At 41.6% G+C, this 144,179-nt stretch overlaps 6 protein-coding genes across 6 annotated transcripts in view; 5 read left to right on the forward strand and 1 right to left on the reverse strand.

Moving 5' to 3' along the window:
* Positions 1-22,739: 22,739 nt before the first annotated feature.
* Positions 22,740-23,585, forward strand: LOC311037914 (very long chain fatty acid elongase 4-like; the record flags this gene model as incomplete). The annotated part of the gene is made up of 1 exon (XM_084047210.1): positions 22,740-23,585. One exon carries the CDS (start codon positions 22,740-22,742, stop codon positions 23,583-23,585), a length of 846 nt encoding a protein of 281 aa, XP_083903336.1.
* Positions 23,586-27,877: 4,292 nt separating this feature from the next.
* LOC311037915 (eukaryotic translation initiation factor 2 subunit 1-like) lies at positions 27,878-28,921 on the forward strand (the record flags this gene model as incomplete). The annotated part of the gene is made up of 1 exon (XM_084047211.1): positions 27,878-28,921. The coding sequence occupies one exon, from the start codon at positions 27,878-27,880 to the stop codon at positions 28,919-28,921; it is 1,044 nt and encodes a 347-aa protein (XP_083903337.1).
* An 8,432-nt stretch (positions 28,922-37,353) lies between these two features.
* Positions 37,354-76,674, forward strand: ulk1b (unc-51 like autophagy activating kinase 1). Its single transcript, XM_084047702.1, has 28 exons — positions 37,354-37,771; positions 39,650-39,742; positions 40,588-40,629; positions 48,865-48,897; positions 50,149-50,185; positions 52,935-53,108; positions 54,887-54,960; positions 55,193-55,294; positions 56,678-56,736; positions 57,660-57,742; positions 58,427-58,477; positions 59,197-59,288; positions 59,626-59,791; positions 60,934-60,988; positions 61,224-61,310; positions 61,981-62,124; positions 63,159-63,313; positions 64,435-64,512; positions 65,333-65,580; positions 66,055-66,227; positions 66,577-66,695; positions 67,629-67,754; positions 68,500-68,687; positions 69,210-69,409; positions 70,656-70,774; positions 71,166-71,323; positions 72,314-72,449; positions 72,793-76,674. The coding sequence occupies exons 1-28, from the start codon at positions 37,682-37,684 to the stop codon at positions 72,846-72,848; spliced, it is 3,138 nt and encodes a 1,045-aa protein (XP_083903828.1). The 5' UTR covers positions 37,354-37,681; the 3' UTR covers positions 72,849-76,674.
* A 2,868-nt stretch (positions 76,675-79,542) lies between these two features.
* LOC311037916 (coiled-coil domain-containing protein 74A-like) lies at positions 79,543-87,578 on the forward strand (the record flags this gene model as incomplete). The annotated part of the gene is made up of 6 exons (XM_084047212.1): positions 79,543-79,897; positions 80,760-80,807; positions 81,211-81,322; positions 82,415-82,574; positions 82,707-82,807; positions 87,440-87,578. The coding sequence occupies 6 exons, from the start codon at positions 79,543-79,545 to the stop codon at positions 87,576-87,578; spliced, it is 915 nt and encodes a 304-aa protein (XP_083903338.1).
* A 4,576-nt stretch (positions 87,579-92,154) lies between these two features.
* On the forward strand, positions 92,155-111,074 carry crkl (v-crk avian sarcoma virus CT10 oncogene homolog-like). Its single transcript, XM_084047708.1, has 3 exons — positions 92,155-93,424; positions 94,563-95,016; positions 107,802-111,074. The coding sequence occupies exons 1-3, from the start codon at positions 93,114-93,116 to the stop codon at positions 107,934-107,936; spliced, it is 900 nt and encodes a 299-aa protein (XP_083903834.1). The 5' UTR covers positions 92,155-93,113; the 3' UTR covers positions 107,937-111,074.
* A 30,594-nt stretch (positions 111,075-141,668) lies between these two features.
* Positions 141,669-144,179, reverse strand: part of LOC311037917 (T-box-containing protein TBX6L-like) — a gene marked incomplete at both ends in the record, with an annotated part of 2,892 nt that continues 381 nt past the window's right edge. The window contains 5 exons of the mRNA XM_084047213.1: positions 141,669-142,167; positions 142,320-142,485; positions 142,753-142,945; positions 143,065-143,211; positions 143,344-143,508. Of these exons, the coding sequence (XP_083903339.1) occupies positions 141,669-142,167; positions 142,320-142,485; positions 142,753-142,945; positions 143,065-143,211; positions 143,344-143,508 (1,170 nt within the window). The remainder of the gene's footprint in view (positions 142,168-142,319; positions 142,486-142,752; positions 142,946-143,064; positions 143,212-143,343; positions 143,509-144,179) is intronic.

Here is a 144,179-nt window from a genome sequence, read left to right on the forward strand (position 1 = left end):
TATCATCAAAAGAACAAACGAAATTACCTACCTGGGCTCTATCTTGGAGGCTGACCTCTCTGGTGACAAAAATGCTGAAAAAACGATCAAAACGGTCCACAAAAAAACACGCTATTTGCGGAGTATTGATCGTAAAGTCAGTAAGAAGACTCTGAAGACTCTTGCAGTGGCCCTCATACAAGGTCATTACGATTATGCATGTACTTCATGGTATCACAACACCACCAAGGCCTTAAAAACAAGGCTCCAAACATCCCAAAACAAACTTGTAAGGCTACTTCTTGGCCTCAACTACAAAATCCATCTAACCCCTGATCATTTTGATAGGATTGGATGGCTTAGGGTTGCGGACAGAGTACAGCAACTTGCTATGGGCCTGGTCTTCAAGATATATCACAACATTGGGATCCCCCTGTATTTGTCTAAATACTTCCAAAATGTTAATGATGTCCACGATCACAATACCAGAGGCAGCTCCACAAACCTTGTCCAACCCTTTTTTGGCTCAACAAAGGGAAGTAACTCGTTCTCATGCTATTCATCAAAAATGTGGAACGCCCTACCAAAAGGAGTAAAGGAGTGTAAAACCCTACTCTCTTTCAAAACAGCCCTAAAGATACACCTTCAGGAGGCTGCAATTGGAAAATGGCCCCTGTCTAAGTCCTAACCTAAACTACCCCCCTACCCCCCCCCCCCCCTCTCTCCTTCTCCTTTTGTACATATTTCTCACTCTTCATACCAGTAACCTGTAAACTGATTGTATGACATTCTATAGTAGTTGTGTATATCTGTCTGTCTCTTATATGTCATCATGATTTGTGTGCATGGGGAACTCATTTGAAACAAGCTCTGTGCTTTTATGAGTCTTCCAGTTTAGTAGACCTTGTATTGTGAATTTGTACTTCCATGTACTGTTGTTCTCATGTCTTACTAAATAAAGTACATCAATCAATCAATCACTGTAGTTGCTGTGGAGCTACATAGTTCTCCAGAAGACACACACAAACATACACCATCTACAATGGACGAACTGAGCAGCAATATAGACATTCACCACACGAACGTGCATTGTTGACAAAGTGATTGCACAGCCGCTGCAGGCATGACAACCAGGTTAGCGTTAGCGACATGGCAGCTATCACAGCGCCCTGTCCGTCGTGCTGCAACTGCCTGTGATGGCTACAGCAGTAACAGCAAGCTGTCTGCGATGCCATTGTCTGGAGACTGCTCTTAGCGTGACACGACCAATGAGAGTGAGCGCTGTAGTTGTTGCTAAGATACGGTGGCGTCTCTGCCCCATAGCTTGTAGATGTCTCACACATGATTGGCGTAGGTTGCGTTGCCAGGTCTGACTTTGTGTCTAAGCAATGGTCGGCTTATTTTTGCGCGCCTTTGGGCTCGTTTGCATTGTGCGCACGGCAGCGCTTGTTTAGCGTACGTCAGCGCGACGTGGCAACGGACGTGGCAACGTGAAAGGTGATTGGCTGGTGAAAAGAAACACCCGACGTTACACCAGAAATGGTGCCTGGAGAAAATGGTGACCAAAAAAAAAGTGTGGAAAAAAAAAAGAAAAAAAAAACCGCAGCGGCTGGCTGCTGTTGTGGTGATGAGGTCGTGCGCACGGTAAACGGTCCGAAGCTGGCTCCCCTTCCGTTTTGTCCGACATTTGGTGAGTAGAATTAATTATGTTGCGCGGTGGAAACGGTGTAGTGAGCAGTGAGATGTCCCCTACGCGAGGCGTAAATTCTGCGCGGCCGCCGTGGCGAGTGAGTAGGCGACATGTGGTCTGGCGGTGCGTTGTTTATCCGATAACAGAGCTGTGGGGTGTCGCCACCGAGGGTGCGGAAGTTGCTCGCCATTTATATAGTTAGATACTTGATAGTGTGTTAAAGATTCTGCCTGAAATAAGGTCCTGTGTGTGTGTGTGTGTGTGTGTGTGTGTGTGTGTGTGTGTGTGTGTGTGTGTGTGTGTGTGTGTGTGTTGTCCCAGTAGGCTATTGTAGTATATTATAACTAAGCATAAGGCCTAATAAACATAGTCCATTGATTACTATGGTCAACCTTAAAACTGATACTAGCTGGTCTGGGAGACATTCCTGATTAGCTATAGTAACCCTAAACCTTTTCATGAGATAAAGGGCCATTCTCTTAGGAGGTCCAGATGTCAGTATCTCCTGGGGTCATCTGCCCTTAGTTGACCAGTATATTGTCTTAACCAACTCACACAATAGACCTACACACACACCAAACTACTTAGCTTAGCACACACACATTTACACACATAGTCTAACACACACACCTACGTGCACACTGAAGTGCATCCGTGCATGCACACACACACATATAGGATCCACACTGTTTAGACATGTGGACCTCAACACACACGCCACATGCACAAGCCTATAGAAAAGAGTGTGCATGTGCATACACACCAACTATAAATATCAATGCTGTGTTTTACTCTGTCTCTTTTCCTGCTGAAAGATGCCATGTCCTGACTTGTGTAACCATGTAAGTAATTCTCTTCTCTCCTTAATAAAATCAACTGAGGAGAAGGAATGCCTTGACTCCTTAATTCTCCTTAAACAAGGGCAAATAGCCCCACAGATTAATGCATTTTACTTCAAAATGGCGAACCAGTCCCGATTTCATTGATTCATTTTGGGAACAATCTTCAGCACGGTGAGTTAATTTATTTTGACTCAATGGTTGTCCCTAAAATGTTTTCGAAAACAAGAACCTGTTTTTTAATTTTTATAATTGCCATCTGTGGGGCATTATTTTTGCCTTTGTTGAAGGAGTGTTTTGGATTCATGTTAAATTTATTTTTATTGAAAGTTTGGTCAAAAGTATATGGCTCACATTGCAGATATGCCTCTGTGTCAGGCGATTACGCATCAGATTAAGTCGTCTCGCTCTGTCTCCTAATAATTTTGCCTGACTGATCATGAAGCTAAAAAAAAAAAAAAAAAACAGTAAACTAATAAGAGGTTTGATGAATGGAAGACGTATGATTTTATAAGCCACACTCCATGTTGCGAGACTAATCTCCGAGGACTATAAGCCGTGGATGGCCCCCATGCATAGGAATTAGCCCAAGACCTTCATGAGATCTGCAAAATGATTAGTCGTCTTTCCATTCATAGTTCGACTATAAAAAATGTAATATTCAAAAAACCAAATAAAATCTATGACTATTCGATTGGATAGTAGTTATGTGTTACGGCAAGGGATCCTTCTATAATACCATGATATGCCTGATCAGCTTTGGTTGGGGAGGCCAGCGCTAAAGCGTTTTGGGTTTAGTTTTCGTGGATTGACGATGACAGATGCATGAATTTATAAGCCACACCTAATGTTACGAGGCCAAATCCTCCCACGATTGTAAGACATGTTCGCCACCATGCGTTAGGACATATTTGGTTCCAATGACCATCATAAGGTCTGCGTAAACTGGTCATCTGTTCATTCATAGTTCCAATTGTAGCGTATGGCTACCGGATTCTTACTTGATTGGTTAGCGTTTGTAAAAGAATCCGCCGGGTGTTGTGAGACTGGAAAATGTTGAGTTGCGGCCTAGAGCTGTTACTTATATTCACTGGAAACTGTAGTTTTCCGTGAGACTGCGATGTTGACGTCTTTTTGGAGGGTTTTTGTTTTATGTTGTGTGTATGGATGCATCTTTTTTGTTTTTGTTTCATGCATTTTGCATACATGTAATAGCTATACATGTGTACAAGTGAGGAGATGAGAATGAAAGTGTCTTGTTTGTCTGTCTGTCTCTGTGGGTATAATGATAATAATGATAATAATAGTAATGATGATGATAATAATACTAATAATAATATTAATGATGATAATGATAATACGTCTTGCTAAGTGGTGTATTCCACAGTTAGACAGTGAAAGTTGTGCTCTCCTATTTCTCCTCTGTTTGGGGGAGACAGGGACGCGTTAGCATGTCTGGTTGCTAACTCATGAGGCTAGCTCATGCGAGTGAAATGAATGTTCATCTATAGGCTTAACTGAGTGGTGTCACGTAATTCCAAAGCAGCGACTATACGTCTTTTGCTCATGACACTTGAACCATGTGCTTGATTAGAGCATTTATAGCCTTTATTGTCACTTTTACACGTTTGAGGAACGAGTTGATTTTTTTGTCATTCTGTTGCTTCCGCGTTTTTACGTCGCTGCCGTAAACCGTTTTTTTCTGGTTGCTATGGTAACGCTCATGTGACCATCTCTATTCTTTTGATTGATTGATTGAAATTTTTATTAGGCAAAAAGAATGTAAAACAACACAGTTACATTTATAATACTTTTGTCTAAAAGGTCCGGCCAAAAAAGTCCTTGCGGGCTTGTTTCCATTGGGGTCCTTGAATTAATTTCATAGACATATATAGTAGCAACCAAACAGTTCAATAATCAACATAAGAATACAGAGGGGGAAAAAAAATACCATTATGTACAAAAAAATATATATATACAAAAAAAAAACAAAAAAAAACATTAGAAAATAAAATAAAAAGTATGTACAAAAAAAGGGGGAGGGGGGGGGGTCGTCTGTCTACAGGGAAACTGGTACTAGCTCCTCTTTAGGCCTCCAGAAAGATGAGTTTTTAGGGCTGTTTTGAATGAGCCCAGCGAACTGCATTTTTTGAGGGATGGGGTTAGACTATTCCATTCCTTGGTGGCAGTGCTATAGAAGGAGAATTTGCCCATGTTTGTTTTATGGGTGGGTGTTACCAGATTATTGTTTACGCTCCCTCTAGTTTTGTGACTGTGGGTGTCACTAACTTTTTCGAGGTACTTATACAGATATGCGGGTATAGGGGGCATTTCGGGCAGATCTGCATTTACAATTTTGAAGACCAGTCCCATTTTTAGTTGTATAACCCTGTCTTCCACCCTGAGCCAGCCTAGGCTGGCAAAGTGAGTGGGAGAGAGGTGGGTCATGGGCCCCAGTCCGAGAAGTAGTCGAATCAGTTTGTTTTGGGAGGTTTGAAGCTTAGTCTTCAGTGACACTGAGGTGTTGGAGTACCAAGAGGAGCTAGCATAGTCAAAAAGGGGCTGAATCAGGGCCCCCGAGAGGGTCCTGAGTGCCTGAGGGTTGACAAAGGAGGAAACACTGCCCATAAATCTGGTTCTCTGGTTTACTCCTTTGAACACCTTTGTTGCCATGCTTTCACCTGACAGGTGTTTGTCAAGAATACATCCCAAATAGGTAATCTCTTCTTTGCTAGTGATGATTGTGTCATCGACTTTGACCTTGAAGTCATTTACCTTCATTTTACTGAGGGAATGTTTGGTCCCAAATAGGATGGATTCGGTTTTCCCAAGGTGTAGTGACAGTTTGTTATCGGTAAGCCAGGTACGGATTTTTGAGAGTTCGGAGCTGAGAGCTTCCTCGACTTGCAACTTGTCCTCTCCCGAAATCAGGAGTGCCGAGTCATCAGCGAACAGGAACAGTTTGCAGTTACAGGCAGCATTCATGTCGTTAATGTATAGAAGAAACAGTAACGGCCCTAGAATGCTGCCTTGAGGAACCCCGCAGCTCACCGGGAGGGATGAGGACATGGTTCCGTTGATGTCAACCACTTGTTCTCTACCCTCCAAGTAAGATCTCATCCAATTTAGTGATGTGCAATCAAAACCAATCGCCCTCAGCTTATCAAGTAGAATTTCGTGGTTTACAGTGTCAAATGCCTTTTGGAGGTCCAGCATGACCATGCCGCAGTATTTGCCCGAGTCTACCTCACGTTTGATGTGATCGGTCAAGTACAGTAGGCATGTGTCAGTGGAGTGGGATGTTCTGAAGCCCGATTGGAATTCAAACAACAGCTTACGCTCGCTGAGGTAGCTGTTGATTTGTTCTTGGATTGATCGCTCTATAACCTTTGAGATGGAACAAAGGATGGAAACAGGCCTATAGTTGCCAGGATCTAGTTTGCTTCCTTTTTTAAATAGAGGGATTACTCTTGCCAACTTGAATTCTTGTGGGACATGGCACTGACTTATGGATAAGTTTGTAATATGGGCTACTAAGGGAGCAATGGAGACCGCTGCGTCTCTGAGGAATCTGGTGGGGATGTTGTCCAGGCCGGTGGCCTTGTTTGGCTGTAGGGCGAGGAGTTTTTTTTGCACATCAACAGTCAAAACAGGTTTGAAAGAGAAAGAATCTTTCTTAGCCCCTAGTTTCTCATAGTGAGCTTGAATGTGGTCGGGGCCATACAGACCTGAATGCTGAGGGAGTTTGCTTACCAACTGGGTTGCAACTGTGGTGAAGAAACTGTTAAAACAGTCCGCTACCAATTGCTTGTCGGTAGTGAGCGAGCCACTTGAAATAATGCAAATGTTTGTAGATTTTGTCTGAATTTTTCCGTTGCAGCCTAATTGTTTTAGTGCCTCCCACAGTTTTTGTGGGTGGCTTTTGTTAGCCTCTATGTTCTCATTTAAGAAATTCTTTTTGGCATTTCTGATCAAATTAGTAACTACGTTTCGTAGTTTTCTGCACTTTTCAAGTAGCTCCTCACTTTTGTTTTTTCTGAACTCGGAGAAGCATTTGTTCCTGAGTTTGATGGTATTCAAAATATCACCCTTCATCCAAGGTTCTGTGCTTGCTTTGACCCTCACCACCTTTGTGGGTGCGATGTTATCAAGTACACACAAAAAAGCTTTTTTGAAACAGGACCAGGACTCCTCCACAGAGGTGCAATTTAGGACATGGGACCAGTCCATTTTTTCAAGAGCTGCTGTTAGAAGATCACTAGAGTAGTGTTTCATAGACCTGCAGCTGATTGTCCTGTGACAATGAGCTCTAGGTCCGTGAATCTTCCGAGTGCAGAAAATGATATTGTGATCACTTAAACTGCACTCAATAACACCGCTCTTGGAAATTCTGGACTGGTCCGTCGTCAACACTAGGTCTATGATTGATTGAGAAGCAATGCCCACCCTTGTAAAATGCTTTATCAGCTGGGTAAAGCTGTGCAGGTCACAGAACTTTCTGAGGGACTTAAAGGTAGCTGAGTCTTCCTTCAGAACACAGGTGTTAAAGTCACCAATTAGTACCGTCTCAGTGTTTCCTAAACCCACAACATGTTCCTCAATCAAGTCATAAAATGCATTTTGATCTGGGGGTCTGTATATGGCGCCAATTATCAGTGGTTTTGCATGTGGGTATAAGATTTTGACCCAGACCGATTCTGTGGGGTTTTTATCCATATCTGGGATCACCTCGTAAATAATGTCTGATCTTACATAGATGCAAACCCCACCCCCGTAGAGATTTCTGTCTTTTCTGATGACATTGTAGCCCTTTATTTCAATCTCAAAGTCTTTGATGGAATTATCCAACTTAGTTTCTGAGAATGAAATAATGTCCACCTTGCCATTTCCAAACATGGATCTCAGCTCAGACATTTTGTTTGAGTTTTTAAGACTGTTAACATTCAAGTGCACAATGTGAGTACCTCTAGTTGAAAAAATGGCGTCCATGTCTTCAGTTGAGTAGTAACCATTGTCCCTTTCAGCCTCTGGGGGGTCGGTGGGGGGAGGAGGAGGTGTGGGGGGGGGAGGAGGAGGTGTGGGTGGGGGAGGGGGGGACTTTGTGATGTCTGCGGGGGAGCTGTGGATGTGATTTGAGGCAGCATATCCTTCCTTGGACCTGCCTCGGGGGAGGGGAGGTGGGGGTGGTGGTGGTGGAGGGGGATGTGGGGGAGGGGGGATGTGGGGAAACCCTTGAGTCGACCTCGACCAATATCCCCCAGGCAAAGGACTGTTGGGAAACTCGGAGAGAAAAAAATCTCTGTTTCCACGACGATCCCACAGGGGAAAGCCTTGCAGATGACCAGTGACCGCTTGAAATACAGGGAAAAGAACTCCATTTCCCAGCATTCCTCTCGGTGGGATGCAATGCTTTTGTCCTGGTATCGGCTGGTGGTGGTGGTGGTGGTGGAGGAGGGGGGGTGGGGGAGGGGAGAAGCCTTTGTCCCGCGTCGACGCCAAGCAGTAATCCATCCAGGGGATAGAGAATACAGGGGAAAAAACACCGTTTTCATGTGCTTCCCTCTGGGAGAAGCCCTGCGGTTGTCTTGGGCCCATGTGACCCATGTGGCGCATGGGGAAATTCTCTTGATGACGTTGTTGGGGAATCCCTTGTCTCGTCATCACCGGACACATTCCTTCAGGCGGTGGTCTGCTCGGGAACGCATGTCTTGGATCCAACACGGACGTTAACCGGGACAAATAATCCATTCTTGTTTCTCCAGCTCTTTGCTGGGGTTCATTCTTATCAGGTGAGGTGGTCCGTTGCCAAACAAAGTTATTTGTCTGCATGTTGTGAACCGAGCTTTGTCGGGCGCTTCCGTCGCGTGTGTAAACAGCTGTGATCTTGTTTTGGCCATTGTAGCAGTGATCATAGCTGGTCTCCGTGCTGTCCACGGTCGGTGGTCCGGGATTTGGATGAACGTTTCCCGATAATAATAGACTCAACCAAATGATCATTCTTACTGTATGGCCGTCAAGCTGGCTTGGGGTTCTTCTCCGTGTTGTTGGTACCGGTTTGCGCGCGTCGAAAACTTTCAAAAGTAACGTCGCTGCGTCTTGAGGTATAACTCCGTTTGCACTCGCTCTCCGTTGAAGCTGCACATTGTGGGATTCGATGAAAATTAATCCATGCAATATAGCAGCATAGCACAATACCAGGTAGTTGCTGGCTGTGATAATCCTCTTTAGGCGAAGATGTTGTTTTCGCCGCCGAAGAATGGAGCGCGGGGTGGAATGCGTGGAATGCAGGAGCGGAGAAGAGGTGCGACTGTCCTCTCTGAAGGCCATCTCAGTTGTTTTAATTTTAATTAATTTTAATTAATTTCTTGGATTATATGTGCTTTGGTTTGCAAACTGAATCACTATTTTTGACTTTAATATACTTATTGTGCTACTACTAGTCATCCTAAATTTTAAACTTGCTGATGGTGACGTTATCAGCTGCTGTTTTAATTTTTCAACGGACAATTCGAGACTGTTAGCCTTTGTGTCGGGTCACGTGGTACGCTGCTACTACCAGTGCGTCACTACGTGTATACGTACAAGTGCGTCACTACGTTTGTACGTGGGGGTTCCCTCCTCTCTTTTTGTTGAGGGAGTCCCTTCTTTGTCCTGCGTCACTGAGATCCTCCTCTCGAGGGCGGGTTTTTGCCACATCATATTTTACACTCCGCCTACGTTGTAATGACTGCTCTTGTCTCGGCCCAAGTTGTCTCCCTGGCAATTTAACCGAGCTATTACTCTTTCCATACGTGCAAGATCGTTTCTTATACTTACAGCTTTGGTTTTTCTATTTCCTTTGCTGAGTTGAGTTTTGAATATTCTACGCTCACTTCTTTCTTACAGCTACTGTTATATTGTTGGTTTAATTGTTTTACATTGCTTTTAATCCAACTCTTGTTTTTCTTTATGGTTTATTTCATATTAGCGGTCTTGCATACTCAATAGGTTACATGTTATTTTGATTTTTACAGTTTTCCAATTTTTTTTATTTTTTTATTATTTTAGCAGCGCCTACCTAAGACATTGTCAAGGGGGGTACTACATTTTTATGGCTATATTTTACTGATCGTTTTCCTTGGTTTATTTTAGACAGTCAAGCGGTTTCGGTGGTTCGTGAATTTCAGTAATGTAATTTAGGTTGTTTCAAGTATAATATTGCATCAATTACTTGAAGGGAGCTTGTTAGTTGCTCCTATCTCCTATATTGACGCTTGTGTTTGTTCTTGCTGCAGCCTTTAGTCAACCATATACAAACCTAAGTGCACACGTGCACACAGGCCTGTCATTTTGCCTGGAGAGTAGTACTTGAGTGCTCCGGTCTCTTTTTCCTGCACACTTTCCTCTCTGTTTCTGAAACCTGATTCTCATGTTTCAAGGGGGGAGGTGGAGCAGGACAGATGCGTGACAGTATATTTACTTGAGTAACTCAGAAACCAGGATGCTTTGATGTAACCAATCACAGTGTCCCATTCCTCTGAGCAGTGGGAACACAAGGCCGATTAGAGCCCATAGTTGAGAGAGAACAATTATGTGGCAGCACATTCTCACCTCAGATGTTCTCAGTTACGTATTTTAGTGTACTGTTTGAGTTTTAAAATAAGTAATGCACCGTTTTCCATCTAATGATAAACATTATAATTGTGAGCATGTTTATAAAAGTGTGCAAACACATATCTTCTATTTCACCACGTTAATAACAATAGGGGAAATCATAATGAAACATGTAGTAATTGTAAATCTCCTTTACATTCTTCAAAAAGTATAGTCTGTTTAATTCTGGAACTAAACAATCAATCACTGTCTGTTGGTTATCTTTTACCCTTTTGTGTGTGAGTGAGTGAGTGCATGTGAGGCTCCCTGTCTCTATGCCCCCGCAAGCCCCCACCTTCCAGTGGGCACCCACAGTCCCTTGGCCCCACCAATTTTTACCCTATGCTATAGGATGTGCCAATCTCTCTCTCTTCTGTGTGATTGTTTGTGTCATTTCTCTCTTTTTTGTTTGAGTGAATGAATGAGTGAGAGTGAGAGCTATTCTGCATTTAATGTAATGTGAGATTATGGTTTGAAGAATTGAAGAATGAACGCTAATGCAATTGTTTATTTTCTTTTGTGTTGAGCGCACAAGCCATGGGGAGTTCCCAGTGAGGATGCTACTTCCCTGGAAGCCAAATCCCCCTTCTGAGGCCATTCCCCTGATACAAAGATCCAGACGGCCAACCAGACCACACAGAGGCCTTTCATCTGGATGGACATAAGCAGACCCATTCCGTGACCTGAGGGATGCCGGTCCATTGTATCACACAAGATCAGTTTGTCCCTAAACCATTTGAAACTTAATAGCCTAACAGCAGTAGTTTGACATTTATTATTTGAGTGTGTGTTTGTGTAGGCATGGAATCGACTCATTGAATAGGTAAAGTGATCTCTTTTTTTGTTTTAAGTGGTGAACATGGCTAGGTGCGCTCTACCAAAAATCATTTTGGAGTTTTGAGTGCCGGGAGGAACTATGTTCGCCTGCCTGGCCGTCGAAACCTGAAGACATAGGGAGGAGTTAGTGACAGTATAAGATTTGGGGTAGGCAGAAAGCCATGGGGTTCAATGAAGAGGTTACATGCCTGTGTGTATGAAGTTGTTTGAAAGTGTATGATTACATCATGTATGAGTGAGAGAGAAGATTGAATGGGTATGCCTGGTGAGTGAATGTATAATAGAGCTACTGATACAAATCAACTTCTGAAGATTCACTGTAGTACTGAACGAAAACTATTTTTGGGAGATATGTAAAAGTTACAAGGGGGGACAAAAATTAAGAGAAGATGAGTGACAGGTTTAATAAAATAGTGTATTATTACTGTGAGTGATTCATAAAAATGTAGAGCCACATATGAGCAACGCTTGATCTTCATAAGGAGACAATAATGCATATTATTGTTTGTGAGGGGTTTGCCCTGCAATAATCTGCATCCACAAATGTTGTGCCAATTGTAGTATTTTCGCACAAGTGTGACAATATAGATGAAAGGAAGTAGAAAGGTCCATAATTATGTTAGGAGACTGCATACTATAGGAGGACAGTTATCAAATACATAGAGATAAGTGCAGTTGAGTAAGAGGGAAACACGTATAAGTTCTTATCTATAGTAATGAAAAATAGTTGAGTTGAACATAGTAATTGTATTCTGAGTCTGATGTCTTAAGTGATCACAAGGAGTAGCTTGTTGGACGGAGGGTATTTTGATGTGGACTGAAACAATCACTGGCTTTTAAGTGTGACTGTGAGTTTAAGTAAGGACGTGGAGGCGACGGCTGACACGCCCTCCCTGAGACTCACAGCGGATCGTGGGGCAGGAGAGGACGCTCTCGTGCCCACATGGTCTGAGCACAGATCTGCTGGTAGCTAATTAATGCTGCGGGGGACTAGTCCAGTCTAAGTTGGCCCCCACTTCCAAGAAGTGGTTGCTTTAGCCAAGGAATCATGAACCAAGGTTGAGCATAGGGTTAAAGCTGACAGAACAATTCTGCCCCACAGCCTGAAATCACACGTCCTACCCTGACTATAAATGAGCTTGTTGTTTTGACATCAGTGAGTCTGTAGTTTTAGTGCCGACTTTTAGAGTAACGTATGGTAATTTGTATTGGAGTAACTTATCACCCCTATATTCCCGTTCTCAACATATGCAGTCTACATAGACTGAACACTATTGCCAAATGAGATGCGTTGTGGACTGACAATTGTTTGTGGTCTGTGTATGAACCTTTAATAGTGACAATATAGTTTATTAATGCTTTTCAACATTATTTCAGAGACTATATAATCAAAAAACACTATTATTATTGGGTTTCTGGCCATGCACAGTGCACCTACAAGGGTCTACTACAACTATCAAAAATATAGTTCAATATTATTTGAATACTTGATCGATATTAGTGATGGGAGCCAAGCCAACGAGAGCTCCTTTCCCCACAACGACACCTGTGTTGATAGTACAACAGAATAACCCCCTATTCCAAGGGATTTCCACAATTTCCAAACGGTGGAATAAGCGCTGGCCTGGATTAGACAAGCCATGGCAGCAATATGACACTTTTGATCCAGAGGTTATTAGAATGATGTAAGTTATTGTAGGCACGTACAAAGCAGGACAGAAAACAGGCAAGAAAGGTGATGTTTTAGACTTGTTTTTTAAGGAAGGTCAGAAGTTGACTAGGTTATTCAAAGAGCGTCAGGATAAAATTATAGCTGCAACATTGTCCACGGCTAAGCTTAGGGAACCGGACTGCAGGAGTGAGGCTGGAACGACAGCCTGACTCTTCTAAGCAAATGCCAGTGACCATTAAGGATCAGCAACTTCATTATGAGCCAATCAATCAATCAATCAAGCCGTTGTCATATCTGGAGACAATGTAACAGAGGAGAGGGGAGGCCACAGCCCTCCCACAGACAGGGGTGTCATTACCCCTTGGACCTGGACAATTACAACTACACTCAAAGCAAGAGGAGCACCATTGCCCCTCTATGTCGCTCTCCCCTCAACCCGTGGACATACAGTACATCTTTCCTCTTCTTTTTCTCTTTTACAGCTTGATCTTAACTTTCCTCTATCTTTTCTCGGGAATCGGGTTTTCCGTTCATGAAGACAGATGTCCGTCAGAGACCCTGATGAAGACAGAGATCGTTTGATAGTGCGTTTTAATATAGGCGATTCTTAGTGTTTTGATGCGCATAGGAAATGGCGATTTGTATGTCCTTCTGTTTTTATAGATTGTCATTTTAGTTATCTTTCGAAGCCTGTGTAGCCTATTTGTGTTACAGGTTTTGTTTGTCAAGGGGGGTCTGGATGATCCTAACACATTTGTTCTTTTTCTACATGAGGAGTAGCAGGTTTTTATTGTTTGTGTTTTGGTACTAATGTTTAGTTAGTTCTTTGATGCCTTTTAATTTGTGTTACTTTTGTGTTACTTTAGGTTCTATGGTTTTCATGTCCCCACGTTTATGGAGGACCTTTAGGGCCCTCCATAGGGGGGATATGTAGTATATTATAACTAAGCATAAGGCCTAATAAACATAGTCCATTGATTACTATGGTCAACCTTAAAACTGATACTAGCTGGTCTGGGAGACATTCCTGATTAGCTATAGTAACCCTAAACCTTTTCATGAGATAAAGGGCCATTCTCTTAGGAGGTCCAGATGTCAGTATCTCCTGGGGTCATCTGCCCTTAGTTGACCAGTATATTGTCTTAACCAACTCACACAATAGACCTACACACACACCAAACTACTTAGCTTAGCACACACACATTTACACACATAGTCTAACACACACACCTACGTGCACACTGAAGTGCATCCGTGCATGCACACACACACATATAGGATCCACACTGTTTAGACATGTGGACCTCAACACACACGCCACATGCACAAGCCTATAGAAAAGAGTGTGCATGTGCATACACACCAACTATAAATATCAATGCTGTGTTTTACTCTGTCTCTTTTCCTGCTGAAAGATGCCATGTCCTGACTTGTGTAACCATGTAAGTAATTCTCTTCTCTCCTTAATAAAATCAACTGAGGAGAAGGAATGCCTTGACTCCTTAATTCTCCTTAAACAAGGGCAAATAGCCCCACAGATTAATGCATTTTACTTCACTATGAAGAAGGCTTAATTTGTGGCTCCTAGAATCTCCAAGAATAAGATAGAACTTTCAACTATTAGGCTCTTTTCCTGTGGAACCATCTTCAAGGTTTAGTCCAGGAGGCAGACATCTTGAGTTTAAGAGCAGGGCCATCATCATCCATAGATCCATAGTCTCTATGTCGTTAAAGCCAGTGCATTGCCACGTTTGATTACCTCATTAACAAATGACTTGACCTGCCCAGTGAAACAGAGGAAGAAATGCCACCCTTTTCACATTGACCTATTACAGCACCACCAGGAGGCAGCTTGACTGACTGACTGACTGACTGAGGCAGAGAGACAGACAAAGAGAGAGAGAGAGAGAGAAAGAGGGGGGGGGAGCGAGAGAGAGAGAGAGAGAGAGAGAGAGGGGGAGAGAGAGAGAGGGGGAGAGGGGGAGAGAGAGAGAGAGAGAGAGAGAGAGAGAGAGAGAGGGGGAGAGGGGGAGAGAGAGAGAGAGAGAGAGAGAGAGAGAGAGAGAGAGAGAGAGAGAGAGAGAGAGAGAGAGAGAGAGAGAGAGAGAGAGAGAGAGAGAGAGAGAGAGAGAGAGAGAGAGAGAGAATGATGATGATGGTGTGTAAGATAGTGCCATATGTGTTTTGTTGTTCATACTGTTTGGTAATTATGTCCTATTTCCATTGAAGTGAAGTACTTTCGCATTTGCACGGTGCTTTGTTTTGCATTTATCTCCACTATTGTCATCTGAGGTGCCAGCTGAGCTGTGGTCAAATGGACTTCCATGACAGATGAACTCTCAAATGATCCTTCATTCTCCTCCATAACGCACTGGAAGGATGATTGTCACTGAGTTTTAGGAGTTCAGGTAGGATTCAATGTTTCAATTCCTTCTTCCTGGAAATTACTTGTGACATTTCTGTATTATACCTTGTTAGTTGAGTTGGTTGAGTTGTTAGTTTGAAAATGGGATAAATTACTTGTTTCTGTCACGGTGCGGGGTTTCGGCCCCGCCCCCCTCCTCCTTTCTGACTCTGTTTTTGGCCTGTGTGTGAGCTCGGACCCGCAGCACGCCCGGCTGCAAGCCCTTGGGCTAATGACTTATGTTGGCTACTTAAGACTTTCCAGCCGGTGGCCTTTTGCTGGTTGATAACCATTGTTACGGTGTTGTTTCTGTTCCTGTCTGTTTCCCTCCTGCAAGAGGTGACCTTGTTTTGTAACATTAACTTCTAGTAAAGTACCATTATTTCAACGTTATACTGTGTCGCGTCCTGCATTTGGATCCACCACTCTGTCCGCGGCGATATCGTGACAGTATCAACCAGCCAACCATGGATCCAGCGGGGCGCGCGTCCGCGCCTGGAGGCAAGGTAGATGGCGTGATCATCATGGGTTGTTTAGACGCCATATTCGACACTCTGCGCCGCATGGATGATCGCCTGCTGCGTCTCGAGACCAATCTGTCGGGCGGCCAGTCCGCGATCCTGTTCCGTGTCTCTCGGCTCCTCTGGAGCTTCAGACTCCAGTTCCACCCCGCAACCCGCGGCTTCGTCCTCCTCATCTTCGGACCTGCGGGTGAGGGCCCGTACCCGGCCTCCGACCCGCGGAGTTCCCGCCGTCGGGGGTTGCCTCGGGTTCGTCACCACTCTCCCTCCCCCGAGGGAGCGCGAGCCCGGCGATGGAGGTCGTCATCGGGGAGTCGTCCTGGTTACTCCCGCGAGAGGGAGAGTCACTGTCCCCGCCGGGCGGTGTCCTCCGATCCTCTTCTCTCTCGCCGTCCTGTTCCTGTTCCCCGTCCTGCTCCTCCTCCTGTGGAAGGGTTCCCGCCGGAGCCCGAGACGGAGAAGCAGCGGCGGGCCCGGCTTGGACTATGTTTCTACTGTGGCGATGGGGGGCACCCTATCAACTACTGTCCAGTGAGACCCCCGCGCCCCAAAGTAGAAAGTTAAGTTCTTGTTTTGTTCTGTTTTCTACTAGTTCTGAGTTTGTTTTTGCTGTTGTGGTTTTGTTCTGAGCTCACCTTGCCTTGCCTTTGGTTTTTTCCTCCTGTCTCTCTTTCTAACTGTCCTATCTACAGCTCCTGTTTCGCCCCGGGCGGGCGGCGACGAACGACGGGCGGTCTCCCGGGACGTCCGAACCTGGACGGGCGCCGCCAGTATTCGGTGCGGCGTCCGGTCCTCCCGATTGGTCCGCAGTCCCGGCAGGGCCGCTCGAGTCTCGTTCACCGGTCGTCGCTGTCCGGGGCCTTTTGTCTTCTGCCTTGGCTTTGTACCCCCCCCCCCCCCGCCTGTGCCCTCTGCGCTGATGTCCTCCGCGCAGAGCCCTGCCCCCCCCCCCCCCCCCCCCCCCCCCACCTGGTTCTTCGCCTGCCGCCCGGGCCTCCCCAGCCTAGTCCTGGCTGGTTCCCGGCGGCCCATCTGGCCTCGACCCCCCTGTCTCCGTCCCTGGACCTTCGCCCGCCGTCCGGGCCTCCCCAGCCGCGCTCCGGCTAGTGCCCGGCGGCCCTCCGGCATCGTTCCAGTTTTCTCGGCCTGGTCTTCGCCTGCCTTTCCGGACTCACCTGCCGCAGTCCGGCCGGACCCGGTTGGCCTTCCCGGCCTCGACCACGCCTCGCCTTCCTGCCCTGCCTGTGCCCTCTGCGCTGATGTCCTCCGCGCAGAGCCCTAGACTTTCCAGCCGGTGGCCTTTTGCTGGTTGATAACCATTGTTACGGTGTTGTTTCTGTTCCTGTCTGTTTCCCTCCTGCAAGAGGTGACCTTGTTTTGTAACATTAACTTCTAGTAAAGTACCATTATTTCAACGTTATACTGTGTCGCGTCCTGCATTTGGATCCACCACTCTGTCCGCGGCGATATCGTGACAGTTTCTTTGAGGCACTACACCGTTCTCTCTGCACTCTACTTACTGTATGTGACTATTTACCTTGTTTGTAGAGTACTAGACTACTACTACTACATACTAATTACAATATCTCTTTATTACTACTACTACTACTACTACTACTACTACTACTACTACTACTACTACTACTACTACTACTACTACTACTACTACTAATAATAATATAATATTTGATTTGGTATTATGATAAGATATTTAAAACATTAACTTGATTACTGAGAAAATAAACAAGCTAAGGTAGATCTTCACAGCCTATTTTCTGTCCAGCTTCATTTCAAAGTTTCAATTTGAATGTCTAAAATGTTTTGCACCTTTTTAATTATTGTTCTAGTTTCTTTGATTTTTTTAAAATAAGAGTCCCAACAGGACGAGAATGACATTGGACAAGTCTGTCCAAACATAAAGCTCAAACTGTTTTCAATTAAACAAGTTATTTTTGATTGAACCTTATAATAACAATAATAAAGCTTAATATAGCACCTTTCGAAACAAAGTTACAAAGTGCTTCACAGAGAATAAAAAAAAAAACACACCATAAAACATATTATATATTATTATTGTATATTATATTATGTATATTTTTCACAATATCCATTCCACATAAACACTATTAATTTCTTTTATACCGTTTCTGACCATGTGCTGTTGCTTCACAAAATATCCTCGGGCACTAGTAATACGTTTTTCAACATTCCTTCCGTACAGAAAACGCTGTAATGACAACGTAGTACAAGCGTTACACAGTATGACTTTAAAGAACATGTGGAATATAGACTGATAATCTATGTAGAGTTACAGATCAAATAAAAGGTTACACGTGTACTTTAACTGTTTTACTGTTGTATCCTCTTTAGATCATCAATGCTGAACAGTGTTGTCACCAACCAGTGTCCACAGCAGAATTACTCCACCAAAAGTTGACCCTGAAGACAGCCATGATGCTACAGACAGGAAGTTGGCATTGTTTCGCCTTTTTATTTCTGTTGTTCACACTTCATCTTAGTCCCATACTGGCTTACTTCCTGAAAGGCTGCACTATTCTTTACTCTGACAATGTCACTGCTGGTGTTTCAGTGGATTGTGAACATTGTAATCTTGTTCGCGTACCAGACGACATTCCCAGAGATGTTATATCATTATCACTTGGGGGCAATTTCATCCAAAAGATACACAAGACAGATTTTTACCATCTGTTAAATCTCACATTTTTGGATCTGAGTGTTAATTTAATAACTCATGTAGATGATGGGGCTTTTGTCCCTTTGGTGCAACTTAAAGTGCTTTATATGGACAATAACAAACTAACAACACTGACAGAGAATATGTTTCAGGGGCCGTCTAACCTCTTGAAACTACGCTTGGATTTTAACAATATCCAATTCATCAACCCTGCTGCCTTCCAGTCACTCACAGGCTTACAGGAACTAAGTCTGAAGTGCAATAAAATAACAGATATTATCCCCGTCTTACAACTACCACGCTTATAGGTGCTGAACATCTCAATTGATGAGTCTTTTCAGTCAAAAGATCTGCCATTAAACATCTCATCTGAGCTCAGGGAGTTGAGAATTACTTCAAAGTCGATAAGAAAGTTCAGCATCACAACAGCTGTATTTCCATATCTTAAGACAATCGACCTAACAGAATGTTGTAATGATACTGGATGGGAGTGGGACATACCAGACAAGTATTTTCTAAGGAATATAACTACGGTGTATTTGATTGGTTCTAATATGTCTTATAACACCATCAGAAAGTCTCTACAGAGCCTGGATTCACTGGTGTACTTAAAGCTAGGATTGATGGATGTGTGGCTAGACAGAGATCTCTTCAATATTATCTGCAAAATACCCACACTGAGGACACTCATCCTGCATGGTGGCATCAATGCTAACCTAAGTGAAACACTACCACCTTGTACTCAGCTAACCAACCTGGATCTATCATTTAATGACCTGACTGAACTATCTAAGGATTCAATAAAACAAATGAAACAATTGATTAACTTGAAGCTCGGCTGGAACCACATTCATCTTGATTACAATCACATCTTGGAACTCAAACAGTGTGTTTTTCAACATCTCAATGAGTTAAAGGTTCTAACTCTGAAAAACAATTTAATTTAGACGTATGGTGACACATTCAAGACTGGCTTACATAAACTAGAATTATTGGATTTAAATAAGAATAACATCCAACAGCTCAGAGAAGGGGAATTCATGAGTCTGAAATTGCTCAAGAACTTAGACATGGAATTCATTAACATGGTATGGAACAAAGCCTTTTTCGAAGGACTAGAGGAACTTGAAACACTTAGTCAAAAATGTTATATCAACCAATTCAAAATGACATCTTCACCTCCCCATGAGTTACAATGGCAAAACTACAGCTCGTTACTGAGGAGCCTTAAGAGCCTAACAATACAATTTGGTCCACTATACAGCGAAAATATATGGGACATGCTCTCAGACATGAAACAGTTGGAACACTTGAATGTCAATGGTGAACCACCAGGCCCAGACTCATATAAATATGTACCACAGCTGAAGACTCTTTCCTTAAGGAGCGGTAATCTGAAGTCCCTGGATTTCCTGGCACAAGCCAATCTGACTAGACTCTCCTGACTGGACCTGAGTTGGAATGAGTTGACGGTGATCAATGTGTTCAGTTTTCTCCCTGCTCTCAGGTATATTACAATGGGTTCTAACCCTTTAGCTTGTGATTGTTCTAATGCTGACTTAGTTTCAGCAGTGGCTGCTGAACAACAACCAAACGCAGGTAGTTGGTGCTCATCGCTGCACTTGTGGCTTTCCTCTGGTTAAGAAGGGAACCAGGTTTCTGGACTTTGACTATCATTCCTGTTGGATGGACACTAGCTTCATCTGCTTCACTTCCTCCACTTGTGTGATTGTGCTAACTCTGCTCACATCCTTCACCTACCACTTCCTGAGGTTGTTTCTTCTCTATGCCAACTATCTCTTCCTTCCTGGCCTTCCTTTATGATGCCAAGGAAAGAAAGCGGGGGTCTCCTCAGCGCTACGATGCCTTCATCTCCTACAACGTTCACGACGAGCCCTGGGTTTACAGAGAAATGCTTCCAGTGCTGGAGGGAGAGCAGGGCTGGACACTCTGTCTGCACCACCGAGACTTCCTACCAGGTACAAACCACTCTCTGTCTCTTTCTGTCAACAATTTGTAATAATCTCTCTCTGTCTGAAAAACTGTGTTGTCTTTAGTGGCATTATTATTACAGTATGTAATACCATCTATCTGTTTCTCAAGAAACGATTGAAACGATTTTCAAGAAGTGAAATCGTTTTGAATTTGGTGTGAAAAATGTTTTTGTGGTCTGTTTCCAGGTGCATCCATCATAGAGAACATTACAGATGCCATCTATGGCAGCAGAAAGATCATCTGTGTGATCAGCCATCATTACCTGGAGAGTGAATGGTGCTCTAGAGATCCAGATGGCCAGGTGGGGGAGCCATTTCTCTAATGTTTCATGGATTGCAAATCCATGAAAAAATATGAGGGCCACATTTACACACATGAAAGAGGCAGCACAATTTGTGTATTATTCCGGATTGACTTTCATTCTATTTTCCCTTTTTTTGATGGCACAGAATAATAATAGCAAAAATCAATAAACATAATAATAAATTATTAATGTATTATTATGAATAACAGCAACCAATCAACAGCTTCATCCATCTCCCCTAACCTCTCCCTCGACCTTTCACCCTCAGAAACTGGAGGATACTGAAATTATTAAAAACTGCTAAACAATTAAATCCTATAACTGGAATTGGAATATGTCTGTGATTGTCATGTTGCCATATTTGGTGACCATTTCAGAAAAGCAATAAGCCATGGTTTACTGTGATGTCAGAACAGCTATAAGAGGGTCTGAAAGGCTGTGGTTTACTGTGATGTTAGAACAGCTATATGAGGGTCTGAAGCACTCAGTTCCGTGACGGGCCTCACTTCTCATTTCCAGGGTAAACCACAGCCTCTTGTGGCTTATTACTTTAATGAACTGCTGTGGATGTAGAACAATGTAAAGAAGAACAAAAGATAAGGGTGCTTTAATCAAATACAAAACACTGTGGTGGATCACAGTCGTATCAGAGCTGGAGGAGGGTAGAGGCTCCGCCACAATGATTGATTATGTCTCCCTACAATCCAGGGTATTTTGTCACATTGTTTGTGATTTGGTGCCTTGCATTACAGAGGAATTGAACCTTCACTGAATGTGTGTTTTCTGTTTCTGAGAATGTGTGTTTTTTTTTTTATTATCCCACAATTTTGCAACACTTTTTCACCCAGTGCCAATTGTCTAAGTTATCCTGGGCGCTACACTCCCCCACCAGCCAGTGACAGTATTCTGTCATTCCGTAAATAAAGTGTCACTTACTGTTAATAAAGAGTTACTTAATGTAAATTAAACTTGACTGAGTGTAAATGGTCTCCTCTGGTCTCCTGTGTGCAGCTACCGTCTGTTTGATGAACAGAAGGACGTATTGATCCTGGTGTTTCTGGAGGACATTCCAGCCCACCAGTTGTCTCCCTACTATCACATGAGGAGGCTGGTGAAGAGACACACCTACCTGAGCTGGTCCCAGGCTGGACAGCACCTTGGACTGTTCTGGCAGAACCTACGCAGAGCTCTGGACACACCTCACACTGATCTGACCTCCTGAACCACCTGAGACCCCAGCATGCCTGTTCTGGGGGGGAAATGGACCCAAAACTTATCAAAATGAATGTATCACTGTCTGCTATTTAATTTGTGTAATAGGTATCTGTACATTATTAGGTTATTTTCATAACCTCATTACAATGAATGGAAAGCTAAACAACCAACATTTCAAACACAGAATGTTGGTTGGGGTGAATTCTAACATGGGAAGAGGAATACATGAACATATATAGAGAATTACAATAATCCAGGTGTGATGAAATAATAGCATGTGTAATCATTTCTAGCTGTGGTGGGTATGTGAAACAACAACAGATCTTTAGTTTAGTGATGTTTCTAAGACGATAAAAACGTGCACTGGACGCAAAGGGTGGTTCCATGAGGGTTCCGACTCCCTAGCAAACAATCACTTAAGCCCTGTATATTTTAGCTTATTTATATTTATATACTTATATTTTGGCTGTTAGAAAACAGCCGCTCTAAGCTCCATCCGAGCTTGTAGATCTGCTATTTTTGAAAATCTTTGAAAGATACTGAAATATTTTCTTTCAAATGGGGGTCGTCCCGGCCATCGCTCCGCTAGCCAAAGAAGCGTACAATGTTTAGAGCCTTGTGGATGCAGATCTCCTGCTTAACATCAGCGCCAGAAAACAATGCATCCAGCCATAGCTGTCGCTTGTGGTGGGCTGCATAACGACTGTTGGCTAGCAAAGTCTGGCTGAATCAAGTCTCACTGTTCTGTTGATAAGATGACATCATCAAATGACACTTAGTAGAGCCATAAAAGGATGTGGTCAGTACTTTCCGCCTTATAAGTAGGCTACGAGTTGCACAGATCTTCAATAGTCTCTGCTAAGTGTGCCATCATCGGCCCTGCTCCTGAGGCATTTCACTTGATTGTTCCGTTTGTGTGCATCTAACCACACTATAGTCAAGACCAAAGACGAGCAATGGAAATAGTTTCTCATTTTGTGAATGACACTGTAGAATTCTTCAAATGGAGCCTTACTATAGCAGACAAGCGTGTAGACAAATGGCCAATGATGTCATCCCCCTTTCCAACGATGGCCATCAGCTGCCTGTACCTGCTCTTCCTATGGGAGGGACGAAGATATATGCAGGGCCGTCAACCTTTCACACTCAGAAAGACCCTCATAGTGTACAATTTAAGCATGGTGGTCCTCAACTTCTACATCGCCAAAGAGCTCCTACTGGGATCAAGAGCAGCAGACTACAGCTACTCCTGTCAACCTATGACCTACTCCAGTGATGTTAATGAAGTCAGGATAGCATCAGCTCTTTGGTGGTACTACATCTCCAAGGGACTGGAGCTCCTGGATACAGTGTTCTTCACCATGAGGAAGAAATTTAACCAGGCCTCCTTCCTCCATGTCTTCCACCACTGCACCATGTTCATCCTCTGTTGGATTGAAGTCAAATGGGTCCCTGGTGGACAATCCTTCTTTGGTCCGATGATAAACTCTTCCATCCATGTCCTCATGTATGGGTACTATGGCCTGGCCTCCGTGGGACCTCAGATTCAGAAATATCTCTGGTGGAAGAAGTACCTCACCATCATTCAGATAATCCAGTTTCTTGTGGCCATCGCCCACAATTGCCATGCCCTTTACACAGGCTGTCCTTTCCCCGCCTGGGCACAGTGGACTGTGATTGGTTATTCTGTCACCCTCGTCATCCTGTTTATCAACTTCTACTACCACGCCTACCGAGGCGACCAAGCCACCACCCAGAAGGCAGGCGGCAGACAAAAGACAAGAATGGCAAAGAGGGAATGAATGAAAAACAAAGTAGAAAAGGTCCAGGTGCTTGGGCGAGTTCAATCTCCACCAGGCCGGTTGTCAATTCTATGACGGATTTATGATGTATGACTCCATATTTGGTGGCAAGGTTTCAGCCCGCCTCCAGCCTGGAACCTCTACCCACAGCCCTCCTTTGAGACACAGACCGAGTAGACAAAAATGGCAAAATATGACAAAAAATGTGGGCACAGTTTCACACAGATCTGAGCGCCATTGACTTATATACTATAGAATTAAAGTTCAGTTTGAGAATGTGTGAGAATAGCTCCAGACGAACAGACAGGCCAGACCAGTGGCAGCGGTGGCCTAGTGGTTAGAGGGGCGGCCTTGATACCGGAAGGTCCCTAGTTCGATTCCCCAATTCATCACATCAATCATGAATCACCGCTGAATAGCCCTTGAGCAAGGCTTCCATGCAGGGTCTGGCTGTAAATAAGTTCCGCACTTAGTCCAACACCCTGGGTAAACAACAAACTTTGCTTTGCTTTACCCTCTTATAGACGAGAGGAGAACCGAACCACTGTTGTCTCCTTGTACAGAGCCGGGGAGACCAGCTGAGAAGGAGGACGAGTCAGCCATGATGTATCATTTGAGACAGGGCTATGAGATGATTGTAGAGCAACTAGAGGTTGGGAATAACCCTTTGAGAAAGAGCATAAGCTCAACATTCCCCAAACCCTTGAGGAAATGGAACAGTGGTTCATTAGGAAGAGGAAGGAGAACGAGAGAGAGGAAAACCTCACCTTGGTCCTTGGCCCTGAACTCTCACCAGAGGCTGAGCAGCAGGCACAGGCACTGTGTCCAAATACGCCCAAATATGGAATGTGTTCCTAACCTCAATGTGTCGTCATGGCATCAGCAAACAACTCAGTCAGCTCCACATACGGGCACAAAAGGGGGTATGCCCATATATGGGCATACAGTGATGACATCAGGGATCTCCATATATGGCCATAAAAAGGACAAGGGCTGACAGATACAGATATCTCCATATATGGGCATATAATCGTAACAGACAGATATAGAGATTTCCATATATGGGCATACACTGATGACATCAGGGATCTCCATATGGGCATAAATACATTGATATTAAACATTGATCATACAAATCGGTGCATGCATGGCAACGGCTTGTGTTGTGTGACCCTAACCCTACCAGAGATCTACAGCACATCTCTTTGCCATCAAATGGATGGCAAAGAGATGTGCTGTAGATCTGCTATTTTCACTGTTTAAATAATAATAATAATAACAATAATGATAATAATAATAATAATAATAATAATAATAATAAATGAATAAATAATACAAAAAAGTAGTAAAAGAAGAAAAAATATATATCTATTTTGTGTTAATGCTTGCCGATAATGACATGCCTAAACTAGGGATGTCAGGTTGAAGGTGGTTAATGAATAAACAACAAAGACGTGTCTGTGTGTCACATGTCACATAGGCTGGATATGTATGGCCCTGGACTGAGATGCACTCAAGCCTAAAATCAGATTAATCTGCATGATGTGTTGAAATGTTCAGAAATGGAGAAAAAAATAAATGCAAAATATAGCTGCAAGCAGCGATAATACGGGGCCAGGAGAGAGAAAGAGAAATGATAATTCCTTTAACAGGTCAGTTCATGAAAGTCCTTGCGGTCTTGTTTCCAATGAGGGCCTGTGAGCAATTAGGGGTTAAGAGTCTTGCTCAGGGACACATTTCATCGACACATTTGCTGACCTGGCCTGGAATCGTACCTGGGTCAACCAGAGCCTCTGGCTCCCTAACCACTCAGCTATGGCCGACCCTCAGAGAGAGAGAGAGAGAGAGAGAGAGAGAGAGAGAGAGAGAGAGAGAGAGAGAGAGAGAGAGAGAGAGAGAGAGAGAGAGAGACATGGAAACGGAATAGATTGAAGATAGAAACAGACTAGATTGAAGAGAGAGAGAGAGAGCCATGGAAACGGAATAGATTGAGTCATGTTTTTTGCAATTCAACTTAAATGAGTCTGCATCAAGTGAGGCTTGAACCGGCAACCTTGCGATCGTGAGGCACTTTTAGGTAGCTGCAACACTACCTATAGTGCTATAGCTTTGTCCAGACTGTTATTGTCTGTTGAGGATCACAAACTCTTGCCTTGTCATGACCCAAGCCCCTGTTTCACTAACACAAAGATCACTCGTTCACAAACCATTTACCAATGAAGAAGTTGTACATCTCCTCAGAACCAAAACTAGTGAAAGTAGCCGATCTACAAGCTCACAAACCATTAAAAGTTGTCAGATTGTACATCGGCTATTTTCACAATGAAGTATGTTATACATTGAAAAAACATACTCTCATTGCTATCTGAAAAGTTGTGAGATTGTAGATCAGCTATTTTCACAATGAAGTATGTAAAAAACACTCAATTAAGTATTTCATGTTATCTTCAACAATTGCAAATGTATTCATTGATAGTCATGTTGTGTGAAATGCAACTTAGATGAAGTCTGCACCAAGTGAGGCTTGAACCTGTGACCTTGAGGTTGTGAGACATACACTTAAGCGGGACGCTATTGGACCAACAGACAAACCTCTGAAAAAAGAGATCACACTGATCATACAGTTTCACGCAAATAGCTGAAAAATCCTGGGTTTAAGTGTTTTTCAAACTGCTCAAGATTGCGGACAATCTAAGGGCGGTGCTTACTGGTCAACGTGATAGATGTGTTCCTCATTAGTCAAGGCACATGTGTAAGCAGGTCTAATGGCTGTCGGCCAAACGAGGCATGACTTTTGCCTGTTTAAAGTTTCAATTTTCAAAAAATTGCTATAGCGCCCCCGTTTGACCAATTGGAGTAAGATTGGTTTCAGTGATATTTGGAATGGCCCTTTACATTTCTGCAAAGTTTCAAAGAATGGTAAGTCTGCATGTATGTGTTAGGGGCAGATGAATAATTGTCATAAAACTGCAATATTCATTGGCTCATTAAAGCTTCATTTTTTCACTTATGGAAAATATTTTGCAAACGTTTTTTGGCATAGGTCCAAAGTTCATGTGTAAAAGGTTTTGTGCAGATTACTCAAAAATCCCAGGAGGAGATAGGTTTTAACTGTTTTTCATATCATTCAAAATGGTGGGAGATCTAAAGGTCAGAGGTCAAAAGTCAGAGTGTGAAAGTTGTTCAGCATGAGGAGACGCATGTGTGCATCGAAGTTTCATGGCTGTAGGTCAAACAGGGCATGAGTTGTACCTGTTCAAAGTTGGCATTTTTCAATTGAGTGCTATAGCGCCACCTTTTGACGAAAGCTTGTGAGAATTATTTCTTGATTGTTTTTCATGACCATCTATCATATGGCCGAGTTTCATAAAAAGCGACTGCACGGTTCAGCCAGAACTGCCAAAAGTGGCAGAAGAAACGGAATAATCTCAATAACAAAACGGGTCCATGCTGGAAGCCTGGCCCCGTAAAAATAACTAAATGTGAGGTTAAATGTGAACACTAGGGGGAGACATTGCATCGGACCCCAAAAGACAATCCCTTTCTCTTACAAACCTCAATTCCATTGGTATGTGACCTAGAAGCAACCAATTTAGTTGGGTGGTTAGTTAGTTAGAATATATAAATAAATATATATATATATATATATATATATATATATATATATATATATATATATATATATATATATATATATATATATATATATATATATATATATATATTCTAACTCCAGACTAAATTTAAAAAATAAATAAATGTGTAATTCTATTGGCATCAATAGAACTCTAAGTAACTTTGAAAAATGTATTGTCTACACACAGCGACTGTGCTGTGGAATGAAAAAAACACAACATTTTGTCAACTCTGTCACCGTCCTTAATACATATATGCATGCACACACGTGAAACTCGTCCTCTGCATTTACCCATCCTATAACAACCTCATATATATATTTCTGGAAAGTATTTAAATACAGCAATGCATTGATATAAAAAGTAAATGTACTTTGTAATTCGTACTTTTTAACACTCAAGTATTGTTTTTAAAGCTAACTGAAACAGCACCTGCACAAATCGGTGCATGCATGGCAAAGGCTTGTGTTGTGTATGACATCAGACCAGAGTGCTGGTCAGCTCATATAAAGGGTGATGATTCCTTTATACCTGTAGATAACAACTAAAGATTTAATTGACACAGCAAGAGATAGAACAGGTCAGAGAGCGAGAGAGAGCCAGGACACATAAATAAACATTTCCAGTACAGATTCTGTAACCATATACATCACAGAGATGCCAGGACTCAGCTGTCGATTTTACCAGCACCGGTTACCAGAGGTAACAGATGTTGTGATGGTGAAGGTGAAGTCCATTGACGAGATGGGTGCCTATGCCAGCCTTTTGGAGTACAACAACATCGAGGGCATGATCCTATTCACTGAGCTGTCACGTCGACGTATCCGCTCTATCAATAAGCTCATCCGCATAGGTCGCAATGAGTGTGTACAGGTCATCAATGTAGACAACGAGAAAGGATACATTGATTTATCAAAAAGAAGAGCTTCCCCAGAGGATGCCGCAAGGTGTGCAGATAAATTCACCAAATCCAAAACTGTGTACAGTATCCTTCGTCACGTGGCTGAGATGCTTCAATACACCAAGGATGAAGAGCTGGAGAGCTTGTTTCAGCGCACTGCCTGGGTCTTCGACGAGAAATACAAGAGGCCTGGATATGGAGCGTATGATGTCTTCAAACAGGCTGATTCAGATCCTTCAATCCTCGATGGCCTGGACCTGACGGAGAGAGAGAGGAACGTGTTGATTGACAATATCAAAACACGACTCACTCCGCAGGCTGTCAAAATCAGAGCAGACATTGAAGTGCAGTGCTACGGGTATGAGGGGATTGATGCCATCAAAGATGCCCTGCGGGCAGGCCTGGCCTTCTCGACGGATGCCATGCCTATTAATATAAACCTGATCGCTCATCCACGATTCATGATGACTACGACCACACTGGAGCACAAAGAGGGCCTGTCTGTCCTCGACCAGGCCATGGCTGTTATCAAGGAGAAGATAGAGGAGAAGAAGGGCATCTTTAACATCCAAATGGAGCCCAAAGTGGTGACCGAGACGGATGAGATAGAATTGGCCCGGCAGCTGGAGAGTCTAGACAAAGATGACGCTGATGAGGTGGTGGCCCGTCAACTGGAGAGTCTAGAGAAAGATAACGCTGATGAGGTGGTGGCCCAGCAACTGGAGAGTCTAGAGGAAGAGAACGCTCAGGTGGACGTAAATTATGACGCAGAGGAGATGGTAGCCCAAGTAGAGGACTAAGCTCATCTAATAGGCCATCATTGGGACATTCGGGACATTTCCAGATGGGCCTGCCTGTGTAATCATGCATGTGGCCTGTTGAAAACACTGGACATGTACTACATACGCATGCACGCACGCATGCTAACACGCACACACACACACACACGTTTTTTTGTAAACGTTTTTTCTCTTTAAAGTTGTGTCCAAGATCGATGTCAACTCCGTCATATTTCTACATAAACATAATTCAATCAGGCATAAAAAAGTCTTTTCTGTGGTCCCCTGTCTCACTTCCGGGTTTAAAGAATGGCGGGAAAGCTGCGAAAGCTCTGGTAAACTTACATTTTTTGATGAATGCACTAAATAATATTACTATCTGGTGTGTACCAACCATAACATGTCAACTACGTCAGTCCTTCAAAAGAAAAAGAAGAAAAAAAAGGGGCAATTCTATTAGCGTTAATAGAACCTAAGCAACTTGAAAAAAACATAGCAATTTGTCAACTCCATCAGACTCTGTCAGATGTCAACTCCGTCAGATATGCCATCTTATGGAGATGACACAAAAAAAAAAAAAACTGGGAGGTTGGCCCATTACATGGTTTAATAGTCAACACTTTGATATTTAAAAATATCTTTTCCTGGCATAATTGAACAATATATTTAAAAAAACAACGTTTTGTCCTGATTCTCAAGAATGGGTGACGTATGTCAATTGATTATTATGTACTGTATGCACACCATTCTTCAGTGATGTTGTCAACAATGGCACCTGCAAAGTGTGAACTTTGAAAAGGAGGAAAAGGAGACCCCATGTTTAGACTCTTTTACGTCATAGATGTGGGCGGGGCGAATGACATTGAAAACAAGCCTTCTAACCCCGTGTTTCACCAACAGGCCTGCTCATCTAATTTATTGTCTCCGCCAGGCTGAAAGGCATGGCGAGAGAGTATGTTTTACCCTGTTTTAGAGTGCTGATGCATGGAAGCTTTACACCGCTCCAAGTGGTTCGATAAAGAACGATGAACACATTTGATTTGGTTTGACTCTTTACTGAAGCTTTAAAGGCAGTCTTCAATTGTACAGACGTGGGTGTGGTTAACAAAGAGACGCACACGTGCAGGTCTGCACAGTCAGGGAGGAAAACAGCAGACTGATCCTGATTTTATAGCTGAGGCCTGCCTTGATTGCTATGGGCTCCAGCTGACTGACTAATTAAGAGATCGAGGTCAGCTGGCCTTGCCAATCAGTGGTAGCCTACTCCACTGCCTTCAACTGGCCTTTTTCACAGCCGCCCCCAAATTCACCAGGTGAATTTGAAACATCCAAAAAGGCCGTGAAGGTGGGGGCCACTCAACAAAGTCTTGAATGATCATCTTTGTGACTGAATGATGCGAGTCCAGAACAATAGGATGAACGGCATCCTCATCCAGGTCACTGCTTCGGCGGAGTCGCCCTCCAACTCTGATGAGCTGACTGGTGTCGACAAACTCTGGGGCAAGTGAGGCTAAACGGCTGTTAGGGGGCACAGACTTATTTGCTTTCATATGGGCGAGCTCAGTGGGGAAGCACTCTCGCTGCACCTGTCGGAGGATGATCAGTTCGGCCTCTTTATAGTCTGCTGCTGAGGTTCCATCTGAGCGTGCAGCCGCCCCGTGCAGATGCTGGACCGTTGCTTTTAGATACTCAGTCTTGAACTGACTAACATCTGGGATGATCTGGTCGGGTAGAGGGACAGTAAGACCACAGAATGCAGATCTCTTAATCTCCTCCTCTGGTTCAGTAATGACTGGAACCGATCCTTGCGACCACTGATCCATGGGCTGGCTCAAGAAGAGGGGTGTTGCATACCGCTGCACCCCGTGGACTCCTACTCGCATCGTTTCCTGTTCAAGTAGGCTGACTGCTGCCTGATCCTGTTTGGACCTTGTAACTGCTTTCTCACTTCGATAAGGTAGCACATCCATCTGCCAAAGCCTCTCGACTTGACTGTAGAGCTCGGCAGATGGTGATGCTGCAGATACAAAGAGGCAGTGCTGGGAGGACAGCGTGTATCGGAGTCCATGGGCCGGACCCTGTAAGGTCCATCCAAGGTGAGTCTTCACAGCGGCTGGCCCACCTGAGGGACCAAGTCGCACAGGCGCTATGGGGGTAATCAGGTGCGGGCAGTCCGATCCAATCAGAATAACAGGGTGTACCTTGTGGAATTGTTGCAGAGGCAGACCGGCGAGGTGAGGGTAGCGTTGCTGGATAGCTTTGGCTGGTTGACTGTGCTCGGCAAGGCCGAGGGTTTTCGCTGTGAATGCCCTTGAAATATGGAAAACATTCTTTGGTTGAGAGACAGGGGACACAGTAAAGGACACGGCCGCCCCGTGAAGGATCTGCACGTCTTGTCTCACTGTTCGTAAGGCTAAGTCTTCCGGCTGTCCTGTCAGACCAAGCGCTCGAGCCGCTGAATGAAGTAGGAGAGTGCGCTCAGAGCCATCGTCCATGATGGCGTAAGCCTCCAGTGAGCGCTCCCCATTCTGCAGTAAGACTTTACTTATCTTCAACATTACCCTGTCACTCTCTGTAGGCCGGTCAATGTAGAGGGTTTCACCACTGGCATGATAGGCCGCATTCTCACTGGTTGTGTTGCTGGGAGCCTTATCCTCTTGTTGCGGTGTTCTCTCATTGACCTCATGGAGAACTAGAAGGTGTTTGCGATTGCACAATTTGCACAACGCCTTAAGGGTGCACTTAGCCGCCAGATGTGCTCTGCCGCAACGCCAGCAGCGGTTGTTGTTCTTAATCCAACTCTCCTTGCTCTCCTTATTAAGCCCCTTGAAGTTGGCACAACCATTTAAGAAGTGTTCACTGTTGTCACAGTATGGGCAATATGGTTTAGCTTTCTCTTTCTTTGTTGGCATACTCTGTGACTGCTCGTCTGGTTGCTCGACCTCAAGGTCGGCTGGGGTTTCAGTATTGAGGAAAACTGTGGCCTTGGAAGGGGTGCTCTTGTTTCAGGAGTGATCCAGCTTCTTGGGTGCATGGTCCTTCCTGTGTTGACTTGGGAGGCGCACACTGTCTTCCTGAATCTGAAGTTCGTACTCCAACCACTCAGATAGGTCGTGGAGTGTGGGAATAGGGATCTGCAGAGGGTGGATGAACCTCTTAAAGTTGGATCTGAGGTCATAGGGAAGTTTTTCCAGCAGACGAGTGACATGTGAGCCACATTCCAACTCGACTTGACCTTTCCTCCCCAGCTGCTCAAGCATGCTCACTAGTGAACGTACTCGCAAAGCGAACATACGAAAGGCTTGCACGTCGCCACTGTTCACTTCTGCTCCGTCCATTAACTCCGCAATGTGCTGTAAAGCTAATCGGTGAGGCTGCCCGTACATCTTAGTGAGAGTTTCCATAGTGTCTGTGAAGGGGTACCTGGAATTACAGTAGGAGTCGGCCACAAGCTGGGCCTCTTCCAGTTTCAGATGATCTGTAAGGACCTGGTACTTGAACCTTTCAGAAGCGCTCTCTGGTAGGACATTCTCCAGAGCGAGTCGAAGACGTGAAAACTCTCTGGCCTCTGGACGAACGAGGTCGGGAATGGTAGGACGGGGACCTTTGTATGTGTCCTCCTCTCTGGATACAAGCTGATGATTGTACGGGGCCTCTGCTGCTCGTTGATGCTCATGTGAGTAGTAACTGTGTCTTGATGGACCGTAGTACTCATGTCTTTCATCACGTGAAGGAAACTCTGCTACAGAACGTGCCTGGTGGGTAGCATACGCCACTGGGCGACGCTCGGGGGAGGTGTGTCTCCGTTGATCGGGTAAGTGTGAGCTATGTCGCTCAGGTAAATGGTGACGTCGCTCCGGTGAGTGGTAGCGACGCTCCGGTGCGTGATAGCGTCGCTCGGGTGAGTGGTAGCGTCGCTCGGGTGAAAGGTAGCGTCGCTCTGGCGAATGGTGGCGTCGCTCTGGCGAATGGTGGCGTCGCTCGGGTGAATGGTAACCATGGCGTACAGGGTGAGCGATAGGCACTGCTGGGCGACGTTCACCCGAATAGTAGTGGTCACGTGCTGGGTGGGAGCCGTGCACAGCTGAGCGGCGTTCAGGTGAATAATAGTGGTCACGTGCTGGGTGAGAGCCGGGTGTGGCAGGGCGACGCTCGGCTAAGTAGTAACCAGGGCGTGGTGGTTCGTCGTAACCGCGCCTCTCTCTAAATGGGGTTAGCTGGTATGCGTAATCTTCCCGGTGATGGCCACCTGCCTGACGATACTCAGGCGAATACGAGCGGCGTTGTGATGAACCATAATAGCCCTGACTCCCATACGGTGGATATGGTCCTGTATGGGATGCCACTGAGGGTGGTGGGGCACGAGGACTGGCTGGTCCTGTATGACATGCTGATGAGAGTGGTGAAGCGTGAGGAGTGGGGTCATGAGTTGAGTAAGGCATCTGAAGTTGTCTCAGACGCGATGCTACCTCTTCCATCATGTGTGGTCCTGGTCGTCCGACCTCCCTTGCATATTCCGCGGGGTGTGAGCCTGAGCGTGATGGAGCTACCAGCGATCTGTAGTTCTCCTCCCTTTCTCTGCTTACCCTCTTTGACGCGCTGCTGCGTGGGGGTGGACTATGAGCTGTGCCTGGTCGCTCTGAGTAACACAACTCGGACATGACAGCCTTTAGCTTTCTCATTTCCTCTCGTAGCCCTTGATTCTCCTCTTTCATAAACTTAATTACTTCTTCCTCCTCTCTGTCCTGGTCACAACTTTGGTGCTGCTCTATGGGGTCTGATATCTGCCTCCCTGTAGACCTGAATTCAGAAGATTGCCTTGCTTGATGATGAAGAGGACGGTTCTCCTCCTCCATGTCCTCAGACTGGTGGTCCCACTCATCCACCATACGATAGCCTTCAGAGCACTGACTAGCTGGTGATGTGGAGGGGGTGTTCTGCCCTGGTCGGTCCTCTTGGCTGACACAGGAACGAAAAGATGATGAATCAGGTTTTAATGAACGCCTTGTGAGCACCATATCACCAAGGTCGTACTCAGCCAGGTGAGCTGGGATGGTAGTCTGCCTCCGTGGGCGGACCGCTTGATCCTGGCGTGTTCTTAATTGGTGCTCCATTCTCCTGGAGTAGTGTAAAATCCGTTTTCGAAGGACCAAATGTTTTAGAGTGCTGATGCATGGAAGCTTTACACCGCTCCAAGTGGTTCGATAAAGAACGATGAACACATTTGATTTGGTTTGACTCTTTACTGAAGCTTTAAAGGCAGTCTTCAATTGTACAGACGTGGGTGTGGTTAACAAAGAGACGCACACGTGCAGGTCTGCACAGTCAGGGAGGAAAACAGCAGACTGATCCTGATTTTATAGCTGAGGCCTGCCTTGATTGCTATGGGCTCCAGCTGACTGACTAATTAAGAGATCGAGGTCAGCTGGCCTTGCCAATCAGTGGTAGCCTACTCCACTGCCTTCAACTGGCCTTTTTCACATACCCCCTGTTCGTCCGTCCGTCCGTGTGTGTCCGTGTGTCCGTGTGTCTGTGTGTGAACAGCTAATCTCCGGCCCCGTCGCTGCGAAACTGTGCACACACACTCCCTGGATGCCAATTCAGAACCTCTGCCCCATTTCTTTTTACATGGCCCTGTTATAGCGCCACCAGGAGGCCGATTTGTGCAAAACCAAGTTCTTAGCGCCGCTAGCCGCTCTATACCTTTAGGTATAGAGCGGATCCTGCTCTATACCTGACTTTGTCCGTGTTCACCATCAACGTTCTGATTGGTCAGACCCGTCAACAAAGATTGGTCAAGCTTCACGTGACACATGGCTATAAACACATTATAAACACATATCGATGACAAAATGTATCAAAGGCGCTGCTACCTTCACACAGGGTGTGATTTTTAGCGGTGCTGGCGCCACTCTATACATAGTATAGAGCGGTCCTGCTCTATACCTGGCTTTTCCGTCAACGTTCTGATTGGTCAGGTCTGTCAACGTTCTGATTGGTCAGGCCCGCCAAGGTTCTGATTGGTCAGGTCCGTCAACGTTCTGACTGGTCAGGCCCGTCGTGACATCACTATGATGTCATGAATATAGAATTAGATGTCTATATAAACAATGACTAAATAAACAATGAGTAATATCTAGAAATATTTAGTAATTTCATTTTATTATTCATTTGGAAGCCTTGAAATAAATTTACAGAGATTTAATATTGTTTCTCTAGTATTTCTCTGTGTGTACGTATGTCCGTGTCTATGTCCAGGTGTATGTCCATCCTTATGTTCGTCCTCTGTATTCTTATTAACTGGGGTATAAACTAATATTGATATTATATATTAGATATTAATATTGAAACACATATCTGTGACAAAATGTATCAAAGGCGCCGCTACCTTCACACAGGTGTGATTTTTTATATTACTCCTGCAGATTTTATCCAAACATCACGCAAATCAGGACACAATATCTCTATAGTCATGTGATCAACACAGATCTGTCTGATTTTCCATATTCCATCCTGATTGGCTAAGGTTGGCTTCCAAAGTTTGCAGGATTAGTCCGTTTTGAACTAAATGCCTCAAATCATGAATGCAGCTTGCGGTTTCCGTAAAATTTCACACGCACATTCCCACTAGGCCATGGAACAAATGCCACTTGAACATTTTCAAATCAGCCTCATGGTGGCGCTATAAAAGGCCGATTTGCGTTTTTAACTATAACTGCATCGATCTGCATGAAACTTTGCACGCATACTCCCTAGAGGCCAAGGAAAAACACCTGCCCTGCATTTTTCACATTAGCCTTTTATAGCGCCACCAGGAGGCCGACTTATGTAAAACACATTTTTTGAAATTAAGCCTTCAGATTTTATCAAAATTTCACGCAAATCGGTACACATGATCTGTATAGTCAAGTGATCAAGATGGATCTGTTTGATTTTTCATATTCCATCCTGATTGGCTAACATTGACATCTAAAGTTTGCAGGAGTGGCCCGTTTTGAACAAAATGGCGCAAATCATGAACGCAGCGTCTGATTGCGGTGGAACTTTGCACGCACATTCGCACTAGGTTGAAGAACAAACGCCACCCTTTTAACACTACCCTATTATAGCGCCACCAGGAGGCCGATTTTTCTTTTTTAGATAACTCCTACAAATTTTGTCCAAACATCATGCAAATCAGTACACATTATGTAGACGGTTCCGTCCAATTTTTCATATTCCATCCTTATTGGCGAATTCCGAACATTGCTGGCCCACAATAACCTACCTGACCTGGCGGAGACATGTGCTCCGAGGAGCACTTTTTCTAGTTTGTTTTTAATTTGCACAAGAAATTAAACTATCTCTTTGGAAAAAATATGTAGTCTGCTGTTCTTTTTTTGCAATTCTTATTTTTTCTCCTTTTTCTTTTTTTTTACTGTTGACATGACGTCAAATTACAGCTGTAATTTGCTGTTGCGCATGCGCTGTAATGCAGGTGCTAGAGCCTGCAAGTAGAAGGTCTTTGTTGAGACCCCAGTCTATGGTTGAGAACCGCGTTGCCATGTCCGCTTATTATAAGCAACTTTGGGCTTGTTTTTCTGTCAAGTTGCTTGTAAATATTGGTAGTTGCGGGTTGCGTTTTTTTGGGCTTGTTACTAAAGTGCAGTTGCTTATTTTGGACTTGGTTCCTAATGTTGTTTAAACCGGTGGTTCTCAATCATTTTCATGGCAAGGACCCCAATTGTGTCCACAGACACCCATATACAAATGTTTTGTGCCAGGGATTGTGTTGTTTTGTTTTAAAAATGTTCCAAAATTATTCCCCCCCCAAGATTCTTGTTTTCTTTATAGCCATAGCCTAGTCGCTTCTTTTGGGCAAATGTTCATGGTTGATTATTTTTCTCGCAAAATCTGGCAACACTATGCTGTAGCTACCTAGCTACTTGCACCGCACAAGCTTTCTTTTGCGTTTCAGAAGAGACGTTTACACGCTTTATTTGCCCATTTTAGACCTTGCAAACTAGTTCTAACTTATCATGTGCTCTCTTCTTTGGTTCTGGGTGTTTTTGCTTTCACGCTACAGGATCATTGTGTACATAAACAAAACGCACCGAGCTGTTTTTTAAGGTGGCACTTCAGAGCAAAGCAAAGTGGCAAGATAGTAATGTTGCCAGGTTTTGCGAGAGAAACAAGCAGTCTATGAAAACAAGCCCAGAAGAAGCGACTTTTTAGGCCACATAAGACCCTATGCATGAGACCTTTAAACCATCGGCTATTTGAAAATATAGCAAATACAACAATGCGACACGTTGTGAGCTTTTAGATCTACTATTTTCAAAATAATTTAAGAACATGTGAATACAAATATATATATTTTCAGATGGGGGTCAGCAGATATGTTTTCATATACCTGGTTGCTTGTTTCTCTGAAAAACCTGGCAACACTACCTATAATAAGCGGACATGGCAACACTGGCTGCTAGGTAGCTGTAGAAAGACCGTGTTCGTGTTGAGAACTTTGTCTCCTCCGCGATGATGAGCGCACACGGTTGTTGAGGAGTCCGACTCCTGCTCAGTGTTTGTTGCGTGCGAACAACATGAGAGAAGGACGCGAGGTGTTGTTGTTGTTGTTGTTGTTGTCGTCGTCGGTCAGGCGGCCCATGGCGAGTGAACTTCACTGCTGCTGCCCCTGCTCGGCACAAGAGGACAACGGAGCATCCATCAACAATAACAAGGGCGACCTGCACTTCATCCATTCCAACTAGAAGAACCCAAAGCAGCAGGTCTGTCTGCGGGAGAATGGAGACCGTGGGGAAATTCGAGTTCAGTCGGAAGGACCTGATAGGACATGGCGCATTCGCCGTCGTTTTCAAAGGCAGACAAAAAGAGGTGAGGGTTGTTGTTGTTTTTGGTTAATTGCATTTTAAAATGGCAACCTGTCAATGTAGGCTATTCGCATTTTCATGAGCGATTTATTTTACATTTGTGTTATTTATTATTGTGTTAGAATGGGTTTGTGTGTTTGTTTAGTTTTTTTACGTTTGGGACCCCCGTTGTTAATGAACCATGTAGTTGACATCTGTTAGTGCGACCTTAAGAGGCCCTGGTGGTAGGCTAGCAGATGCAAGATAAACACAGGATGTCCATCTGTATTTCTGTGATGATTCTATTTTTCATGATGGTGTTTAACATTGTGTTTGTTTATCCGTGTTCAGATCGTGACGAAATTAAACATTTAACGTCCCTTAATGTAGCTGCAGCCAAGCTATACACAACAAAAAAACGAAACAAAACAAACATTGCCAGTTTGCCAAGAAATAGGAGCTTTGACCACTATTATCCCCAATGCACGTTATTTAAAAGGCAGGCAATTTGACTTGTACTTGTAAGTTCACAATACACTGTGCAGTCTGTACAGCAATAGCCTGCCAACTCCTCCAGGATGTTAACTGTAGTTTACAGCAGCAGGGGTCTTCAACGTGTTTCAGGCCACGGACCCCTTGGCTGAGAGAGGGAGATGAGTCATGACACAGGGACCCCCACTTAGTGTGTATAGTGTGTATAACATTGTGTTGCAGATTAAACTTTTTCATAGATATCATAGATAGTCTTTTTTGGTTTGTTGACTTTTCTATTAATTATGTTGGATTGATGTTAATGTGTATTTTCAGACCTTTAACCACTTAACCACTCTATACTTAGTCAAGAATTTGACCGTTGGCTCTGTAAAATAACAGATCTACAAGCACACAACGCCTCACGGTGCGAGGCGTTGTGTGCTTGTAGATCTGTTATTTTTGGCTAATGTTCCCCATAGGAAGTGGTGAAGTGGTTAATGTATAAAGAAGTTCCAATCACACAAAGATTTGCAGGCCCCCCTGTAGTAACTCTGAGGACCCCTTGGGGGTCCCGGACCCCCTGTTGAAGACCCCAGGTTTACAGTGCTGTTGACATCATAGGTTGACATACACTGATTGATTGAATACTTTATTAACAGTTTGCAGAGACAAGCACAGGGAAGTACAGGGTTTTAAACCAAAGAAAGCACTATGGCTTGTTTCCATTTGGGTCCTTTGTACTCAATTCATCAAAACATTTAAATGACAGACAATTTAGACGCATACAATGCTATACAAAAACTCAAATAGTTTAGGTACGCTTTGACTTTTTACAGGGGCCAGTTCTGAATTGGAGCCACCTGTAAGTGCTCTTTTAGAGCGGTTTTGAAGGAGAGATTTGTGGAGCTCCTTCTGGTGTTGTGATTGTGGACGTCATTGACGTTTTTGAAGTAGTTTGACAGGCACATGGGTGTGTATCTTGTAGACCAGGCCCATTGCAAGTAGCTGTACTCTGTCCTCTACCCTGAGCCAGCCATATGGTACCATGAGGTGCATGCATAGTCGAAGTGACATTGGATGAGTGCTCCTGTGAGAGTCCTCAATGTATTCTTACTGACCAGAGAGGAGATCCTGTGCAAAAAATACTTTTTTGATTACCTTTGATGCCATTTTCACTGGAAAGATTTGCCTCTAAAATGAAACCCAGGTAGATAAATTACTCTTTTCTTGTGATCACATTGTCACCCACATTTACTGTGAAGCCGTCGGCCTTGCAGAGGTTTATTGACTGTAGGCTGAACAGTGAACAGTATCGATACATACCGCCTGATCTCTAATATCTCAAGTAGGCTATGTCGAGCACACATATTTAAATCTGAACTCTGGCTTTTAACACAATCAAACTATTTCTCACCTTGTCTGTCTCTAGAAGCCAGACTGGGAAGTGGCAGTCAAATGCATTAACAAGAAGAACTTGTCCAAATCTCAGACCCTGCTGGGGAAAGAGATCAAAATACTTAAGGTATGTATGTATGTATGTATGTCACAACCATTCAAAACCATGAATTAAGTCATCTGAGGAAAAATAACTACAATAACCTATGACCTAAGTTGTTGGTGAGCCACATTATATTAGAATGATGATAAAGGTCTATGAAGGCCTTATTATTTGTTAATAATGCTATATAAGTGCAGATAGCATTGTAAACACATTTGTTACATTATAAGACCATAATAAGCATGAATTAATATTTGATAAGGAACATATTGTCCTATAAACCTTATGTGTTAATAAGGCTATATACATCTTAATACTAGCATTATTTAGCATGTTTATTGTTAGATTATAAGCGTTTACATTTACATGACCAGCAAAGGACTCTTTTCACAGACATGTCAGGGTAAATACAGCTGCAGCTAATTAAACTGATGATGAGTCCATTTGATTTAGTAATGTGACTCCTTCTTTTGTGTATCATCGTCAAAATTTGGCGATGATACTATCTATTGAGTTGGATATTTAATGTCCAACTCCGTGTCGTGCCACACCCTTGTCTCTGGTCCCACTTGGAAGAGGCCGGCCTCGTTATGCCAAAGAACAAGCACTGACAACAATAGTCAATGCTTGAGCTAACTGGTTCATCTCAAAATCAAACGTGTACACTATTACTGCAGTTGTGTTTACCCTGTTATTATGTCTGTGAAAAGGGTCCATTGGTGACATCTTTATTTTTCTGTTTCATTGCCACCGTACAATGTAATTGTAATGGACACATTATTAGGGACAATCACATATGAGCACTCATGATTCTCATCTAATTATCTACATAATATCTAACTATATTTGAACTTTTGTTTTTCTACCAGGAACTAAAACATGAGAACATTGTGGCACTACTAGACTTCCAGGTATGTTAATACCACTCAGACACTTTCTGGATGTGTTTCAGTGACAGTGTCAACAGAGTTGACTCTGAAGCTTCTGTTTATTTAGATCATCTGTTCCACTGGTGGTGTCCCAGTTTTTCTTTCAATCCCTGTCTCCAGAGCAGAGTAGAGGGGTTGATGGATGAGGATGTTCTGCTTGACCCACTTCTGGCCCATGTTGCCTTTAGTGGATTTTTCCCCACTCTACGTGCTGATTTAGACTTTTCAAGCGGCTAGACTGTTTTTGGACTGAATTGTTCCTTCTGTCATCATGTAGCATTATAGAAGGAAGTTTCACAGAAGTGAAAGGCTGCACTGGATAATCTGAGTTTGTGATATGCAGTATTTGAGGCTAGAAGTAATAATATTTTTACTAATATAACTAATAGGAACACACACCTTGCACCCCCCCCATTTTAGTCACATAGGCTAAGCAAATAGTTACTGTAAGTGCAGTAGAACCTACTTTACACCTCAGAATCAACTTTATTGTCACATCACTGCCTGGTTTACAGGTATAAAGATGCTTTCGTACAAGCTCCAGCATTTGTAGTTTTCAGGAAAGGTAAGAAGAGTATGAGTAGAGTGAAAAGATATATATACTGTACATATACAAGCAGGTCAGCTATTCCATATATTCATGATATGAGGCAGTTATGAACAGTTATAAAAAGCAGCATATACTGTATAGTAACAGGTATACGTATACATGTGGTTAAAATAGGAGCAGAATGATGCAGATACATAAGGTGCAACAGTAACGGATATATAGAACAGAGGCCGTTGTGTAAATAGTCTCACGTGCAGGCGAGACATAAAAAAAGTAATCCTGTGTGTGTGGCAGGGCAGCCTGGGCTTTATTTTCATTTTTTCCCTCCAAAATGTTGTCAAAGAAAAACAAACAAAGACCCATAAACCTATACATTTACCAGGTGAGGTGTGTCTTTTGATAAGAAAATGCCAAGAACGTGTGATAAGAAGACTTGGCACCTGCTAGAAGACTTGTCCATTCATAATTGATGACTTTGTCTATATTTAACATCAGTGATGCCCATCATTCAATTTGTGAGGAGGGTGTGAAAATGTGACACAAGTCTTCCTTTCCCAGTTCTATGTGTAAAGAGCTTGCTTACAATAAAGTTCATTATCTTTCTTGACACTGGATAATTACCGCCAGCCTACATAAAACGTGTCAAAACGCGCCCTTTTATGTACAGTGTTGGAGATTTTCCAGTGGGAGCTGAGCTCTTCGCACATAGATTTGCACTGGCCAGTGTCACGTTAGAGTCTTCCTCACAATAGAATGGTATTCCAAGAATTCAAGTTATATTGACAATTTACCTTTAAAACCTGAGCTGATGGAGCAACCTGGCTTAGTACTGGAAAACCCTATGGTTTCCCTTAAGTTAGGTAAATGATGCCTATACAGATGTTGTTGATGTGTCTAGAGAGCCGAAGACATGTGAAAAATGAGGACATAATTTCATTATGTTTTTATAGGTGCAACTTCACCCCATGAGCAGCGTAATGCCAGTGTTATTGTCAATTATATTCTACTGGGAAATAAGACCACCTAAGGTGGAGCTGTATGCTTAAATGTGACACCCCCTAGGGTAGAAAAAAAACATGTGTGCGTACGTGCATGCAGCATATGCATAGATATTATTAAGACCAGTATTATAACCAGTATCATTGTCCTGGCTCTGAGCCACATGTGAAAGGCTAAGTGTTGTGAGGTGATAAGGATCTGCAGCCAGTGTGCTGTTCCATCCTGTAGCTTAGTAACCAGACTTTGAGGTTCATCGTGGAACACCTGCCAGGTAGTTTAGACAGAAGTATCCCCCGCCCCTGTGCAAATACACACCTTAAAGCACCAGGTGCTTCTGCTGTTTTTATGGCCTACGATTAGCAGACGGCTTGCAACCTGTTTTAACCACTGCTCTAGATGTATTTTTTCGAGCCAGGTGAGAAGCAAAAGGGTACCTTTGTTTAGGGCATATTTGATTGCCCTTTGACCAAAGTATGTCCCAGTCAGATATCTATCCCATTAAGTGTTGATTATATACAAGGAATTTGCTTTGCTTTGGTGTAAACAGAACATTTTAACACTTAACATAGGATTATTATAAGTATGTATACAGGGCTCACCGTACTGCAATGCGCTAAGCAACTAGACGAGACTAGTCAGATAAATGCATGTTATCATAATTGTGATGTGGGATCACTGGCTGCGAAAGACCACCTTCATCTCTACCACTGTCTTGAGTGCGTCATGGTAGTAGTGATATGACAACCGGAAGGGATGTTTCAGATTGTTCTCTCTTTACATTAAAGCTGTTGTGTGTGTACCTTCACATTTCCTAAACACAGAACCTATAGCTACCCACTTCAAAAGAGACAGTAGTTTGTTTACCTAGTAGTTACTATACTCAAAGTTATTTTATGGGTTTTCCATCTCATTTTCATCTTCCATCTCTTAACAGCTTTTATATCTATCTTTTCTATCTCAGCCTGAGTTACTTAGTTGTTAGTTGTAGTTTAGTTGCGTTCCTGTGTCGTGCATAAAATAGCTGATCTACAAGCTCACATGTTGTTGTGCTTGTAGATCAGCTATTTCTGATTTGTGACACTGGCACGCAACTGCCCTAAGTAACTAAACTGGTTTGATGATAGGCGTTGTTGTATTCCTTCCTCTCTTCCCTGAGTCTATATTTGTTACTGAAAGGCAGATGTAGACATTGGTTTCTTTAAGGCTTCTGGCTAACAGCATTTCATCAACATAAGTAGTATCCACCTGACGTCCCCTGCCTTCTCTTCTTCATCATCTCCTTCATGTGTTCACTCAAGCTGTAGTATTTTCAGCTTTAATTAGAAATCCCACTCATGGACGTTGTTAGTCTCACCAACTGCACCAACTGCACTGACTACTCAGACCAGTTGTGAGGGTGATTTGTCAGTTCAAAAAGTCATGAGGGTTATTTGTCCATTTCCTCACTGAGACCTGCTAAGAGGTAGTGCAATAAATGGGGACCAAACAAATTCCACAGTTTGTCACTACAATTACTGTAATCACTGGTTCACATTATTGCATATGCACACTTACAGGCCTAGGACTGGGAGCTAACATAATTCCTGTCATACTGCAGACCCGATCTCTAGCTACTAGCTATAATGTTCAGATATATAAATAAAAGAATAGTGACATCATAAATGTAACATGCTTCAAACAACAGCTCCACCAACAACAGCGCCATAAGGGTCTATTAGTATTATACATTTATATTTTATTGTATTCCTATAAGTATTAATAATAGATTAATACTTAATTATGTTATCTTATCTTTTAATTTGTTTTTAATCCACACTGATGAGGAAGCTTGAAATCAACAAAAACTTCACAGTCTAACTAAAATGTTGCTACCAGCTGTATAGCACGTGGATGTGGCAGAACCTTTAACCATGCACACACAGCACAGCAGTGGGGCAACCTTTAGGCCATGGGTCTTCAACAGGGGGTCCTCAGAATTACTACAGGGGGGCCGCCACATGTTTGTGTGATAGGAACTACTTTAACGACTTGAACCCTAGCATCCCTATTCTGGGGAGAACATTGCGACGCGTTTTGTAGATTAGTAGATTTGTAGATTAGTAGACTTGTAGATTAGCTATTTTCGGACAGTGAAGAGATTTGGTATGGAGCGAAACGAGCAGACCAAGTACAGAGCCAAAGGTCAAGTTAACTAAGTATTGAGGATTTTAAGTGGACTGGGGTCTGAAAATACACATTAACATGAATACAACATATAAATAGAAAAGATTGTGTAAACATAAACAAACAATAAAACATTAAATTACACAACACTGATTATAGTGTTGTCAAACAACTCTATGAAGTTTGAAGAAATCTATGAAAAAGTTTGTTCTGCGACACAATCTTATACAATATGTAGTGGGGGTCCCTGCGTTGTCTCTCTCTCAGCTAAGGGGTCCTTGGCCTGAATAATTTGGAATTCTTGAAGACCCCTGCTTTAGTCAATTGGTCACAATATCTCCATATCTACATTACACACTGGCTTCTTTTGTTATTTTCAGTGGAACTGGAAAACGCATGCTTTTGCATATTCATGGCAACACTAAAGCCTGATTTATGCTTGGTTGCGCACTGGTGTTGCGCCCTGAAAATAGCAGATGTGCAAGCTTGTAGATTTGCTATTTTTGGAGCACCACACCGGCACGCAACTAAGTATAAATTAAGCATACGAGCTTAGCCTATTTTTGTTGCTGAGAGCACAGTTTAATAAATTAAATAACTTTTAGAAAAAGAGGATCACACTTGCAACAGTTGCATAGCAACTGCAGTGCCAGCTCTTTCCTCAAACTTTTGTTTTGGGATCCTAGCTAATCGGATGTAGCCTGTGGGTACATCACAGGGGTGATGGGAATGGATGACTGTGACAACAGCTCTGTCAAAACAGTTACTCTGACTGAGACCGCCACAGTAAAATCCTCAGTGTTCATGTTAACTCTTGCGTGTGCAAAAATGCCTCCCAAAATGGACAGGTCTATTTTTATATGATTATATGATAGCGGCGATAAAGTATATTTTCAATGGAAGCCAGCGACAAGAAGCTACAAACTGACCCCCCAACACTTGTCACTACATGACGGATGTTTTTACACACGCAAGAGCTACAAACAAAGCGTCCGTCAATCATATGTTTTAGTTTGATCATGTTATGTAAAAGAAAAGCACATTGTTGCTCTTTACCAGTTATTTGTGTTTATTTGACCCTATCCTTAACATTTAGGCAGTGTGGCTTGAGCAGCACTTAAATGGTAGCAATGTAGCTGCTAGCTGGTCACATTTGCTCGTTTTGTAACTTTTGTCTGGGCTTGTGTACTGTACTTACTTTATTATGCTGACTGGCATGTAGGGCAGCAACAAAGGACTTCCACTCCTGCAACCGTGTGAACGCACCATAAGATTTAAATGAACGGTGGTGCAGTCGGTAGCGCTGTCGCCTCACAGCTAGAAGGTCTTGGGTTCGATTCCCGGCGGTGACGCTGTGGGCGCTGAGGGCGTGTTCTCCCCTCCGCGTCATCAGTGCCCATGCCCAAGGTGGGGTTGGGGAAAGGGCCTTTCTGTGTGGAGTTTGCATGTTCTCCCTGTGTCCCCCTACTAGGGTAGGTACCTTCACAAAAACATGCAGTAATCCTGCCTCCCCATGTCAGCCGGGGGCGCTTGATGGAGGGGAAAGGAACTGGTTGGAATTATGTGTTCCTTCCATGTGCTATGTCTTACCGGGGTAAACTGTCAGGTGATAAGAAGCGGCCTGCTCACTCCTCATGCATTGAAGGAAGCATGAGCTCAGTTCGGGGCTGCCACAGAGGGAGAGTAGCGCCCACGATTACAGTTTAGGTAATTGGCACTGGGTGAAAAAAATGGGTTACAAAATCGTGGGGAAAAAACCCCAAAACATTTATTTACCCATTGAATGGTTTTGCTCAGAGAACATGCAATCTCAATATAGCATTTTCTTTTTTTGAACTTTTTATACTTTTTCTATACAAATAAATTGTATTAATTTGTATTGCTCTGCCTGCATGGATGTGCGTATGGTTGTGCATTATTGGCCTTGACTGTCTGTCTGTCAAGGGCACCTGTAGTTGTTGATGGTGGGAATTTGAAACCCATTATCTCACTTTGCAGAACTATGCCTTATTATTACCTCTGTTGTTAGATTACAGGCACAACATTGCACAGCTGACATTGTTAAAGGGGTATTTCACTTTCAAATAAAATAAAAAAATGTTCCTTACTTTTTAATATATTTTTTAAATATTTTAAATATTTTAAATATTTTAAAGTGAAATATCCCTTTAATGCTGCTCTGTTGCTAAGCAGGGATGTTACCAACCAGCCACCAAGCCACTCCACAATACTTAGAATAGAAACTGGTAGTGAGTATCCTCTATCCATACCTACATTATTTACAATGTGTTCAACTGTTAGATTAAACTTAATCTGACAAGGAACACACACAATATATCTACCAGATTATACATCATGCTGGGTTAAAGCATCAATGGCCAGACAATAAACAAAATGGCTTTAAATGAATAAAATGTAAGTGTGTAAAATATGTACTATGCGGTGAAGATCCCGCACATGCCCAAAACATTTTAAACTAACAAAATAGCTCTATGGCCCTAGAATTTATAATCAACACTTTTTTCAGAAAATATGTTATTTTTGTCGAGCGACACGTCACACAACACTTTGTCACCGGCGTAAGACAGGTTTAAGAGAAAACATAAGGCCTACGAAAACAAGTTTGTGTTCAAGTAGATGAAGAAGACATGAAACATTTTAAGAGAATAATTTAGCACTGAAAGACAGGGTGTGTATCTGCTGTCCTGACTGGTGTGAGGGTGGTCAGTCTACCCTTTGAGGTTGGAAATATCTGGTCATAACATAACCATCAACAACAATCCCAACTAAAACAATCCTCAATCATATCATGTTAACAGTGGTCCTCTGCGTTTTTGGTTTAAAATGGCTAGCTGTACAGTTTCTCCAATTCCAGAAAATATGATTACTGCAGTTTTGTTAGAGCAAATGTTAGCTAGGTTGTTGTTTTAACTAGCTGTAGTTTTCAGTATGGTATAATTTTCAGACTGTGGTGTTGCACAGCTGCTGTAAGAATGTAGCAGAGGAAACGCTGCCAATGGAAACCAGATGGCTGATCCTGGTTGAAAATGGTTGGTTGGTTGGTGCCCATCCTTGGCAAAGCAGGTCTCAAAGAAACAACCTCCAAACTGCTGACTCAACTGCATTTGACACAGAGCTCTGGTCTCTGATTGGTTGTTTTAAAGTCAACAATGAGATGAATACCGAGGCCCAGAACACGGTCATCTGTTACCATGTGATAAGAGGGTTTTTTCAAGTGGGCTGCAGCAAGTCTTGTTTTTCTAAGGCTTCTGCTACAGACAGGTTGTTTGAAAGAGGGGAGACGAGTAGATCAGAGTATGGGGTAGTGGGATTGGAGGGTTTTTAATCCCCTGAGTGTTTACAAAGCCAAACACACTCAAGTTATTAACCACATGAATCCTAGCGTCCCTATTCTGGTCATGTCATATTAGGTGAAAGTTCACAATTGTGAGCTTTGTAGATCAGCTATTTTCAGCAAAAAGAAGAGTGAAAAAAGGAGAGGACCAATTGTAGACCCCTTGGGGGTCAGCGAAGTACATATATAGTATATACTCTGGTTTAAATAGTTAATGGAAGAATGAATACTGAGTTATGTCTGTCTGTTTGTCAACAAAATATTTTACAGCATGATTTGATTCTCACCAACTTTGCTGGACTACAGTTACAGTACATGTCGTCAGGGATAAATGATTGGCAAGTCATATTTCCAATTGAGTACATTATTTTTATTTATTTATCTCAATAGCAAGGGAAGTAAACCAGAACGTTGTTAAAAGCTGTATCTGCCATAAAGATAGCGTAATCTAGCATATTGGTCCATATGCCAAGTTCTACTAATTCATATCAAATGCTGCATACTTGGGCCCTGTGTCATTGATCTTGTAGGGTCCCCTTCATAAAGAGATTACACAAAGAACACATTGTGTGATGTTCCTGTTTGTCATAGAAAAAAATGGGTCGCAAAAATACAGCCAAACTGAAGCATATGGCCACCAAGCATATGTACAAAATGAGCCAAGTATTTTTTTTTTATCCCAGTCAATAGCAGTCATTATTTATCATTTGGGTAGCTGGACAGTTAAGCAGCTTCTTGTCATTAGTGGCGAAAAACAATTATGCAGAATATTTTGTGGGCACTTATCCGAGTTTGTTTGATGTTGATATGCATCATCGATATGTTGTAGTGTGCTGCTACAGCCTGATTCCTTCACTTTTACCAAAATGATATTTACATGATGTTTAAAGTATTTCTACATTTGATAAAAAAAAATATGAAGGTCTGCCCTTGTCCCTCCTTTGACTTGTCTAATCATTGCTGCTGCTGTGATTGGCCCAAAGCATATTATGTTCCTTATTTCTTTATCATGAATTGTCAATTATGAAGAACCATGGACATGTAACATACTTTGGCATGAACATTGATACTGGCTCTGTTGCGCACACGCACACAAAAATAACACTTTCCTTTGTCTTCTGTCACTGACGTGTTAATTTCTGCCCTCCAGGAAACTGCCAGCTCAGTGTACCTGGTAATGGAGGTAAGTTTGGTGTGATGTTCATCTTTGTTTGCTTAATGCTGATGTATTGGTTCAGCTCTGACAGGGGATGCTCTATAATTAGCCTTGTCCTCCGGCAGCCTGGCTACAGGCTGGGAAAAGACCACCAGCCAAATCCTGCAAACTTTTGACTGTGGCTGTTAAGTTTAATTAGTAACTACTTGTCTTTACTGATAATTTTGCCAGGTAGCCAGCCACCCAGCCCTCTTTTATGGGTTATTTAACTTTTCTTTTTTTGTCCAGCCAGAAAAATATTAACAATATCAAATTAATAAATACATCACTGGGATGTTTATGAAAACCCCTATTGGAAGCCATGAACATTTGGAGGGAACCACTAAACGCAGGTCACACAGTAGAATAACCTTTTTACAATGTGTAGTACTTAGTACCGTAGTAAAGCATTGTTATCAGAGATGAGTCTCCCCAGTGCCAACCATCTGGCAATATGTTGAGGAGGTTATTAATCCAAACGTGATTACCTCAAAGTATCTTTTATGTCATCTGTTCCAGGGATGCCACGATTAGGTTTCAAGCACATACTTTTAAGTCTTTAATATGTTTTTCTTTGCATAAAGTGGAGCTTAAATAAGTTTTTATAAGAGAAGAAAATAGGGAATTAAGACTTTGTTCCATAGGAAAGTTAGGAAAGGGCATTAAAGATATGAAAGGAAATATGCATTTCTTTTTTACACCATATGGCACTGGCTAACGGTAATGGTTGGACTGGCTTGCTCCAAGTCTATGAATGGATGCCCCCAGATTGGGGGTATTCACTATCAATTGACTAATTTTCCTAGAATAATATATAATACATAATTTCTAAACTGTGATATTGAAGAATCAGTGATTAGCCATGAGAATATAAACATCTAATACATTTTCTATATCTCCCTTCTGTTTCTTACCATCTACCTTACTTGAAAAAGAAACGAGGGTTGGGGTCTGCTATCAAAGCACCGCGCAATCCTCAGTGTTCAAAAGAATTCATTCATATTTATGCTCTGGAAAAAAAGGCAACAACGGAACTCCAGCGTAAATGCTACCATCCTTTGATCTGCTTCATTTATTAGTCACTTCAGACGGAGGCTGTTGTCAGATAATGCAAGGCCCATGTTGCTTCAGTTATTCAGCTTTACTGCATTATTATTAGCCTCACTGGCAGAGCTATTGTTTGCTAAATGTATTCCTTTTCATGTATCTCTCTCTCTCTCTCTCTCTCTCCAATTCTAGTACTGCAATGGTGGGGACCTGGCAGACTATTTACACTGTAAGTGGAACATTTTATCAGAATGACAACCCTGGCTGTCAAACAGACTCCTCAGTGATACGGTATATACAGTATATTAAGATTGCGACAGTCACTCTGCCATGACACTTGTACATTAGTCCAAACAAGTATCCAACTAACTCTCAAAACCAGTGGGAAATTGTTTAAGACAGGAGTGCCACTGACCATCATTTTAAATATCATTCAAAATGAAAAGCTGCTCAGGGGGATTTGGACTTGAATGCATTGATATCCAGAGAGTCATTTAGTCTTTAAGACAGAATCCCAGCATGACAGCGTTGCAGCCGTACGTTTTTCCGAGGTAAACTGGACGTCTTCAGTACATGAAAGGGAATTGAATGATTGGACATGGCAGTCAGGATGTTCCAGTAGATGAAAGGGAATGGAATGATTTAACTATGTCTAATGAGGGGTGTGGGCTCCAAGCCTTCAACCAAGCAGGACGTGGTGAGAATTTGGGCTGACTGGAGTCTGCGTGCCATTCTGCCTGACATAGCTTTCCCTTCCTTACCCTGAAATTGGCGTTCATGCGTTTGTTGTGCATAACAAGGAGACACAGCTCCCAGGTTTCCTCCTTTACACACAGTTTCCGGCTGTATACAGTTTTCATTATTAACAGCTCAGGTAGTTTTCAATTAGCTGTGAGCCTACTTCTTCCTATTGCTGTAAAAAGCTCACTTTGAAACAAAAGTGTGGCGTTGCTATGAATGGAAATACCTATTTTATACTCTATATTTTATGTCTATGGTTGAAACCGTCTGTTTAGTTTTTGCTCATATTTGACAAATTTGACTGATGTTCTTATGAAGAAAGTACAGTAAGTCAGTTATGCCTTGTGAAGAGTTAAATGAAATATGCCGAATTCATAAGAAACCTAGGAGTGTCTATCCCTGTGTGATCATGTTTTAAAGAAGAGTGGCAGGTAAAGATGTAGTTCTGATTTGACTAATTGTAAAAAAGAAAAGAATCTGAGGCAGACAATGAGCTACCATTACCTACCAGACAAAGGCTGCTCATGTTTTGTCTGAATTCTACCGGCCACTTTGGCATACAACCAGGGGTGTGATGGTGATTTCTTTACTGGCGGAACACTATTTTAAGGACTTCACGCGCATGCACGCGCACATTCTGTTTTACCTTAATATGTGATTAATCTTACTTAGGTTTATTGGTGCTTAAATAGTAGGAAACATGTTTGAATAGGAAATGACTAGTTTTTATCTTAGTTTCAGTCTTTGTAAATCTTCTCAAGGAATGCCTTGAATTATAGAAGCTGAAACAAAAAAGTTTGCTTTGAATCTTTCTCTTCTTTGACGGGGGCTGAGGCATTCTTGTTGCGTGCAGATAGGATACTGGCAGCACTGGGCAGCAGTAAGGCTACTGTAGCCAAAATGCAGTGTTGCTTACTTATTTTACCGTGTGAGTGAGGACACATTTGCACACTCACCTGCACACCCGTTATGCAAAGCAGCCGTTTGGGTTCTTGGCTCATGAATCGAGGGGAACGCATTCCAGCGTGCACGCGCGTTCACACCCGTGCACGTGCGTGCGATCCTGCCAAAAAAGCTGGCGGAGCGCTGTGGTGTTGCGTGAAGCAACCAGTGCACCCCTGCATACAACCAACCATTCTTAAAACAAGGGCATCCTGAGAGGTGTGCATAGTTGAGCTTTGACCTCCAAATTGCACCAAAAGTCAGATATTGATTGGCCTAGTGTTGTGATTTGATAGTGTATTGACTATTGAGTCATTGCGGACAGAGATACTCACTCACTCACTCACTCACTCACTGAAGAATAGCCGGATGCACCACGGTGGATGCAAGCCCCTAGACTCTGCGGTGGTGGGCAGGTACTTATCCACTGCCGTTACCCGAGTGCCCTTTTTTTAAGACCCTTCCAGGGGGGCGGAGGGTAGATTCTGTTTCAGCTTCACCCAGCTGATTGATGGCTGCGTAGGTCGTCATTATGAGTGCTCGGGGGAGGAGGGCTGTAGTGCTAAGGGTTAAGTATCTTGCTCGGGGACACGTAGGCATGGGTGGGCCGGGAGGTAAACCGGTGACCTTCTAATTACCAGACAGCCTCTCTACGCCCCAAAGGCGTTATCTTTACTCCCTCATGTAAACGTTGTGTTCCACGGCGAAAAGAACACATCGCGGCGCGTTTTGAGCTTGTAGATCGGCTATTTTTGGCATGGGTCACCATCATACATGTATGAATCAGGCTTTAAGCTACACCGTGCTGCACCTCCTCTGCATGAAGGAGATGTTTGGAGGAAAGGAAGCAGGAGAAAGCTTGAGGGTGCGTGTGTGAGAACGGAGGGAGAAGAAAAAGTTAAAAGTTCAGTTGAAGTTCACGCATTTTTCCTCTTGAGTCATGGTGAAATATTTAGAAACAAAATGACTCAGCATGTTTTTCTAGATTTATTTGAGGCCAGACATACTGTACACTGTACAGAAAGTAAAGTAAAAGTAAAACTCTGATCCTCATTTGCATACAGTGGATTTCAAAATACAATGAAATAAAAGTCAAATTAAAGTTGGATAGCTCGTTAAACTGTCAACTGTCCTATATCAACCTGTCCAACCTCAACTATGCACTTCTGCAGATCACAAATATCGCAATGTCATTGATTTAATCACTCTTCCAGAATCATATATTTTCACTGCATATTAATATTATGGTCCCCCCCAATGAATCAACGTTTAAGTGGATGTACTTTCTTCTGCAGCCAAAGGCACCCTGAGTGAGGACACCATTCGGGTTTTCCTGCAACAGATTGCAGGGGCCATGAAAGTCCTACATGCCAAAGGCATCATCCACAGAGACCTTAAACCACAGAACATCCTGCTGTCCTACCCCCCGGGTCGCAAGTCTCATTTGGCCAACACCTGCATCAAGATAGGTATGTACGTATGTGTGTGCATGTCTGCGCGCGTGCATGAGAGGACACCCTTGAATAATGGCATAACTGACCCTTGTGCTTAATGGATCTCTTCTCGGGATACGGATATCCTTGCAACCGCACTTGATTATGGTTATTCGCCCGGGTGTAATATGTTTGTTCTTAACACATCACAAATGATGCCATTATTTTAATTTGTCTCTCACCATGTTTTTTGAGTGTTAAGTTGTTGAATAAAATAAGTGGAAACACTTTGAGTGACATCACTTTCACGGTTCTCAAGGACCTTTTTTTTCTTTCAGTACATTATTTCTAGTTTTCCATTTTATAAAAGTATAGGTCACAATGCTACAAATACATAGGTATGCAAAGTCAAACCATGAATCAGGTATAATTTCTTGCGGTAATGTCAGGTTTATATGATGGTAGTCAAAAGGGAAATAACAAAGAAAGAACACAAATAAGCACATTTGGGTAACGTGTCACCCAACAAAGTATTGGTCAATGCAGTGCCGGTGTGTGACAAGAATGGGTCTCAAATTCTACCTATATGGACTTTTTCAGTTTTGCCTTTCTCAATATAGCTCAGTCTTTCCAAAGGATCAGTTGTATGAAGTCCATTATACTTTTGTGTACAGTAAAATCCTGAGTGTTAGTTTAACACAAGCATAAACAAATGTATCATCTCTACACACTCAGTGAAGGGGATTGTTCTGAAATCCAGTTGATGCGAATGCATTTCCTACAACGGCCAAAAAGCCCCATCCAATTTTGTCAGTATCACCTGTGTTATTTTCTACATGTGAGCCTAGCACAATGTCGACCAATAGATCGACAGGGATGTTCACCTTGCAAATAAGGTTTATTTCCTCGCAAATCCTGTGCCGGAACCGACACCTGACCCGAAAGAAAACAACATGTTGTCACCTTTTTCACCTCGGGGCTGTTTGCATGCCTGCATTTAATGGCAGGACATTCCCAAACAGTAAAATCCTCAGTGCTGATCATTTAACTCTTGAGGTCCCCAAATGGACACTAATGGGTCTGTTGGGTTACATTTCATTTCAACTCATTTGTCTGAGTTACAAATGATGACCTTTGTGCAAAAGTTGAAGTGTAGAGAGAGAAGCACAGAGAGCTGCTTGGAAGTGGACTAATATGAGTATGGCTGTAATTTCTTTCCACGGTGGGCATTGGCTGCCCTGTCGGATTGGGAAGACTGTGGCATGCATCAGTCATGATCACAGCAGTGTGTTATAAGCCTCATGCCTCTGTCGAAACCTGTCCCCACGCACAACTTTACATGTACACAGAAGAGTGGTGAAGCTCATGGTTCAGTTATCAGAGGATAGGTTGCATGTTAGTTACTTTAATTGAATGTCTTTACACATAATGTTTTGTGTAAAGCACTTTGAATTGCCTAGTTTGTTCAAGTGTGTTTTATAAACTTGCCGTGCCGTATATTATTTAAGGTATGGTTTTCAGGTATGTAAGGCTACTCTGTCATATTACATTAAACGCTTAAACAGCCATTGGATTCAGCACAGCAGTCTTGTCGGTCACAGACATAGTATTTATAGTATTTTTCATACATCAAATGGACCACAATGGAAACAAGCTTTTGGCTTTTTTGTGTTGTATCCATTTGGTGTGTTTTTAACTCGCTTGTACTGCTTGTACCTCAAAAAATTGTTGATCAAGTATTCAAGCAACCTCTCTCTTTCTCTTGTTTTCTCTTTTATATTTGTCATCTCCCACCCCTCCCTCCCTCTCTTCAGCTGACTTTGGCTTTGCTAGGCATCTCCAGAATAACATGATGGCAGCAACGCTATGTGGGTCCCCTATGTACATGGTGAGCACTTTTATCTTTTCTTACAATTTGATCACAATTTCAGCCACGATAATGCATTAGCGTTATTACTGGAAAAACACCTTGAAAACCTGTACTTGTATTATTTTCCTGTTGATTGTTTTTCACCCCACTCAGATGATAAAACAATAAAGTGTACCACAGAATCATGAGAACTTCCAGACATCAAACTGAAAGAAGGGTCGTACCATTGTCCTTTTTCTTTTCCATGCAGGCCCCTGAAGTCATCATGTCACAGAACTATGACGCAAAAGCTGACCTGTGGAGCATCGGAACCATCGTATTTCAGTGTCTGACTGGGAAGGCGCCCTTTCAGGTGAGCACCACATTGTATCCATGGGATGTAGATGATTGGTGCAAACAAGTCCTACTGTGTTTGTTCTTTTTGATATCGTTGCTGTTGGGCAGAAACCTCTTATCTCCATATTTTAACTGTTTGTGTTTTTTTCTTAAATCAATGCCCTACTTGATCATACTACAGCGTCACATAGATCTTCAAGCTCGAAACGTGGCGCGAAACGTGATGCGAAACGTGACGTGAAGCGACACGTTTGGAGGCTCCATACAGTATATGAGTGTAAAAGGGACACAGGCAGAAAGAGAGAGACATACAGAGATCTCCGTATATGGGCATAACAGGGACACAGACTGACAGACTGGTACAAACAAATATAGATAAAACCACAAATCCCCATATATGGAGTACTCTGATGACATCAATAGGACATCATAGTACTTGCGTCATAGACTGACCTGGACTCCATATTTGGGCATAGTTGCTTCATCTGTGGTAAAAAGGGGAGAGGCTTTACACATGCACAATGCAATCCAGGGCAAGAATGTTGAGACGCGCTATTAGCTACTGTTTCACCTCTTCATGTATGGCATTTATGCAAGAGTGGGTTTTAAGTTTAACATTCCCTCAGTGGTAAGAAAGAGAGAGAATATCAGAGAGGATAGATTTGCCGGTGGCTTTAGGTCTAGTACAGTGTGTTGCGTCTCAGCTATAACTGACACATTATACCATAGATAGGGATGGCTAACTCAGTTCATCAGCTGATGTTTGATTTATGTTTTTGAAGTTATGTTAACTTTACATTGCATGCATGGCTAGCTCTATGCATGGCGTGTGTGGAAAGCACGATTTGTGAGACGGTAAACATTCATGCGGATGACCCTAAAAATGTTAACTAAATAAACAAATTAATGTATTAATGCAGGGATTTGCAGTGGTTAGCAGCCATGCAATGCTTTTCTCCTGGCCCTGCAGCATTCTTTTAAAATGATGTCTGTCTCTAATGTACACAGTGACTGTTCTCTGAGATCATGTGAGAGTTCAAAGGCTGGACTGTTTATCTGTGCTGATATGACTTATACTATGAAACATTGCTTTAAGATACTGAGAGTATAGTCTTGTGTAGCCAGATGATCATTTGTTCAACATTTCAATGTTATTTTATTAACAAACTATTCGAGGGGATTATCTGGATACCTAGATGGGTGCCCACGGCACCCATTAAAGCTCTGCTTACTCTTACGATAGCCTTTACACAGTGTCTGCTTGCACATAATGTCTTGTGCACTCTGTGCACTTTCATTATTGCAAGATAATGTATAATGTGTAACTTGTAAAAGCCACATTCATGGACTCATACACAAAAACAAAATCTCATGCACATTATCTGTGTCTCTTCTGTAGGCCAGCAGTCCGCAGGACCTTCGGCTGTTCTATGAGAAAAATAAGAATCTCAGTCCCAAGTAAGTATTGTCATCATTTCAATGTGATTTTTCTATTAAGACTAATTGATGTTATATTTGAAGATGGATCTACAAACATTGACAAGGACTTTGTGGAAAATGTGTTCCGGAAAAATCCCCAAAAATTGTCCTTTTTACTTTTAAAGCTGTCATAATGATTTGGCTTATTTCCCACACTAACAATAGTTTTGTGCTGTTTTATTCACTCAAATAATTTTGTTCTGTAGTGGAGCTTTCTGCTCTGTGAGAGCCCTGTGTGATCGACTGTGTGAATGAAACGCATGTGAAAAGGTCATTATTGTTGAACACTACTCGGTCCCTTTTATAGCTCTTTTAAAATGTAGCATCTTATCACAAAACTTAAAATGGATGGATCTCATTCCTGGATGTTGTGCTAATCATGCAACTTTTGCTTAGTTTAGTTATTTAGTTTGAAAAGAACCGTACTGTAGACAATGCGTCCATAACGAAGCGTAGATCTGCTATTTTTGCCAAAAGTTTGGTTATTATGACATACCCAGCATAGGGACGCTAGGGTTCAAGTGGTTATAAAAGTAGTTATGTTGTAGTAGTTATTTAAAGTTTTCAAATCGAATAGAGTAAAACTAACAAACTATCTAACTCCCCTGACATGTAAAATAAATATGAACTGTTTTAAATATAAAACAAACATATTATTATTATTTTACAAGATGTCAGATTATAGAACCTCAATTGAAGAAAAGAAAAAAATATGATAAAACTTTCCCCTGAGTAAAATTCCGGTGTCATTGTAGTAACAGCAACAACAAAACATAGCCTTCTTACCACCAACCTTATAACACAGTGTTGTATTGCAGTATGTATCACACACTAGTACAGTCGGCTACATGTACAGTATGTGGAGGAACATGTATCAAATCTATGTTTTTGCTCAACTCCAGCATCCCCAGAGAAACGTCGTTCCACTTGAGACATCTGCTGTTGGGACTGCTGCAGAGAAATCACAAGGACCGCATGGACTTCGGTGAGGGGCTACATTTTTTTTAATCGTTCAAAACATTTTTTTTTTAAATACCAAAAACAGGTCGACAAGCTCACAACATGTGTTGACTCGCAATGCAGCGCGTTGTGAGCTTGTAGATCGTCTGTTTGGCGTACAAAGAAGTGGTTAACCTGTAAGTCTTGTCTAGAGTGACTACAGTGAGCGCAACCTGGAAATATATCCAAGTTCCTAAATGATGTGTGGGGTTTTGAGAAGGGAGTTGTGTGTTGAAGGGGATATGTGAACATGAATCTGGAGCAAACGGTATACAAATAAGTTACAGTTTGTGAATGGATGATAGCTTTTTGCAAAGCTGGCACACAACAATATTGTGGGTTACTTACTTAGACTTGTTTTTCTCTTGACCACAAATGTTAAGAATGTTACTTGCATGTTGTTTAGACAGATGCAAGGTTCATTGTTTATCTGGTATCCAAGTTTCTTTGAGGCACAACATTGTTCTGAAGTTTCAGGATGTTTTAGTTCCCAAATGTACTTATGATTTACGCCATGATATTGCATATAGCATATTGTATATTAGCATACACTCCCCTGTCTATGAACATACTGAGCAATATTGCGCATTCTGTAAGACAGCATACTGTTAGGATATTGGAACGGTACCATTGATCATTAAATATTATTTTTTTCTTTACTTCTTTCCAGATGAGTTCTTTAGTCATCCTTTCCTGGAAGCCAGCACATCCATGAGAAAGAGTGAGTCAAACTATCTAACAGTCAATACTTACTAAGGTCCATTTGGTCAGATATGTGGTAAAAAGGCTGGAGATGTGTTTCAGAAAACACCTACAACTTAGCCATATTATGATTGCCTGCACTCAGTGCACTAACAAGGCATCTGCCAATATTCGCACTCGAAATATTTGATAATACTCCAAATGTTTCAATATACTGTATATCCGGAAGGTCACCATCTGTTGGGGGGTAGAATGGGTAACATTTGTGACAGAATGCAGCCAACTAAACGGTGTGAACTTCCATCTACCACCGGCAGTGAGTAAAGTTATCCAGTGAAACTTTAAAGGCTGATCCAATCGTGTTGGTCTTTGCCAGCCAAAGCAAATGTCTGTCGAGCCTTGCCAGGCCACAATGAGTGAAGTGAAATGTGCGAGTTGGCTTTGCCTTGTTAAAACCTGCATGATGTGTGCATGACGCTTGAATGAACATAGATATCAATAGAAGCGGTTATGGTCTGGAGGGCTTGAGCCAAACGTCTATTAAACCATGCCGTGTATTTAATGTTTAGCTTTTTCAGGCCACAAGGTTTATAGGTGGCATTGACGTATTGATATGCTGTTTAAGGGACTTTAAGAGGACTTAACATTGAGTTTCTTTACCTGTCCAAATAGTCCAAAGATGAGCAATAATTTGAGTACGTGCATGTGCACATGTGCCTGCTTCTGTGTTCTCCTCAGCAACTCCAACCGTGACGATGACATGCTTCCCAAGCTCTGCATCAGCCAGTTCTTGTAGCAGTTCCTCCACCTCCCACCTTGCCTCACCACCGGTTTGTTTACCTTTGTGGTCTAACAACTGTGTGTATTATCTGGGGTGTTATTTGACTGTCAGAGTTAATACAACACCCCCGATTTTACTGCGTGTGCGCGGTTGCTTGCACGTGTGCGTCTAGTAAGTAGCTCATAACCTATGAGTGCAAGGGGCCTCTGTGTTATCACGATGATGTGCCAAAACGTGATAAGAAGGTCAACACAGCATAATGTTTCATTATAATTGCAGTAAAAAAAAAAGAGTCAAGCATCAAAGTCACTGAATTTTCTTTCTTTCTCTCTCTCTCTTTCTCTCTCTCTCACCCTCTGTCTACGCGTCATCATTTCCTCCTGCAGCAGTCCCTGGCTGAAGTTCAGCAGCTGCGTGCCAAGGCTCTGCCCTCCCCCACCCAGGAGGCAACGGGTTTCCTCTTGAAGGACTCCTCTGGCGGCGCTGGTAGCAGCAAGAACTCGTCCTCATGCGACACAGATGACTTTGTCATGGTGCCTGCACACTTCCCCAGTAAGAGTCTTATTTCACACTGTACACTACTTGCAGCCTTATGCATCAGTGTCAAACGGGTTGTTGTTCTTTTGACTTGATGCCTTCTAAAGGTCCTATATTTTAGCATTTTAGTCATGTTTGGACCATTCCTTATGGTTATCTATTAAACACACCTGTAGTATTATTTACACTGAAAACATCTCTATTTGATTTTTGTACATTTTTCTCTGGTACCACAGCTTCTTTCTGCTCATCTAACTCGATGCCATTTCAGTTGTAACTGCTTATTAGTTATGCAAGAAAACCTGGGAACAAGTTTAATCCACAATCCACAGAATTGTATAGTCTCTGGTTTTCTATACTGTCTGGTGTAAAATGTGTTCTGCACATCCATGGATGGTGGATTTAGGAGAGGATGATGAAATTGACCAAAAAGAGATGAACCTCAATTCATCATAGCCTTCTGTTTGAGAGGCTGTGCAGTGACTGGCTGGCAACCAGGAACAATACAAATGTACTGGTCATTTTATATTAACTGAGGTTTTAGTTGATATACAATACTGCTGGTAGCAACACTGCAGATAGTCCAGTTATTTTACTCCAAGCTTACCTAACTCCAATATTACCTTCAACTTCAGTTGAGTTCTAACTTGCCCTGGCGTGGCTATATCCGTGATTCTATTAACCTCATTCCTGGGAAGCTCCTATCAATATTCAAACTCAAATTATACATGCCTTGTAAAACAGGGATTTTTTTTTTGCTGCTGCTGAAAACGGCACTAGTGAGAGATTTCACATTTTCACTGTTTTCCCTCTGATTGCAAAAACAATGTACAACATAGAAAACAAAATGCATTTTGATCATGGGGACCTTTTTTTAAGGTAAGACTATATGGGACCTTAAAGGTAAAGACTGAAGTTCAGCAAAGTTCAGCAGGCTTTTGCTGTACTGGACCATAGGTTTTCAAATTCCCCAACTGAAGAGCTTAGACTTCAGACTTAATTCATTCATTAATATACCTTATGATCATTAGTATGTGTATTATTATAGCAACAATGACAGGAGCTGTGGATCCATTGAAACTATACATGGCTCTTCTGACTGTTAGACATGGCTCTTCGTACAGTTTTTAAAGTGAATTGTTTCCATGGGTTTGCAGCAGGTGAACTGACCTGTGAGAGCAAAGCGCTGCAGGACAGCCTGATGAATAGTGGGTAAGTCATTTGGTAGTAAGAGTTTGCCATCGTCTGCACTGATGTACCGACTTGTTTTATAGTGATGTAAATGTGAACTAAATCTGTACAACATAATAATTATTGGAGAGAGACTGAACTGTCAGCAACAAACATCAACATTTGTTTGTGGTAATATTGATCATATTTTTTTATTGAAGCACATAACATAGCTGGTCAAAAACTGGTGGAAAACGCAATTTCTTTCCATTATCAGCTCTCTGCTGGCCTCTGCTGGTCTGTGTAGCCAAGCCAGGACACCACCACACTCCCCTTCCTTCAGTGGCTCTTCTAATCCTCTCAGGTAACAGCAGCACAGTGTACACAACCATATACACAGTGTTTGGGTCCATTTTTACACTCTAATGATGCCTTCAAACGAGCGGCGACAGAGCAACTGGCTACAAGTAATTTTCAATGGAAGCCAGTGATATGAAGCTACAAACTGACTCCCGGCGCTACAAAAACAGATGAGCTCCATTCATCTTTTGTCAGAGCTCCAATGACGCAGTGAAGTGTCAATCAATCTCGTGTTTTTCTTTCACCATTTCCACTCCCCTTCTCTCTCCCCACAATTCCTGCTCTGTTCTGTAAAAGGAAGACACATTTAACCAGTTCCCTGTGCTATTTAACCCTACCCTTTTTATTTTACGCATTGCGGCTTGAGCAACAGTTTAATGGCGACTCGGCAGCATTGTAGCTTTTTTTTGCCACTATTATGAGCGCAGCATCAGAGTTCAATTAAATCAACAGTTGAAACTCAAAAGTTTCAACCTGCAGCAATTTATGCGTGGCAAAAATTGCATTCCCCTGTCACAATGCATTATCCCTTTGGTAGCATGCACTACACACACTACAGTGTGTGCTCACAAGGGGTTTTGTTCCAATTGGGTTTAGCCATTTCAAAAGTGTACTGAAAAATGTGCTGTGTTCAGTATGTCCACTTTGTTTCTGTCCTTCTCTCTCGTTGGTAGACCCGGTGAGGCCTCAGCCAGCAACTATGGTGGTAGCTATGGCAACTATGGCCAGTCTGTACCTATCCCAGTTCCCACTCAGGTCCAGAACTACCAGCGCATTGAGCAGAACCTCCATTCTCCTAAATCGGATGAATCGCCACGGTCTGTATAGACATATGTTCGCACACACAAACGCTCAATTAGAAAGTATCCAAACAGCCTACTAACTCCACTAAATTAAATAAAATAGTAATGTTATATATTGTATACCATTTCCACAGAACATACTCATTTCTTATTGGCTAACAGGTGTCTTCCATTAAGCCTAATTTAGACTGTGTAAGCCAAGCCATGGCTCATAGCTCCAACGGTGTTTAGTACAAAACTATGAGCGATAAGCCATGGCTTGGCTCACACTATATCAATTAGGAGTTAATATAGGGATATCGGAACACTTGAAACATAGTTCCGGTCAACCGTTTGACCATCTAAACCAATGCCTGTAACCGTTACAGTGATAATAAACAAACTGTAACATGATAATGCACAATTTGGCATTCCCATGTTGGACAATAACGGCCTTGGCAGAGTTCACTTCTGCTTCATTATTTTACTATAATGGGACACCTTGTTTTAATTTTAATAGCTAAATGTTAAATCTATACTCTGTCTATGACGGTGTCGCTTGCCAAAATTGTAGATCTACAAGCTCACAACTGTGACACACAAGTTTGTAGATCAGCTATTTTATCATGGCATGGCTCTGTAACAATTATGAGATGTCTACAAATGGATCTGTCTTGTCTTTTCTTTTTTGTCTGTTTGCCTGGGGCTAATCTCGCAAACCACTGGACCGATCGATCAGCTCCAAATTTGCCAGTAGGCCAAGGAAGTACCTCCAGAAATTACGCTTTATATAATTAACGCTAATTCTGTAATGTAAATGAATGGCAATCAGATCGGCCTGAAACCTTGCCCAAATATGGAGTTATACATCATAGATATGCCATAGATGACTGGCGTAATAGACTGGCCACATGAAGCCCAAGGTCCATGTAGCCACGTAACCCTGTCTTGTGAAATCAGGAATAAGTCACGTACCGTATATTGAATTGTATCTAGTTTCACCTACTAGTTTTTTTCCAGGGTCATTTTACAGAGTTGGTGACTTTGCCTTGTGTTTTATCTCTTTATAGGCAGTCAGCACCTGTGCACCGCTGCAGCAGTGGAGGCTCTTTGGGCTTTGTAAGAACCGGGCCATCCCCTCCCTACAGTCAAGGAGTGGCCACAACCCCAGTCTGTCGCAGGCTGTCTGTGGGAGGGACCAGACCCTTTCAACTACCCCCACAAGGTAATACCCATGTTGATAAAAGCTCACTTTTTGGGTCAGTTTCACAAACATGAATAGTGGCGTTTGGTTTTAAGGGATATTTAAAGTTGGAGTGCCACAGGCTTATTTTGTCCTAGATAACGATCATTGGGTATTCATTGTAAAGTTAGTTGTTAATTAAACAAAATGTAACCGTTCATTTAGATGTTAAAAAAAGCTGTATTTCTGTGGACACATCCAACAGCTTACCAAAGGACCTCTCTCCCTAAATGGACACATGCTTCACAACTAGGCCTGGGGCGGTATGGCGGTATAACGGGAAAGAGAAAATACACAGGCTAGACATCCTTGCACATTTTAACCACATCGGGTGGTCTACAGAATTAATGACAACTCCTTAGACAAAGGTAAACAAACAAACCAACAGAAAAAGTACCAAAATCATGGCTCTGTGTCTAAGAGGACCTAAAGTCTGCAGAAAATCACGTCTTAATTTGAGATAGTTGATCTGTAATTGCAGAGCCAGTGGGTAATTTTACATACCAATTTGACAGTCATAAGTCATTAGTCCACTAATTAAATCCATAATACATGGATGCTAATTATAATTGGAATGATTGCAAAATCAGGCTGAATGCCTACTCTAAAGACCTCAATCAGAAGAGACTGGTCCTATCCGGCCGGTCTGATGGGAAGTCATTTTCATTCGGGTTCAGAGGGCTGGTTTGAACCTGTTCAACAGGAAGATATTGGCACCTAATAATCATATAAGAAATAAGGTTTGTCACATCATAAGATTTACTGGTGTAAAGAAGTGGGTGGAATATATTTTTTCATACAAACTCCATCATTGTAGTTTTCAGGAAAGTGAAGAAAAATAGAGATAGAGAAAAAGAGGTCAAAAACAAATGTCCCATCCAGAATTAAGTAGAGTGGAAAAATGTATATGGATGCGTGTCTAATCATACAGAGTCGGTGAACATTCAGCAGCAGCTTCCTGTGGTGTGTGGTGTGTTTAATTAAGCCAATTCATGTTTGTGAACCTGACCCAATGGGTCACATAATATGTTCTTCCTCTCTTTTCTCTCCAACTCACCACACTTCGCCTCACCCACCTTCGTTCTTCTCTTTTGTGTCTCAAGTTGGCACCATCCCTGAGCTGCCTGGACGTGCGTGCCAGATGGGCACAGACACAGGCAATGGGGGGTCACTGGGTGGAGGTGAGAACCCTTCTCTCCTTCCTCACAAGTTTAGAGTCGACTTGTCAACTGTAAACTTTCCCTAACAGACTAATGTGCCTGCACTTTACACACAGTGTTGGTGGGGCAGGGGTGCCGAGAAAATCTACATTATAAAATGTAGATATGAAAGATATAAACAACAGCAACTTTGCTGTTCAGTCTTGGGAGTTGTCTTCCCACAATTGAATGACTTGACTATTCTTAATGACTATCGACTTTTTTCCCATAACATGTGACCATTTTCCCATTATTTCGATTACATGACTATTTTACAAAACTGGGGCATCCTGTGTACTCTGCTATACAGTTATAATAATTACGTAATTGCACACATGCCATTGAACAGTGTATCAAACCGTAGCGTATCTTCAAAAAAACAACCCTGCCCTGCGTTTTTCTGTGTGCACTGCAGGATTGTGTTTTTTTGTTTTGTTTGTTTTTAAGATGCACTACTATTTGATAAACCAAGTGACTGGAAAAAAGAGAATGCAAGCACTCGTCAGTTGAATAGTTCACAATCCACGTTTATCGGGTGCACTTTTCTGGCAGAAACCAGATCACCAGCACTCACTTGGTCCTTTTAGGATCTCTTAAGTCCGTCGTGTTTGATCTGCTGCAGGGTCTTTTCAATAAATAAGAGATCCTAAAAGGACCAAGTGAGTGCTGGTGATCTTTTTAAAGATAAACCGAGTGACACATGTGCAATTACTTCATTAAGACTGTGTTGCAGAGTACACAAGATGCTCCTCTTTTCGTTATCGTTTCCGTTGGTGATAATCCCGATATTTTCTCTCGTCAGCTTTGCAGTGCCCGGACCCCCTGCCTGCTCCTCAGCAGGCAGGACTGGGCACGCGGCTCCACAGTGCCCCCTGCCTGTTGGAGTTCACCAGCGCTGGTGCCAGGCAGAAGATCAGGAAGCAGCACTCGGATCCAGTGGTGACTTCCCAGGCAGGCCTCATGGCTCTACGTCCTCTGCACTCCTCTCCCAGGCTCAGCGAGCTAATGCAGCGCAGCCCCCTCCCCACAATCCTGGGCTCTCCTTCTCGGGTGAGCCTTGTGTGTGTGTGTGAGTGTGGGCACATGTGTGAGTGTTGGGGCGCGTGCGTGTGTGTGTGTGTGTGTGTGTGTGTGTGTGTGTGTGTGTGTGTATTTGTGTATTTGTGTGTGTCCTTGCATAATGCAAGACTAGTCAAATGAAATTATATTTTGTTGAAGCATATTTAATTAAACATGTTAATGAATGGTACCAGAGAAGAAGAAAAGAGAAAAATGGCACTCTACACTAAATCTTTCTTCACCAAAATAGACAATTGGTTTGAAAAGTCTAGCCAAAAATAGACCCTGGTTTGATTTATGAACGTAATAAATAAAATAAAATAAAAACCTTCTTAACCACACAATTATCTTTAATATTCAATTATGCAGGTAAGTTTTTAAAGATTTTAATGAATTAGCGGCCAAGTGATGTGAAACGACCCATTTCTGGAACACTTTTCCAACTCTCTTCTCCATATTTTCCAGACGATCCCCCCATTTGAATTCCCGAAGCCGCCCAGCTCCACGAACCTGATGGCCTTACTGACCCAGCCAGGTTTCTTAGGCCCCTCTGGCAGTAGGCCAGCCTCAGCGGAGCCCAGAGACCAAGGACACCAGGCACCCACACCGGCAAGCCCGGCCAGGCCATGCTTTGGAAGGTAGGACGCTGTATTCTTATTTTACATCCATGTTTCTCTGGTGTTCAAATCGGGGACGGTGTCCTGGAATCAAACTAGGAGCAGTTTGGGTGGGTAGACTGTAATTCTTATCTTCTAGTAGTATTTGATCTTCTGCTTTGAGTTGTATATTACATTGTGTTTTTTCCTTATCTGATGGCTCTATTTCATATTACCTTGTCAGTTTGTAAAGAAAATATACTGTAGCTATTATTTAGTGACATGTGTAACTTTTTACATGCTTTTTCGGAGAGAAATTGTTTTGAAATTGTATTTTCAATGTATTTTCTTCCTGACCTCCTCTGTCACCTCCTCTCTTTACGTCGGACAGATCTGAGAGCACAGGTCGTCTCTCGGACATGCTGCTGATGGCTGCTTTCGGAACAACTGCGCCTATAGCTGACCGAGGCAGTAGTGAGAACCTCGCCTCCAGAGCCATAGATATAGCAGGTAATCATGTAAATGGCATGTCGTTTTGATATTTACCTAGTATCCTAGTTTCTTCGAAGAACTACATTGTTTTCTTTGCGCTCTACTTATGTGATCATTTGCCCTGTTGTTGTTTACCACTAGCAAGTTGCTCTGGATAAGAGCGTCGGCTAAAAGCTTAACCCATTAAGACCTGAGGCGGATTCTAAAAATGTTTTCTAAATCCTAACGCTTTAAAAATATATATATATTCAAAGATTTGCAAAAGATTTCACGATTAAAAAGAAATAGCAGATCTACAAGCTCATAGCGCAGCACTTGGTGCCGCGCTATGAGCTTGTATATCTGCTATTTTTGAATAGCCAAAGAAATCTTAAAATGACACAGATGCGTTCGCGGTCTTAATGGGTTAAATAGTAAATTATACTTGGCTGGTTGTGATTAACTGTCAAGGGTGCCAGTGTTACTTACTTACACGGTACCAGTGGTACCCATGGATTGTGGTTTGTGACAGTTGACCACCTTATCAGCCATGTACTCCACTAATTTATTTCCCAAACTGACTATAGTAACAGTTGTTCTAACATGGCACCGGCAGCATGTAGGAAACCAAATTCACCGAAGATCCCCGCTTAGCTAGGAAAGATATTGATCTTATGAGCTTCAGGCAGAGTCACTTAGTAGGTGACCTACCTGACACCTGGGCCTCTGCATTTCTTACCTCCACTCTTGGCTAAGCAAGCTTATTTGGTCTACAACTAGACTAGGTATGAGGCTATGATGCTGCAATGCTGTTTCTTTAATAAATTGTCAACACTTCACCCTGTTTGGTTATTCATATTTTCCCATAATAAAGGAGAGTAAACATCATTGTATATCTGCTATTCATTCATTAATGCATGAATTTCTCTCTCAACCAACATCCTCTGTCTTTGTTCCTCCTCTGTCCCCTAGCGCCTCCAAGTGGTGGTGGAGGTATGTTTGCAGGCTCCAGTAGCCCACCACAGGTAGTTTTCACTGTGGGCTCACCTCCCAGTAGCAGTACTCCGCCTCATACCTCCCGTCACAGGAAGTTTTCAGGTAAAACTTCCAATTCAGGTGAAATCAAACCTTTTAAAGGATGACTTCACCCATTTTCAACCTATCTTCATATGATTGGTCATCACAAATGCTCATGATAAAATGGTACCATTTATTTCTACTCTGTGTCTCATAGGAGGGCTGTGGACACTTCAGACACCCGCCTACCAGTGACATCATCGTTGGGCAGTTTTTTGTTTTGTTTTTTAACGCAAGAACAACGGCTTCTATTATAGCATCTAACTTTCCAGGAATAGAAAGCCTACAGTTTCTATTATCTTGAATTCCCCATCGATGATGTCACTGGTAGGCAGGTTTCTGAACTGTCCATAGCCCTCCACTGAGACACAGACCGAGTAGACAAATATTATAATGAGCATTAGTGAGGACCAGTTATATGAAGATGGTTGAAAATGGGTGAAGTCGTCATTGTTAGTGACATGTTCTGCCATGTCACTAACAGCAATACAGCAATACAGGGCCTCATACATTTTTAAACCTTTATTTAACCAGTAACAACATTGAGATGTAGGTCTTTTTTTCAAGAATGAACTGTCCAAGAGACTGATAAGTTACACAAATTCACAGAAAAAGACAGAAGATAAGAGGGACATTACAATAACGACAATCTTATGGGTCCATTTTTGCACTCAGAGTTAGATTAACATATGTTCTCACATATTAAATATGTGAGAACTCATTCTTATTTCCCTTTCCCTTTCATTCTCTCCCTCGTCTTCTTCAGGCTCATCTAGTTCCGCGAGCCCAGCGGGCTCCTTCACCAGCCGATATGCCCAGACAGGGACCTACCTGGATGGCTTCGAAGCTCCCTCCAGTCCTCGCTATAGCTTCACTGACCCCATCACAGTCAACATGGGGGGAGGTCCTGTGACTTTTGAGGCTCCTGAGCTGCCTGAGGAGACTCTGATGGAGGTGAGAACGGGGTTTGGAAAATACTGAGAAAGGGTTTATGGGGCGGTCACGTCTGAATTCCGTCCACACATTTTCTTTGCGCATCACGGCAAAAAAAGATGTGATGTCCCGTTATTCACTATTTCCTGTGTTGCAGAAACATTGTTGTCTTGGAGTGAATGAAAGTTATTTTATTTGTCACAACAATACAGCCAGTAGCAACAACGTAGCCAGATAAATGCTGGGCGATATATTTACTCTACCTATATTGTGATTTGGGATGTTGAAATATTGTGATATAGCACAAGTGTTGTCTTTTCTTGGTTCAAGACCGTTCAAGACCTATAATGTTAAAAAATATATATCTACAAGCTCAAAACACGTCACATCGCGATGCATTGTGAGCTTGTAGATGTGTAATTGTTGCTAGATTTTTTCAATATCAAAATATTTGTACAAAAATATTGTGATATTTGATTTTGTCTATATCGCCCAGCCCTGGTCTTAATTCTCTCTCTGTCTGTCCTTCTCTTGGGAGTGCAGCAGGAACATACTGACACTCTTCAGAGGTTGCGCTTCACGCTGGACTTTGCTCGTTGTCTGATGGAGGTGGCTGCAGTCCGGGGGACTGTAGCTGGGACTGAGCTCACTGAAGGGGAGCAGGATGAATCCTCTCATGCCTCCCTCCTCCAACAGCAGAGTCTAGTTGCAGACCAAATAAGCTCGCTTAGCCGAGAGTGGAGGTACAGTAAGACCATTCTAGCTACAAATAGTTGAGTTACAAATGTTCGCTTTAAAAATATATATACATTCAAAGATTTGCACACATTTTCACAATTTTTCAAAAATAGCAGATCTACAAGCTCATAGCACGGTACTCGGTGCCGCTCTATGAACTTGTATATCTGCTATTTTTGAATAGCCAAATAAATCTTAAAATGACACAGATGTGTTTCCGGTCTTAATGGATTAAGATGGTGAAAATAGACGATCTACAAGCTCACAGCACGTCACTTCAAGATCTTCTATTTTCACTACTTTAGAGCAACACTCTTGTATGATGAAGTAGGACATTAATTTACAAAAAGTTGAAACATGGAGATACAAGGTCTCTGCCCGACATGTAGTGACTATTGCTGTTCAGAAGCCAGGGGGCTTCTACTGGGGCTACGCTGTGGTACATGCATGCATTAACCGCTTATGCCCTATATGCTTTGTCGTATGACAAATGGTGAAAATAGATGATCTACAACCTCACAGTAGGTCACGATGGGACGTGCTGTGTGCTTGTTGATCATCTATTTTGACTGTTTTTGAATTCTTCTAGGGATTTGGTAGGGACACCAAGGATACAAAAATATACAAAAAAAAAAATATACAAAAAATGTTTTATTTGAAAACTCATGTTGTCTTACGTTTGATGCATGACTCGAGTCCATTTCCAGGGAAGTCCACGACATAGGACACAAATACTCAGGGCAAACTAAAATGAAGTCATGAAATGACAGCCTTTGCATAGTTAAAAACGGCATGCCTCCCTATCAAGCAGCACCTACCTCCTGTTTATGTTAGCTTACCTATATGCACTTGTGCCCCAATTCCGCACCCAGTGTTCAACAATACAAGTGCTTACAATGGCAAATCATGACTTTATGGTCATAGGCAAACAATAACTTGTACCCATAGGCAAATCATAACATTTTAGAGCCATTAATGACTCTAACATGCATAGAAAGAAATACAGTATGTAGCGTAGCGGTTGGAATGGACTTGTCATCTTCATGCTGGTGAAGCGAAAATAAAATATTGCTGCATATTATTTAGGTCATTTAGGTCATTCTGATGTGTGAGAATGTCTTCCACTGTAATTTTATCAAGACAATAATATGAGTGCAGCTGAATGTGTAGTCGAATCAAAACACCTTTAATGTGTGTTTGAGATACTGTACTGTAGTTTCAAGTGTGTGTGTGTTCGTGTCTCCCCCCTAGTCATGCTGAACAACTAGTGCTGTACCTCAAGACTACAGAGCTCTTATCCACTGCCTTACATATGGCCATGGAACGGGTCAAACAGGGAAAACTCTACCCCTCAGCTACCGTCAAACAAGGTACTTCACTCAGTAGAAACCACTGTTTCATGGTAATGGCATCTAGATATTGGATCCTGTTGTCTTACTAAATGCATTCATGAAAGCACTTGTACTGTAGCAGTGGTTAAGACACTCACCTCCAGAACCAGACAAAGTCTCTGTGGGGACCAGAATCAAACCCGACCAGAACATTTCTTCTTCTTCGTCTCCCTCTCAACTTTAATTTACTCTAAATCTCAATAAGATAAAGAAATCCAAAAGATTTGTCCAGAGCATCTTGAGTTGTGTACACGTACAGGGACCCTTATTCATCTGATACCCACATGAAACATGGATGCGTGTTTCGCATGAACGGAACACACGTCAACCTTCTTCCGTATTAAGAGTCGTCTCCTCTGTCTGTTCACAGTGGTCAAGAAGCTGAACGAGATGTACAAGTCGAGTGTTTCGTCCTGTCGTTCGCTGAACGCCCGGTTGGAGCGCTTCTTCTCCAGGAAGCATCGTCTGATGGACCACATTACCTCCATCACTGCTGAGAGGCTGCTGTTCAGCCACACCGTGCAGATGGTAAGCCAGCAAGGACACACTAAAGGATGATAATACACGAATATTTGATGAAGATTCAAATACAATTTAAAAGGTATATTAAAGCCAATGAAAGTTAGCCCAAGATGATGCAATCAATTTGCAGGCTCCGACCCTGAATTTAAAAGGATCCCTGGCTAACAAGCCGTATATCTCTGCTCTCCGGCAGAAACCAACTCTAAAATGTAAAGTTTTCAGGAAATGACAAAAACAAAACAAAAAGTGGAGTTATGAGGTTTTGTTCTTCATTGATAAGAGCAGCTGAATGGACCTCCAAGCTCACAATGAGGTTGGAGGTCAAAAGGGGGTGGAGCCTGGAGTCAGCAAAACCAGCTAACTTATCTGGTTTAGCAGAAAGTTTGAGGATCCAATGGGGTTAGCTGGTTTTGTCAGAAGCGCTTTTTAATACTTTTTGGTTCAAAAGTAAAGTGTGTTCAATAGCACTGATTTATGGAAAAAAATGAAGTTGGTTTCTGCCGGACAGCAACAATATGCCTTAATACCTTATAATTGCCCTCTATAACTAAAATTAAAACCACTTTAAATATTGTATTTATTTTAGAAATGGTTAATTAATAGGGCAATTATAATGTATTAAGGCATATAAGACTTATTAGCCAGTGATCCTTTTAACTCTGATGGACTCAAAAAGTTCATTATTCCTGTCACAGTCATAACGAAATTTGCATAATTTCATCTTTGAAATTGCACTATAAATCAAGTGTGGGGTAGCCCATAAATTGAGGTCCTGGTATGAAAAAGATTTAGAACCCCCCCAGGGGTAAAGCCATAGGAAGATTGAGTGGCTCTACTCCAGTTAAATATCTCACTCCATTATTTGTACATGAATCACTTCGCAGACATCCAAGGCACTGGAAAGTGAAGGAAAATATTTGAGCGACACTCAATCCTCCTGATGTTCTGGGTGCATTCTGATGTACAGTATTTTAAATGTCTTCTGTGTCTTTTCAGGTTCAGGCTGCTGCGCTGGATGAAATGTTCCACCAGGGGGCAGCATCTGTGCTGCGCTACCATAAAGCTTTGTTACTGATGGAAGGCCTGTCCCTGCTTCTCACTGAGCAGGAGGACATTCTCAGCATTAGCAGATGTGAGTCTCTCTGTCACTTGAATGTGACACGTTGTGAGCTTGTAGATCTGCTACATTTGTTGCGCAACACCGTCCCATGACAAAGTATAAATCAAGCATTACCTGGTGTTTTGTGTAGACTAAAGGACGCAGGAATTCGGCTTTTGAAAATGTATATATTGCTATTATTCTTATATGAATGTGGCCAGTGAGCATGGCCAGTTCCTTGCAAATATTTTACATGAATGTGACGCACCAGTGAATAATTGTAATTAATTAATTCATGACATTGCTTTGCTTTCAAGTTTGTTGATTTTTACACAAATCCTTCTCTCTCGCTCTTTCTCTCTCTCTGTTTCTGCAGGTAAGGAGTGTATTGAGCGTCGCCTCACTGCTTTGCAGTCAGGACTCTGCGTTTGAGGGTTCCACATCTGAAGTCTGCAATTACACTAACCTTGGGTTTATGATAGCCGTAACGTATACTGCTCAATTATCAACAAGTATAAGGCTATATTTTTTGTGACAACATAAGCCAAATCAAAGGAACCAGTTGACACCGCACACAAAAAGGTTCAGATTACTCTCAAGTAATCTGTACCTCACTCAGCTCCTTTCAGCCTAACCTCTAGCATACGTCATCATCTCCACCAATCCAAAGCTTAGATTTTTCTTTTCCAATGACACACCAGTTGGCCTCTGGGGTTTGCATTCTCGAAAGGGCCTACGGTCTGTCTGGATTCAGGACGTGGACAGTGCCTGTAACTGCCCCCAACTCTTTGGCAGGGACCAATGATGGATATGGAGCAATTGTGTTGTGAAAGGATGTCTGTATCCTCGGACTGATGGACTATTTTTTTGTTTTGTGTTTTTGCAAGGGAGTTTCGCATCGATTTCCCCTCGCTGGACGCAAACGCATACAGGGGCAACCATAGCCAAGTAGTTAGATATACACCATCAAACACAATTACACACACACAGGTGTGTTTTACGATGGCATTATATACACGCAAATCACTCAGAATTTGACAGCAAGGATTTGACATGGATCCATCAGGCATCCGGCTCATTAAAGGTATCTCTGTACGATACCTGGATTTAGTGTTTACGTAGGTTTCATTAGCTTAAGGGAAAGTAACAGTGGGACTAAATATGACCACAATAGTATACAACCAGTAATATTAAGTCTGTGGTCTAAGTTACTAAAACAATGAAATTGGTTTCATTTTATTTATTTTCTACCCCATGAATCAAGTTATGTTGAGGTGCTTTTGTGGAAGCTATTCCCTTTACCTGTCTTTACCATTGACATTTTATTGATGCTATATTTGCCATATCAAAGACAGTGTCACTCTTAGGGGTACGAGTGCATAGAAGCAGATGTATGGAGACAGGACACCGTTCTGCTGTAGAGCTTTTCCTAATTGGTTGCAGGATAGTCATTAACGCAGACATGGGTCCAGGACATAATTGACCGACATGTTTAATGCTTGGCTGCCAAGGTTGTAGTCATAGCAAAACCAACTTATTTTTTTAAGTATAGCTTCTAAGCCACAATGGTTTCAAATACATGATCTAGGGCTGTCCTCGACTAAATAACTTCTTAGTTGACTAGGAATTTGTTGTAGTTATAGTCATAGGAATTTGTCGACTAAGCTATTCGTTGCTTCAATGGAATCTGGGAAATTGTATTTGCTGCATACAGTCATGCAGAGGCCAGCCGTTTCAGGTTGGCAAATCTGAGAACTTAACATTCTAAGGTTGATTTCACAATGGGCTACAGGCTATTGGCCTAGAGTAGACTTTACGAGTTTAGGAGATGTGCTTTGAAAAAAGCATAAAAAATGACTAATTAACCAACAAAGTCTTGGTCGAATAAGATCAAACCAACCGATTAATGAACCATGAGGGGACAGCCCTAACATGATCAATGGTCAACATGCTGAAGGAATGTCTTGCAGATTACCTGAGTGACATTCTTTAGATCAATCTATGGCAGCCTATATTCTACTGTTACAGACATAGTTTTTCAGTTTTTCATAGTTAAACCATCGGTAATGGGGGAGAAAAGCAGGCATAATGAGTTTTGAATGTAAGGCTGTTCAACGGGAGAGAAGCAGCCAACAGAGGCCGATCCCGGGGCTTAGAAGTGCATGGTCTGGGCTAAGGCTAACGCCTGAATACACGTTTTTGCACTACGTTGAAGTACTGTATAGAATGATCTTGAGGAACAAGCTGCACATGTTCAGGTTGTTTTGTAGCTATTATTTGAATAGCTTAGATTATTTTGAGATTTCCTCCCATAATCAAAAGCTGATATGGGAATGTTGACATAGAACTGCATGAAGAGTTTTTGAGGAGATGGCAAAAAAAAGAGAAAAAGCTAAATGTGTACACCGAAAAAAAAGTGTTGTGTTGAGCTTGAAGTGTTTAATTTCAGAGTAGCTTTTGATTGAGTGGGTTGGATTTTGAAAAGCAGCGTCTCTTGTTTTGGACTCTTGGCCCAATTTAGTTAATCTAGTTAGTAGATGTTGACACTAACCACAAATCAATCATCCCATCACCTTCCTGAACCAGCCTTGACCTTCCAGTGGACTGTGGACCAGTGGTGAGGGTCAACTTCTACTGGGCTGCTTTAAGAAAGAAGCTTGTATGTATGTGTGCATGTGTGTGGAATTTTTGTGTGAAGTATTGATGGTTTATGGTGATGTTATTTGCTCCGTAAATTGAATTAAGACTGACTGCTATACTGAGCTGTGAATGCTACCTGAGTTTCCTGTTATAGCCTTACTTTTATATAATATATATATATATATTTATCGTTGTTGTTGGTTGGAAACCTCATTCTCGCCCAAAAGTGTTACTTTTCAGGATTCAAATTAAGAAATGGAGATGTGGCGCGTTTTGAGCTTGTAGATCGGCTATTTTGGCTACTTTTGTCTGACACTGTAGTATAACGAGTAGGGAATTCATTTACAAAAAAGAAAAACATAAAAAGTTAAAATATGGAGAGAAGAGCTTTCTGAACGACAGCAATGATATATTAACTCTTTCACTGAAAAGCAGGAGCTACTCTGATGTAACTCACCACCTTTTGGCCCAATTTCCTCCTTTTTATCTTAAGTGGACATTCAACCTATTTCCTTCGTTACAAGGGTAGTAGTAGTAGCCTTTATTATATTATCTTTGGTCCATTTTAACCTTTTTCAAGGTAGTAAATGAGTGTATGCTTAGGGAACAAGATACCGAGTTGGCTTGACGTCAGGAAAGTAGAACCAGAGTGGCAAATGGGCAGAACGGAATGAAGGCAGGGTAGATTTTCCATGGTGAAGATGGTCTCTGAATAGTTTAATTACTTCATAAAATGCTTTGTGGCCTTTTTTTCTGCAGAGATACATTTTACTCTGAAATGTACTTAGAATTTTGCATTGACATGGATCATTATGTTGTGTATATTTTGTTTGTTTGTATGCATTCCTTTATCGATGGACCCACATTCCCTCTCTCTTCACTCTTGCTGTGTGTAGTAGTGGGAGCCCCTCAAGATACACAGTGAAATACTTTGTTAATTTAACTCCGAAGAGTGTACAGATGGAACCAAATGGACCCAGAAGGGGCAATTTTTACACTCTTAATGAACACTGAGGATTTTAATGTTTAGTCAGGTAGCAAGCAATGATGACCTCACCTTTTAAGCTGATGCATATGACACTTTTCATTGTTCCTTAATACAATCATGCATTATTAGCGGTCATGCAAATTGACATTACGCAGGTGTCGCAGCCAAGGCGACATAAAGAAGCTGTGCAATCAGTTAAGAAATTGCAGCGCAAAGTGACAGTAAAAACATATTTGTGAATTTTATGTTATGGAAATTTCGGCTGCTCCTGCGGGCACTCCCACAAAGATTGTTAAATTAAATTAAATGTTGGTCTTTTGCCAAGAGTATATGTTATCTGAATGTTTGTTTTGCATTTTTACCTTACTTTCTCAATACCATTTGTAAATATTGTAATTAAGTTATTGCTATATTGTTGTATATATGATACAGCAAGCATGGAGAGAATATCCCCATACCAGATAACACCTTTCCAAATAAGAGTAGACCTTCTGCTGACCTTCCATAATGTCTGTTGCAAAGGTGTTTTAATGGCCCCTAATGTTTGTTTGAAATGCACACTATCTCAGTGTTTGTGTGTAATGTAGCCTATTGTTTGAGACTTGCGACATGAATAAAATTAAAAATTGATATATGTTGTTGTGTATTTGCCTGCCAGTGCAGCTGCAGCGTAGCCTGGTAACCCCCCCCCCCCCCCCCCCCCTCCGGAAATCTAATTTATATTTGATTTCAGAAATCAAATACAATACAAATACAAATGTACTACATATTGTTTTACTTGATTGGGTTTGGATTACTGTTACTCTATTTAGAAAAGCCTCCTGTGGACAGTTGTTGAAAATGCTATAACACTGGTTCATCCAATGTGATTGTGATGTCAAATAAAATAAACATACCGTAACATAAAATAATTATTGCTATGGGAATACATAGCTATTTAACACTTATTTAACCAAGAAAACATCACACTGCTTTGAACTTTAAAATGTAATTTGGTACAACCGGTTATACCTGGATTGTAACTAGGGTCCAAGTGCCTGCCTTGTGTTCAACATAGAAAAGGCTAGCCTCACCCAGGCGGCCCACAGGGCTCAAGCTATACTTTTAACACAATTGTTAACAGTACAGGTAGTATAGTGAAATGTTATGCTAAAATGATAACTAAAAGCCACAGGGGCTTGTTTACATTGTACTCAATTCATCAGAAATACATACTTTACAAAAGTGCATGAGCAAACACAGTTTAACCCATTAAGACCCGAGGCCGACTCTACAAAATGTCTTCTAAATCCTTTAAACAGTTTAAGAAATATATATATGTTACAATGTCAGTGGTTCTACTCTTTCATGTCAAGGACCCCTAAATGTATATGTATTTTGCCACGGACCCCCCATCTCAAAATGTGGTGTTCCAGGGACCTCCAGAAGCAAAATGTGAAATTTGAGTTACAAATGTTCGCTTGAAAAAATATATATATTCAAAGATTTTCACAAGTTTTCACGATTTCTCAAAAATAGCAGATCTACAAGCTCATAGAGCGGCACCTATGAGCTTGTAGATCTGCTATTTTTGAATATCCAAAGTGTAAAATAATGCTTTTTAGCTCAAATTAAAAAATGACACAGATGCTTCTCTCTATAGAAACGGTCAAATGTTTGTATGCTTCAACGTTGTTGGGCAGATCAGATGTCTCCTGTCAGAATTGAATGGAGACAATATTCCTGAGGTGGGAAAACATGTTTTCTGGGAAGTTTAAAGTGTTTTAAGTGGTGCAATATCTAATAGGTTGCTTTATTTAAAAAATAAATAACATATTGCACCCATCTTATGGAATGACCTGATCAGATGGTTACTGAAGTATTCAACTCCATTCAGTGCCTTAGAATCAATGCAATTTGCCCAACACCATTAGGCGTAATGTGTGCAACACCGCCACCTCCTGCCCATAATAATTTACTACAATACTTGACTACCTGACTCTTGTACACAAATTTCCAACATTAACACCATCCTAAAAGTTCAAGGGCGGGTGTCTCGACCCCGAAGGTTTAACAGTTTGCAAAAAAGGTACAGTTGTACAATAACACAAAAAGGATTTGTTTCCATTGTGGTCCCATGTGTTCAATTAATCAAGACAAACAATGTCTGCGTTGTATATGGATTGGAATGATGCTTCTTTAAAAGGTGCATGAGAAGATATTAAAACACGATTTAAATTGCTTCAATATTAACGACTATTTAGGCATTTAGCAGACGCTGTCATCCAGAGAAACTTAGATTTAAAAGTAGAAAATACCTCAAAATTGTACAGTACAGTAAATGTACTTCATTACTTTCGCTGTGAGTTTGCAGATCTACTATTTTCAAAAAAATTATATATATATATTTAGAGTAGGCACACATTTAAACTTGTAAAATGGAACATTCTGTATATTTTTGTATATATATTATGTACTTAGTTACTTTACACCTCTGAAAGGTTCAGGTTGAGTTGCGCTCCCAGTGTGGAACTGGAGAGTCCGTTGTCAGGGGCAACCGTGTGTGCATTGTGGAGGAGCGCATGTCTGTATAAGTGAACATGAATCCTTTGGCGTTAGCCTGTTAGCCCACAGTGGACTTTTTCAACCAAATGTCCGCTGATCCGCAACATTGTTGCTCCATAGTTCCGTTACATATTGTTTAGATCGATTTATGTACAGTGCTTTGTAAAATGTGGCGTTTAGTGGCAACAAGTTGCATGTGCTTTGCAACGTCTGCAGATGCAAAACAAGTCGTTTTATAAAGGCAGCTCTCTCTACTATGGAAGGCCGAAGGAAAGCGTCTCTTGCCGACAACCCGTTGTAGATGATGGTCGGGACTTCTAGAATAGTGTCGAACGCCGACCGAACCTGCTCGATCGGGTCCCCCGACAAGCTGAAGCCCGTCGATAGCCATGGTGGGGTGGTAAAGCAGTCAGTGGTTGGTGTAAAGTAGCTGAGTACATTTACTCAAGTACTGTACTTAAGTACAACCCTGAGGTATACTTTTACTTTACTGGAGTAGGCCTATTTCCAATTGTCTATACTTATTTGCTTTTACTCCACTACACCTCAGAGGCAAGTATTGTACTTTTACTCCACTACAATTATTTGAAAACTTTAGTTACTAGTTACTTTGCACTCAGATATAAATGATTACATTATAAAACATACATTAACCACTTTAACCCTATTTTATACCTATAGGCTATTTGAAAATAGCAGATCTAGAAGCTCACAACACATCGCATGGCCACGCGTTGTGAGCTTGTAGATCTGTATTTTCAAACATTCGGTACTTTTACTTTTGGTACTTTAAGTACATTTTGATACCAATACTTTTGCACGTTTTACTCAAGTCAATTTTGAATTCCGGACTGTTACTTGCAACAGAGTAGCCTACTTCTACATTGCAGTATTGATACTTTTACTTAAGTAAAACATTTGAGTACTTTTTTCCACCACTGGCAAAAGGCTACGATGTCCAGCCACAACCTTCCACCGGTGAGGAACCTGCCACACTGGTCAAGAGTCGGGCGTCTGGACAAGCACTGTGCTCCTCCTCCGCGACCTTTACCGGCCAGACACCTGCAGCGTCTGGCCGATGGTCCCGGTGGTCCTCCTACCCTGCGGCCTCTGGCTCTGTCCGGCCCCGGTCCTCCTCCTCCTCCTCCTCCCCCTAAGGACAGTGGGGTCTCATCATCATCTCACATCAGAGACATGGACACCCGCGTCGCATCGCTCCGGAATAATATCACGTTCTTGCAGCAGCAACACAAGGAGACTCTTGAGAAGCTCCATGCGGAAATCGATGACCTCAGACGGGAGAATAAAGGCTAGTGGGGAAATCTATTTATTATGTCTAGGCTATATGTGTAAATCTATGTAAATCGATGTCTGCATGGACAAGTCTAGTTGTATAATGCAAATCTATGTAGGCTTTGTGTATCTATCTGGATATATGAGGCAGCCTATGCTATGTGTATGAATCTGTGTCTGAGTCTGTATGTAAATCTATGTCTGAAAATGTCCCCTTTTGGTATTGGTAAAAGTATTCCTTTCTTAATTACTCACAAAAAATGCTTGTTGGTTAATTAACTTATAACAGATTGGCTCTAACTGCAGCATGGCATTGGCATTTGGCATTGTACAGAGAGGTTTACAAATGTGAGGGACATGCACACACTTTCTTTTTATATACAACTACAAGATAGATACACTTGCACTTCATCAAAATTGGTTACCACTTGACCGAAATGTGATTTCTCTGAATCCATATCACTGTTCCGACTGTTTCTAATTAATTAAAGTCCATGACACATTCACAAAGGCCTGCCTGACTGAGGATGGGGTGTTGACAAGGGAGAGACACTCAATCTAGGCCCAGTGGTTGCATGGGTTTTTAAATGAGGAAAATGGATGGTGAGTGGTTTCTGCGTGGGGGGGTGAGCAGAGATCCTGTATCGCTTCACCTACAGGCAGCAGGACACAAGCGGTTCCACATCACCTCCACATCTGACCACCCGCCAAGAGATTCCTCAGTCCTGATGTCCATGGGTCATGTGTCCCCCTCACTGTCACATGCATACAGCACATTGGGGTTGTTTACTTGGGCTGTGTAACAAGAGATGTTGGCTGTTGCTCATGTGCCTCCTGAAGGTGTCGTGCTGAAAATTGTCTTAACTTTAATGTTGCAGAGCTGCAGTATAAACTGATCATGGATCCCCCCAAGTCGAGCAGAAAAGGTAAACTCTAATCCCGATAGTGGGCCCTTACCTTGGTTGCATGATTTGGCGTGGGTGCTAGTCTGATGGGGATTATTCTTTTGTATCACTTTTGGGCTCAGGTCCAGATCTTGGTAGAATGAGTGGCTATGATCCAGCTTGCTGTAATACTAGGCAAATGAAGAAACCTAGGTGTGCACAGTGAGCCACATGTCTATGTTTCAGTTTGTTTTGTGGTTTTCAGCACACTCTGGTGGACACATTTGTGAACACACAGAGAGACAGCCTCTTTAAAATAGTTTTTGCTCTTCTCAACCCCAAGATCTACATGAAACCTTGTCAGCAAGGATTTTCTTTTATCTTTAATTGAATGATAAAAAAAAAAGTCTCAGCCTATCTTAATATGTATTTTCTTCCTCTTTAGTATTGACACTTAGTCGGCGAGGAATTAGACCACCCACAATTGAGGCCCACAGAGGTTTCTACCTGGAGCAAGCTCTACAGGATACACGGAGCTCACAGGACCAGGGACTTAGGTGGGTTTCTGTCCTGTAATCTGCAGTCAGCTTTCTAGCAACAACAACAAACACAGCAGCATGCACTGTAAATTGATGATTTGGCAAAGTGTCTCAGTTATAATATTGCTATGTATTTATAGATACAATGACACACATGGTACACAAACATTTAGCTCAAGCAAGCTTTCCTCTGCTGCTAAATGAGTAAATGAGGCAACTATTATACAATCCACATGAGTGCTGGCACTGCGCTGCCATACAGTAGCTGCGGTGTCGCTGTACAGAGCGGCAGCCGTTCTGTGGATTCGTCTATAATCAACATCATCCCGTTTTATTTGTGTGTGTGAATCGTTACTTGAGTTACTGTGTATGTGTGGTTACAGCCTGGGTTATTTAACATATTCATGGACAGCCCAGGACCCAAGTGTGAAATGTTTCGTGTCAACTTTGACCTCCAAATTTGCAAATACAAAAATGTATTACTATTGTTTAACCATATTGAACCAAGTATCACTATTCTGGGACGAACATTTGGTGAAAATTGTCTACAAGCGCACGACACGTTCCAGCATGACACATTGTGAGCTTGTAGATCGACTATTTTCGGCAAAGGATTTGGGGTCCTATTTTCGCCGGAGCGTTACCCATTATCTCTAAACCTCTTTGCCATTTTTTACTATTTTTAAAAACATTTTCAAATAGTTTAAATAGCCGATCTGCAAGCTCACAACGTGTTGATGTAGATCAGCTAGTTGAACTATTTGAAAATGTTTTCAGAAATCGTAAAAAATGGCAAAGAAGTTTAGGAATAATGGGTAACGCACCGGCGAAAATATGGCCCTTGGTGTTGAAGGAAAAAAAGGAAGGGGCCTAGATCCCTGGGGGGCTCTGGTCAACAAGGTATATAGGGTCTAAGTGGTTAAGTTGTAAAATAAATGAAGCCTCATGGGACACTACAGTACCAGCTGTCAGATTGGGATTGAGTGTAGACAAGAGGCTTTGTTCATTGAACTAAACAGCAGTATATATGTGTGCTCCTCCCCAATCGATATCGTATCGACCACCTGGGAGAAGCATAGGAGAATGCAGTGAAAACCTCGGATCTTCCAGACAGGACTGTGTGCCAGCGCTGAGCGGGGGCCTCATTACCTCGTTGCAACCTCTCCGAATTCACAGCAGCCCTGCTCACCCACCTCGTGCACCCACTCTACAGGAGTGTGAAGTCATCGTTAGACAGCTATACAACGCCAACAGCATGCAGTCTCAAGAAGTAAGCACACGTTCTTAGAATTTGTTGAAATGCAAAACATTAATCATGTGATGATAGTCTTTATAAGGCAGATAAAATAGTAGTTAAATGTCAAGATAGTGACTGCAGTAATAATGGATCTCTCCACTGTAGATTATACGTGTGAAGGCATTGCTGAGAGACATTGTATTCAACAAGAAAATCACCCCAGAAAACTACATCCTTACCAAGGCCTACCTCGCTGATGGCTCCCGGTAGTTGTGCCGATTTTTAAACCTGACACCCATTCGCCAAGTCTATCATTTAAGATACTACTACAGATGATGTGGTAAATAATTAATTTTTCTATCCCTTACAGTAAAGTGTCAGAGGTAGAGAAGTTCCCCCAACTTGCACTCCAGTCCCTTCCAAAGAAAACGTATGTATATAATTGTCTATTTCTGTTATATTAAGTGAATTGTTTGAAACGCTAATCAGTCTTCCATTTGATTAAAGCTCTGGTAACATGGTTGATATCACTCGCTCTTTGGGTATTCTCACATTCAAGTTGACCCGACAAAATCTTCCCTAAAACATCTGGGACAGCGCTCCACACGTCCCAGACTCTTCTCCCTTCTGGCTCCCAAACTGTGGAATGATCTCCCCATTTCAGTTAGAACTGCAGACTCACTCCCAAACTTCTGCCGTAATCTGAAGACTCTAGCTCGTAGCACTTGCCGTAGCACATGCCCTAGCCTTGACGAGCTTGCAGGCTTATGCAAAGATTCCAATGTAATTTAGATTGTATGTTATGTAGACAGATGCCCGGTCATTTGTAGACCTGGCATCCTATAGTTTGTATAGTTTCAATGTACATATTTCTTTTTTTAATATATACTGTTTAGACAGATGATAGGTTCTTGGTTTACCTATGATCCTAGATTACTATTTCTATGCATTTGATGTATTCTCTTGTGTTTACCTTGCTTACTGTAAATCTCTCTGGATTAAGAGTGTCTGCCAAATGCCTAAATTGTAAATTGTGTTGGCTGGGTCACCAAGAACCACCAGAGCACCTTCAATGTGCCTTAGCATAGATTGCACAAGTCTCTGGAACTCTACAGGGGCGGCAGTGGCATAGGACAGTGGTTCTCAACCTTTTCAAGCTGCGACCCCCCAAAATAATCATATTTGAACTGGGGACCCCCCAAAATAATCAGATTTTAAATGGGGACCCCCACCTGACAAGCACTTGGAATTGTAGGAACTGAGGCATTACATTTAGTTTGACTCGGTTCAACAGATAAATATTGTGAAAATAGTTGAGAGGCGTTGTGAGCTTGTAGATCGGCTATTTTCACTTTTTTTAAAAATATTATTTGACAATTTGGCCAATATTTGACCAGCATTTATAGTATAGTACATATTTGTTGATTGCTTTTTTTGATGCAGTAATGACTTTTTAAAAATGGTCTTAAAAGTCCTTAAATTGTCACTTCACTGTCATCTGTGGACCCCCCTAAAATCTTGTGGGGACCCCCCTGGGGATCCCGACCCACAGGTTGAGAACCACTGGCATAGGAGGTAGAGCGGCCGCTTGGGAATCGTAAGGTTCCCAGTTCAATTAGATGGAGCCAAGGGGAGGCATGTATAATGAGAATAAAAAGATACCCTATTGGGGACCTATTATAGTCCATGGGGAATTTTACACTTAACAAGGGCCGGGGAAGAATAACAGCTCCCTATTCTGAAGAATAACCAGAATTGACAGAGAGAAAAATGTTATGTACATTCAACATAGCAAATTCTCTATCATGCAGAGCTTTGAAAACAGACCATTTTGAATGTTTTCAGGTAAGAGGAGAACTTTTCCCCAAATCTTAGAGAGATGGTAGCTTGGGTCTTGTACGTTGTGGTTGTTGGGGTCTAGGATAGGTTTCTTTAGCAGGGGTTGCACATTTGCATGTTTAAATCTAACTATATGAATCCTAACAGTCCTATTCGGGGCAATCAATCGTCAAAAATAGCAATCTACAAGCCCACGATGTGTCGTGTTGTGAGCTTGTAAATCGGCAGCGGGAAAAAACAATGGTTATTGTGAAATATATACCAGTGAAACATCAAAAATAACTGTTGTTAAATTGAAAACGTTACACAGTATGACTTTAATTAGTACAGCACACTATTGTGTGTCACAGAGCTTTGGTGAAGCTTTGGTGAAGCTGTCTTTTTCCATTTGCGTTCCGCCCTTGCAGGACAAGCACATCTAAGAGCACGAGTCATTCAACTCAGGGTACCAGCAGTGTCAGCCTTGGGTCTTTTTAAACAGTTCAGAATGTATGAGCAAGTTAGAGCAAGATGAGTTGAAGAGTGACTAACGTCTCAGTGTCAGGCAGTGTTGTAAAGTAACTAAGTACATTTACTCAAGTAGTGTACTTAAGTACAATTTTGAGGTACTTTTACTTTACCGGAGTATTTCCAATTGTCAGTACTTTTACTTCTACTCCACTACATCTCAGAGGCAAATATTGTACTTTTACTCCACTACAATTATTTGTAAACTTTAGTTACTTTGCAGATATACATATATTACACTATAAAGATACATCAACCACTTCAGCCCTATTTTATACCTAGACTATTTGAAAATAACCGATCTACAAGCTCACAACGCGTCGCATCACGCGACGCGTTGTGAGCTTGTAGATCTGCTAGTTTCAAACATTTTAGTACTTTTACTGTTGGTACTTAAGTACATATTGACACTAATACTTTTGTACTTTTACTCAAGTCAATTTAGAATTCCGGACTTTTACTTGTAACAGAGTACTTATACATTGCAGTATTGATACTTTTACTTAAGTAAAACATTTGAGTACTTTTTCCACTACTGGTGTCAGGGAGACTGGAATCTGAGACATTAATCTTTACAAGTTGCACCTAGTTAGGTATGACAGAAATGACAGAAATGTCTGCAGGCATCGTAGGGGGAGTGTAATGTGTTCATGAAACATGTACAGAACTATAGGCTCTGTGCATAACTGTTTATAGAAGGCGGCTAACCCGTTTCCTCTTCCGGTTCAATTTCCCATAGCTTCGTTTGATTGGCTTGGCAGTAGATTTGAACCATGAAACACACATGAAAACTTAATATGTGGAAACCCGGGACCAGTGGTGGAAAGTAACTAAGTACATTTACTCAAGTACTGTACTTAAGTACAATTTTGAGGTATTTGTACTTTACTTGAGTATTTCCAATTTCCAATACTTTTACTTCTACTCCACTACATCTCGGAACCAAATATTGTACTTTTACTTTTACACTACATTTATTTGACAACTGTAGTTACTAGTTACTTTGTAGATTTGGATTATTATTACAAAACATATATTAACGACTTCGCCCTATCTAAACATTGGCTATTTGAAAATAACAGATCTACAAGCTCACAACGCGTTGCGATGGGACGCGCTGTGAGCTTGTAGATCGGCTATCTTCAAAAGTTTTTTATACATTTGAAACCTGTTAAATGGGACATTCTGCATTAGGAGTACTTTCTACTTTTGTTACTTTAAGTAAAATGTTTTGATACCAATACTTTTGTACTTTTACTTACTTGCTACTGTATGGGCACCACTACAGGAGCCCACAGTGGAAAGCAGGCTTGTCGTGCTATACACGGGTCCTACATGGAACAAGGCTTAACCCACTCAGACCTGAGGCCCGATTCTACAAATGTCTTCTACAGTTTTTTGAAAAAACCTATGTTGCTATATCAGTGGTTCTCAAACTTTTTCATGTCAAGGACCCCCAAAATGATATGTATTTGGCCGCGGACCCCCATCTCAAAATATTTTGTTCCAGGAACCGCCAGAAGCAAATATTTGAGTTAAAAATGTTTGCTTGAAAATATATTCAAAGATTTGCACACATTTTCAAGATTTTTCAAAAATAGCAGATCTACAAGCTCATAGCACGGCACTACTTGCTTGTATATCTACTATTTTTGAATAGCCAAAGTATAAAATAATGGTTTAAGTGGTTACACAGATACGTTCCCGGTTTTAATGGGTTAAAGGCACAATTATATAAAGACTGGCCTACTTTAAAGGATCAGCCTCCGAGTAAGCAATTAGGTAGCCGTGATTTCCTCCTCGTTGGTGACGTTGTTGGTTTGATTGATTGATGTACTTTATTTAGTAAGACATGAGAACAACAGTACATGGAAGTACAAGTTCACAATACAAGGTCTACTAAACTGGAAGACTCATAAAAGCACTGAGCTTGTTTCAAATGAGTTCCCCACGCACACAAATCATGATGACATATAAGAGACAGACAGATATACACAAATATGGTGACAGTGACAAATCCGAACACCCAGTAATTAAGATGTTTTACTATGTTAAAATGTATAGATCAAACAATCGGCATCTAAAAGAGTAGTATAAAACTCCTTAAACCTTAAAAACTGGATTATTACTTATTCTTTGACAGAGCAAAGACAATGCTGATGCCTGTTCACTCTTTTACATGAGATGTGTTGCTACATAATCACTCATTTAGAGCCCCACTGCAGACAGCATCTAACCTCATTATTCATTATCTTTATGCTTTCTCCTATTTATCTTGATTTGGTTCTTGACTCTTCCTTCTTGTACCTCCCCTGTGCTGGTGTTGCTGCTTTAACACCTGAATTTCCCTCTAGGGATCAATAAAGGTTTAGCTTATATAATCTTGTATCTTATGTTGCCATTTGGGGCCAGTCTAGTTGTAGATCGTCTATTTTCAAATGGCCTAAATGTATATAGGGCTGAAGTGGTTACTGTATGTTTTGTGTCACTCAGGACGTCTTACGTTTTTCCTAAAACTCTTGAGTCTAATTTTCCCATTTGTCCTTGGACAGGTCTGGGCCATCTCATGCTGCGGTGGCAGATGGGGTCATCCTACCAGCTCTTAAACAGAGTCTCGGCTCCACCATCACAGACAGACAGAAGAGGACCCAGGCTATGCAAAGAAGCCGATTGAAAAGGGCAGTGCACTGAGAGAAGTTCACAACAGCTACAGCCTGATGAGCTGTGCTGCTCATCCCATAAATGCATGATCATTACAAACGGGACTTAATTGTTAATGGACAGGCATTCACTGATATAAGATACAGTGCTAGTACAGTAACAACAGAGATATGATTGCACAAACAAAAGTCCTATTTGCCTTTACATGTACCACTGATGCACGGAGCGTGATGGAAAACTGGGATTTGCTTTGGTTGTATAGTTGGAAACCTGATGGTTATACAACTGTGGTTTCCATCTGATATACTGGATGGAAAATCTGTCGGGGAAGTATAACAGACATAAAACAAACAAGTGCATTCAGGTTGAGACAACCTCACAAAGATAATTTGTCAGCTTCAGATTGATAGTGTTACTCCAGCTACAATTTCATCTGCTCTTTTTTGTTTCATCAGTTCCAACGTCACTTGTTTTGTTTATCCTGTACACTGTATAAGTTCTCTCTCCTGAATGGATAAAAGTGGTATCCTATTTACTAAAAAGCTGGAGAGACGGGGAGACCCTATTACTGAACAAACACTCTATAGCAATGATTATTATCAGAATATAGTGTTAACACTTATTTTAACAAAGAAATATCACTTACACCTCATTTTAGGTTGTTTCACATACTCATCCACTAGAGGGGGTTGCTTGCGAAGGAGTATAGACCTACTGTACTTAGAGAGCATTGACCATGGGATGCTACAGTACTGACCCATACATTTTTGAAGGGAAGTCATCTATGAAGAAAGCACCTTGCACTGCAGCATTTTTTTTTTAAAGAAAAAAGTTTGTTTTCTTTTTAGCACATGGTGCTTTCAGTTTGAGGATGATCACACCACTAGTGTGTACACACTGTCCATCACTCACCTGCAAACTGTAGATGTGAGTTAACCATAGTAACCCTGGCATCCCTAATTTGGGCATGTCATTATAGGTGTAAAAATAAATTCACTGTTTCAATGAGTCACATCATGATGCGTTGAATCGGCAATTGTCGAATAGCCCAAGTCTAAAGTACGGCTTAAGTGGTTAAGCATTTCAATTCTCTCACACAACAGTAAATTGTCAGTCTGTGGCATACACCAGAATATATTACAAAACAAACCACAGTAGTTCTCTCTCTATGAAATACATTGAGCTTGTGACTCATGCATGTCTGAATATAGCCTTACAAGCCAGCAGAATTCTTCTCCCCCCCCCACCCCCTTCCATTTGTTTTCATCCAATTTGTTGCATCACTGAGCCTTTGTGGGAATGTGGGAAATTGGCAGACGCTAACCATTAAGAACCAGTGGGTGCAAATCTATTAACATTCAAGCAGTGTGGCAGTGATGAGAGCTGGTTTGTACCAGCTGCAGCCCCATGCACGAGACCAAGAAACTGAAACCTCAACAGCCAAACAGAGGAACAGAACCTCTGTCTTTATATATTTTACTTCCATCATTGAGCAGAAGTTCTCCTGCCACATTGGTCCACCCCTTGTGTCCAGTCAGCATTTTCTGTCCTGTTTTTTTCATTTGAATTCCTATTTATAGTGGCTACAGAGCAAAATCCAGAGTGTTAATGCTCAGGAGAGCTGGGTTCATTTTTACACTCCGAGATAAATTAACACTCAGGATGTTTCTCTCTAGGCCTACTTGGGAGGCAGTGTCCTCTGCATTTAAATGTAACCCTGTGCCTTTCAGTATATTGTGCTATGGGATGGGTACGTTTGGGAGTACCAAACTGATGTGTCACAGTTTATATTTATTACTAGATTTGAAAAGTGAGGAAGTTTGACATGAACAGGAATTGAAAATGGGGAAATGTGTAATGCTTGTTCACCGGAGTCCTGAAATAGTTGTCGACAGAACAAATGTCTTATAGCTGACTAGTTGACTTATGGTTCCCCTACTGTACACTGTACAATCCTGAGTGTTAATTTACCTCTGAGGGAGTACAACTGTAACTAAATGGAACTATAGGGATCCATTAAATGGAACTATTCTGGTTACATATGCATACATTTACACTGAGATTGTATGTATTTAATTAAATCCTATCACAGATGTTTATTTTTTATTTTATTTTACTGATGGCTCAGCCCAGAATCAAAATCACTGTAGAATACCAGTAGTCTTCTATTATTATTATTATTATTATTAATATTAATGCTGGTGTTGAAGGAGGGATATCATTATATTTATTTAGGTTACACAGGGTGTAAGTGATATTATTTTGTTAAAAATAAATGTTAAATAGCTCTATACTGTGATAGTAATCATTGCTATAGACTCTGAGTCTGTTGCAATGATTAGGCTACTTATAGAGTTATAGAGTGTTTGTTCAGTAACAGGGGTCTCACTGTCTCTCCAGTCCTAGTAAACTGAAAATAACATTTTCAAGCCAGGAGAATTTCATCTAAACTGGAGGGAGAACTCATACAAAACAGGATCCAGGATAAACAAGTGAAATTGGAAGTGATGAAATAATGGAATGAGAAGACACATTTTGAATTGGAACACTAGAATTGAAGATGATAATGGGTTCTTTCTCCTGATTGGATGAAATTGGTGACCCACCTGAAAAAAATATATTCTGTAAAGAGCTGGAGAGATGGGGAGACACCTGTTATTGAACATGAACAGACAGAAACACAGAAATGATTACCATCAGAATTCAGAATATAGAGATTAAACTTTTTAACAAAACTCTTAAAATCTTAATGATTTTTTACATATTCCCTAGGGACATCACCTGGTACGCCATCTTTAATTTGGCAATACATAATTAACTGATAGTAATTGTACTGATTCAGTCACATTCATTGAGCCCTGAAACCTAAAAAACCTAAACACAAAAAACAGTAATGAGTAATGAATGAGATTTTAAGCTCTCAGCAGCCATTTTGAAAATTATGCCTTTCCAGAAGTTAGATTTTCCAGATGTTTAGTATGCTATTTAGCATGCCCAATAGTAACAGAATCCATTGAAAAAGATGTTCTTATCAATGATTTGGGGTTTCAACCATACCCACACCTATCTAATATTGGAGTTATTGCAAACCACTAGGGGGCGAGCCCAATTCGTTTGCGATGTTTTTTCAAAACCTTATGCTCATAGACTACCTATTACCTAACACCATGCCAAAAATCTAAAACTTGTCACCAAGTGCACGACTTTTATGAATTCCATCCCAGCTGATTCATAATGTGTCACTGCAGTGCTTTCGTTATGACCGGGGCTGTGTCGCGGAAACTAACTGTCTCCAGTTGTCAGAGAGAGGCGTCAGAGAGAGGGACTCCCTCTTTATTTGGTGATTCGCCCAGGTGGGCGTGGTTATATTGCTAAACCTAACCCTAACCTCACAGAAATGTAGGCCTATGCCTTGACCCAGTGGTTCCCAAACTTTTTTGGTCGTGACCCAAAAGAGAAATTTGATGTCTTCCCGGGACCCAAACTAGTGAAAATAGCCGATCTACAAGCTCACAACTTGTGAGCTTGTAGATCAGCTATACATTTTTTTAAAATGTATTTTCAATGGAATATAGATTTGTTTTTGAATAAATGTGGGGGGGAAACGAAAACGAAAATCTACGAAGTAAAAAAAAGGATATTAATATTTACTTGCCAGTCGCAACCCATACAAATGGGTCTGCGACCCACAAATGGACCCCGACCCACTGTTTGGGAACCACTGCCCTACAAATGGATCCCGACCCACTGTTTGGGAACCACTGCCTTAAAGGACGACTTCACCACTTTTCAACATATCTTCATATAATAGGTCCTCACTAATGCTCATGATGAAATGATACCATTTTTTTCTACTTGGTCTGTGTCTCATAGGAGGGCTGTGGACAGTCCAGAAACTCGTCTACCAGTGACATCATCGTTAGGCAGGATTTTTTTTCCCAAAAAGATTACAATTTTTTTATTCAGATTTTTATTAAGGCGAGAACAATGGGATCTATTATTGCATTGCAACTTTCCAGGAATACAAAGCCTGCAGTTTCTATTAGCTTGGATTCCCCATCGATGATGTCACTGGTAGACGGGTTTCTGAACTGTCTACAGCCCTCCTCTGAGACACAGACTGATTAGAAAAAAATTGTACCATTTTATCATGAGCATTAGTGAGGACCTATTATATGAAGATAGGTTGAAAAGTGGTGAAGTCGTCCTTTAAGTGGCGTACATACTAGACGGAGATGGGAATTGGCGTACGTCGGGGGTGAGGAAAAGGGATAGTTCAAAAGAGTTCAGAGTCTCCCTTGTGTCTCCTACCTACCGGAACAACTGTTGCTCGTCAAATTATTGTCTAAAAAATATCCATAAATCCACGTCTCCATGGGGTGACTATTAATCGATAGAAAATAAGTTATTTTTTGGGGTGAACTACTCCTTTAACCTAACCTCCAAACCGCGCCCACCTGGGCGAAACACCAAAGCAAAAGGGAGTCCCGTCGTCGAACTGGCAGCACAAGGCGGGGTGCCGGGGGGAGTGACGTGCGGCTAGGAAGCAGGGCGCGCGCAGCACAGTAGACCTGCCCTCCCGTCGCCATTTTTCGGCTCTCGCACCACCACCAGTGCACTGGGTTTGTCTGCCTGTGTGAGAAGAGAGCGAGAGAGGGGGCCGACCAAGAGAAACAAGGCAAAGTAGGATAAAATACCGAATACAGTTTCGTTTCACGGCGAGCTGGTACAACGCGCGACACCCTATTGTACCATGCTGTTGTAAGAACTCTTCTCATGCATGCATGGGAGGGAGGAGGTGAGTCGCTTCGGTTGTGGATTTTTTTTTTGTGAAGACGTGTTGCAGGCCGCCATTTTTGCTACTGCCTAAAAAAAAAAGTCTGCTGCTCCTCCGACTCAAGAAAGGGGACCTGGCTCTAAAAAAAAACACATTTCCGTGACGCGCGGTGCCTTTTATAGGAAGACCGAGGAAGATATAAAGTAACGTTTTTTTTTGTTGCAACATTGTATCGACATGAGGATTGTTCTGGTGAGGCAGGAGTATAGAGCAGCGTTTCCGTCCTCGTAGCTGACAGTAGGTTGTAGATAAATTGTTTTTTTTTTTAAAAAAGGGGTTGGTTACTTTTTTTTTCTCGGAGGAAGGAACGAAAAGGGGAACCTTTTGATTGATCATTTGTTGCTTCGCCCGGATCGCTCGGTGTATTTTCTTCTGTTCAAAGGTTTGGGCTCTTTAACATTTTCTCATTGACTTAAACTGGAGGGAATCGGCATTATGTTTCAAAGTTGGATCCACACCTAGTCGCGGACTGTGTGTGGCCGGGTTGGTTTGGTGTGTTTATTGGCTGTTGTCTCCGGCTGTGCCTGCAGCTTTTTTGGCCAGAAATCAGTCGTAGATCGAGCCTCGGGGCGACGAATGCCCAGCCTTGGATTTGTTTTAAAACATCAATTCACCCGATCACTTGTGGTCTGCCTGCCCCGGCTGATCACATAAGACGTTTTTAATTTATTGTTAGGTCTATTTGTATTTTTGTTTTTGTAGGCTGCTTTATTTATTCCGATCGAATCATGTCAACTGCACGGTTCGATTCGTCCGATCGGTCCGCTTGGTATTTCGGACCCGTGTCGCGACAGGAGGCACAGAATCGATTACACGGACAGAGGCACGGCATGTTCCTGGTCCGAGACTCGTCGACCTGCCCAGGCGACTATGTGCTGTCGGTGTCCGAGAACTCCAAAGTGTCCCATTATATCATCAATTCTCTGCCGAGCAAGAGGTTTAAGATCGGAGACCAGGAGTTCGAGCACCTCCCCGCCCTCCTGGAGTTCTATAAGATCCACTACCTGGATACGACTACGTTGATAGAACCGGCTCCTAGGTATGAACACACACACACACACACACACACACACACACACACACACACACACACACACACACACACACACACACACACACACACACACACACACACACTTGAAATGTGTATTTCTGTCCACAGAAGTACAAGAATGCCTTGTACAAAAGACATAAACACTGGCAGTGCAGTCAGACAATAAGAAATCAGCCAGTTACAACGTGCCTATAAGGCAGTACATTGTTACATACAATACAGTTGACATACTTGTCTGTCTGTCAGAGATACACACATAGAATAAAGGCAAAAACTGAGATGAACACTATCAAAAAACCTCCTGGCTTTTCTATACATTTTTTTTACTAGCAAATATTTAAAATACGCCTGGATGTTGGAGCTGTCTGTATTCAATCAGGCACTAACCTACATTCCTATGTTGGCAGTACAGTCCACGATGGCAACAGTGCTGAAAGAATCACTCTACAGCCTTCTGTCAAGTGGCCTAGTTGTGTACTTGATGACAGGCCAGCCGGTTCCATGATCACCATACAGATTGCTGTAGTAACTTTTTCTCAGAAGGGGTGGTACAGGATGCAGATGAGCTACCTTTTAGGTGGGGGAAACCACACCGACCAACAAAAAACAAAACTCTACCTTCTAGTCATGCAACTATTAATAACTATTTAGAGGCCAGCCATATTCAATAATAATATAAATAAAAAAATCTACTCAAGTAAATGTGTTTATTTTGTGGCTTTTTAATGAGAGTTAGTGCCTGTGAAGCATTGATGTGTGAGTGTTAAAAAATCTTCTTTGACCTTAGTTATTTTATATGCCGCTTGATTTAAAAATGTACATTTTATCCCTGGATTAAAGGCACTGATGTTGAACACCAGATTCCACTTGGTTACAAATACATACATTCTTCTACAGGTTCTCCCTCAGAAGGCTCTTCTTTTGACAGACGTAAATAATGGCCACTGGATTAAAAGTAGTTATATAAGTGGTAATAAAATATCCTTTAAGGAAGCTTCTCCTTGAATTCATAATGGGCCCCATCAATCTTCTTAATACACGCTCGTCTTCAGTCTACATTTTCATAATCCACTACTCAAGATTCCTTCCTCTGCCTCATTACCATGCATCTTGCTGCCTATAGATACCCAGTCACCGGTCCCATCCAGCCCATGGTCGGGTCAGAGGAGAACCTGGAGTACGTGCGGACTCTGTACGACTTCACCGGCAGCGACGCGGAGGACCTTCCATTCAAGAAAGGCGAGATCCTGATCATCCTAGAGAAGCCGGAGGAGCAGTGGTGGAGTGCCAAGAGCAAAGAGGGTCGCGTGGGGATGATCCCCGTGCCGTACGTGGAGAAGGTGGTGAGACCTCCCACCCACCCTGGTCAGCCTGCCCACGGCTCCCGGAACTCCAACAGCTACGGGATCCCCGAGCCAGCTCACGCATACGCTCAACCCCAGACCCCTTCTCCACTGCCCCCTGGCACACCTGGAGTCATCAGTCACCTGGCGTCTGTGCAGAACGGCCCCGTCATGGCTAAGGCCATCCAGAAAAGAGTGCCCTGTGCCTACGACAAAACGGCTCTGGCTCTAGAGGTAATGAATAACGAAGCTTGCGATCCCCCCCTCCCCCCCCGTTTCTATTCCAGGTCCCACTGTTCAACTTTCTCTCTCCGAGATGGCAATATAACTCTTAGTAGGTTGTAGCGGTTCTCCCCATTAATTTGTGTGTTAATATTACACCATAATGCATTTTTGTCATGGAAAGTCATATAGTTCGTAAGGAATTATTATTATTTTAACGGTGTGGCTCTGCAGGAGTCTAGCTGCCCATCAAAAATATGAATTCAGTGCAAATTGGTGTTGTGAGGCAGTGGTTGACATCAGCGCAAATTGCTGTTGTTAGGCAACGGTTTCTGTTGTGCGTGATGTCAGCAGCGAAGGGGAGGGAGAATAGGACGGAGATTATATGTGACGTCAGATCAGAGCTCGAGCGTTGTGTGAGAGAGGGAGACGGAGCCTATTTCACCCACATAATAGCCCGGCCAATGTTGGGTTCAGAAACCTGAAAACACTGAACTTTGTCAGTGCTATATCCTTTGCGCATAACTGTAGTCCTGGGTTCCAGAGGGTGCATTGCCTGTTTCCTGTTCAGTTTCCCATAGCTTTGTTTGATTGGCTCGGCAGCAGATTTGAACTGAAAAACACACATGACACCTTCATATGCGTTTCCAGTTCAAAATTGTGGCAAAAATAACAGTGAAAGAAAGTACTATGAAAAATGACTTCAAGTCCTCTAAATGGAATGTCCTGACCAGGTGGAGATTTCTTCCCCACCAGTAATAAACATTGCCCACTCTTACATGGCAAAATACTTATTACAGGTCATCTCCCAAGGCTACTGGTTTTAAACAACTTAACGGTTGCACTTGCTAATGGTGTAATAGCTTAGTTAGCTAAACCTCAGTACCTGGAAAATATTGTCATCAGAGTGATTGAGTCTATATCCATAAACAGAGCAATTACAGTTCAGTGGTTGTCTGGCATCCAACTAGCTGATCACAGTGCCTCCATCCATCTGGGCTATGGGATCTATTGTCACCAATTGAGACATTAAAGGACAAAACCACTGTTTTCCCCGCTTTAGTTTCCGACAATGTTCTGACCTTTTGGGGATACAGTGACTATTTCTAAATATAGAAATGTATTATTTATTCCACCTACGTATATTGGTTGATTGATTTTTGAGACCTGGTGACTGGTGAGAGTGAATGAACCAGCAGGACAACAATTCAAATCCAGTATTTTCTTTTATCTTGTAAGGGAGAAATAATTGCTTGAAAAAAGATGAGTTAGGGCTGCAGCATACTCCAAAAGAACTAGAACCTTTTTTTTGCTCAATAAGATCAATAAGATATGTCATAGTGGAGGAAAAGTACTTTGGCAGTGCCTATGTGGGTGTTTCAGACACTCGATGATTTATATTGTGAGATTTCCGTAATCTGAGATTAAAGATTAAAGTTCTCAGTAGCCAGCATGTCTTCTATGGAAGCATGTCGCACACCACGCGCGACACGTTGTGAGCTTATAGATCAGCTATTTTCGGATAGTAGCTATTTTAAGATGAAAGCGTATTTGAAGTGGTTAAACGAGCAATAGAATAAATTAAAGTGTGTTTATTAGTTTGTGTTTTATTTCATAAAAGAAAAGGTTGAAGCCTCGATCTGCAATTTCTTCAACTGGTTGTATGACAACAGCAGGAATTGTTTAGCATGATAATACCTAAACATCACAATTCTACATATTGTGCTAACTGTTAAGAAAACGTCTCTAGTGTCCTCCTTTCATGCTGTTTCACAAATCGCAGATTACAATTTGACCGTTTATTAATCCATGTGTACTATGGACAGTTGTCTGAGGAGGTTAGGTGGTACAAACCTCTATAAACCCTCTCTGAGTGACTACAAACACAACCAGATGGCAATGAATTAATGGACAGAGATAGCACACACTTTAATACACTGCGTCTGTCGTCAGAACGGCAAAATCTCAAAAAGAAATTACCGGTATGTCAAAGCACGTCTGAGGTTGATGTAAACATACAGCAGAGATCCATGGTATAAACAAGTATGACCAAAGTCATAATAAAGCCGCATGTTGCAGGCTTTTTTGGCCCCAATCTTTTCATAGACCTGATTACTTGTTTTTTGGATTGCTTGTTTCTCTCGCCAAACCTGGCAACATTTAGCGTCGCAAATTAACGCTCCAATGTTTTTTATATAAGTAGTGGCAACATGTTGTGACACCACACGGGTCTTCCCAACAATAGCTAAGATTGAAGTCAGTGTGAACATGGGCAAATAATAACTTAATAGCCAAACTAGGTCTAATGAAGTACGCTAGCATTTAGGCTAACCATCCTGGCTGAAGCTGTCTCCCTTTCTCTCTCTCTCTGCTGTGTGACTCCGTGCGTTGCCTTGTTGTGGTTTCTGTTCGTCCATGCTGGCCCCTAATATGGTGTGCTTCCGGGTGGTTCAACCTAACTAACAATGAGGATCGTTCTGATTGGATCCCTTCCCAACTAGTCCCTCAAAAAGAGTAATTCTGATTGGATCTCTTCTCCATTCGTCCCGCCCTAACATTTTCGTCTCGTCTAATTCGTTGACTAACGTGTCCATTACATTTTCGTCTCCCCATTGGCTTAAAAGGGGAGCTTAAACGGGGGGAAGTGTGATGGACAGCCAGGACAGCCAATGAGACTTAGGTGTCGACACTTTTGACTCAGGTGTCGTGACTTTTCACTCGGGTGGCGGACTACGACTGGTGCTGTATACAGAGCCGCTCGCTAGCGCATGCGGCTAAAAAGAAAGAAAAACACTTTCTTGTATAGTGGGCTGATCTAACGTTCAGAAGAAACCAGAGCAGGGCCGCATTGAGTATAACACGGTTTTGTTAGGTTGTAGTATGCTGCTAGCTTTAGCTGCCATCTAAAGGTGTTTTTTAACGTTAAAAGATGGGTGCAAAATTGGCACAAGAGTGGCCTATAGTAGTGGTTTTGTTCCCCTTCTTTTAAAATGTATTGTCAGTTCATCAGACTATGTTGATAGATCACACTACAGAGCGAGTCTAGATGGATATCTTTTATTTAGCCACAGAAAGGCGTGTCTGTTATGTATATGTAGCATCTCCTTTCTGGGTCTCCTTTTGTGTCTTTAGTTTTATATTTCAGCTTCAAGTCAGTTGTTAAAGTCTGGCGATTATTATTACACAGGCTATTTGTAAACCGTGTAAAACAGATTTACTGAGTTGCGAACCTCCAATTTATATGGACATTTGAGGCAGGTAACCTGGCACATAATGATGTGGTCATGGCTACTGTTATTGGCAGGTCTGGTTGTTAATACACAATGTCATTGTCATTCAAAACCCTAGTAAAAGGTTAAATAAATGAAGTCATAGCAAAGCATTTAGCAGATACTGTTAGTTCTGTGTGTTGTCACTGCTGTATCCGACTGGCTCACCTACCAGTGAGGAGCCCCCACCGGGAGGACATGGAGCCTTCGTCCTACTCCTCCCACCCACCACTCTCCGCTGACAGATGCCGCCGCAGCCCGTAGGAGTATGTGCAGTGAGAAACATCACCCTCCCCGTCCAACGTCCCTCCCCCAAACACGGGCCAATTGCGTTCGTATAGACGCTCGACAAAGCCGGACGCACCGCGGTGGATTCGAACCCTGAGACTCTGCAGTGGTGGGCAGCTACTTTACCACTGCGCCACCCAAGTGCCCCAGTGTGCCTATTTCATCCAAATAAAAAACTATATAGTAACTTTATTGATAGAACAAACATGGAGTTACAAAATGCTGAATATCTAACCAAAACTTGAGGAGCTACGGCTGTTAGGAACACACATGAGAACAGGAGTGATTGCAATACCCTTGTTTTTGAACTAGGTGCGCAGGTATAACAACAAAAACTCAGTGAAACTGGCCCTACGTGCAATGGGATCCATACCTGTCACGATTATAAAATCAAGTTGACGATTAATTGTCACTCAAATAATTGCGATTAATGATTTTAATTGTGTGTTTGGCATTGAACATTGGAACGTATGAATACATATATATATATATATATACTAGAGTTTCGGGGGGCTACGCCCCCCTCAACCCCAGCCGCGCACGGGGCCCAGCGTGGGCGCGTGTATATTGGGGTACCCAAATCGCTGGAGTAAAACTGTGGAAAAGTAAAAAAAAAAAAAAGTAGAATTTTTTTTATTTTTTATGTTTCAGGGGGACCCCCGCGGACCCCCTGCTGGTCGACGGACCCCCTCTGGAGTGTTGGGACGCGCGGGGACCCCCCTGGAACATTGCGGACCCCTTCGGTGTTTTATTTCTTTTCATGAAGGTGGTTGCTTGTTTCTGGCGCTTGTTTTTAGAAAACCTGGCATGCCAACTTGGCAACCCTTATGTTTACCCTTAACAGATGGAGTGACGGAGCGCGCTGTAGTTGTTTTCCACGCTCGCGCTAATGAAACACTAAACGGAGAAGCTTATGATTGTGAGGTTGAGCGTGAATGTAATAGCATTGTAGTCACCTGAATTGAGCGTGGAAGCAGAAGACACGGTGAAGGGGAGGTGAAGGAGGCGCTTGTGTTGTTGTTGTTTTGGCGACGGAGAGAGCTGCGGAGTTTCAATGGCGGCCGTTCGTGTTGTTTCGGTGAAACCCGTCGCCGTTCGGTGTCGGTGGTGCGTACGCTAAACGGTAAGAAAGTGATTCACCTTCCGTTTTGTCCGAAATGTGGTGAGTGTAATAAATGATGTTGCGACGTGGAAACTGTGGAGTGAGCAATGATAGGTGCCCTACGCCACCCGTAAATTGTGAAAGTCGGCCGTGGCTACTGTGTTTGGGACATGATCTGTGTCGCCGTTGTGTTTACTCGATTACAGAGCTGTGGCTATAGCGTCAGTGGCGCGCGGAAGTAACTTGTCGTTTATATAATTATATATATATATATATATATATATATATATATATGTATATGTATATGTATATATATATATGTATATATATGTATATATATATATATATATATATATATATGTATATATGTATGTATGTATGTGTATATATATATATATATATATATATATATATATATATATATATATATATATATATATATATATACACACAAAGCAAAGTGACGCGATGTAAGCTTGCAGATCTACCAGTTCTGCTTTTTTAATATCTGAAAATGTATTTTTAACATGGAAACGGAGGATGACGATTATACAAAAATAATTGCGATTATCTCAAATAATAGTGCTTAGACGATTATATAATAATTGTGACAGTCCTATCATACCTTTTTTTTGTAAATGAAAAGCGTTGATCCAGTGCAGTGGTTCTAAAAACGTTTTAATTTCAACAACCCCCATAACTCTAAGGGTCCATTTGGAACCCCATCAAGGAACCCAGAGGACCCTGGACCCAACTTTGAGAACCACTGATATAGTGCACAGTCAAACTGAGCTGCAAACTTTTAAACTGCACATGTAAACAAAATGTCTAAACTAATAACTAAACATTTTCATGAAAGTTTAAATGAAAACTGAAAATGTGTTGGTTTTTTGCTGGTACCCATATCTGTTGCAAGAAAACAATGCTTTGCCCAGTCATAATGTAATCTATTACCTAGCACCAGATGTGTATGGTAAATTGTTCATTCCTAAGAACATCTTGGCAAGGTCCGTGAATAATTCTTCATTTATCCGTTCTCTCCTCCACTCCCTCTGTTCCTTTCCTAGACGAAAAATATAGATTTCTTTAATCAGTCCGTTGATTCTTTTTTTCTTTTTTTGTGTTTGTTGAAGAAATGTTAAGTAGTCAGCTTTTTGTCTGGGTAGAAAATGCTGAGTAATCGGGGGCAGGCTGTCGGAGCTTTCTGGAAGTGTGTGCTATTTGTCAAACCCATCCCAAGGGTCACAGCTAAAGGACAGCAGCGGCTAAACTGCAGCAGCTCATGTACGATGTGCCAATCTGGCAGCCTAATGGCACTGCAAGTAGGTCCACAACTATGGCGATTATTCTATTGATTGCCTTAATAGAAAAATAGCAGATCTACAAGCTCACAACATGTCACAGAACAATACGATGTCAGCTTGTAGATCGGCTGTTTTCGGCAAAGAGGTTTGGTATAGAGGAGATTAAAAGCTGACCAAGTGCAGAGCCATGTAAAGTATTGAGGGTTTAAGTGGTTAAATGCCTACACAATAATACACGTGAACATGATTCCAACATATTAATAGAAAAGATAATGTGTAAACTACAAAAAACATGAGTTTACACAACACTGCTGATAGTGCTGTCAAAAACATCTATGAAACTATCTATGAATTCTTTGATCAAGTTTAATCTGCAACACAATTTTATACAATATGTAGTGGGGGTCCCTGCTTCATCATTCTCAGCCAAGGGGTCCTTGGCCTGAAAGTCATTGAAGACCCCTGGTATAGATTAATTCATGAGGCTGTTCATTGTTGTGTTCAAAGATGCTGATACTGTATTATAACATGGAGAAGGCGAGACAGATTAGTCAGAATTAAGGGGTGGGGTACTATGTTATTAAATGTTGTCTCGTCAACTATACTAGCAAATTCTGCTGGTGCATAACTACCTGTCCGACAGTATTAACAATTACATTTTAAGGAGACTTGAGGGGTAATTCAGGGAGCATGACTTGGATACTATAATCAGTTAGTTCCCTTTAGTTATTTGGGGGTATTTGTCACTATTCAATGAGAGCAGGGATACATTAATGTCAGACCTAAATTGATGGCCTAAATGAAAACCAGGAATTTCTGTCTAGTGTAGGCCAATAGTGCAACCCAAGTGTTGCGATTATCTCATGACAGTGTTGGTACAGAGTTGATTTTGTGGTCTCACAAAATCAACTCTGTACCAACACTGGCCGTTCCTCTAGCCAAAATGACAACTTTGCACACAAGATCTCATAATATGACAGATTGCAGGACAAACCCTGCTGATTTTGGTAGCACTTGGCCTCTAGCGTAAATCTTGTAAAGGCACTTTGTAGCTTTTAACTCTAGTACTGTATTTAATTGCCTTTTTAACGTTTTGGGAAAATTTGATGCAGCACAATCTCCCAGATTATATGAAATTGCTGTTTGCGTGGAAAATATCTCCTGCTCGAATGCTATTTTATTAAACTTGTAGCTTGGGTTGGTTTTAGGGCTGTCAAAAAAAGAATATCGAGACTTGCATAATCTGTGACTTTAGGGGGAATGCACAATCAATTGCAAAAATATATATTTGATTAGTGGCGTGACGGCTCAAGCCTATATTAAAATTGGTTAATGGGAGGCTCGAGGGTGTTTTATGATAGTAATTCGACCAAAGCAGAGCATGCTGCTTGTCAGTCATTTCTGTGTTCAGTATATTGCACAGGGCAATATAAGTTATTTGTAATTTCTGTCCTATGCAATTGTTGTTTACAAAGCCTGAAAGACAAACGGAAATTTAGCTTGATTTACAGTATGTGTTCCAATGTCCATTGCAAAAAAAAGAACACAGTTAAATCGTTATAACAATTTTATTTGTGCAACAATTAATCATCAACCAAAATGTCATGATCGTGACAGCTCTAGTTGCCATGAGATCATTGAAGGTAGGCTTTCAGGAGACGGTATGCTTGGATGATGCAAACGTCCGTGGCACGTTTCCTATTGTGACGCAGAACTAAAACCGGGTGGAGTTTACACCATTGGCTTGGGATGCCTCTTTCCTTCATAAACCACTGAGATTGTAGGGTTGAGGCCTCACTCTACTAAACTGGAGGTAATTTGTTCAAATCTAACATGGGAATTTGAACTGCTGTGAGCAGTACACAGCTCTGAAAGTCGGTCCATCTCTACACTTGATCAATGAACACAGAATTGTAATTATTTTTAAATGAAATCTAGTTAATTGGTGGATAGGGGCGGGCTATTTCCTCACATTGACTCACACTCAAAGTTCCCCTAAATTTGCTGCTTGGTTAGCTGTAGCCTGAGAGATTGACTTCTAAAGAAACCCCTAACCACATCTTCTTTCAGTTAGCGTCAGCCTGTGCGTCGTCCATAAACCCAAAGTGGGTTGCATATCTCTGTAGGACTTCCCCCACCATTTGAATGTACACAACTCACAAATGTAACATCTAGGACTTGGACATACACCCTATGTTCTCTGTTAATCGAGGTCCCCCAAGGGTCTATACTTGGTCTTCTTAACTCCCTAGTCTACACCAAATCGCTTTGACAAAAGCTGATCTACAAGCTCACATATTTGTCACAAAATTGTGAGCATGTAGATCTGATTTTCGCCAAATGTTACCGCAGAATAGGGACGCTAGGGTTCATGTAGTTAATGTTTGTCACCGTTTTGAACAAAGTATAAATAGAATGGTCTCAGATGTGTTCACCAGCTCGGGTAGAGTTTTTACAATAATGACTTACCCAAAATAGGAACGCCAAGATGAAAGTGGTTAATGTGACAAATGTGTTTCATAAACATTTTTATGATTTTATTTTATTTCCCCCCTCATTGGCCCCCTGGGTGCCTCAACCCACACTTTGAGAAGATAAGACCTTTATTGATCCCGCAAGGGAAATTCGGTCGCCAAAGGCAGCACAGCAGAGAACCACTGGCCTAGTGTTCAGTTGCCGTTTTAACCCATTAAGACCTGAAGCCGATTCTACAAATGTTGTCTTCTAAATCATTTTTTTTAAAATGTATGTTGCTATATCAGTGGTTCTCAAACCTTTTCATGTCAAGGACCACCCAAAACTATACGTATTTGGACGCGGACCTCCCATCTCAAAATATTTTGTTCCAGGGACCTCCACCAAAGATTTGAGTTGCAAATGTTCGCTTTAAAAATATGTATATTCCAAGATTTGCGCACATTTTCACGATTTTTCAAAAATAGCAGATCTACAAGCTTGTATATCTGCTATTTTTGAATTTCCAAAGAAATAAAAAAAATGACAGATGAGTTCCCGGTCTTAATGGGTTAAATTGAAGCAACAGTAGTACTATGGCATGTTCCACATGGCATGACGATTTTGTGTTTTTGGTTGTTATGGTGTAGCACACACTTCCCCCCCGTGTCTTTCATATGTTTCATCTGTTTGCAGTGTTGTGGGTAACACATTAACCACACGAACCCTGGCGCCTCAGTTCTGGGCATGTCATAGTAAGGCAAACCTTTGGAGAAAATCCCTTGCTGTGTCAAGTAATGCATTACTTTCAGAAGCTGTTCTTTATAGTGCTTAATTCGAGGCTGCTTCATTTGAGGGGTTTCTGTGACACAAGTTATATAACATTACTTGGCACAGTAAGTGTTGTTCCATATTACTTATAATATAATATAATAATAATAATTGAAAGTAATGAGTAATCTATCAAATGTATGCATTTTAAAAGTAACTTCCCCAATATTCTCTCTGTCAGTGGCTCAGAGCAGATCATGGCCTAAAGCCAAAACCCTGCGTTGTAGTAGCATGGGCTCTTGGGTTTAGGAAGCATAAGCTCAAATGAATTATTTATTTGACATATGAAAGAGGCTATTTCCAACTGGAGAAGTCAAGTTCTCTCACCAGAGTTTGATATGTAGGCCGTTTGGGCCTGAACTTATCTTTCTGCTAAAGGTAAGCTTTATCAGGCAAGGCTAAATGTAATTTATCATAATAATTCACATAGTTGTGCTTTTGCGTAGCAACATTGCTCATACAGTACCTACATACCACCTACCCTCACTGACTACCATTCTTCTAATGTGCAAATAAACATACTTTGCAGAAAGTAAAAAAAAAGGCTTATCACAGAGCTATCTTCTGTGGGGATTTTACTAATTATTGCAAGGAATTTGAACAATGCCGTTTCTTCGTCATGTGTGTCTGAACTATTAATTGTATAGCCCTTAAAAAGCAGCCATTTCTTTCATATTTTTCATCATACCTATAGTGGTGTGAGGTGGATCATGCCTTCCCCCGACCTTTGACACACTTGTCTAATCTCATTGTGATAATATTGTCAAGCAGAGATCATCATACTTCCTCCACCAGACCTGTTCCACAGATGCATATTGTTGTTCCACAGACTCATATTGTGACTGATGCTCAATTTATACTCCGCTGAACAACGCCATCATAAGTCAAGTCGGCGAGTTGTGAGCTTGTAGATCAGCTATTTTCGGTATTCCACATCATACAATGTAGTATAACTCAGGCTTTAACCACTTAAACCCTATGGTTTCCTGGGGTCCCCCAGGGCTTTATAGTTGGTCTCCTAACCGAAAATAGCCTCTACAAGCTCGCAACGTGTCGCGAGCTTGTGGATAAGCTATTTTCACCAAAAACGTTCTCCCCAGAATGAGAACGCCAGGATTCATATAGTTAATGGTCTTCTCCCCTGTTTCAGTAAGGGACAAAGGATTATCATCACAGATAAAGAATGTCCTTGAAGCTTCGGCCGTGTTCTGAACTTTTAAGCTACAAATAGCGTGTCCTCCACATTCAGGTTTTAATCACGTTCTACGTCGATGCCAACATTTCTCTTTTTAATCCTGATAAAGAGCATATGGTCCAACCAGATTGCGGTCACACACAATGTCGCAAAGCATCTGAGCAAAGTCGACGTTCTCCTCTTCTTACAGCTGTTAAAACCATAGTTATGTGAAATGAAATGGAAATCTTACAGATGACATTTATTATTTTTGAACCCATTCTGGCAGGATGTTATGGACTAAGTTTAAATGGAGGGGAAGTCTATACTGATAACTATTGATTTGATTAGTGCCGAGTGTGCACATAGAAGGGGAGTGGTTAAGGGAAGGTGTACACCTTCTCTGAACCACTTTGTGTACCCTCTAGGGTTGTCACGTGACATGACATGACATTTTTTTGTCAAAACGCAAATAATTGCGGTTAACGATTTTAATTGTTTTAATTTTAATTTTTGACATTGAACAATGGAACACATTGCCTAAATGTGTTCCATTTTCTGTTTGGCTTTTAGGCTTCATAAACAAAAGTTACACAGGGCAGATTGAACACATTTAATGCACAAAGAAATGATTGACACATTTATTGTATTCATATTTTAAAAGTAGTGGAAATATTTTTTGGAAATGTTTTAACTCATTGAGTGCCATTAATGTGTTTCACGTGTTTTTACCGCTATGGCGCAACGTGCCAATGACGTGTTTGACGTGTTTTTGAAAAACATTCTTTTAAAAAAAAAATATGTTCAGAACCCAAGATATCATTATCTGAAGATTTGCAGCTCCATCCACTCCTTGTTTAACGTATAACTGAAAAAGGCTGTATCTCGCTTCCTAAGCACTTTTTTTTTACTTTGAAAAAAACTCTGGCACTGGGACAACATAATATAGAAATAATTCTGGCAATTCTGGCACTCAATGAGTAAAAATGTATGAACATTTTCCAACATAAAAAATAAAATAACTGATTATGTAATAATTGTGACAGGCCTAGTACCCTCACAACAAAACATACTTGTTACCTGCTCACAACAGTTGCTCTCAATAACGCTTAGCTACTGTACCTCATCACATTGTTTAGAGCCAGGTGTGCAGTGTGCACTTGACTATAGTAGCACAAGAGACACTTAGATCAGAGCCTGTGTATTGATTAATTCCTGGCAAGAGTTGACGGCATTATTTTGTATTTGTGATCCTGAATGACCCCGACTTTAATTCCATACAACTGAAACTAAAAGTAGTTTAGTTTTATCATTTGGATCTGTGTCGAGCCAATAGCTTTTTAAAAATGTTTTTATCGTGGTAACCCTGAGCTTTGTAAAAGTATCGTTTAAATGTGTGGAACTGCGTTCAAAACATTTGAAGAAGATTTTGAGGCTGTTGTTGTTGCCATTTTGTATATTAAAAAAGAAAGAAATCCTGGTTGTCTCCGCCAGGAGAGTTTGTTTTCACTTTCCGTCAGCCAAGCAAACATTGGTCGAGCATTGTGATCTGATTGGCTAGTGACATATAACGGGCTATAAATACATGTGTCACTTTGAAAGAGTCTTTGCCTCTTTCAAAGTGAGGTAAGACAGGAATAATCACGAAATGGCTGAGAAATGGCGGATACTGTAACAATTGGATAGGACACTTACACAGACAGGACAGATAGGACACTTACACAGACAGGACGGACAGGACACTTACATAGACAGGACGGATAGGACACTTATACAGACAGGACGGATAGGACACTTATACAGACAGGACGGATAGGACACTTATACAGACAGGACGGATAGGACAGTTATACAGACGGATAGGACACTTGTGTCATGTTACTATGACACAGACAGGACAGATAGGACACTTACACAGACAGGACGGATAGGACACTTACATAGACAGGAGTGATAGGACACTTACACAGACAGGACGGATAGGACACTTACATAGACAGGACGGATAGGACACTTATACAGACAGGACGGATAGGACACTTATACAGACAGGATGGATAGGACACTTATACAGACAGGACGGATAGGACACTTATACAGACAGGACGGATAGGACAGTTATACAGACGGATAGGACACTTGTGTCATTTTACTATGACACAGTAACATGTTCTATTTTTTGTAAGAATTAGAACATTCCCAACATTCCCAACACAAGTCTGCTGGCGGAGACTTGTGCTCCGAGGAGCACTTTTTCTAGTTATAATTATTTTTACCATTAGGACTGTCATATTTTCCAACATTATATTGAAGATGCTTCTATTGTAGCCGTCATGGGCATTCAAGTGACTCTGTCCCTGTCCTCCTTTCCCCAGGTCGGCGATATTGTCACGGTTTTGCAAAGGAACATGAGCGGTCAGTGGGAGGGAGAGGTGAACGGCCGAAGGGGTCTGTTCCCCTTCACCCATGTCAAAATACTGGACCCCCAGAATCCAGATGAGAGTGACTGACCTGGACCTGGACTTCTCTCCAGTGTCAACCTACACCCCAACCCGCTGGCTGTTGCCGCCCCACCGCCGGAGTCACCACGGTTACGTGCTTGCCTGCTTGGGGGCTGTACCACGATAATGCCCCTTTTATATTGTCCCGCCAACCATCGTGAGGCTTTCTGACTGTTTACAGCTTTGGACTTTGGTTCCCAACTAAAACATGACCCTCACCTCTCCCTCGGTACCCTCTTCCTCATCCTGGTTCTAGGCTGGGCAGTGTTTTTTTTGCCTTAGTGTCCTTCCATTTCCAGATCATTGGGCATTGTGTGTGTGTGTGTGTGTGTGTGTGTGTGTGTGTGTGTGTGTGCGTGTATGTGTGGTAGGTACATACCTTCATCGTGGATCTTGCCACATGGCATCACAACCGGATTTTTTGTTGCATTTTTAAATTTGAGGGGATTTTGAAAGCATTGGTGTGATTTTTGTGTTGGTTTTGAGGATTTCTTTTGAACGACAAACTGTGGAAAAAGGCAATATCCCTTTAGACTAAGGATACCACTGAGGCAATGAGGAGCTAATCAGCCTGTGTCAACTGTTATTTCTCCAAACAATCGAGTCACTGTTCTACTTAAAATATTGCCACACGCATGCACGCGTTTTACTTGGCCGTGAGGAATTCAGGTCAACAGAGTTTAATGTCTGCAGTGTCGCATGACTGACAGAAACGGACTTGGGCCAGAGACGGAGGCTGAAGAGGGGTGGTACGCCATAATGGACACGACATCATCAGAGCACGGTTTTTCGACGTCGGGTCCGGGGCCCACCAGGGGTCCAAATGGATCCTTACAGATCTGTAACTCTGAGAAATGGAAAATGGAACCATTGTCTTTGGGACCCCAATCTACACTGTACAATTCTAAGTGTTAATTTAACTCTTGAGAGTGTACAAATGGAACCCTTTACGGGTCCATTTGGTTCCATTTGTACAAACTCGCCTAGTACTCCTGGTGGTACCCGGACCCGACATTGAGAACCTGTGTCATAGAGCCTATCCAATCACCTCCTCCAAAACGGACTTCATTGTCATATTTATCTCTTCCCAAGACGATATGTGAAACGGCCGGTATGTGATTTCATCTTTGTATTATTTGTGCCATATGATCAGCAGTGCAGGTGGAAGTCTTATTTAAAAACAAATTCTGTCAGTAAACAGAAGTATAGTAGAATGGACCATTTCAAAGTTAAATGAACACTCAAGATGAACCATTTTAGGGCACTTGGCTATGTCTACACATTTGCCAATAAGAACATGGCTTGGAGCTCAATATGCTTTTGGTTCCAGAGTGCTGCAAGTCAAAGATGACAAATATATTTGGACTTCTTGCACACACAAGAAGATGCTATGCTTCAAGCAGGTATTCAATAATCGGTAAGCAGCAGTAATCGTGATGACATGGCCTCCCGCAAGCATCTGTTTAGCGCTGCTAGCTTATATTAGTGGACGTTGGGAGGGGCTAATGCTAATTTATATTGTCGCGCACCGAAAATGACCTTGCCGATCTTCTATATTTGGTGCACGTGACCATCGTACGACGAAGTATAAATCAGGATTAGTGGGATTTCACACATTGTACACCATCCAATGATATAGGTCAGGGGAGGAGGGCAAAGGTTGCAGCTAGCTAACGAGATCCCATCATCCCATGTCGTTTTCAAAGAATGCATTTTTCACACATGAGGTTGTGTGAATTTGATATGCACGAGTGATGCCTGAGAGATTTTATTTTTTATTTACAAATGTTTTTAATTGATATTCCAGCACACCACGGTGAAGTGTCAAGCTTTTCCAGTCATACTCGTTTAGAAACGATTGGATCATCTGCATATTTGGAAGCAGCGGATGGAACAGCATGTGCCGATGTGCATCCCGGGTCTCTGGTGCACTATGAAAATGGCTAAAAGAACACTGAGGATTCTACTGTGTAAGGGGCCGTCCATGCCAATAATGATGTGAGCATCCACGCTGATGAATGCTAACGTTCTATATACAGTACATTGAACTTGTAAACGTTGAAAGCCCTATACATTTGGATGGATTTGACTGGCTGTCAATGTTTCTATTGTTAATCAAATCGCTCTGAAAGTGATCCCAACGATATCGTTCACCACCCTCGTCATAGTTGGTGTGAACTCTGCAATCACTAAGGTTTAAATGATTATTTGAACAATATATTTATAGCTCTTTCTTGGTGTGGATGGCCCTTTAACCCTTGAACCTCATCACTTGCCCTTCCTCTTGCGTCTTGTCCTTAAGTGCTTTCCTTTCAAGGCCCTGCTCAGCCTTTCACTCTGAGTTATACCATTGACCATATTCACACACCGGCCATTTCACTCTTACGTCATAGGTGTGTGTGTGTGTGTGTGTGTGTGTGGTGGGGGGGCGGGGGGGATAGGCTGGTTATGACGAGTATTACGTAAGAGTAAAATGGTGGCCTTGTGAATATGGGCAAATGTTCAGCCTTCAGCCGCATCCCAGTTTTTTTTCTTCTTACTTTTTGGGGAGGGGGTGGGTAGGTTTCTGTTCTTTTTTTTGTTTGTAGCCAGCTGTTGATTCAAGCATTTTTGTTAAAATAAAACTGTTGTTGGATAAATGAACGTTGACCGAAAGGTGACTTTTTCAAAAGGGAAACAAATGCCTGCTGGTTGCCTCTGTGCATGACCTCTTGGTCTGGGAGACGATGGTTCTTCCTGGCCAAATGCTGCTTTATGTCATTTCTTATTTCCTTATTAAAATAAAAGTTCTAATGCCACCTGGTCTGTGAAATCAAACCAGTCTGGGTTTTTTTTCTTTGTCAACCCTCACAAACCCCACTAATTAAGCAATACACCCTGAATATTTCGCTCTCAAGGTGGACTGCTTCCATCATGCTTCAGATTTGTTTTGTAAAGGCATTAACAGTATTACAGTGCTCTTTGTTTTTTCTCATGTTCTAGGAAAGCCTCTGTGTTGTCTTTTACTTAAGAATGGAAAAATTGTGCCTTTTTATTTTCTTATACCATTTACATGTGTTAATATTTCCCATGGTTAACACCCGTGCTGGTATGGACCCTTTATGTACAGAACAAGTAAATAAAATTTACGTCTACTTCTTTAAAGTTGCTCTGGCCTGGTAATGTTATTTAGGTTGGTGGTGAAGTGTCTCTTCTACATGCTTGTCGTGTTCTGCATGGCGCACAGACGGCGGGTGGGAAGGTGAGAACATGTTGGAACTAGACAGCCATCCAAGCATGTGTAAGCCTGATCGAAAAATAGCTGATCTACGAGCTCTCAACGCTGCCACATCGCGATGTGTCATGAGCTTGCAGATCTGCTATATAAATTAAGCATTAAAACTGGAGCAGCAGGCGGGTCCTCCTCTTCCATCTATTTTCTATCAGTTCCAGTTTCGATTGTGGCTGCGCCCAGGAGAAGGGAAGCAATTAATGAATGTTAATGAAGTGCTAATAAAAGCGAGCCAACAGCTCGTTGACCTACAGAGTGAGGGAATGGAAAACTTCTCAAGGACAAAATTGCTCATGAGTCCATTTTCCCACCATAGCTATGCATAAGCTAATGCATTTTTTTCAAAACAAAACAAAAATGGAAGTAGATGCTATATAGAATTCTAGATAATAAAGCAATACATGATATAAACATTTATTTTTAAATGGTATGTAACTCCGGCCCCATTAGCGGCACTGGCTGCTGCACAATGACAAACATATTGAGGGCTGATTTATATTTTGTTGTACTAACTACGGTGTATAAATTAAGCATTGGTTGGCTCAGGCTGCCACATAATGCCAAAGTAGGTGATGACAGCCTACTTGAGTGTTGAGGTAAATGTATTGGCACCATACAGTTTTCGGATTGGCTTGCTTTCACTATCACTGAAATACTTGGACTACTGGAAGGTCAGCGCTATGTTTTGGAAGAGGTGGGGAGAGGGAAGCTTTACTGTGTAAATCCTGACTGTTCATTTACCTCAGACCTACAAGAGTCACTTTTTATAAAATTTCAGAACTACATGAACACTCAGATTACTGTTGTGTTGAAGGCCAGTGACTGCCTCGGTTTTGACTTAATAGCTGTTTGCCCAACTTGTCACTGCATGAAATTGCATTTTATTAGCAACCTAGCTGTGAACGTCACTGTCTGCATGTATGATGTAGTGCACTAATACTTAGATATTTATGGTCAATTTTCCCCAATGATGGACTGCATTACTTTATTAGTGAAAATAATGCTTTTCTGCTGAAGTTCCATATTTTTACTCAGGAAGCCAGTGCATGTCTCAATAAAGACGTATGTGTAAAACATGAAGTTCATCATTCCGCAGAGGCTTTGGTTTATATAATAAGCATTATCTTTTTGTCAACAAATACTTATCCTAACAGTAGTAAACGTTTCTAATCATTTATACTGTCTGAGTACACACAGCAAAATCCTCAGTGTGAATTTAGCTCTGAGAGTAACAGTTGACCCAAATGGACTTCACTATGTGTTTATGGTGGTCTTCTCCTTGTGGAACCATTTGAACAATCCCACAGATTGACAGGACTGTCACTAATGGACTGTTGTTATTTTTGTTTTTTCTAGGACCCCCAGGTTGATATGCATTATTAGGCAATGGACCCCCAAATTATGATTTTATTTTTTTATTATAACGTTTTAATCTCTGGGACCCCAACTCTTAAGAGTTACAGATCCGTAGGGGTCCATTTGGTCCCTACTTCCTAACTATCGAATACGTTTTAGCTGGGAACTCCTTGGAACCCCCTCAAAGACCCCTGAGGGTCCCCGGACCCCGTGTTGATGATAACCACTGCCCTAGAGAGATGACGATGGAGAGGTGACAAGCACGAGCAGGTGCATATGGGAGACAGGGCCACAGCCAACTCTTGGGGGTTGCCAACGCGATGGGAGTCACATGAGAATAAGAGACGCTCTGTAAGAGACGAGCTGATATAAATAAGGCCACTTGCGTAACTGTCTCTAGGCCCGGTAGCCATGGGCATGCAAGCTCCTGTAGTAAGTGTGTCATAGTTGTATGGTACTTCTCAGTGGTGGAACTCAAGTACTGCACTTAAGTACAATTTGTTTTACTATTTCCAGTTTTCAGTAGGCCTACCTTTACTTCTACTCCACTATATCTCAGAGGCAAATATTGTACTTTTACTCCACTACAATTATTCGAAATCTTTAGTTACTAGTTACTTTGCGGATATAAATTATAATATTATAAAACATACATTAACCACTGGAGCCCTATTTTATACATAGGCTATTTGAAAATAGCAGATCTACAAGCTCCCAAGGCGCATCATGACGCATTGTGAGCTTGTAGATTGGCTATTTTCAAACATTTTAGTACTTTTACTTTTGTTACTTTAAGTATATTTTGATGCCAATACTTTTGTACTTTTACTCAAGTAACGTGTTGAACATTTTACTTGTAGCAGAGTATTTTTATTTGTGGTATTGCTACTTTCACTTAAAGGACGACTTATATACTCATATAATAGGTCCTCACTAATGCTCATGATATAATGGTAAAAAAAAATCTAATCAGTCTGTGTCTTAAGAGGAGGGCTGTGGACAGTTCAGAAACCTGTCTACCAGTGACATCATCGATGGGGAATCCAAGCTAATAGAAACTGCAGGCTTTGTATTCCTGGAAAGTGGGCAATGGGAACAATAATAGATCCCATTGTTCTCGCCTTAATAAAAATCTGAATCAAAACATTTTAATCTTTTTGGAAAAAAAAATCCTGCCTAACGATGATGTCACTGGTAGACAGGTTTCTGGACTGTCCACAGCGCTCCTATGAGACACAGACCAAGTAGAAAAAAAATGGTATCATTTTATCATAAGCATTAGTGAGGACCTATATGAAGATAGGTTGAAAATGGGTGAAGCCGTCCTTTAAGTAAAATATCTGAGTATACTTCTTCCACCACTGGTAGGCTACTTACGATACGATACGATAATACTTTATTGCCAGTTCACACTGAAATTTGTCTTGCGACCCAGCAGCCATGTATGCAACAATAAACAGTTCACACATTTGACATGACACAAGAAAAACAAAATACATACATAAAGACATACAAAGACAAGAGCAATGTCCACCTCTCAGCCTACCCTTGGCCTATAAATCCTGATTAAGCCTCAGTGTCGTCTGATGGACAAAGGACCTCTTCAGTTTGACCTTATTGTATGTAGGAACACCGTATCTCCTTCCTGAAGGCAGCAACCTATATTCTCCATACAAAGCATGGCTAGTGTTTGAAGTGATATTCCTTGCCAACCTTATCATACTATCATTATACGTAGTTGTATAGAGCCTCTGAAGTGGCTGTCCAACAATCTTTGAACAAATGTTCAGTTGCTGCAGCAGTTGTGACTTTAAGGCTACAGACAGACATCCATACCAGGTGGTACTACAGTACTGAAGAACACTCATTATAACAGAAGTGAAAAACAAAAGAAGAATCTGCACTGAAGTGTGTCTTATTTTCCAGACACACTTCAGTGCAGTGCAGTGCAACTCAGCCTGGCACTAAACGGTGAGCTAGCATCCTTTACTAGTAGGCCTAGGCTACAGAGGTTGTGAAACTTCTTCATGTCAAGGACCCCCAAATTAAAATGCATTTGGCCGCAGACACCTGTCTGAAAATATTATATGTTTTTGTGATTGTTTTGAAAATAAATATCTGCAAGCACACAGAGCTTCACATTGCCACGTCGTCAGCTTGTAGATCGGTTATTTTCAAATAACATAACACAAATGCCACTAATAATATTGTTGTGTCTGTGTTCAAATATTCCATCTTTTAAAGTATTGATTCTGCGTATTGAGTTATAGGGCAGACACCTTGTCAATTTGGCATTATCTTTCTTATCTGCTTATTACAATATTCTTTTTACACAGGCAAGTATAATACATGCAGTGAATGCAGGGTTCAACAGATTAGAATAAAAATGTAATATGGCATTTTATAATCAGGCCATTTGAGGTTCGGGCTTCTTGTTGATTCGGCTGATTGTACAAAACCTTTTTTTATAATAAATAACTGGAAACTATAGTTTTAAACTTCCATGCCCTTTCTAGGTTTTCCATGATTGCAGGGGGACTCTGTAAATAGTTTCCATACAATGATTTTAACTTTTCTCTTTCAGTCCCTTTAGCGTTGTGGCTTTTTGCCAGGTTAAATTGTCATTAAAGCCAGTCGATGTAATCATTTGGACTTTGATAGTGGGTGGCTGCAGTGGGAATGGCTGCAATGAATCAAGCTTAGCTGAGCCTGACCCTTCCTCAGGGCTGTGTGTGTGTGTGTGTGTGTGTGTGTGCGTGTGCGTGCGTGCGTGCGTGCGTGCGTGCGTGCGTAAATGAGAGTATGTTTTACCCCCTGTCCGTCCGTCTGTGTGTGTGTGTGTGTGTGTGTGTGTGTGTGTGTGTGTGTGTGTGTGTGTGTGTGTGTGTGTGTGTCTGTGTGTGTCCTGTCCGTGTGTTACCAGCTACTCTCCGGCACCGTTGGCCCGCTCGCTGCGAAACTGTGCACACACACTCCCTCGATGCCGATTCAGAACCTCTGCCCCAAATTTTTCACATGGGCCTGTTATAGCGCCAACAGGAAGCCGTTTTTTTACATTACTCCTACAGATTTTATCCAAACGTCATGCAAATCGTTACACAGTATCTCTATAGTCCTGTGATCAACACGGATTTGTCCGATTTCCCATATTCCATCCTGATTGGGTAAGGTTGGCTTCCAAAGTTTGCAGGATTGGTCTGTTTTGAACAAAATGCTTCAAATCATGAACGCAGCTCATGCAATTTCCGTGAAATTTCACACGCATATTCTCACTAGGCCGAGGAAGAAATGCCACCCCATTTCACATTGGGTGGGAGGTTTTTGGGGGGACGATTTTGGCCTCCACACTTAGTGATTTTTTCGGATTTAACTTTCATTTCGGTAAAATACATTTTACCGAAACGAAAATTACCAATCAACTCTAAATTGTCTGAAACGTACTCCTAACAGGTTTTTGGGGGGACGATTTTGGCCTCCACACTTAGTGATTTTTTCGGATTTAACTTTCGTTTCGGTAGTGACAAACTTTCGTTTCGGTAGTGACACAATGGTGAAAAAATAAATGTATTTGTCTTGTTTGTTGTTCAAGTCAAAGCACCAGGAAGGCTGTATTTCTTGGCCAACAGTTAGCTCAATGGTTGAGACGCAGTATTCATGATCCAGAGGCCATGAGTTCAAATCCCACTGGTGTCTTTACTGTGATGCTTCCCTTTGCAGACTAACTTCTAGAAAAACAAGTTAAAATCACCAGGAAACCTGTAACTCTCAGCCAACAGCTTAGCTCAACTGGTAGAGCGTCTGTCCAATAACATGACTTGACTTGAGTGTGTTCGATTCCCACTCGAGTCAAGTGTCCCCGGTAACTTGGGGCAACGGATAAATTGACTGATATCCTTAGTGATGCTTCCCTTTGCAGACTAACTTCTAGAAAAAAAGTTAAAACCACCAGGAAACCTGTAACTCTCAGCCAACAGCTTAGCTCAACTGGTGGAGCGTCTGTCCAATAACATGACTTGACTTGACTTGAGTGGGTTCGATTCCCACTCGAGTCAAGGGTCCCCGGTAACTTGGGGCAACGGATAAATTGACTGATATCCTTAGTGATGCTTCCCTTTGCAGACTAACTTCTAGAAAAACAAGTTAAAACCACCAGGAAACCTGTAACTCTCAGCCAACAGCTTAGCTCAACTGGTAGAGCGTCTGTCCAATAACATGACTTGACTTGACTTGAGTGGGTTCGATTCCCACTCGAGTCAAGTGTCCCCGGTAACTTGGGGCAACGGATAAATTGACTGATATCCTTAGTGATGCTTCCCTTTGCAGACTAACTTCTAGAAAAACAAGTTAAAACGACAAGGAAACCTGTAACTCTCAGCCAACAGCATAGCTCAACTGGTAGAGCGTCTGTCCAATAACATGACTTGACTTGACTTGACTTGAGTGGGTTCGATTCCCACTCGAGTCAAGTGTCCCCGGTAAGTTGGGGCAACGGATAAATTGACTGATATCCGTAGAATAACTTGTAGGAGTGTGCTGGTTCAAATCCAGTTCAACACAGGACCGAGCGGTCCTGGGTTTGATTCCCACTAACGCCAAGTCCCCGGTAAATTGGGGCAGCGGATAAATTGACTGATATCCATAGAATAACGTGTAGGAGTGTCCTGGTTCAAATCCAGTCACCACCTTAGTAACTGAGACCGAATCTGGCCAATTCGGTCTCAGTTACTGAGATAGATAGAGGGTGTGTAGAGTAGGCGGAGTAGAGTAGGGGTAGAGTAAAGAGGGAATATAGTCTGGGAGTAGTGGTAGGAGTAGGATTAGGGGGAGGACTAGGTGGAGGAGTAGGGGCCGGGCAGAGTAGGAGCAGGGTAGGGGCCGGGGCAGAGTAGAAGCCGGGCAGAGTAGGGGCTGGGGCAGAGTTGGAGCCGGGCCCGGGCAGAGTAGGAGCAGGGTAGGGGCCGGGGCAGAGTAGGAGCAGGGTAGGGGCCGAGCAGAGTAGGGGCAGAGTAGGGGCCGGGGCAGAGTAGGGGCTGGGGCAGAGTAGGAGCAGGGTAGGGGCCGGGCCGAGTAGGAGCCGGGCCCGAGCAGGGTAGGGGCAGAGTAGGAGCCGGGCCCGGGCAGAGTAGGAGCAGGGTAGGGGCCCGGGCAGAGTAGGGCCCGAGGCAGAGTAGGAGCAGGGGCAGAGTAGAAGCCGGGCAGAGTAGGAGCCGGGCCCGGGCAGAGTAGGAGCAGGGTAGGGGCCGGGCAGAGTAGGGGCCGGGGCAGAGTAGGGGGACGAGTGGGCTCCCCCTACTCTGGGCCCTACTCCTACATCTCCCTGCTCGGGCCCTGGCCCCTACTCTGCCCAGGCCCGGCCCGGCCCTTACTCTGCCCCGGCCCCTACTCTGCCCGGGCCCGGCTCCTACTCTGCCCCGGCACCTACCCTGCTCCTACTCTGCCCGGCCCCTACCCTGCTCCTACTCTGTCCGGGCCCGGCCCGGACAGAGACATACTCCTAACAGGTTTTTGGGGGGACGATTTTGGCCTCCACAATTAGTGATTTTTTCGGATTTAACTTTCGTTTCGGTAGTGACAAACTTTCGTTTCGGTAGTGACACAATGGTGAAAAAATAAATTTACTAAGTCCAGAGCTCGATGAATGTTAGGGACCAAAAAAAGTCACTACAAAGTACTACCAATCAACTCCTAACAGGTTTTTTGGGGGACGATTTTGGCCTCCACACTTAGTGATTTTTTCGGATTTAACTTTCGTTTCGGTAAAATAAATTTTACCGAAACGAAAATTACCAATCAACTCTAAATTGCCTGAAACGTACTCCTAACAGGTTTTTGGGGGGACGATTTTGGCCTCCACACTTAGTGATTTTTTCGGATTTAACTTTCATTTCGGTAAAATAATTTTTACCGAAACGAAAATTACCAATCAACTCTAAATTGCCTGAAACGTACTCCTAACAGGTTTTTGGGGGGACGATTTTGGCCTCCACACTTAGTGATTTTTTCGGATTTAACTTTCGTTTCGGTAAAATAAATTTTACCGAAACGAAAATTACCAATCAACTCTAAATTGCCTGAAACGCACTCCTAACAGGTTTTTGGGGGGACGATTTTGGCCTCCACAATTAGTGATTTTTTTGGATTTAACTTTCGTTTCGGTAGTGACAAACTTTCGTTTCGGTAGTGACACAATGGTGAAAAAATAAATTTACTAAGTCCAGAGCTCGATGAATGTTAGGGACCAAAAAAAGTCACTACAAAGTACTACCAATCAACTCTAAATTGCCTGAAACGTACTCCTAACAGGTTTTTGGGGGGACGTTTTTGGCCTCCACACTTAGTGATTTTTTCGGATTTAACTTTCGTTTCGGTAAAATAAATTTTACCGAAACGAAAATTACCAATCAACTCTAAATTGCCTGAAACGTACTCCTAACAGGTTTTTGGGGGGACGATTTTGGCCTCCACACTTAATGATTTTTTCGCATTTAACTTTCGTTTCGGTAAAATAAATTTTACCGAAACGAAACTTACCAATAAACTCTAAATTGCCTGAAACGTACTCCTAACAGGTTTTTGGGGGGACGATTTTGGCCTCCACACTTAGTGATTTTTTTCGGATTTAACTTTCGTTTCGGTAGTGACAAACTTTCGTTTCGGTAGTGACACAATGGTGAAAAAATACATTTACTAAGTCCAGAGCTCGATGACTGTTAGGGACCAAAAAAAGTCACTACAAAGTACTACCAATCAACTCTAATTGCCTAAAACGTACTCCTAACAGGTTTTTGGGGGGACGATTTTGGCCTGCACACTTAGTTATTTTTTAGGATTTAACTTTCGTTTCGGTAAAATAAATTTTACCGAAACGAAAATTACCAATCAACTCTAAATTGCCTGAAACGTACTCCTAATAGGTTTTTTGGGGGACGATTTTGGCCTCCACACTTAGTGATTCTTTCGGATTTAACTTTCGGTAAAATAAATTTACCAATCAACTCTAAATTGCCTGAAACGTACTCCTAACAGGTTTTTTGGGGGACGATTTTGGCCTCCGAGTCCACACTTATTGATTTTTTCGGATTTAACTTTCGTTTCGGTAAAATAAATTTTACCGAAACGAAAATTACCAATCAACTCTAAATTGCCTGAAACGTACTCCTAACAGGTTTTTGGGGGGACGATTTTGGCCTCCACAATTAGTGATTTTTTCGGATTTAACTTTCGTTTCGGTAGTGACAAACTTTCGTTTCGGTAGTAACACAATGGTGAAAAAATACATTTTCTAAGTCCAGAGCTCGATGAATGTTAGGGACCAAAAAAAGTCACTACAAAGTAGCCTACTACCAATCAACTCTAAATTGCCTGAAACGTACTCCTAACAGGTTTTTGGGGGGACGATTTTGGCCTCCACACTTAGTGATTTTTTCGGATTTAACTTTCGTTTCGGTAAAATAAATTTTACCGAAACGAAAATTACCAATCAACTCTAAATTGCCTGAAACGTACTCCTAACAGGTTTTTGGGGGGACGATTTTGGCCTCCACAATTAGTGATTTTTCCGGATTTAACTTTCGTTTCGGTAGTGACAAACTTTCGTTTCGGTAGTAACACAATGGTGAAAAAATACATTTACTAAGTCCAGAGCTCGATGAATGTTAGGGACCAAAAAAAGTCACTACAAAGTAGCCTACTACCAATCAACTCTAAATTGCCTGAAACGTACTCCTAACAGGTTTTTGGGGGGACGATTTTGGCCTCCACACTTAGTGATTTTTTCGGATTTAACTTTCGTTTCGGTAAAATAAATTTTACCAAAACGAAAATTACCAATCAACTCTAAATGTGCAAATTAACCGTTTTTCAATGGCTCCTTTTTGCTCTAGAGGGTACTCTTATTCTGAAGAGATCGTCCACCGGAAGTCTTATTGTTGCCACCTTATCGTTGCTGACGGAACACAGCTCTGAGAAACAGGTGAAAACAGAGATGTCTGTTAAAATCTGGAAAATGAAGAGCTAGGGATTAATATCAGTGTGGATATATCAGCATGTTTGTGTGTTTGGAGCTGCTCAGTATTTCTACCATAACCACCTGACAATAATAACAAGTTGGGCTGTGGCTGGTCAACTAACACATAATAGCCTGGAGGAGAAGAGATTGTGTGAGACATTTCAACACGTTTCTGAGTGAGTATGGACGCTATCTGAGAACTGTAATGACATGGACATGTAGTTAAAGTATAGGACCTTTATTGCCCTAGAAGGCCTTCAGGACAAAAATAAATGTGGTTTGTGAAGCTAACTGTTTAAAATGTTCCTTTGGACTGGATGGGTCCTTCATGTTAGAATCATTTAGAAATGAAAGCAGAGTGATCCACTGCTTCTTTCTCTTTTTCATCTGTGATTGGTTGATAGGCCTGTCACAATAATGATATAATCGGCGTCATTGTTTCCATGTTGCAAAATGTTCCTATATTTTCAAACGTTTTCAAAAGTAGTGGAACTAGCTGATCTATAAGCTCACAACGCATCGCAATGCGACACGTTGTGAGCTTGTAGATCGGCTATAATCACTACTTTTTAAAAAACATAATTTTTAAGATAAAATTATTAAATATGGCCTATTTTGACCATAGTATATTATTTATTTTAATTATTGTTATCATTCATTTTGTCGTATATTTAAAGGTAGGGTAAGTGATATTTTTGGGTTAAAACAAAAAGTATTTTGTTAAAAGGTTAAAATACTATATTCTGATAGTAATCATTGCTATAGAGTCTTTTTTCAGTAACAGGAGTCTCCCTGTCTCTCCAGCTCTTTAATAAACAGAAAATATATTTTTCGGTAGGTGTCAAAATCTCAGCCAATCAGTAGAAAGTACCCATTTTTAAGCTTAATTTGTATAGTGTTCCAGTTCCAATTTTGTCTGCTCATTTCTTAGTGTCATCACTTCCAATTTCACTTGTTTAATCTGTATCCTGATTGAGTTCTCTGTCCTGGTTGGATAAAATTGGAAATGAAACTGAAACAAAAATGCATTTTCTGTTTAATAAAGAGGTGGAGAGACAAGCAGACTCCTTTTACTGAAGAAACACTCATAGCAATGAGTACTATCAGAATATAGAGCTATTTAACACTTATTTTAACCTAAGCAAATCACTTAATTTAGCATTTAAACTTTTAATAACTCCCCCATTCTCTCTCTCTCTCTCTCTCTCTCTCTCTCTCTCTCTCTCTCTCTCTCTCTCTCTTTCTCTCTCTCGTCGTCTCCAGGTGATGACTTCACAGCGGAGTCTGGCATACCGTCATGTGGTTCTAGAACGGCGGATGGCTCCATCTTGCTGCCCCCCTGCCCACCCATCACCCCCCACCTGCCCGCCCATCCCCCCCAGGCCTGGAGCAGAGTGTTTGCTGTCATCCTGTACGCCGAGTTCCTGAAAGAGCTGGCGGCCATCGCCCAGGAGCACAGCGTAGTGCCGGACCACTCATCGCTTCAACCCCAAATTTCACTGTTCTGGGGGGAACGTTCACCAGAAATAGCTGATGTCCAAGCTCATGACGCGTCAAAATGTGACGCGTTGTGAGCTTGGAGATCAGCTATTTCTGACAAAGAGATTTGGTGTAGTACAGTACAGTTGCTGTACAGTTGCAACTCAGATCCGTTTCACTGTGTATATCGAGGGTTTAAGTGGTTACATGAACGTGATGGGTCATTCCACCAAATTAATTAAAGCCATTTGGCTCATGCACTTTACAAGTGGGCTTATTGTCAGCAACAGCCAAGAACACAGGAGTCTATCCCTATTACAGCACTAGACCCCAGGGAGACAGACACATGCTGATTTGCCATTTCCAGGATTTGATTTCCAGGATTTGAGTCTTGAGTCCCAAGACTCAAGACCCAAAAGAGTCTTGAGTCGAACGCATTAGATCCAAGTAGACATCAAATTTCTCTTTTGGGCCTTAAGTCCCAAGACTCAAAGGCCCAAAAGAGAAATTTGATGTCTACTTGGATCTAATGCGTTCGCAGGAGTAATTGGTTCGACTCAAGACTCTATTGGGTCTTGAGTCGAACCAATTACTTAATAATATTTTGGACACAGCTGGTTTCTGCCCGACAGCACAGATATACAGTACTACTGTCAGGACTTGACTGTGACAAACATATTTCCCTGTGTGATTATGAATATGTAGGGGAAGAAAACTGATTATTTGTATTGATAATTTATCATTTGTATATAAACGCAATGAGATTATTCTAATGATGCTTAATCTCTAAATATATTATTTTGTGACAGTGTGAATACCAGACTGGTACATTTTTGTATTTAACTGAATAAATTGTTCAGTTTGATTACAAATCATATTTATAGCCTTATACCATTTTCCATACTGTTAGCTGATACATAAAGATGTTCCCTTAATTGTGTCTTGTGTCTCTTTGTGATTACAGTTGGTTGATGACCAATTATTGTATCTAGTCATGTTTAATTCTTGGGTTATTACTCCATCAATTGTTCTGTTTTTGTTGCTTAATCATTTTAAATAACGGTCACCTTATTTTAACTGAAGCGTTTGTTGTTCCCTTCAGATTGTTGTGTTGACATCCGTCACATCTTAAATAAACAGCTTTTAAAAAGAAGTTTCGTGTATGTGTGTTTGGGGTATGTTTGATTGAGTGTTTAACCCTCTTTTTGGACAGACTGACTAAAAAGACTAAAAACTGCTGTTTGGACGCCATCTAGTGTCCATCAGCAGACACTACATCTGTCTGAGGATATGGGTGTAAAATGTATTTCAGATCTCCCGGTGGAAAAGTGACGCATGTGCTTACTCTCTATTGATTTTATCCCACTGTTAGGGTTGTTTTATATATATATTTGTTTAAGACTTACAGTAGGCTGCCATGTCCCACTGGAATACAGTGACTGATATGAATTAATAATATACTGGGACCATACGTAAAATGAAGAATACCTTGTGATGTCAGTGACATTTTATTACAAATGAAAATAAAAATAAGAAAGTGCAGTAACAATACGTTTTCGTATAGCAGCAATTTTGCATGTACAATATAAATATAAATATATTGTCTGTCGGGCGGAAACCTCATTATGGCCAAAACTGTAGGGGTGTTTGTTTGGGGACGAGCGTTCCGCAAAAAAAGATAAGCAAACTCAGAAACAGGCTAATGACTAGCCTCAGTTAACATGCTGAACCCGAGGGGGGCTGCGTAATGCTAACAGCAAAGATGGTTAATAAATCAAGATACGCATCTCCAGTTTACCTCCCGTTTCTGCGTGACGTAGGTGGACTCCAACTTGCTTCCGGTCTCCTACGTCACGCAGAAACGGGAGGTAAACTGGAGATGCGTATCTTGATTTATTAACCATCTTTGCTGTTAGCATTACGCAGCCCCCCTCGGGTTCAGCATGTTAACTGAGGCTAGTCATTAGCCTGTTTCTGAGTTTGCTTATCTTTTTTTGCGGAACGCTCGTCCCAAAAACACACCCCTTACCGCTGCGGGTAACGGCGAACAGGCCTTATGTAATCAAATTTATTTACATCAGTGTGTTCATGTAGTTTATCAATGTTTAATGAGCTAATGTCATAAAAATCCACCGTAGACTTGGCATATTTTTATTGATGTAGCCTAGTATAGTGTGACATTTGCTCAATTTGTGATTTTGGGGGTCCTCTGCCAAATACATATTCATTTGGGGACTTGACATGAAAATGTTTAAGAATCATCATATTGGCTGAAAGCTGAATGGGTAAAGGTTGGAATCCCAGCCCTGACAATGTGTCGAGATGTCCTTGAGCAAGACACTCAACCAAGATGAAATCGGTTTAAGTATATTCTATCATTGTTATCATCATCATCATCATCATCCTTATCTATGGGGCAGGCACATTATTAATTATGAATTCCACTTAAAAGACCCCTTAATTAGGAAATCGCCTCTCTCTCTCTGTGTCTATGTCAGGAATTGTAAACCTGGTGCCAAAAAAGTACTCAGAAAACATAATCCAGGCTTTATCTGGCAGAGATAAATACATTTTTTTTTATTTGTCTCTCAAGGAACAATAGAAACTAAAACTACAAAATATTCATGAACACAAGTGTAAGAAAATCAACCATTGTACAAAGGTAGAAAATAATCTGGTTAGGAAAAAGCCCAAAATATAAATTTTGGAAATACGAAACACAACACACTCTTACATGCAATGATCAACAATAAATCAAAAAGCAAATTAGAGGAAAATAAACATTAAATCCTAGATTAAATTAATCTAATATTAGTTCAGGTTCCGATGACATGCTTGATTTATTAGCTTTTGCTGTATTCATGTATAACAATTTATGTTAAATCATCTTGTAATTCAGGTTATGATTTTGTCAAAATGTAATTTATACGGAGTGAACATTTCGAATCATAGTAAGTCTAAATGGCGTGGCCCAGTTCAACTGGGACAACAAAGGAGTGATGTTCAGCCAATTATACCTGTAGTGTTAAAAAGAATAGTGTTGTACAATAACTAACACTGAGTAAACTCACATTTAATTAACAAAAAAAAAACATTTACAACTACGTTACCAATAATTTAAAGAACAAAATCATTCTGAGGCCTGTCAGCATCGCATCATTTCCAGCACAGCATAGCAGCGATTATCTATTCTTTCATCGTTGGTTTGAAAAATCAACTGTTAAATCCAAACTGTTCAACAAAACACTGTTAAAAAGCTAAGGCTTAAATCATACTTTGTTGCCTGACCCTTAAGACAAGCACTGTATGACAGAAATGATGCATTATCAATTTAAAACGGTTGATGCGTGCAGAAGGCTAGTATGAAGAACTGACTTCAGTTCTACCACTGCAACGTGCATCAGTATACACAGGTGAATATAACATCTGCTACGGATGTAGAATAATAATCCTGAGATAAAAACAAATGAACCCATACAGATGATTCTACTTCACTGCAAGGATCCACAAATAAATGATGACAGAGTAATTCATTATTGTAACAACTGCAATACAGACAAACATAAATATAAAATTGTGTAAGAGTCTACAGTGGGATATTGTTTGTTCAATACGCCCTCCAAATAAAGAAAGCACATCCTGAGGTTAAAAGCAATTTCACGCCTGATTTATATCGTACAATGGCGTCACATGGTTAAAATAGCCAATCTACAAGCTCACAACGCTTCACAGATCTGTGACGCATTGTGAGCTTGTACATCTTCTATTTTCTGTGCGAAACACCTTTCCCTTGCATGGTGGCTCCATCTCCGGCTTGAAATTCTGATGACCTTTTCATTTGGCCGTAGTAAACCGTTCTTTGAAAGAGATGCAAGTAAACATCTTTCACATGAGTGACTGGTGCAGCGCTAGGTTTCTAGACACAGAATTACAATTATTCAGACAAGCAATTACTGAAGCGGATTGGATGTTTTCCTTACATGAACAATGTTTAGAAAATGGGCACATTATTATTATGGTCCCCATCTCCAGTGCTTAGCCCCCAATTCTTTTTCATCCTAAACGCTGGACATGGCAACTCTTAGTTCTGGAACTGAAAAACTTTCTCTAGTGGCTTGTTTTAGGAACTCAAGTGTAAAGTGTAGTAAAAAATATAATTTGGTCATTAGAAATCCATTTTCAAAAATATATTTTAGCTACTGACAATATATATTCTCCCACAATATATTTTTCTTCAACTCAACTTCAGCTAAAATGTCACATCACAGGTTTGCAAGTGTAAAAAAAGTAGGTGAAATTCTTTGTCGTGCAAGCTTCCATCTGTAGGATGTTTATATTTGGCTGTTTATTTTGAAACATTCAATATATATCGTCTCTGTCGGGTGGAAACCTCATATTTCCAAAACTGTTACTTTCCAAAAATAGCAACAAAAAAAAAGCTCGAAACGCGACGCAAACTTTTGATACTTTTGTGTGACGCTGTAGTATGATCAAGTAGGGCATTGATTTATGAAAAAGCACAAAAAGTTAGAATATAGAGAGGTTTCTGACCAACAGCGTCAGAAACTTGTATATCGTTTGAGATGGTAACATGGGACTAGTAGATGCAGGACTGGGACAGTAGCTCCTGGTAGTGCAGTCCACTAGCTAGAGAGCGAGCCATGCGTCGTGAGGTATGCTTCATGTCTCTAGCTGCTCGGATGGCCCGGTCGAGGGAGGTGCTCAGGGACCGCCGCTGGTTGGTGGTCAGGGAACTCGTATGACCCCTCGCCTCCTTGCGGCCCCTGACACCCGAGGGTGCTCCTCCACTGCTGTTCGAGGGCACACGCAGGGCCTCTGGGTAAGAGTCCATCTTGATCACAGGACTGGGGTAAAACCTGAGTGGAAAAGGGGTTCGATGTCATGACCGGATATTAACCAAATGAACCCTAGCGTCCCTATTCTGGGCCTGTCATAATGGGCTCACTGCCCTTTTCTGTGAAAAAGGTGCAAACATTTGGCGTAAATAGGCTCACTCATTCTGCGAAAACTGGGTGAACGTTCTGTGAAAATACCTGATATACAAGCTTGCAGATTTTTGGTTTAAGAGCTTCTTTCGTCTTCTACAGACAGTTATTCTTGGAATATTTTATTCTGTATCTGCAAGTTTATTATTCAGACAGAACAGCTGAAAAGGTGAGCTATATTATATTCGAGGAGTAGACTTTCTACATGCCATTATCAGGGGGTGAATGTACTATATATTTGTGTGAAATTAACTGACCCAATCCTACTTAATAAATAATTAAATGTACCTGGTGTTGAGGTGTGTAGAGGGGCTGTCAAAACTGTCTTAGCTATGGGCACTGGGCAGTGATTCACCTGGGGAAGATAATTAGGCCAGATGTATATTATTGTAATTAACGAATATGACAATACTCCCAAAATAAAAAGGACAAAATAACAAACAAATCTAACAGCACAGCTCCCACCAGCATGGAGTTATCTATAGCTTTAAGCCAGTCATCAGTCAGCTGTATCAAAGCAGTAAAAGTAGAGTGACCAGCTCTATAGGCATGTTGAGAATATGTTGCAAGCTTGTTTAAAACAAAATAAACTTGAATTTGTGAATGCACCAACTTTTCCATGATTTTTCTCAAAACAGGTAAAATACTTATAGGAATAACCTTAGCCTCCTTCCACAGCTTTTGACATAGACCCACATCCTAACATCTATTAATAATATGACAGATAGGAGATGCTATATTCTCAGCACTTTACCATCCAGATTATCTAGACTTTAGGCCTACTATCATAAGGAAAAGAGCAGAGTAACTGCTCCACAAATAATTGCAAGGAGTTGCAGTCATTGTCGTGGAATAGCCAGATAGATAGATAGATAGATAAATAGATACAATGTGACAAAAGTCAGCAGTTTGCCACTTCTAGACAACACCTAGAAGAGAGCTGTAAATAAATGTAAATAGGCTACTGATTGATTTAAACAATATATTCAACACATGGCCCAACTCAAGGAAAGGTGAATAATGTTGTCTTACTAGTGGTGAGAAATAGCTAGATATATTGTTTTTAAGGCCAGTTACAGTTAAAACTCACGAAACAATCAATGAATAATTACCTGTGGTGTTTGATCTGATAGCACCATTATTATTGTTCTTTGTGGGTTTTGCTGGTACAGGTCGTTCAAAAAAAGAAAAAAGAAAAAAAGAATACATTAATCAAACATTTCACAAGGTTATGTAAAGTTTTAACTCCAGATTAAACATTACACATATAAACGATCATTTTATTGTTAAAGTATTTAAAAAAAATATTTAAACTCAAGTGATTGTACTTCCTTACGGTCCACCAGTAAAAAACATTGAACACCAGTACTTTGTGTTTGGGCAGAAGCTAGCTGGTAGCTAGTTGGCTAATGCTAACTAGTACATGACCAACTAACTTTATGTCAACACAAATAAACATCTCCTTCAAATAATGTGTCCTTTATCACTCACCTATGCAGTGTACTGAGTTCAGAATGAATGTTTTTTGCAATTCTGTTCTTTATAGTCTCTTCTGTTCAGTTGTCCAGGGGTTGCCACGTCTTGTGAGACCGCTAAGCAAAACCAATGTTGCCAAGTCTCGTGAAAGAAACAAGCAAAACGACCTCCAAACCCAATCTTCTTCTTCTTCTTCTTTCGTGTTTTTTGGCAGTTGGCAACCATTTAAGGAGCATTACCGCCACCAGCTGGACTGGATTGTGAACTGGACATGTACAGTAAACCAAAAAAATAAAAACAAAACTCTATATTCTATTGACTAACTGGGTTTCTCTTGTGTATCTAATGATGTTATCGTATACTTTCCCTGCTGCTTTCCCTAAGAGACCTGACAGTGTTAAATCATGATGTTTCCCCTTTTCCAACTCCTGATATAATTGATTCCTCTCACTGTTGTACTTCCCACATTGGAGAAGTACATGTTCTACTGTTTCTTGTTCGTCACACTCTGTACATTTCCCTGTCGGGTGCTTCCCTATTCTATGTAGTGAATCATTCAGCCCTGTATGTCCTATTCTCAACCGTGTGATGATACTCTCCTCCTTCCTCTTCCAGCCCACCACCCTCTCAGTACCGACCTGCTTTTGGATGTTGTACATGTGTCTTCCAACCTCCCCCTCATCCCAGTATTCCTGCCACACTGACTGTGTATAGGCCCTGATCATTGGTTTAACTTCACTCTTACTTAATGGTACCTTCATGTCTATCTGTCTAAATCTTAGTGTTTGTTTGGCCAGGCTGTCTGCATGCTCATTCCCCTCCACACCAGCATGAGCTGGGACCCACAGGAATTGTGTTGTTATTCCTTTCTTTTCTGCTCTAAACAAAATCATATATATTTCATTTATAAGGTCCATTCGGCATGCAGATCTCCCTGATCTTACGCTCTCTAATGCTGAGAAGCTATCTGACGCTATGACTGTGTTGTTTATTGCTTTTTCTTCTATCCATTGTAAGGCTATGATTATCGCCACCAACTCTGTTGTATATACAGACACATGGTCTGTTAGTCTTCTCCTGATATTTACCTTGCTTACTGGGATGTGCACAGCTGACCCTGCACATCCTGATACAGGGTCTTTGGAGCCATCTGTATATAAGAACACCAAGTCTGGATACTGCTGCTCAGAATATGTCTGGACTGTGTACCCCACTGGAGTAAACTTTGGCTTGCTTTTTATCGCCTGCTGTACCCCAAGGTCAACACACGGCCATGTAAATAGCCAGGGGGGTATGGGAGGGATTGTCACTGTGGGACTGTACTCCAGTTCATTTAGCCCTATACTTCCTGCCTTTGCATTACCAATCCACCCAAAACTCATGCAGTTCGATTCATGCTCCCAGCAATCCACTAACACACTCTTTGTAGGATGTATGTTACTCTGCCCCTGGAGGTTAACCCAATATGCCAGCATTAACTTCACTCTCCTCATCCTTAATGGCATTTCTCCCATTTCCACCTGCGTGGCTGACACTGGTGACGTGGTGAGGTTTTAAATGCTCCACTACAGATTCGCAGGGCTTGTGCCTGTACTACATCGAGCATCTTGAGGTTTGACTCTGCTGCTGCCATAAAGGCTATACACCCATAATCCAGTACAGATCTCATGAGTGCCCAATAAATACCTTGCAGCGCTGCTCTGCTTGCTCCCCAATCCTGTCCTGACAAACACCGGAGAATATTTATGACTTTTTTACACTTTCCCTTGACCTTCTCCAAATGAGCCTTCCACGTTAATCTTTCTTCGAACCACATCCCCAGAAATCGTATCACTTTAACCTGCTCCAGCGGCTGCCCATACAGTTTTAGGGATATTGGTGCTAGCTTACGTCTCTTTGAGAAGCATATTACTTGTGTTTTTGCTACAGATAATTTGAATCCCCATTTATTTGCCCATCTTTCAACTTCACCTATTACAGCTTGCACTTTTTTCTTTACATAATCTACATTCCGACCCCTTATCCACAAAGCCCCGTCATCCGCGTACAGCGATTTCCCCACACTCTGCTCAACCTGGGAGAATATATCATTAATCATTATGTTGAAGAGCATCGGACTGCATACACTCCCTTGCGGAGTTCCATTTTCCACTGTATATACTTCAAACCCAATCTGCGGTTTACTGTAGAAAGTCTAGTGATGCGAGGTTAGCAGTTTACTGCTTGGCTTTCACTCGTTCCTCTGTATTTTATATTAGCCTATCACCATTAGTGCAAACTGCCTTTATTTGTTATATTTATACATATTTAAAAAATATATTTGCATATTATCACCATTATGCAAAACTGCATTATTTTGCTGTAATAGTATTTCTAAACATATTAGCATCCTAATATGTACGTTTTCAATAAAATACATTTAATGGTTTAAATATGGTCTAAATCTAAACGTTGATATATAGTTTTGATTTAAACGTCTAGATCAAGGCTAAATCTAAACTATACTGTATATTGATCAATAGTGACAATAGTGAGATATAATAATTTCTGAACCTAATGTTAGCACCCTAAAATAAAGATTTTCAAACAACATGAATAAAAAATAAAAGTTTAGAAATGGTCTACATTTGAACGTTGATATATAGTTTTGATATAGACGTCTAGATCAAGGCTAAATCTAAAGAATACAAGAAGACTCACCCCACACAGAAAACAAAACATTATACCTGTGTTTTACCTTCACTGGAGTTTTTCATCATTTTTCTTTGTTAAGTAAGTATTTGTTTGCATTATACACATTGGAATGTTCACTTTTCGCTTTTCTCATCAAATTTCTCTTTTGGGTCTTGAGTCGAGACAGAGGCTCCCGCGGAGACATCAAATTTCTCTTTTGGGCCCTGGGACTCTAGGCCCAAAAGAGAAATTTGATGTCTTTGCGGGAGTAATTGCTCCAGATTGCTCCATCTGAGCAATCTGGCTCCTACGGGTCTACTATCTTTTTCAATTCCCAAGACAGCTAGTTTATCCATACTGGCAATGTTTCTTTGACACAGTACCTCTAGTAGCCTACTGCTGGTTCTATGTCCTACCAGGACCTCATGTACTGCTGACTTTATATCCTACCAGGACCTCTAGTACTGCTGGCACTGACAGATCTAACCTGTCAGTGATTACACCAGGAGAATACCAGGTTAACCACTTAAACCCTCGATATACACAGTGAAACGGACCTTGGACATCAGCTATTTCTGGTGAACGTTCCCCCCAGAACAGTGAAATTTGGGTTTGAGGCCTTGAGTGGTCCGGCACTACGCTGTGCTCCTAGAACCACATGACGGTATGCCTGGCTCCGCTGTGAAGTCATCACCTGGAGACGACTGGAGCAGCTCTGTGTGAGAGAGAGAGAGAGAGAGAGAGAGAGAGAGAGAGAGAGAGAGAGAGAGAGAGAGAGAGAGAGAGAGAGAGAGAATGGGGGAGTTATTAAAAGTTGAAATGTTACGTTATAACTTTCTTCAACATAGTTAAATGAAAATGTATCTTAAGTTAACTAGCAGGGGTTCACAAAGTGGGGTCCAGTGACCCTCAGGGTTCCTTGAGGGGGCTACAATTAAAATGGACCCTTACATGTTTGTAACTTTTGGAGCGTACTAATACAACAAAATGGACCATTTGGTTCCATTTGTACACTCTCAGAGTTATGGGGGCCTTTGAAATTAAAACGTCTGTGAACCACTGGTCTAGAGGGGTAGTCGACTCCATAGATCATGGTAATAAGTCTTAGACCTGAGGCCGATTCTAAAAAATGCCTTCTAAATCCATTTCTGAAAAACTTCTGGTGTGTGTGTGTGTGTGTGTGTGTGTGTGTGTGTGTGTGTGTGTGTGTGTGTGTGTGTGTGTGTGTGTGTGTGTGTGTGTGTGTGTGTGTGTGTGTGTGTGTGTGTGTGTGTGTGTGTGTGTGTGTGTGATGCTTTGCTTTGCTTTGCTTTGTGTGTGTACTGTATATATATATACCTCTGATCTTCATGTGCTGGTCTTTAGCCAGTAGGAACCTCCATGCTTGAGTGATGATAGCTGGTCATTCCGGTCTGCTGGACACATACTGTTCTATCTGCACACAGTCAACTTCCTGCTCTAGCCCCTCCTCTTCCTGTTTCTCTATCAGCACTGGCACTATATATAATACTTAATAGACCAGAGAGAGTATGGACCATGGTGTAGCAGTGGTTAAGATACAGGCTGCATACAGAAGGTCCTGAGTTCAAATCCTGCAGGGACATCTTTCCAACTTTTACCTGGAGCTTTTACCTGGCAATGGCAATGGACATTTAATGGGGAAAAAGTACAAACTTTGGCAGGCTACCTAGAACCCCCATTCAAACTTTAAAATGTTCATTATAATGTAGACATGTGTGCCTGAAAAGGAATCTTTGAAATGTTTCATAGTTTTAGAATTGTACTCATTTAAAAGTTCAGAGATTTATAATGGAGGCCGATGGAAGATTTTGGGACCTCAAAAAAACACTTTCACCTAGAAACTCCATTCACAGTTCAAAAATTCCACCTTACTGTGGACATGCATGGTTGAGATTTTTACTTTGAAATAATGTGTAGTTTTTTTTAAATATTTAACTTTAAGCGCCCAATGCAATGTCAATGGCCATTAAAAGGAGGAAAACAGTTAGTAAACCCATGGGAGCTAGTTTGCTCTGATGCTGAGCTTCCTGTGCTGAGAGTTGATCCCATGCCCTTGTGATCTGGAGTCAAGAGCTCTTCCAACTGAGCTAAAGCTGGGGATCATTACACAATAAAGGGAGGAAAGGGGGCAAGAAGAAAAAGAGAAGAAAGAAGGGAAAAGGAGATACATTTTGATAAAAAGGAAGGGAATGGATGCAATTCTAACTCCGCTTCATGTAAAATCCTGCTGCAAGCAATTATGTATCCGAATATTTTCAAAAAGCACTGAAATGTTAAAACTGGCGTTTCTAAGAAGGGGGAGTATGGATCCCAAGGTTGCCAGTTCGATCCCCGCTTTGACCAAAAGTAACCTGACACTAACAAGTGCTCATGCTGTGTTTTAGATAATTTTACACAATGACAAATGTGATGTGAAATGTAAATAAGTGTAGAGGGCTGTCCCTCCACACTAAGTACGATAACTGTAAACGGTTCTACGGCTATAGAGTCTATACCACAACTAATGGTAATGCAGTAGACAATGACAGTGGTGAACGACAATCGTTGGCATCAGTTTCAGAGTAATTTGATGAATAATGCAAATGCAAATGGACAATCAAAATCCATCTGTATTTTCAGGGCATCAGTATAGGCTACCACCATGTGTTTACATAAGGTCATCATTCATCATGCTCACATCATTAGTTATCATTCTTGGTAACTCATCATTAGATGGGCCAGTTAATTGTTATGAGTCCTAACAAATCTTTCAAATATCACTTAATACGTGACACAGATGAGTTTGATTGCTTGCATGCAATAGCTACTTCTGTTGATGCACATTTCTCATCATTTCCTTTTTCAGTTTGCAAACAGCTCAACTTAGCTTGACTCATTATTCTTACAGATCGTTTTGGTAGGAACAAGTCAATAGGCTACAGCTGTAGAAATATTGTGCTATTAGGTTATTGCAAAATATACACCCTATGTATCTCTCAAGCACACTGCACACATAATATAGGCTGTAGGCTAATAGCAAACACAAATAGGTCTAAATGAATTAAATAATTGTACGTGATAAATAAAAAATGATGTTCCTAAATTTCGAGGTTTCAAGCCAGGATGACGTGCATTCAATAATGACATCAAAGTGCATGAGTGAGCATTACTTTCTGTCGGACCTAATTTACAGCGCAATGTACACAATGAAAACCCTATCTAATTCAAGGTATTTTATAAATCACCATCATTTTGGTCTGCTGCCACGGATAGGAGGTTATTATTCCATCAAGAAATACAAATACATAATAAAGAAAGCATGCACACCCAGATCCAAGTGATGAAATGCACAGCAACATCCTATGCCTACGCTTGAACCACAATGACATTAAAACATGCAGTCAGCATGTGGTGAATATTCTGTGTTGCTCAGTATGCAACCATCTTTCACATGAACAGCTTTGTCTCTGTCTATATCAGTCCAAAGCCCATTACAATGTCAAAGACAGTCCAAAGTACTACTACATTTTCAAATATCTCCCCTGTTCAAGGGAGAGGCTATATGTAGTTTGGCCTTAGGTGTTCCTTACCATGCGGGAGACTGGGGTTCGAATCCCGACCGGTACATTCAGAAATTTCCAAAAAGAGACGATCTACAATCTGCAGTGTATGACATAATTCTCATACTCCATTCACTATAACGCAGAGATGTTATTAGACACTAAGCTATCCATGTCAACACGTCTTTAAGCTCTAGGAGTCTCAACAGTTATAAGTGACTACTGTTTAATCTGGCTGAAGAGGCAATTCATTGACCACAGTTTTGCTTTAACATCCCAGATCGATCGAAATATGAATCCACTGTGCCGACTAATACACCATGACATAGGAGTATGTGCTAAAGATGTAATTACAGGTAATCACAGGGCTATCTGCTTGATATATTATAATAAAAAGTGCATTCAGGTATTATGAATCAATGAATTGAGTGCTAACATTTAATGTAAACATACACAACAGGACAAAGGTGAAACAGTAAGCACAGCGCTGCAGAGAATCGAACCCTGTTCCCAGCAGAAACCAGGTGTACCGACTACCAGTGCTTTTTTTGCTATGTTGACACCATATGTCCATACTTGCATGAAAATGTATCAAAAGATATGAATAACCTGGCTTTACCAACACAGCTCTCCTTCGGTGTTTAGTGATTGACCTGTATTCACACTATACAATAGCACAGTGATTCTCAGACTGGGGTCCGGGGACCCCCAGGGTCCCCAGACTTTTATTTTGTATTTTTTATATAGCATAGCATCAACATCAGCTATAGCCACTATAAACCCTATACATCAGCTATTTGAAAATAGCTGATCTACAAGCTTGTTGATCAGCTAGTTTCAACCAATCAGACCCTTAAACTAAGCTAAACACTCTAAGGAGCATGATAGTGATCACTGAGTATGTTTATGAATCATTACATTTGTCTAACATGGACTGTTGTTAGCTTTAAGCCCAAGCTGCAGGTTACAGACAGCCCAGTAGGCCTATTCCAGTGTGGCAAGGCAGCCTACTGTAAGTCTTAAACAAAATATATAAAACATAACCCTAACCCTCAACAATGGGATAAAACCAATATGGTAACGTGTTATACAAATGAGCCATGCGGTCGAATGTAAACAATCGCTAGTGCAGTCTGGATCGGTCATGACCATCATGGATGAACTTCAACCTGGTATTTGCACTTTCTCCATTTTGACCCGTTCATTCATCTACATAAACATTCGGATTTAAAATATAAAGTTTTTGACCCTGGTGAGGGTGGGAGTTGAAGTGTGACTTCTGCTTATTATGCGGCTGCTCTATCCATAGCTCAGTCGGAAGAGCTCTTGACTTCAGACCACACTATAGATGTAAAAATTACCTTGGCCACTTGACCACTATACTTACTGTCAAAGCTTTATTCCATTAAATGCTGGTAGATTTGCTGTGGTTTGTTTGTTGTGGTATTGTTATGTCTCCCAACACAAACATAAAAGCTACTATAGTCTCTTGATAAGCTAAATTGTTTGGTGACAACATAACACAATCATGTTGTTTAGTTTAGCTGCATAATGCCATTTAAAAGCATTATTTTATGAGTCCTGCCTGTAAGTCTAGGGAAGAGAAAAGCACTGGACTGAATGAATATCTGGTGTGTTGTTATGGTTGCTGTTTAGTAGAGTGTTGTTATTGTTGTTTAATACTGTAGGCCTAGTGTACATAGTACTGTACAGTATATAGAAATTAGTGTTGTAGTGACTATTAGGCCTACAGTACAGTATGTGATATACTGTACAGTATATGGACCATTCTACCGAATTGGTTGAAATTGCAGTCCCACAATGAAAACATTATTTTAAAAAACAATTAAGTAGTCAGACCTTGCATGTGTACTAATATCATCTTATGATCTATTTAATCACAATACATTAATTGAGATAGAACAAAATGTAATATATAAAAAAATATACTTTATATGTTACTTCATATTGGGAGGTTGCTGTCCCAGCCCTTAACTCCTAAATGTCAATTCATATCTAAATGATTTTTGTCAATTTATTACATTTTGTTTTTAAATACATCCTTTATATTTATCTTAAAGGGAAGTTGAAATATTAAGATTGATTTTGTGAATTTTCTTTAAATTAAAAAACATTATATAGCATTATAAAAGCTGTCCCATGTTTTCATGTCACTACCGAAACACAAGTTTTAGTCCATAGGTGGAGCCTGGTTTTAGCCACACTCCCACACTTTTCACCAAGAAATGACATAGACTTCCTGTTCATCATGGCCACCTGGTGAGTATAGCTAGTTTACTTCAGTCAGAAGTAAATGTCTTCCAAAGTCTGAAAATCAGTGTGTATTTTTAAGGATTGTCACTACCAAACAGATCATTTCTGCAACTCCTTTTGGGTTTTACTTCAAATATGATGTTTTTTATCCATGTACAACTGCTCAAAGCTGTGTTTGCAAGCCATGTCTTGCCTAGCATTGTTGAGTTATCTAAAAACTAGCTAAAATTGTCACTACCAAAACAGTCACTACCGAAACATTATGCTCAAGTTTCGGTAGTGACATCATTGTTTTGGTAGTGACAAAATTGGATGTTCATGCTTTTGAGACATTAAAGTAAGTTTTTCAAACACGTACATAATTGTAACATGTACATTCTATTTCATCATGTGGTTTTGCAGGGAGAGATAAAACACCTAAATGCCAAAACAAAATGTAAAAAGTGGGGCAGAGGGAGACAGGCAAAGGAGATGGAGAGGTTTTGTTGGGCTTCCACACGACCTAGCACCGAAGGTGATCAGACAGTAGTTATTAACTTGAAGAGCTTGAGCAAAGTTGCAGAAGACCTACGCTGTGACACACAGGCTAACGTCTCATGTATAGGAAGTCATTCCAACACACCACAAGTGCATCAGGGACTGAAGTCACATGGTGGTACCTGTGGCTCATGAAGACAGAGGACTATGAAAAAGGAATGCATGAGCATTCGATCTTCTCTACTATGAGAAGTAGAGGAGATCAGTGTCACAAAAGCTGTGATACAGAGATGTGGGCTAGAAGTGTTGTCTGTGTACACCACATGTGTGTGTCTGTGTACATGACATATGGTACACTCACGATGTCTTATCGCCTTCCATGAAACATGACCATCCTGCCATTTGTGTTCAACTTCAACCAATGATTTAGTTCCTGAAGGACAACAATCCAAACACCCAAAAACGTCTTCATCAGTGATGGGCCGACCGTTCAATATCAAGGAAAGAACCTTCCAGATGGGATTCACTGCTGCAAATTGGAGTTAGGTACCTGGAAGCTGGTCACAGAAAAGGGCCTGCTTATGGAGTTGGAGCCACCATGAAGCTAACTGCAGAATCACAAGTAGCTAGGGGTACGAGTCCGACAAGCCCACAGCTAAAGCCCTTTATAACACACTCCTACCTCTTAAAAAAGTCAAGCTCATCTACGTGGAAGAGGAACAGATATGCAGAATAAGCGCAATCCTTCCAAAAGAGCTGCCCACTAACAAAGGTACACTGAGCATTCATCAACTTATTTGTACTATCCACAATCCATCCACGCTTCTTTTACAGCTGCGAATGGAGGACAATATATGGTACTGTGCACCATGGACACGGTCATCATCTTAATCCATCCACCTGAGAAAGTCACTCAGAGGCATGTCCAAAGAAGCCCAGCAGTGTCTAAAGCATTGTTCGAAAAGCCAAATCTGTGAAAATATTGATGCATGCTTAAGTGACTTGTAAATGTTTTGTCAAGTGTTTCAGTTACAAAATACTTAATTTCAATATTAATTGAATCACTATATTTTATTGATAAATTTTCATTATATTTCTAACATAAAGCAAACATATTCACTCATAACATTGTTATGATCAAAATCAAATTACTATGGTCACTACCGTAACAATACAGTCACTACCGAAATAGTGCAGTCACAACCGAAACACCAGTTATTTTGTCAAAAATGAAAGATAGTGAGTTATCAACCAATATTTTATGATAATGATTGGTTAGGTGTATGTGTAATTTCAACTATCATTAATTCTGAAATCAATATAATCAACTTTATACATTTTACAAAGAAATATAGCATTTCATTTTGATAAATCTTAAGAATTCAATATTAAAAAATATGTTAAATTATTAATTTTAATGTATTTAATTATATAAACCACATACATTATTTTTTAGAAATAGTCTGTACGGGGAGGATGAAAAAATAAATGAATACATTCATATAAGTATCTTTATTCTAAGGTAATTCTACATGTTTCTGTAGTGACAAATTTTGGGAGAGGAAAGATATTCCAAAACATTATGAAAATACAATATGATAATTGACTGTATTATTATTATTATTATTATCATTATCATTATTATTATCATTATTATTATTATTATTATTATTATTATCAGTTTCTTGTTTTGGGGAATAATAATCACAGCCACCAACATTAACATGACCTGACATTAGTATGATTGTTTAATTATAGTTCTACGGTTAGTTAAGTTAAAGATAACAGTCCTTTATTGACAAATGATTAGCTGCACTGAAGGCTACAGTGTTGTGCTAGATACTGTTACAGTGCAGAGGAGAGGAGAAAAGAAAAGAGAAAAAAGAAAGATCTCAATCAAAGGTAGCGGCAGACAGAAAGGTCTTTAGTTGCGTTTTAAAAGAAATAAGAGTGGCAGCAGACCTGCAGTTTTCTGGGGGTTTGTTCCAGATATGTGGTGCTGGTGCATAAAAACTAAGTGCTGCTTCCCCATGGTATAGCATTATGCAAGGGAATGAAAACAAACTTACCCTCACATATGTAGATTACTACAGACAGTGACCATGGGCTGTCTGACCCACCTGGTCATATCTTTCTTTCTCTCTTTTTGCTCCAATAAATGTTTAAGCTCATCCTGTATTGTTTATAATGCTACAACCTCCCTGCTGTAGCTTCTCTGAACATCCAACATGGAGAAAAGGGGACATGGCTGTAATGCAGCGAAAGCCGTCTGTCATGTGTCAAGGTGTGATGATAATACATATACCCTGAATATATTACTGGAGCCAGGGACTGCTACCAAATTTTGTATTGTATTAATGCATTTCATTTATGCTTGGAATAAAAACCTGTCTCCATTTAACTCAGGAGTTGCGAATAGAAGGCAAAAATTCTGACAGGAAGGCTACCCTGCAAAAACGCCCCTGCAGGCTTTTTGTGGGCACTGAGGGCAAGAGCCAGCCGACACCAGCCTAAACAGGCCCAATGCGGGCCTAGAGAGGGCAGTGAGGGCTTCCTGATGGTTAAGTGAGGGCAGCACTGAGGGGGCCAACGTTTTGCCAATGAGCACATTCTCAGGGGCCCTGTGCCCTGCCTAAGGGCCCATGGGGGTCTACTTGGGTCAACCCTAAGTAGATCAGTACAAGGCCAGCGCAGGCTTGTTTAAGGGGGAAGAACAGTCTTAAAGGGATAGTTCACCCAACTGTTTTTCTATCGATTAGTCACCCAATGGAGACTTGAATTCATGGATATTGTTTTGGTCCAAATATCCATGAATTCAAGTCTCCATGGGGTGACTAATCGATAGTAAAAAAAAAAGTCATTTTAGGGGTGAACTATCACTTTAACCCATGTGGAAGGACAGCCTGGTGGTTCAAAATATCATTGCGTAATAGGCAATTTAGGACATTTACGGGTTCAACCCCATAACAGCCAATGTTATGAGGTCACTAGCCTCTGGTGAGTTTCTCCGGTGAACTGTGTTTTAGTCTCTATAACAGAGAGAAAGAGAGAGAGAGTTCAGCAAGTTCTGACGGAACATTAACAATATTTAAAAACAAAATCCTTGCTATGTGTAACTTATGACACCTCAAACATGTCTCAGATACCCCCTCTCTCTTCCTCATAAAACATTAACAGCACAGACGTTTCTGCCTTCTGCTGCGGGAACCAGGCCAGAGCATGAAATTCCTCACCACTAGCTAGCTCTCTTCACTTTGCTGAGTGGGGCTCACTGTGCCCTGTGATAGTCTGTCTCTCTGTCCTACACAGGTCCCTCTCTCTCTCCTGTTCTCCTTTTCTTGGTGTCTTTCACCTTCATTGTTTGTGCTACTCATTCCAGGCCTTATTCTGCTTCAATGAGACATTGTGTTGTACTCTTCCGGAAATGCTGATTTGCATTTAATGGTGCTATGGTGGTTGGTTGACATTGTCGTTTGCGCTCGTCTTGCAGAGGGTAAAAATGATCAATGTCCTGAATCTACTCCTGAGTTTCATGTGGCACCTTAACCAGAACCATTTCCTGTATGTAGTACAATGTAGCCCTACATATACTGATGATAACAATGGCCTGCTAGGGTGACACAAGCACGGTAATGTTAAGAAAGGGCGGCTGATTTTATACTCTTACTGAGGATTAACATTTTATTTTACTTTTTATTCTAATAATTGAGTATTAATGTATGTGAATGTATGTTATTGTTGAATGTATCAGGACTGAATCAGGACATGAAGGAAAGTAATTTGATTGTGCCATATAAACATACAACTCTCATGGTTAAAATTAAAAAAAAACTTTATTGCCCATCACACAGTGATACAGAATAGTGTTGCATATCGCTCAAAAAAAATAAAACAAATCATAATCAATAAGAAATAGAATGCATAGTCTGGGAATCAACAGACTCCATTGCTAATGTACACTGTACAACTCAGAGAGTCTAACTCTCTAAATTTAACTAACTTTTTACAAGATAAACAAGTTCTTCATTTGCATACAATGCTTTTTACATTTTACCCCAAGAAACTAAGTGTGCTAAGTATGCACTCGAAACAACTTTGGCTTGTCATCCTTTCATCTCTTGGCAAAGAGCAGGGGGTCTTCATATTGTCATGTCAAAAAAATCACCAACAGGGGTAGGAGAAGAGTGGGTACTGGCTCCACTCGGCTGTGTTTCCACCATGGTGATGGTAGCTGCGTTGTTGTCCGCTGTGGTCGGGGATGGCAGCGGCGGCGGCGTGCGTATGGAGAGAGGGGTGTGTGAGTGGATGCATCACGTACTGTCCAGCTGCCTCAGCCTCTCCTCTGTGACTCATACTCTGCTCAGCTGGGTAGTACCCGTGCCCATAGATTGGGTAGCCCCGGATGCCGGCGTTCGTTTTGAATGGCATGGGCATGCCAACGGGGGCAGGCCGGTAGTCTTGGCCGGGCATGGCAGCCTGGCTCTGGACAGGGGCTCGTTGTTGGTTGTGTTGATCTATCTCCCTGCAGAGGTCGAATCTGAAGCCCTGGTTATGCTCGGGAACGGTGGCTACGTCTGGGACGTGGGATTCGTAGCTGCGCCGTCCGTCACATTCTCCCGCCACAGAGACAGGGGAAGGGAGTCCGGAATGCTCGCCAGATCTGGAGGAGGAGACAAAGAGGGTTGGGGTTATGCTCAATCCATGCTCAATTGTGTATATATGTTGCTGACGTAGATACAAAATAATAATTTGAATTTGGTTTAAACCAACTGGCATGGCTATTCTACATTATATCGTATATAGTAAGCCTACCGGTAGTGTTGGTATGCCATGGATGCTGGGACCATTTGTTCCTCACTGCTGTAGTCTTGTCCTTGCAGTTCCAAGGACTCCACAGCCCAGGGTGAAAGTTGACTCTCCTCCTTGGGACTCTTCATGACCTCCAACGATTGAGTGGCATAGGGCGACCTCTGGAGGCCTAAGAAGGTAATACACACAGGTTAATTTGAGATCCAAGATGTTTTTATAGTTGCACCCCATCATACCCCATCATTCAATTATACTCTAGACAAAGAGTCAGTCAGAGCAAAAAGATTGCCCCAAAAAAGCAATGTAAATAATATTAATTTAAGTATAATAATATAATACAGTATACGACTGATGGCATGAATGAAATTAGAATTCCTTCCTGGTTTAGTTTATGCTGCAATTAGCACAAAGATAATGTTTTGGAGGGGGGTATTACCTGGGGGACTATTGTACACAGCCTTCATATCCAGCTCGGCCTTCATATCCAGCTCGGCCTTCATATCTAGCTTGGCTTTCTTGGCAGCACTCTTGGGACTGTTGTTTGAGCGGCACCTCTTGCTTTGAGGGTGGGTACCGTCCTCTCGGAATCCTTTGGCGAAGGGGTTGTGGTCAATCTTCAATTTGGTGATCTTTAAGAGGGAGAAAGGGGTGTCAGCCATGCTAGTATCAATGCTTGCATCAAGATATTATTTAAACAGAAGTTTGTATTACTTTCTTTGTTTGTTTTTAACACAGCAATGGTACACACCTTGGTGTTCTGGTAAGCAGTGACTGCGGTAAAAGCAGTCTCTGGGAAGGAGAAGGTCTGGAAATGTCCCCAGCAGACCGTGTAAGGGCTGTCTGCCTGGATCACATGAAACCTGGGCTGGTAACGGTGCAGCGAGTGCAGGATGATCTAATAATCAAAGAGAGAGCACAAAACAGCATTAAAGATATGCATAAGGACTGCTATTAACAGTAGTAGTAGTAGTAGTAGTAATAATAATAATATGCTTTCATAACACTGCAAGTTGTTGGCTATCCTTACATGTCCAAACTGATCCAAAGTGTTGTTGGTGAGTTTCATCTTGAGGAAGGACACGGACTGCTTCATCCAGTGAGTTCCCGTGGCGGGGGAGTCAGGATGGACGTAGGTTCGACACGGGGGCTGGGGCTCTGCCTTCCCGGCTACTTCCCACTTGTCATTATTCCACTACAGAAGGATACAGGAGAAGAAGGGGGGTTAGGTGTGAAACCGTGGGGCAAGTCTGATCAAGCAAGTCTCTTCGCCAGGTTTTACATAATTTTCTCTGCACAAGAAATACAACATCTGTTGCGTAACAAATAGGCAGTGCATGAAATTAATCAACATGTGATGAAAGTCTATCCTTGTTGATGTTTGCTATATTGGTGATACAATGAAATCTGATTCTGTTACATTTAACCACTCTTACGACAAATGGCAGTTTCTACAGTAAAAAAAAGTACAATACAAGTACAATATAGTATGGTATATAATAGTACAAATACATCTAAATCTTTATTATATGAGAAAATGTGGGACACCAGGCAACATTAGTCTCTTTCTTATCACCAAATCCTTGCTAATGTATTTCACCTCTCTTTTCATGTGCATGCTAATAAGTGTGTGTGAGACCAAATGGTCCAGGGCAACTGATATGAGGGCCATATAAAAAGCCTGATTGCTCCTATGAGGAGAAGTCTTGGAAGGATGCTAATTGAAAGCCCTCCAACTGAGTGTAGAAAAAACAGGAAGTGATAATACTCTTTCATATGCAGGAGCTGTGGTGATTGGCCCATTGTGGGTGGGTTAATGTCTGGCATGACTAGTGGCTTAAAATGGAATCTGCACATCTTCAAATA

This window comes from Gymnoscopelus microlampas (assembly GCF_963454915.1).
Source record: "Gymnoscopelus microlampas genome assembly, chromosome: 21".
Classification (NCBI taxonomy): Eukaryota; Metazoa; Chordata; class Actinopteri; order Myctophiformes; family Myctophidae; genus Gymnoscopelus; species Gymnoscopelus microlampas.

Coding starts and splice junctions, on each gene's coding strand:
- ulk1b (XM_084047702.1), top strand. CDS start 37,682: ATGGAGACCGTGGGGAAATTCGAGTTCAGTCGGAAGGACCTGATAGGA. Junction 50,186..52,934: donor CCTGGCAGACTATTTACACT/GTAAGTGGAACA, acceptor TTTCTTCTGCAG/CCAAAGGCACCCTGAGTGAG. Junction 66,696..67,628: donor CAGAGCCATAGATATAGCAG/GTAATCATGTAA, acceptor TCTGTCCCCTAG/CGCCTCCAAGTGGTGGTGGA.
- crkl (XM_084047708.1), top strand. CDS start 93,114: ATGTCAACTGCACGGTTCGATTCGTCCGATCGGTCCGCTTGGTATTTC. Junction 93,425..94,562: donor TTGATAGAACCGGCTCCTAG/GTATGAACACAC, acceptor TGCTGCCTATAG/ATACCCAGTCACCGGTCCCA. Junction 95,017..107,801: donor AAACGGCTCTGGCTCTAGAG/GTAATGAATAAC, acceptor TCCTTTCCCCAG/GTCGGCGATATTGTCACGGT.